This window comes from Monodon monoceros, unplaced genomic scaffold (genome assembly GCF_005190385.1).
Source record: "Monodon monoceros isolate NGI ecotype Baffin Bay Population unplaced genomic scaffold, NGI_Narwhal_1 Super_Scaffold_7, whole genome shotgun sequence".
Taxonomy (NCBI): domain Eukaryota; kingdom Metazoa; phylum Chordata; class Mammalia; order Artiodactyla; family Monodontidae; genus Monodon; species Monodon monoceros.
This window is the reverse complement of record NW_021703784.1, coordinates 60,406,452-60,532,815: the sequence shown is the minus strand read 5'-3', so window position 1 is coordinate 60,532,815 and position 126,364 is coordinate 60,406,452. Positions and strand designations below refer to the sequence as shown.

At 39.8% G+C, this 126,364-nt stretch overlaps 6 protein-coding genes and 2 pseudogenes across 6 annotated transcripts in view; 5 read left to right on the top strand and 3 right to left on the bottom strand.

Annotated features, from left to right (window-relative positions):
* The first annotated feature begins 7,429 nt into the window (after positions 1-7,429).
* Positions 7,430-8,308, top strand: LOC114887739 (olfactory receptor 5P3). The gene is given in 5 exon segments (XM_029209572.1): positions 7,430-7,560; positions 7,562-7,636; positions 7,638-8,011; positions 8,014-8,238; positions 8,241-8,308. Coding segments are annotated over 5 exon segments (873 nt in total).
* A 12,813-nt stretch (positions 8,309-21,121) lies between these two features.
* Positions 21,122-22,049, top strand: LOC114887450 (olfactory receptor 478). Its single transcript, XM_029209230.1, is given in 4 exon segments — positions 21,122-21,658; positions 21,660-21,694; positions 21,696-21,945; positions 21,948-22,049. Coding segments are annotated over 4 exon segments (924 nt in total).
* Positions 22,050-23,120: 1,071 nt separating this feature from the next.
* On the top strand, positions 23,121-106,887 carry OVCH2 (ovochymase 2). The gene is given in 18 exon segments (XM_029207215.1): positions 23,121-23,271; positions 77,606-77,676; positions 86,876-87,002; positions 89,111-89,220; positions 91,082-91,173; positions 92,871-93,043; positions 93,395-93,490; positions 93,717-93,868; positions 94,509-94,698; positions 97,538-97,628; positions 97,755-97,879; positions 98,636-98,776; positions 99,153-99,181; positions 99,183-99,284; positions 102,076-102,169; positions 102,695-102,826; positions 104,004-104,084; positions 106,832-106,887. Coding segments are annotated over 16 exon segments (1,707 nt in total). The 5' UTR covers positions 23,121-23,271; positions 77,606-77,676; positions 86,876-86,914; the 3' UTR covers positions 106,843-106,887.
* LOC114887574 lies at positions 29,626-30,644 on the bottom strand (annotated as a pseudogene).
* LOC114887573 (olfactory receptor 10J4-like) lies at positions 47,183-47,995 on the top strand. Its single transcript, XM_029209377.1, has one exon. The coding sequence runs from the start codon at positions 47,183-47,185 to the stop codon at positions 47,993-47,995; it is 813 nt and encodes a 270-aa protein (XP_029065210.1).
* LOC114887572 lies at positions 56,755-57,694 on the bottom strand (annotated as a pseudogene).
* LOC114887571 (olfactory receptor 481-like) lies at positions 77,540-78,656 on the bottom strand. The gene is given in 3 exon segments (XM_029209375.1): positions 77,540-78,201; positions 78,204-78,477; positions 78,648-78,656. Coding segments are annotated over 3 exon segments (945 nt in total).
* Positions 106,888-116,929: 10,042 nt separating the features above from the next.
* The window catches only part of LOC114886577 (NADH-cytochrome b5 reductase 3), a 39,938-nt gene continuing 30,503 nt past the window's right edge, over positions 116,930-126,364 (top strand). Inside the window, exons 1-5 of the mRNA XM_029207214.1 lie at positions 116,930-117,057; positions 117,165-117,311; positions 118,374-118,435; positions 120,280-120,430; positions 122,339-122,498. The gene's annotated coding sequence lies outside the window, so the exon portion shown is untranslated. The remainder of the gene's footprint in view (positions 117,058-117,164; positions 117,312-118,373; positions 118,436-120,279; positions 120,431-122,338; positions 122,499-126,364) is intronic.

The window sequence follows — 126,364 nt, the reverse complement described above, 5'->3', positions numbered from 1 at the left end:
ATATATATATATATATATATATATATATATATATATATATATATATATATTTAAGAATTAATGACCTTTCCTGTGCTCTAATGCCCCCATTATCTGGGGATGTGCCATGATTTGCAGGTGTATCTGCTGGGGAGGTAGGGATAGGCAGAGATGGTGTCTCACCTATGAGCCCTGTGGGCCTAGTCTTCAACTCTGCTCCTCAGCTTCAGTTCCAAATATAGGAGATGTGAGTCCCTGCGCTAATCCTCAGACTTACTGTGGTCTCTAAAATTGTCCATGAGCAGAGGCGCTCTGCTCCCCAGGGAGGTGTTAAAACCATCTACTCTGAGCCAACTAATCCAAACCCAAGTCTAGTTTCAGGAAATCAACTTTCACATCAAAGGCATGTAACTGGGGACTTCCCTGGCAGTCCAGTAGTCAGGACTCTGTGCTTTCACTGCCAAGGGCCTGGGTTTGATCCCCGGTCAGGGAACTAAGATCCCACAAGCTGTGCAATGCTCCCCCCGCTGGCAAAAAAAGCCAAAACAAAACAAAAACAAAAACAAAAAACGAAAAACGGCAAGTAATTGTTCTAATGAGCTTGAAAATATATTTGCTTATTATTGCACTAAGATAAGTCAGCCTTGGTTCAGATCAGAGCCAGCGTGTTAGTAGGACTAAATAATAATGATAATAAAAAATAAGAGTAGCGGGTAGTAGTAGCAGTAGTAAATGAATTCTGGTTTTGTGATTAGGGGTGAAAATTCTGGAGGCACCCCACTCAGGATCGGAATCCAAGCTCATCCACTTACTAATCATATGACCGTAGGCAGGTTACTTAACATCCCTGTGCTTCTGTTTCCTCAGTTGTCAAGTGGGGATAATAGCAATACTTTTCAGTGGGTGTTGAAAGGATAAAACTAATTAAAACATTAAAATTTCTTTCTTGTGTTACTGTTACTGTTTTCATGATGTTAATGGTATCTCATATTTACTGAGTACTTGCCACATGCTAGACATTATTCTAAGCCTTTTACACATATAGTCTCACTTAATCTCCAACAGTTCTATTATCTTCAGTGCATAGATGAGGAACATGAGTACTTCAAGTTAAGTAACTTGGCCAAGATCACAAAGCTAGTAGATGGCGGAGGTGGGATTTGAAACAAGCAAACAAGCCCAGAGTTTAGATCTTTCTCCTTAATGCTATTCTTTTTTTTTTTTTTTTTTGTGGTACGTGGGCCTCTCACTGTTGTGGCCTCTCCCATTGTGGAGCACAGGCTCAGGGGCCATGGCTCACGGGCCCAGCCACTCCATGGCATATGGGATCTTCCCGGACCGAGGCACGAACCCGTGTCTGCATCAGCAGGCGGACTCTCAACCACTGTGCCACCAGGGAAGCCCTCCTTAACGCTATTTTGCCTTCTGTCAATTATAAGGTGCTATTAAAATGATGTCGTCTGCATTATGTTCATTTATATTGTCATATTTAATCATATAAATACCTGATTCCATATGTAATGGTGTTATTTCAATGAATGCCATCTAAATAACAAATCTTACCCAAATTGATTTTATTCTAGTGAGCAATGTTGTTGCTATTCTCATGCATTTCTAACTTATAAAAAACATTGCTAATAGTGTATGCATATGAACCAGTGAGAGTCTTCAATTGCAAGCAACATACGTAGACTCCGGATATTTTCAGCAGACCAAGAGCCACCAGGAAGACTGTAGAGTCAGGTTGAAAGCTATGCCCCAAACCCCTGCAAGGAACTGGGCAAGTGAGGGCCCCACTGAAGTTGCTGCTCAACACCAGGAGCTGCAACATGTATTATAAGTGCAACCACTGCAGCACGCTGGGCACTAAGGACACTAACATCAGCCCTGCTGCCCCAGAAACTGGATCTTGCTGCCTCAGCAGTGCTTCCAGGGTCTTACGCTGCAACTTTGATGGATGTACTTATCTCTTATTTCCCCGAAGAAAGGAATGTTCCTTTGATTTACCACATTGGCTGGGAGGAGTGGATTTCAGGAGCCTCCACTTGGACCTCCCAGTGAGATAGCCTGTTTCCATGGCTCAGAAAACTACGTAGGGTGAGGGGGAGATTCTGGCAGTTGTCGCCCAGAGGTATTTCATTTATAAATCAGGGTGCTGTTGGGCCCACAGTGAGGTGAAACTAGGTCAGCATTCCACTTTTAGCATGAATCCTATAAGCACCCTCTCTGATTGATGGACTGCAGTGCAGTCCATGATGGACTGAAATATTAGTGTAGTTCAGTGCCTGTCTGTAATAGCCCCTGAAAGGTCTGGGTATCTCCCTTTTCTCATGAAAAATTACCTTTAAATGGCCTTAAATCTACTTTGGAGTAGATGAGGAATGAGAGTCACAGAATAGATAATGTGATATTATTGCAAATTTTTTCCTCAAGGGTTCTCAGCCTCTTCCTAATTCAAGGGACTCTGGGTCTCTGAATTGATTCTACTCTGGGAATTACATGAGTAACTCTTACTACAGTTCACAGTATTTCAAATCAGGGCCCTGTTCTCTGACCCTGGAGTGTTTGGGGTTATACATATCAAGTATAGAAGCTTGCTGGGCTGTCTATCCATGGTTTTAAGAATGCCATGCTTAATTAGCTACCCCTAAAGATCCCAGATGTTTTGGATACCATATTATGAATGATTGCCCTGTCAAACTTCACATGGTGCTATGAACACATACTTATATATGGTTGCTGCCACTTCAGGGTTTTGGTATTATTATTGAAATTTGATCTCATTTCAGATTTGGTATCTCCCACCCACATCTCTGGGCTACAGACTATATCTGTTTCAGTTCTTCTTAAAAATAATTATGGTCCTTTACCAATGAATTTCTCAGTGCCATGGAGTAGAAGATGCTTCTGAGCTCTCCTTGGAAGGTGCATACATCGGCAATGGACTGCACGTGATAAACTCGTGTCACCATTCCACATCTTTCCAAGCATTCGATTACTTCTGAATATACCAAGGAATTTTGTCTGGCTTCTAAATTCACTTTACACAGGGAATCCTTCATTTTAGGTTTTAGTTAACCAACTAAACAAGTAATTAGAACCATGTCCATATGTTCTAGCTAACGTATGATATCTAGAATGTCTGGTGGTTGCAACTACGGTTGACCCTTGAAAAACCCAGGTTTGAGTTGTGGGAGTTCACTTATATGCAGATTTTTTTCAGTTGTAAATACTACAATACCAGATGATTTATGGTTGGTTGAATCCGCAGATATGGAACTGCAGAATCAAGGAATCCAACCGCATATAGGGAGTGCCAACTATAACTTAAAAGTGGATTTTCTACTGTATGGAGGATCGGCGCCCCCAAGCCCCACTTTGTTTAAGGGTCAACTATACATCATAAATTCAAATGATCTAATAGTATATTCTTCTCTCCTTAGTTTAGTACCTTCATACCATTCCTATACACAGGTATGAAATAAATTGGGAAAATACTAAAATTCTTTGATATACAAATTTTATATTCTCAGCTTTGACTTAATGTCTCCTGGAGTATGCTGGGAGCTTAAAGAAAAACCTAAGGGTAAGGCATGAGGAGTATTGATTTATCTTTTAAAGTAATTTTCTCAGGTGAAGTCATTAAAGGGTCCTCAAGGTAGGAACAGCTTCATCATACAGGCAAAGAGGAACTTCTTTGGCTGGCACACTCTCCAGGAGAGTTTGAGGTTCAGGGTAATTTGAGTCATCCAAATTTTCCAGTATATCCTCATTTCCATTATTTTCTGATCAATGTTTAAATTCCACATGATAGACCTATGGAGCCTCTGAACTCAAGTGATACAATATATCAACTGACAGAATCAATGTTTGCCCTAGGAATTATGGCTTAGTCATCGATAGTCCTTGGTTTCACTCCATTACTTAGGCAAAGAATTTACAAATATGAATCTGTAATTCTCTTTGAGGTTTCTAGAATGATTAGAAGAGATAGCCCAACACCACAGTAAATGAATTTCTAAAGCTTTTCATTCTGATCTAGGGCATTATGTCATCAAAAGACTTGCCTTTGGTGGGCACTTTATTTTAGGGGATCACAGGTGATATTTAGTTAACGATTTTAAACCATGTGCCGTGAGAATCCCAAGTCTCTTCTTTTCATGTTAGTTTGATATTTACTGCCTTTAGTCACAATCAACCCATACACACACACACGTATACACACGCGTGCGTGCACACGCAAGCACTTATTTTTCCCAGAAGGATTTCTATTTTGGATTGAAATTACGCCTGCTACACTGTATCTTTGTTTCTTCTTGCGTGCCCCAATACAATTAGAATTAGTTTAGAAATCCATCAAAAGTTTTCATTAAAAATTCGAATATACACACAAAAATAAGTTTGTAGATATTCTTAAGATGACACATATTTATATGAGCACGTATACCTATAATTTTCTCTGTCCTGATGGATTTTCAGTGGAATTTTCACAAACAAGTAATGTACTCAAGGACCTACATCCCCAAAGACCCTGAATCTCATAAATACAGCCTTGCTTTACAATGACAATTCTTTGACATTTGTCCTTATCGTTGACGTATAACATCTGCAAGGAATAATTTTCCCTTTCTATTGATACAAGAATGTTTGTTTTTCATTTTTGTATTAGAACTTAAGGTTTGGGCATTTCAAAGAAATCATCATTTGTTGAGCATCCACTTATTTCTATGAACAGTATATTATCATGTACGTCATCTTATTCAACACACGAATCCTGTGAGGTATTTTTTAAACAAACAAATAAATCATGAAGGGTTGGAGAATTTATATAAATCATCTAAGATTCCATAGATAATCAGTGGCAAAGCTAGAATCTGATTCCAGGCCTATATGGCTGCAAAAGCTCATGGCATTACCCTTTGCTTCCATGCCATTATTGGCACTCAGAACAGGCTCTGTATTTCCCCGTCATCCTTCCTCCACAATTTTGGGAGTAGCCTTCATCCTCCTTTTTGTTCATTCAGCTGTTAACCACAACATAACAATACATATTCAATATTTTTGTGTATTCTTTACTCCGTCTTTGAACGTTATCTCCATTCTACTGGAGCTAAGAACGGTTATTTTCAAGTCTTCTTATTTTCTCTTGAATCAAGAAGTCCTGATTCCATCTCTGTTTAACTCCCGAAGCCTTTTTCCTGTGTTCTTTAGCACTCACAATTATCAACAAAATCTCATGTCCTCAGAATCTCTTTAGAACATTCCATTCTCTTCACTGTCCTTTTCAGTGGATACTTTGCTACCCCGAGGACATTTTTATCTCTACAGTCTTCTCAAGTGATGTGTGTTTTTTCTCTTACTCTTCATAGCCCTGGGCCTGGTAGTGGATAGTATTCCTTCTCCCCCATTGCCACTTGTAGACATTTTCTCTCTCCTACCTCCAAACACTTATAGTTGAGTTGACATCATCAGACTCGACTAACCAATCCTCCTTATCTTCCTCCACCTTTTGCAATCACCTACTACTGGCATTATGTCTCCTCATCCTTGGAAGTTTTTGGCTTTGGCTTGCTCTTTCTCTCTCAACGGTATTCCTGTCACAATTCCTGATGGACGAGAATTGGGTTTTAATATCTCCACGTAGAAGATCCTTTGAACATCACAGCCTCTTAGTTTCTTGATCTCTCCTCCAAACATCTTTTTTCCCCTCCTACCATATCCAGTCACTCTCATCACCAGAGTTTAGATTTTTAAATATTGTCATTTGCCAACAACTGTAGCTTTTAATCTCATTTTAAGCATCCCAAATTGTAACCATCACCACCTCCTGTCGTTCTAGCTCATTCTCCCTAGTAGAATAATTAAAGCAAATCTTCAGTTCCCTGGGGGCCTGGCACTTTTTTGCAGGCTTTACTCATTTCATGTACTCACTTCCCCTTTGCTCAGCTTAAATATAATGGTTATTTCACTCTCTACCTTGCACCTACTCTCAAATGCCATACCTATCCCCTTTGTTGCTCTGCAAAAAGAAAATCCTAGTTAAATTTGATTCCTTATCTACTAAGGACCCATAATGGTTCAGTTGAAAACAGGGGCACATCAATTTCCTGGGTCAGGGCACTGAAGGAGGCCCTTTATCGTCTGCCTCACAGAGTTGTCATTACCGTGTAGCCATTTATTTATATGAATTACTAGATTGCAAAGTCATCCTTTTAAGAGTAAAGATATTACTTATATATTAACGTAATTGAAAAACTTTTTGAACATATAAATGAACCAAATATATGTTCCGATATTCTATATTCTTTTTACAAATTACAGAAAACATCTGTGTTATATAAATATGATAATGAATTGGCTCCAGGAATGAGCTTTGATCTCAGCTCAGTTGTCAGAAAGCCATTTAACCTACAATTAGTTACCTAACTTCTTTAGATCTCAGTTTATAACTTTGTAAAATGAGAGAGATGGAATGGATGGAGTGGCTTTTTGAAGCCTGGCATTCTGTGACTATATGAGAAAGCTCTCATGCTTTTCTTGCTTTTTCATGATTGTTCTCAAACAAGTTGATATGGGAAAGAGTTTTCCAGAAGCTGACCTAAAGGCGTGATTTTTCTCAGACAGGGGCTATTCACATGGGCTGGGTACCTGTGGGAAGTAGGAGGCTGGAACCTTTTGCTAACAGCCCAGCTCCAGTTTATGCAAAGTCTCAGGCACCACTGGAGTCTTTCAGGAGTAGCCTGATCAGTGTGTCTGGTTTCCTTTCCCGGGTTGGCTCACTATTATGAATCAGAGAGCTTGATGCTAAGATGATGCCATCTCCTTTTCCAAACTGCAGTCTCTCCAGGTTAACTTGTTCATGATTTGAGCACCTTTTTCTACACTCTGCCTCTGTTCAAACTTCCTGGATATTGGTTCATCTTTCCTCTAACTGTGATACCTGTTTAAATTCAGGATTCATATGACTGCTCAGCCTCTTTCATAGAAGAAATGATACCTCAGATATCATTTTAAACAGTTGTTCTTTTCCACGGGAGCTGGCCCATTCTGACATTTCTGCTCCCTTTCATCATGTCTTTGGCTCAGAAGATACAGTTACTGGGTCCCTCATACCATCTAGTGGCTGTCTCTAGGATGTGCTCATGTGAGTCTATTCCTTACAGACCACCTAAACTAATTATATAAGGCAAATGTGACTTGAATGTGTTAAGTTGAAAAAAAAAAAAGATTTTTCTGAGTATTCCTGGCCTTCTATCAATGCACATTTATATTTTTAAGCCTTATGCAAGGTATTGTGTGTGAAAATATTTTCCCCAAACATTTACATGTGAGTGTGTATGATGGGATTTTTTTATTATATAGCTTTTGTAAAAAATATGCAGATTATACTATTTTGTTCTTTTCTAATATCCACTTGTTTTTCTTTCAGTGGATATCATTCTCAGAATAGATGGGGACTGGAAACTACACAACTGTAACAGAGTTCATTGTTTTGGGGTTAGCAGAGGATACTACAGCTTGTGCCATTTTATTTATTGTGTTTCTGGGAATCCACGTGGTCACCTTAATGGGCAATGTCAGCAAGAAGCAGCCCTCAGCTTCATACCCCAAAGTACCTTTTCCTCTGCCATTTGGCCTTTGTAGACATTGGGTGCTCCATCAGTCACACCTGTCATGCTCATGGGCTTCCTCAGGGAAGGAACCTCTATCCGTGTTGCTGGTTGTGTTGCTCAGCTCTGTTCTACGGTCACATTTGGGACGGCTGAGTGCTTCTTGCTGGCTGCCATGGCCTATGACTGCCATGTGGCCATCTGCTTGCCCCTGCTCTACTCCACCCACATGTCCCCCAGAGCCTGCATTCTCTTAGTGGGGGCTTCCTATTAAGGTGGGTGTGTGAATGCTTGGACATTTACTGGCTGTTTGTTAAGCCTGTCCTTCTGTGGACCATATAAAGTCAATCACTTTTTCTGTGATTATTCACCACTTCTGAAACTTTCTTGTTCTCATGATTTTACTTCTGAAATAATTCCCGCCATTCTTCTGGCTCCATCATTGTAGTTACTGTGTTTATCATCGCTTTCTCTTACATCTACATCCTTTTCTCAATCCTGAAGATGTGCTCTACTGAGGGGCGGCATAAAGCCTTCTCCGCTTGCACCTCCCACCTCACAGCAGTCACTCTGTTCTATGGGACCATTACCATCATTTATGTGATGCCCAAGTCCAGCTACTCAACTGAACAAAACAAAGTGGTGTCTGTGTTCCCCTGTTGAGCCCCCTCATCTACAGTCTCAGGAACAAGGAGGTTAAAGAGGCCACGAGAAAATGAATGGCTAGAACACACTGGTAGTCCTACTAAAGTAATCTGATTTTTAATAATAAGCACTGTGGAATGAAGGCCTCTCCTGCAGATGAATAAATCACGTACTAAGTAAATTTCAGTGTATATTCATAGTATTCTAGACTCACAAATTTCATTTCTTTTTATTCTCAAGAAAATTTTCAGTGTAAAAAAACAAATGTGCATTCACCAAGATAGGAACATTAGCAAAAAAAAAATTTTATTCTCAGTTTACCCACCATTTCTTGCATCTACAAGTACAAATCTTTTCAAATAAGTTCTGTGCTCTTTGAACGCAGTCTTTGGAAATAACTGCTGGAAGCACCTGAAACTCCTTGAGTGGGAAATAAAGAGTAGTGTTGCCATCCATGATCTTGTCATCTGACAGAGATGGTGTCCATGATGTACAGATAATCTAAGGATTGAAATCATTGATGCTGGTAGTTGTAAAGCTTCTGCTGCTTTGTGGTCTGAGGCTGAGCAACAGGATTCCTCCCACAGTACTTCTGCAGGTGAGCCTCAGCAAGCCAAATCAGAAGATATCTGAAAGCTCCATTTATCTTAGCTCTTCCCTTTCAGGGATCTATTCTACAAAATACGTTCAAGAGCTTCCAGAAGAAAGACTATTGGGGGCTAATTGGCATGACCTGGCTCCTTTCTAGATAAAAAGAAGTAAGGTTCCTTTTTTTTTTTTTTTTTGCGGTACATGGGCCTCTCACTGTTGTGGCCTCTCCCGTTGCGGAGCACAGGCTCCGGACGCGCGGGCTCAGTGGCCACGGCTCACGGGCCCAGCCGCTCCGCGGCATGTGGGATCTTCCCGGACCAGGGCACGAACCCGTGTCCCCTCCATCGGCAGGCGGACTCTCAACCACTGCACCACCAGGGAAGCCCAGTAAGGTTCCTTTTTTAAAGGTTATTTCAATCTTATCAAATATGCGCTACATACTTCTGTAATGTGTGTTAAACCATTTCTTTCCCTCCTGTTCCTGTTGCCTCTGATACTGAAATTCTCAGATTTCTTGCACATAATTTCACTGGAACTTCTGTATTAGCCCTGAAAACTCCCTCTTTAAACCAGACGGCTTCACTTAGAGAATTTAAAATTCTTTGTATTCTTATAGACCCCTTTGTGTTTTTCTCCCAGTTGTTTTATTCTGAGTGGATATTTTTTAATAAAAAGGGATAATATTTTTAAGGATCTCATTTTTCCTTTAATAAATGTAAATACCAGATTAATCTTAATATAATTATATCATGTGATTTTTCTATTTCGTCATCAGCAATGATTCTACTGTCCACAATATTAAGTCCAGAGTGAGATTAACTTCATGGCAGTGTGAGACATCTCTCCTTTCTGTTCCCGCTTTTAAACAACTAATTAGGCATCCATACATGAACAAAAGTGCCTCAGTGGGAATTGTGGGATCCAGACCATACACTAAGGGATCCAGGAGGAGTCTTGCCTACCTGTGCATCTATTAATAGGCAGAAAGACCTTAGTATGGGCATCAAAATCAGCAGGAACCAGTGAACCTGCCCCAATTCCTCTCGGCCCTGGCCAAGGAAAACCTGGAGAGTGCATACTTGGGCAGAAACCTATGGATTAGAGAGACTTTGTAGAAATTCAACCTTCCAGAGAAGTGATTCCAGCATGCTGTTGGAGCAAAATAATAATAGTAATAATAATAGTAATAATAGTAATAATAAAACATGAGTTTGGAAGACTGTAACTTTGCCAGTGCCATTGCTTCCCCAAGGAAACACTGCCTGGGGCAGAACTAGCAGGTGGTGTCCTCTCCTGCATAGGAAAAGGATAGCAGTGAGTGAGTGCTTGGGTCCCCTGGCATTTCAAGACACTGCTGGAGAAGCCCATTTAAAGAAGTGTTACTGAGGCAGGACCTTCATGATGGGCAGGGGAGGGAAAAGATCAGAAAAGAAGCAGATAAGAATGTTAAAGGGCATTAAAGGGATGCAATTAAGCTGGCTGTAATTCAGCAAGAAGTTCACCCATCAGCCTCTGGGAGCAGGTGTGTCCATACAAGGTCAGGGAAAAATCCCAGATATAATAGGACCAATGAAGACTATACCCCACTTAAAGGCAAATAGTAAAGGTGTGGGGGGGAGGTGTCTGCTACTTCAAATGCAAAACTATCACTGTAAAATTACAAGGAATGTGAAGAATCAAGAAAATATACCATCGCCAAAAGATAACAATAATCCTCCAGTAACTGAACTCAATGGCACAAAATATTGCAATCTGACAAAGAATTCAAAATAGCTGTTTTGGGGAAACTCAACAAGCTACAAGAAAACACAGAAGGACAATATATGAAAAGATGAGAAATTTAACAAAGAGATAGAAATTATAAAAAAAAAGGAATCCAACAGAAATTCTGGAGCTGAAGAATGCAATAAATGAAATGAAAAATGCTATAGAGGGCATCTGTAGTAGAGTAGACCAAATGAGAGCTAGAATAAGTGATCTAGATAACAGAACTTTGAAATAACCCATTCAGAGGAGAAGAAAGAGAAAAGCATGAAAAAGAACAAAGAAAGACTATATGATCTTTGGGATGTCATCAAATGTACAAATATTAAAATAATTGGTGTTCCAGAAGGAGAACAGAGGGAGAAGGGGGCAGAAGGTTAGCTAAGAACTTCCCAAATCTGAGGAGAGACATGGACATCCAAGTTGACAAAGCTAATAGATCACCCTATTATCTCAATGCAAAAAGACCTTGTCCAAGGCATATTATAATGAAACTGTCAAAAATCAAAGATAAAAAGAGAATGCTAAAAACAGAGAAAAAAGATTGTAACCTACAAAGGAACCTTCATTCCAATAGATTTCTCGGCAGAAACCGTACAGTCCAGGAGAGAATGGAATGATATATTCAAGGTGTTGAAAAAATTGGCAGTCAAGAATACTCTATCCACTGAAGTTATCCTTCAGAAATGAAGGAGAGGGACTTCCCTGGTGGCGCAGTGGTTAAGTATCTGCCTGTCAATGCAAGGGACATGGGTTCGAGCCCTGGTCTGGTAAGATTCCACATGCCACGGAGCAACTAAACCCGCCGTACCATACGACTGAGCCTGCGCTCTAGAGCCTGCAAGCCACAACTACTGAGCCCGTGTGCCACAGCTACTGAAACCCATGTGCCTGAGCCTGTGCTCTGCAACAAAGAGAAGCCACCGCAATGAGAAGCCCGTGCACCGCAACAAAGAGTAGCACCTGCTCGCAGCAACTAGAGAAAGCCCGCGTGCAGTAACAAAGACCCACACAGCCAAAAAAAACCAAAAAAACAAAACTGTTCTGAGATTAAAAGTTTATTTAAAAAACAAGAAAGAAATGAAGGAGAGACGATTTCCCAAACAGAAGATGAACGAGTTCATAACCACTAGATGTGCCTTGCAAGTAATGCCAAGAGGAGTTCTTCAAGCTAAAATGAAAAAGTATTAACCAATGACATGAAAACATATGGAAATATACAAAGGTAAATATACAGTCATATTTAGAAAACTCTAACTCTGTAATATGATAGTGTGTTAACCATTCAACTATAGGATAAAGGTTAAAGGAAAAGAGTATTAAAAATAAATATAGTACTACCACCAACCCCATTCTCTTGATTGGCTCCTGGGTTTCTGGAAGCCAGGCCTCTGCCTAACACCCTGGTAGGAGATTGGAAAGTTCCTTTCAAGGGAAACTGACCTAAGAGAAAAGACCTAAATATTTGGATATTTGGGGTATTTTCTAGTGGAAGAGCAGACCTGCATCATCCTGTAGGGATGCCCGTGGTGGATGAGCACTACACATGCACGCAGACATTCATTCAGTAGTAAGGCACCTCACTGTAGAAAGCTTTAAGCTGTAGTGTTGCTGAAACTGGATCTTTCCTTGTTATCAAACAAGCATATGCTAAATATATTCTTATGTATGACATGATTATAATGGAATTCACCTATAAAGATATAACTATTTACAGGTGAGATCTATTATAAGCTTCTCCATTTCTGTTCTATTGGTACATGTGCCCAACAAAGAATGTGTCACTTTTCCTTAGGAATAAAATCATATTATTTGTAAAAAAAATAATAAATATAGCACTATAATTTGTTAGTGAATACACAATATAAAAAGAGGTAAACTGTAACATCAAACAAGGAGGGAATAAATGATGGAGCTTATGTATGTGAAAAAATTTAAGTTGCTAACAGATTAAAAACGATTGTTATATCTATAAGATGTTTTATTAAGCCTCATGATAACCTAAAAAGCAGAAACCTAGAGTAGGTTCACAAAAGGTAAAGAAAGGGGGAATAGAGCATACTACCATGGAAAACCACCAATTTATAAATGTAAGCAGAAACAAAGGAAAAAAGTAATAACTGAACTACAAGACTGCCAGTAAACAATAAGATGGCATTACTAAGTCCTTATGTATCAATAATTGCTCTAAATGTAAATGGATTGAATTCACCAATGAAAGGCACAGAGTGACTAGATGCATTAAAAAAATAAACAAGAGCCAACTATATGCTGCCTATAAGAGACATTACAGATTTAAGGACACACATAGGCTCAAAGTGAAGGGATGAAAAAAAATACTCCATGCAAGAAGAAGCAGGGGTAGCTATGCTTATATCAGACAAAATAGACTTCCAGCCAAAATGGTAACAAGAGACAAAGTCATTATATAGTGATAGTGGGGTCAATTCATCAAGAAGATATAACAATCATAAGTATATATGTATCCAACATTGTAGCACCTAAATATATTAAGCAAGTACTAACCGATCTGAAGGGAGAAATAGACAACCATACAATACTAGTACAAGACAAGTACTCCACTTAAGCAATGGATGGATCATTCAGACAGAAAATCAACAAGGAAACATTGGACTTGAACCATATGTTAGACCAAACATATATAGACCAACAGACATATATAGAATATTCCATCCTACAGTAGCAGAATAACATTCTTCTCAAATGCACACAGAATAATTTCCAGGATAGATAATTTGGTGGGCCACAAAACAATTCCCAGTAAATTTAGGAAGACTGATATACCCAGTATCTTTTCTGACTACAATGGTGTAAAACTAGAAATCAACAAGAGGAAAGCTAGAAAATCTATAAGCATATGAAAACTAAATAACATACTCCAGAACAAACAATGGCTCAAAGAAGAAATTCAAAGAGAAATTTTAAAATCTCATAACAAATGAAAATAGAAACACAACCCACCCAAACCAATGGGATACTGCAAAAGCAGTTCTGAGAGGAAATTTTACAGCAATATATGCATTTTTAAGAAAATAGAAAGCTCTCTATAAAATAGATAACTAATAAGAACCTGCTGTATAGCACAGGGAACTCTACTTCTCTTCGCTGTACAGTAGAAACTAACACAACATTGTAAAACGACTATACCTCAATAAAAAATTTTTTTAAAAAAGAAAGAAAATAGGAAGCTCTCAAATAAAAAACTTAACATTAAACCTCAAGGAACTAGCAAAAGAAGAGCAAACTAAACCAAAAGTTAATAGAATAAAGGAAATAACAAAGATCAGACTGGAATAAATGAAATAGAGAACAGGAAAGCAATACAAAATATTAACAAAACTAAGAGCTGATTTTACAAAAAGGTAAACAAAATTGACAAACCTTTAGCTAGACCAACAAAGAAAAAGGAGAGAAGGCTCAAATAAATAAAATCGGAAATTAAAGGGGAAACATTACAACTGATACCACAGAAATACATAGGATCATGAGAAACTTACTAGAAACAATTATATGCCAACGAATTGGATAACCTAGAAGAAATGGATAAATTCCTAGAAAAGCCCAACATGCTAAGACTTAATCAGGGAGATATATTAAATCTGAATAGACCAAAAACAAGTGTAAGGAGATTGAATCAGTAATCAAAAGCCTGCCAACAAAGAAAAGCCCAGGACCAGATGACTTCATTTGTGAATTCTACTGAATATTTAAAGGCGATTTAATGCCAATCTTTTTCAAACTCTTCCTCCAAAAATTAAGAGGAGGGAACACTTTCAAATTCATTTTATGAGGTCAGCTTTACTCTGATACCAAAGCCGGATAAGGACACTGAAAGAAAAGAAAACTTAGACCAATATCCCTGATGAACATAGGTGCAAAAATTCTCAAAAAATATTAGCAAATTGAATTCCACAATGCATTAAAAGATCATACATCCTGCACAAGTGGGAGTTATCCCTGGAATGCGAGGATGTTTCAACATAGGCAAATTAATAAATGTGATACACCACATTAATAGAATGAAAAATAATAATCATGTCAGTAGACGCAGAAAAAGCATTTGACAAAACGCAACATCCTCTCATGATTAAAAAAAATTATAGAAAGAATATACCTCAACATAATAAAGACTATATTCGGCAAACACAACTAACATCATACTCAACAGTGAAAGATTGAAAGCTTTCCCTCTAAAATCAGGTATAGACAAGGGCGCCCACTCTCACCGCTCATATTTAACATGATCCTGGAAGCCCTAGCTAGAGCAGTTAAGCAATACAAAGAAATAAAAGGCATCCAAATCAGAAAGGAAGAAGTAAAATTGTCATTTGCAGATTGTATGATCTTATATACGGAAAATTCTAAAAAAAATAACAAAAACACTGTTAGAACTAATAAATGGATTTAGTATAGTTGCTGGATATAAAATCAACATACAGAAATCAGCTGTATTTCTATACACTAACAACAAAATATCTGAAAATGAAATAAAGAAAACTATCTCATTCTCTATAGCAATCCTGAGAAAGAAAAACAAAGCTGATGCATCACACTTCCTGATTTCAAACTACACTACAAATCTATAGTAATTGAAATAGTATGGTACTGGCATAAAAATAGACACATAGACCAATGGAATAGAATAGAGAGCCCAGAAATAAACCCCCATATATACGGTAAACTAATATTTGACAAGGGAGCCAGAAAGATGCAATGGGGAAAGGATGATCTCTTCAACAAATTGTGTTAGGAAAACTGGATAATCACAAACAGAAAAGTGAAATTGGACCCCTAATTTATACCACACAGAAAATTAACTTAAAGTGGATTAAAGACTTAAACATAAAATCTGAAACTGTAAAACTCCTACAATAAAACATAGGGAATAAACTTCTTAACACTGGTCTTGGTGGTGATTTTTTGGATATGACACCAAAAGCATAAGCAACAAAAGCAAAAATCAACAAATGAGACTACATCAAACTAAAAAGCTTCTGCACAGTAAAAGAAACAAGTGAAAAGGCAACCTACAAAATGGAAAAAAAATATTTGCAAACCATATATCTGATAAGGGGTTAATATCCAAACTATATAAATAACTCATACAAATCAATAACAAACAGACAAACAGAAAGACCCTCCAGAAACAATCCTCTTAAAAAATGAGTAGAGGATTTTCCAAATTTCTTGCAGTACATAAACATGGGATATCTTTCCATTTATTTGTGTTGTCTTCACTTTCCTTCATCAGTGTCTTTTAGTTTTCAGACTATAGATCTTTCACTTCCTTGGTTAAGTTTATTCCAGGTATTTTATTCTTTCTGATGCAATTGTAAATTGGATTGTTTTCTTGATTTCTCTTTCTGGTAGTTCATTATACGTTTATAAAATAACAGATTTCTGTAAATTAATTTTGTATCCTGCAAATTTATTGAATTTATTTATTAGTTTTAATAGTTTTTTTCGGCAGACTCTTTAGGATTTTCTATATAATCATGTCATCTGAAAACAGTGAGTGTTTTACTTCTTCCCCTTCCAATTTGGATGCCTCCCCCCTCTTTTTTTTCTTGTCAGATTGCTGTGGCTAGTACTTCTAATGCTATGTTAAATAGAAGTGGCAAGTGTGGGCATCACTGTGTTGCTCCTGAGTATGATGTTAGCTGTGGGTTTGTCATAAATGGCCTTTATGTTTTTAGGTATGCTCCCTCTATAACAAATTTGTTGGGAGTTTTAATCATGAATGGATGTTGAATCTTGTCAAATGCTTTTTCTACATCTGAGACGATCGTGTGATTTTTATCCTTCATTTTGTTAATGTGGTGTATTATGTTGTTTGATTTGCAGATACTGAGCCAATCTTGTATCCCTGGATAAATCCTACTTGATCGTGAAGCATGATCCTTTTTATGTATTGTTGAATTCATTTTGCTAATATTTTGTTGTGAATTTTTGCATCTATCTTCATCAGAGATATTGGCCTGTAACTTTCTTTCTTTGTAATATCATTGTCTGGTTTTGGTGTCAGGGCAATCTTGGCCTTGTAGAATGAATTTAGAAATGTTCCCTTTTCAATTTTTTGGAATAGTTTGAATAAGATTGGTATTAACTCTTCATTGTTTAGTAGAATTCCTCTGTTAAGTTGTCTGGTCCTGGATGTTCGATTGTTGGGAGTTTTTTGATTACTGATTCAATTTCATTACTAGTAATCATTCTTTTTGGATTTTCTGTTTCTTCCTGATTCACTCTTAGAAGATTGTATGTTTCTAGGAATTTATCCATTTCTCCTAGGTTGTCCAATTTTGGGTGTATAAATGTTTGTAATATTCTATTATGAGTGTATTTCTGTAATATTGGTTGTAACTTCTTTTTCAAATCCAATTTTATTTATTTTGGCTCTTTTGTTTCTTGATGAGCCTGGCTAAATTAGGTTTATCAATTTAGTTTATCTTTTCAAAAACCAACTCTTAGTTTCATTGATCTTTTCTGTTTTTTGTCTCTATTTTATTTCCAATTGTTTCCTTCCTTCCATTTACTTTGAGCTTTGTTTCTTCTGCTTTTTCTAATTTCTTTAGGCAGAAAGTTAGTTTGTTCATTTGAGGTTTTTTTTGTTTCTTGAAGTATGCCTGTATCGCTATAAATTCCCTCTTAGAACTGCTTTTACTGTGTCCCATAGATTTTGGAAAGTTGTGTTTCTATTTTCAGTTGTCTCAGGGTATTTTTTGATGTCCTCTTTGATTTCTTCATTGACCCATTGGTTTTTCAGTAGTATGTTGTTTAACCTTCACTTGTTCATGTTTTTTGCAGTTTTGTTCTTATAGTTGATTTCTAATCTCATAGTGTCATTGTTGGAAAAGATGCTTGATGATGATTTCAGTCTTCTAAAATATTGAGACTCGTTTTGTAGCCTAGCATGTGATCTATTCTGGAGAAAGTTCCATGTGCACTTGAGAAGAATGCTATTTTTGGATGAAATGTTCTGTAGGTATCTATCAAGTCCATCTGATCCAGCCTATCATTTGGCCACTCTTTTCCGATTGATTTTCTGTCTGGATGATCTATCCATTGATGTAAGTGGGGTATTAAAGTCCTCTACTACTATTGTATTACTGTCAACTTCTTTCTTTATGTCATGTCTCTTAATACTTGCTTTGTATGTTTAGGTGTTCCTCTATTAGGTGCATATATGTTTATGAATGTATCTTTGTCTTTTGCTATAGACTTTATTTTAAAGTCTATTTTGTCTGATATAAGTATTGCTCCCCCAGTTTTTTTTTCATTTTTATTTGCATAGACTATCTTTTTCCATCCTTTCACTTTCAACCTTTGCGTGTCTTCAGCTGTAAAGTTTTGAAAAGTTTTTTCCTTTTTTGTTCTGATTGGCTGATTCCAACCATTCTGTCTTCCAGGTTGTTTATGTGTTCTGTATCACCTAATCTGCCATTAATTCCTTCTAGTGTATTTTTCATTTCAGTTATTGTATTCTTCAACTTTCAACAGTTCTTTTTATATTTTCTAGTCCTTTGTTGAAATTCTCACTATGTTCCCCTATTCTTTTCAAAGTTCAGTGATTATTTTAATAACCATTGCTTTGAACTCTTTATCAGGTAAGTTACTTACCTGCATTTCATTAAGTTTTTTTTCTGGTGTTTTATCTCATTCTCTCATTTGGAGCATATTCCTCTGTCTTCTCATTTTGTCTGACTTTCTCTCTTTGTCTATGAAATTAGGTGAAACAGTTACCTATCCTGGTCTTGAAGGTGTGTGTGCTTGTGGGGAAGCATCCCTTTGCAGTCTGTGTGTGCTCAGTGGCTTTGGTGGGAGATCTAGATCTGAAATGAGCAAGGGTCATGACTTCTCCTGGTTTGAGCTGGCAGCCACCACCTTAGTGGGGATTAGGGCTGGAGACAGAGTGGCTAGAGTCAGAGCCTGGTGTAAACTGTGGATTCTCCTGTGGCATGATGGCAGTTTCTGCCTTGGTGGGGGTATGGCTGGAGCCAGAGGGGCTTGAACTACAGCCTGGAGCAAGCTGCAGCTAGTCTTGAGACATGCTGGCAGTCACACCTTGGTGGGGCTTTGGCAGAGAGGCTGCAGCTGGCGACTGGTGCAGGCTGGGGTGGGGTGTTCTGGGGCAAGCCAGAAGGTTAGCCAGAGCACCAGAAACTTTTCAGTCTTCTGCCTCTGCACTGATATTGAGAGCAAGCAAGTCTGTGAGTGTGCTTTTGAAGAGCAGAGTCTGTTTCCTACAGCCTTCTGGTAAGCCCCACTGGTTTTCAAAACCAGGAAATGGGGCTTATCTTCCTGGCGCTTGACCCCAGGGTTGGGGTGCCCAATGTGGGGCTGAAACCTCTCTCTTCTTAGGGAGTATCCCTGAGCCTGTGATTTCTCCTCCTCTGGGTTGCCCACTGACGGTGTGGGTCCCAACTCGATCACTTCTCCTCTGCTACTAGACTCCGTGTGGTTCTTTCTTTGGTTGTAGAAGAGTCATTTGTCTAGTTTTCAGGTTATCCTCAGAGAAAGTTGCTATATATATATTTGTAATTTTGATGTGTTTGTAGGAGGTGAGCTCAGGGTCCTCCTAATCTGCTATCTTGATCGCACATTCTTCTAACATTTTATATTTGTAGTGTAGTCTTTAACCTGATGTATTAAACAGAACAAATGTTTAGCTATGAGATAATTTATTATATTATACTTCCAATAATTATCAAATGGAAGTGCACAAACAAGTAGAAAAAGAAAGAAACTGGTCGCTTGAGAATTGACAGAATCCTTAAATATTAGTTATATTTGTGTGAGGTGCACTGCTCAATATTCACTTGAGAATGTGATAACGACCCCTGGTGCTTTTTAATTCACATTTGAATCTCAAGAATCTTCAGAGATTTATCCTCAAAGGCAAACAATAAAATAGCACAGCTCTTATATTACAACAATGACTTGAATTTATTACTGTAAGATGAATGAATTCTCATTTTTAGAAGTAAGATATTTGGCTTTTGTGAGTTAATCAGTTGTCCTGATTTTCAGTAACCATTTGAGAACACTTTACTCTCTAAAGTTGTATCTGTTCTCACAAGCCAGGAGAAACAGGGCAGATGCTATCCAGCAGTCAGCTAGCAAGTAACCTTAGCTGAATTAACCTGTTTCTATAGTCTGCTTAGTGTATAAATAGGCATAATTCAAGTTACCATGATTCCTCATTTTTCCACCCATAAGACCAGAAACTCACATGGTCTTTCAACGATATTAAACTTGGTACTCAGCCAATAAGTATTATACTATAAAATTATTATACTATAAAATTCGCTACATTTAAGGTGCTTTGGGGACTTACTGTTTGTAAATATCTTGGAAAGACTTCCTTTGTTTATTGTTTATTGTTCTGAAGGCTTAGGCTTACAGGCAACCAGAGGCTTTTGGGCAAAGTTGAGAATACAAAGCCAGAAAACTTGGAGATGAGTTTCAACCTGGCAACTTGCTGGGTGAACCTGGGTACACTTCTTCACTTTTTAAGCTGGAACTTTATTCACCCGTATATTATGTTGAAACGAATACTATTTTGTTCTATATTACTCCAATTTGAAAACATAATTACATTAGGAAATGATCAGATTTGAGTGAATGTAGTTTAATTATGTCCTAGATATTAAACATGTGAGATTTTGCACAGTAATTATATTGATATTTCAAACTAATTGAGAAAACAATATTTAATTGTAAATGTTAAATAAACATAATACATTTATAATAGCTGACTTCATTTATAACCTTAATTCGAACTTTCTTTCCCTTTCTTCTTTGTCCAATTAAGAAAATTGTATTTCTCCTCTTAAAACATGGTCTTGTTTTATTGAGAGAATTTGTAACCTTTGTGATTAACTAGGCACCTCTTTTATACTTTAGCTGTCAGAAAGTAGCAATGTAATTTGTTATCCACCCATTTCCAAGAGACTTGACTTCATCATAAGTATTCTTTAATTTCATTTATAGCATAGTTACTAAAGGAATGGACTGTATTCAAACTACCTGAGATTCACATCGATTCTACAATTTGCTATGTAAACTTAGCTCAGTTACATTGTCTACAAATGAGATAAAATACTTAATATTATTTCATACAAATTAAAATAGAACTATATAGAAAATTCTTAACCCAAGGCTTGCCATTTAGCAAATATTCAATAACTGTTAGGTATTATATAATATAAAGAGGAAAAGATATACATTATTTGAAGCAGGTTTTCCCGTGTTTGTGCTGAAAACAATTTTTAAAATATAGAATACTCATTATATAAATAAATAAAATTTTCTACTCTAAAATATATATAAAAATAAAAGAATTTAAGTTTTTTACTCTAAAGTAAAAAAAAATTAGTCCAAACCTAACTTGAATAATTTACTTGTTTATAATAAACTCTATGTGTATTAATAAAAAGAAAACCATCAAATTCAAAACTTCTTTAATGTAATGTCTCATCACAGGTTCATTTTGGTAGCAGCTACCCGATCTCATGGATTCCCAGGGGCATTGGAACAATACTGCAATGACAGGGTTCATTTTACTGGGCTTAACAAATGATCCAATTCTTCGAGTCATCCTCTTCACGATCATCCTTTGTATCTACCTGGTGACCATATGTGGCAATCTCAGCACAGTCATTCTTATCAGAATCTCTTCTCAGCTCCATCATCCTATGTTTTTTTTTCTGAGCCACCTGGCCTTTGCTGACATAGGCTATTCATCTTCTGTTACACCCAATATGCTTGCAAATTTCCTGGTGGAGAGAAATACCATCTCCTATCTTGGATGTGCCATTCAACTTGGTTCAGTTGTTTTCTTTGGGTCAACTGAGTGCTTCCTTCTGGCTGCCATGGCATATGATCGCTTCGTGGCAATCTGCAGCCCACTGCTTTATTCCGCCAAAATGTCCACACGAGTTTATGTTCAGTTACTCACAGTGGCTTATGTAGGTGGTTTTCTCAATGCTTGCTCTTTTACTATTTGCTTCTATTATTTACTTTTCTGTGGACCAAATCGAGTCAATCATTTTTTTCTGTGATTTTGCTCCTTTGGTTGAACTCTCCTGATATCAGCATCCCCGCAGTTGTCCCCTCATTTACAGCTGGCTCCATCATTGTGGTCACGGTGATTGTCATAGCCATCTCCTACATCTACATCCTCATCACCATTCTGAAGATGCGCTCCACCGAGGGGCACCACAAGGCCTTCTCCACCTGCACGTCTCACCTCACAGCAGTCACTCTGTTCTATGGGACCATCACATTCATTTATGTGATGCCCAAGTCCAGCTTCTCAACTGATCAGAACAAGGTGGTGTCTGTGTTTTCTACACGGTGGTGATCCCCATGTTGAACCCCCTCATCTACAGCTTAAGAAACAGTGAGATTAATGAGGCTCTGAAGAGAGAGCTTTGTTAAAAACTTAACTTCTTGATCTGTGCATCCATTCTCCTCCTAAGTTCTTTGATCATCTTCACGACATTACTCTGAACTCTTTCTCAGGTAGATTGCCTATCTCCATACCTCTTAGTTCTTCTGGGGTTTTACCTTGTTCCTTTGTCTGGAACATGTTCCTCTGCAGCCTCGTTTTTTCTAAGTTGCTCTTTTTATTTTTATATCTGTGGTAGGTTAGTTATATTTCTCAACCTTGGAGAAGTGGCCCTCTGTAGAAGGCATCCTATGCGTCCCAGCAGTGCACTCCCCTCTCGTCACCCAAGCTATATGTTCTAGGGGTTCCCCCTAAGAGGGCTGCATGGGTCCTTCTGTTGTGGTGGGCATGTGGCTGGTCTGGTGGGCTTGGATGGCTCCTAGTCTGGTTGGTTGCCAGGCCCTCCCTCGTGCGGATGCTGCTGGCTGCTGCTTAGTGGGTCCTGGTCACGAGGTGGCTGGTTGCAGAACTCTAGGGGGTCCCGGGACTCATGCTGGCTAGTGGTGGGTGGAGTCAGGGCCCCAAAGATTCTGAGGCTGCTGCCCACCCACTGGCAGTTGAAGATAAGTCCTGGGGTTAGTGCCAGATACTGGCAGGAAGAGTTGATTCCTGGAGCTGGCTGCAGGGCTCAGAGATCCTGGAGCTCGTTTCAGATCATCGGTGTGGGGGCTGGTTCCTGACACAGTTGGGTATGGGGTCCGGGAGGTCCTGAAGGTTGCATTGGCCGGCTAGTGGGCGTGGCCAGGGCCCAGCTGGTCCCAGGGTAGGGTCTGGCCTCCGTTCTGGTGTCTACTTCTGGTGTTTCCCCCCCCGGTGGGTGAGGTTGGTCTAGAGGCAGGCTTCCTGGTGGGACTTGCTGGTGTCTGCCCCCTGGTGGGTAGAGCTGGGGTTTGGCCCTCTGGTGGGCAGGGCCTTGTCTAGGGCTGCGTCTAAAGGCAGCTGGGGGCTCTTTAGTCTTTAGGCAGCCTGTCTGCGGAAGGCTGGGGGTGTGTCCTCGCCCAGTTAGTTGCTTGGCCTCAGGCGTCCCAGCGCCGGCACCTGCAGGCTGTTGGGCTAATGAGCTGGAGGAAGACTTTAAAAATGGCGCCCGCCAGCAGCGGCGTCCACGCAGCAGAAGTAGCTCCTAAGAAAAGCTGCTGCCAGTGACTTTGTCCCCAGGGCGAGCCGCAGCCATGCCCCCTGCCTCTCCGGGAGACTCTCCAAGACCGGCAGGTAGGTCTGGCCCAGGCTCCTATCAAATTATTGCTTTTGCCCAGGTGTGCGTGGGACTTTGTGTGCGCCCTCTAAGAGTGGAGTGTCTATTTCCCCCGGTCCTGAGGGGCTCCTGCAGTTAAGCCCCACTGGCCTTCAATGCCAAATGCTCGGGGGGTCGTCTTCCTGGTGCTGAACCCCCGCCTGGGCTGGGGGCCTGACGTGGGGCTCAGAACTCTCGCTCCTGTGGGAGGACCTCTGCACTATAATTATTCTCCAGTCTGAGGGTCGCCCACCCGGGGGTAATAGGGTTTGATTATATCGCGAGTCCGCCATTTTCACCTGTTTTGTTGTGGTTCCTTCTTTGTATATTTAGTTGTAGAAGATCTTTTCTGGTAGGTTCCAGCCTTTTTCATCGATGGTTGTTGTGCATATAGTTGTGATTTTGGTGTGCTCCCTAGAGGAGGTGAGCTCAGTGTCCTTGTACTCCGACGTCTTGGCCACTCTGCCTAATCTTGCAATGACCTTTAAAATCGCCTCTTCCTATTCGATGAAGACTGCTTTGTTTTTCCTTTGTGCTTAGTCTAGCTTCACTTGCTCACCTCAGCTTGGGGGTAAAGAGAGAGCTTGCTAGAAAAATATTTTCTTAATTCATTTGTAATTTTTTTTAGTATTTGATCTAATGATAGACCATAAAATAACAATAAAAGGACAAAGAGTGTCTGTGGTCAAAATATATTGGTCTGTATGTTATTAGACAAAGGGAAGGCTCTTAGTAAAGGTCAGGGTTAGATTTTCTGATATGAGAAAGTAAATTAGAAGCCCATAGTGAGCTACCATTAATTAAATGAAATTTAATTATTAATTAGTAACACAAATTGGTTAACATGAAAAAATAATCTGCAGAAAATTCTATAAAATTTTATTCACATCTTTTCCAAAGTTGTACTCTGCTATAAGTTAAGGTTTTTGGACCTCCAAACTTTTGAGACTGTGTCCATTTCAACAGCAGCTTGTCCTGGAATGAGTGTGATAATTATAGTTATGACTGAGTACGTTCTGAGGGGAGATGACCAAGTGGAACCAGACAGTAAAATTACTGGACACCTTCTTTTTGCATGGTTGTCTGTAGATGATGGGCTTTTTGGACGCATAAATGCTGGCCTGTGTTCCTAGTCTGGCTCTAGCCTAGTTACAGGAGACTTCATAAAAGAACAGGATGAGAGGCCCCTGACCAAACCAGCTGTGAATGCTTATGTCAGGTCAAAACTGGTGACTTCTCTGTGGAAATAAGCAGGGTTCCTGAATTCCTAGGGAGTGAGTAAACAAGCTCTTTAAGTGATTTTTCGTGGTCAGATGCAGCCTGTTAAGGAAGATTGAGGGAACTAGATTGTGTTTCCCCTTTGAAGTTTAATTTATCTGTATACACTGATGACTACCATATTTATTTCTGTTTCCCTGTCCTGTATTTAGTGCCTTAGACAAAAATATTTTTGTCTATTGAGTCTCAAGCACAAATTGTCTAAAGTAATTATCTCCTTCCACCCCCAACTTGCTCCCCTCCAATGTTCCATAGCCTAATAAGAGGCACCGTCATTCAATCAACATATTGATTAGAAACCTGAGGGTAATTTATTTTTCTCCCTCCACATGTTTGCACTCAGTGACAAAGTCTTGTACATTCTGAGTACAATATTTATCTCCCATTGCTCTTCATTTTCATTGTCAGCACTTTTTTCCCCAGCTACCACCTTATATATTTATTTTACAGTAGTACTCCTGTAATATTTGATTTTATGTGTCAATTTGGCTAGGCTACAGTGACCAGGTGTTTGGTCAAACATGAGTCTAGATGTTGCTGCGAAGGTGTTTTTTTAGATGTGATTAACATTTAAATCGGTAGAGTTTGAATAAAGCAGATTACTGTCCATAATGTGGGTGGCCCTCATCCAATCAGTTGAAAGCCTTAGGAGAAAAGACTTAAGTCCCCTTAAAAAGAAGGATTCTGTCTCCAGGATGCCTTTGGACTCAAAACTGTGACATCAGCTCTTACTGGAATTTCCAATCTCCTGGACCGCCCTGTGCATTTTGGAATTGCCGGCTCCCATAAATGTGTGAGCCAATTCCTTTAAAATAAAAACAACAACAACATTATAGTGGTTCTGTTTCTCTGGAGAATCCTAGCTAATAGAACTCTAACCAGCTTTCCTCTCCCCTCTCTTACTGTCTTACAACTCATTCTCCATATACCAACCATGGCATAAATCTAAATACATTGCTTTCCGGGCGGCGGGGACGGAGGTGGGCCTGGCGGGTCCGCGCGGCCTCGGGGCCGGAGCCCGGGTCCCCGCCCACCCCAGCGCCCGCCGCCGGCCGAGCCCCGCGCCTCCGTCCTGGGTCGCGGTGGTCGGAGGTGCGCCCGGGTCCACGGGACAGGCGGGCGCAGAGTGGGAGGTTCCGACGCCTCCGCGGAGCATCGCGGGTCCGGGGCTGGGGGCGCCGCGGCTTACCATGCTCTCCGCTCTTTCCCGGCTCTGAAGCCTCGAGAACAAGGCTAGGCAGCAGTAGTTTAATGGGGAGTTTGCCTGCTGGGAACTAGGGGCCTGCTGGGGTCTCAGTTCTTGGCTGGTCCCGGAACACGAGGTTGCTAGGCGCGTGAGGGCAGCAGGTAGGAGTGAGCCGCTGGTGCAGTGATGAGCAGGGAAGGAAGGACACTGGCTGTTGGCCTGTGAACGTAGGCAAGAAGGACCAGCCAACACAATCCAGACCAAGGTCCGTGGGCCCAGCTTGGTCCTGGGCGGCTGGTCAGTGGAATCGACCTGCAGGTTTGGCTCTTGTCACTCCTGGCTTCAGGACAGATCCTGCTTATGAGCCCAGGGCAGCGCCCTCAGTCCTCCAGGAGAGTGCGCCTGAGTGGAGCCGAGGGGTGTGCCCGACTCAGCATGGTGGCCACGCATGTCTAGTGTGCCTGAGAGGGCAGTGGGGAGCAGGGGGAAGTCATGGCCTTGGGAATGTCCTCTGATGAAAAAAGAACCCGCAGGCTTATAAAGTAACTTTTGTGTGGAACGTTGGTGTGTTGAAAAGCAGTTCTGTGTGCTTTTCCCCCTTGGTGTGGATCAGCAGTGCCGAGGCAGCAGGCGTGATACAGAAGTGTGAGCAGAGACCGTCTGGAATCACCAAACTCCAGGGAAACTAGAGGTGGCAGCAAGCCAGTGAAGAGGACAGGAGCTGGGGGCGGTGGCGCTGGCGGCAGCCCAGCAGGCGCCCCTCATCTCAGGGCCCTAATCCTGGCTCCAGCTGGGTGGTCAGGGCAGCTGCAAGGTCTTCTGCGCGAGCAGAGCTCACAGTCCTGAGCGGTTCTTCGCTGTGTTTCGGCCCTCTCCCCCCATCCAAGGGGAGAAATCTAGATGAGGTTTAAGAATTAGTGCTTTAGGGCTTCCCTGGTGGCACAGTGGTTGAGAGTCCGCCTGCCGATGCAGGGGACACAGGTTCGTGCCCCGGTCCGGGAAGATCCCACATTCTGTGGAGCGGCTAGGCCCGTGAGCCATGGCCGCTGAGCCTGTGCGTCCGGAGCCTGTGCTCTGCAATGGGAGAGGCCACAACAGTGAGAGGCCCGCGTACCGCAAAAAAAAAAAAAAAAAAAAAAGAATTAGTGCTTTAAGAATGTGGATCTCATAGTTGAAACCTCGGAACACGTGTTTTCAGCACAAGGTGTTAAAGTGAAGGGACGCCTTTTCAAGGAGAGTGTCTCCATGTGGGCAGAACTAGAGAATAAATGGGTCTTGAATAAACAATACAAAACAAACAAAAAAATCTAAATAGATTAATTCCTTTGTTAATATCCCCCAGACTTTGAATAAAGGCAACAATTCTTAACATGTTTACAAAGTCCTGAATGTGTCCCTATTATGTTTCTATCTCTCAGCACTCTTCCCTTATTCCCCAAACATTCAAACTCTAGGTATCATTGGTATTCTTTTAAAACTACAAGTATGTCCATATTCTTTGCCACCTTAGGACACTGTCACATGCAGTACCTCTGCCTGAATGCATTTTCCCTCTCACCTTTGTAACACCAACTTATGCTATATGTATGCACTTAAATGTTGTTTCCCATCCTCTTGGAAGCCTTCTTCAGGCACCAGACCAAATTAAGTACACCTGTTATCCCCCGTAGACCACCCCCCCACACACACACATTATTTTTCAGAATACTCAGTGCACTTGCAACTACAGATTCAGTATTTGTTTTCTCCAGAATGCTGGGCTCTTCACATTTAATGTCTTTCTTTTCCTGTGTGTCTAATTTTTACATACTTCCTGCAACACAGTAAGCATAAATGTATATTTAAAATGTATGAATGAAAAATTAATAAATGAGTGGATGTATGAAAGTTTTGCTCTAGCATGAACCCCTGACTTGGCGGCCTTTGAATCTGTTGAATGTCAGCCTGATTCAAGTGATGGAACGTTTGTGTCAGATCCTGCTACACCTGTGATAGGCTTTTACACAAACCCATGCTCACCACAGTTACACCACTGCCATGACACTGTTTAACTCAGATTGGTAAATAGCATCTCAGCCTGGTTTAGTAAAAGCTATGTAATCGCTCTCTGCTGAATAATGGGTCCCTCACGCCTTGGAATGGTTGGAGAGCTAGAACACGTACAAGTCAAATGTTAGTAAGAGTAGTAGCAGCAGTAGCAAGAGAATTAGCAAAGGAGCTAACAATAGGAGATAGTTTACTACTTTCCAGTTACTGTTCCCAGTAATTACAAGTAGTGACCCAATGAATCCTCAGAATAACCCCCAAAGGTGTTTTTTAATTCATACTTTACAGAAGATGTAACTGAGGCATATAAAGGTTAAGCAAAAGTTCAAGGTCACAAGTATCCTCTTAATACTCGGACTTCTTTTAAGGCACATACTCTCTGTGGAGGGGCAGAATGAGGGGCTCTTTCATACTTCACCACTAGAAGACTTTCATTTGTCTGTGACACATTTCTTTCTAGCCAGCCCTTTCTGTTCAGAGTAAGTATGCAGACTCCTACATCTGGATATGTCAGGCCAACTTGTATTAGATCAACTTTCTGTCACAAAGTAAATAAGAAGCAGGAAAAATACTGTTAAATGTTTGAAGGCATAGACTTCTGGTTTCATTGAAGATGAAGTTGCTCCATACCTTTCAGGTCCTCCCTTTTACTACTAAAAACATTCCTAGATGAAGCAACAAACAAGCATAGGAAGATTCTAAACGGGACAGAGAAGAAGGCAAACCCCTAGGGACTTTGGACCTGAGGAAATCACATGGTGCTCAATCCCTGCATTTTCTTATTGCTTCCATATATCCTGTACAGATTGCTGCACGAACCTCCAACTCAGAACCATCAAGAGACACAGACCAAAAAAAGCTTTAAGAAAAGTCTGTTCTTGTTAGCCAAAGAACTGGGAAAAGGGTGACCTTAACAGAATAGAAAACATTTTTGCAATACCTGTCTTACTCCAGACAAATACCAGTGGAAAAATCGTACCTGTCTCCCACTGGCAGGATTCATTGGGGCCAAGCAGGGAGGTATTCTTCACCCCACCCACCCTTTGATTCCCCTGCCAGGGTATTGTCAGTGGGGTCCAGCAGGGAAATGAACCTCCTCTGTGATCTGGCAGCAATGAGACAATGAGGAAGTGTGAGGTGGTACTAGTTGGTACTCTGCTCCCCTGTAACCGCACCCCCCTTGTGAGTAGGGGTCCAGTGGGGACCTGAGCTTCCCCCTCCACCTGCAACAACAGAGCAGTGTGAGCCAGCTGTGCAGGTCCCCCCTCCCTAGTGGCAGTGGGGCCCAACAAGGAGCTGACCTTACTTGGAAGGAAGGAGGTGTGCAAATTGGCATCACACTATAACTGGGAAGGAGATGACAGGGTGGTGGCGGGAGCTGCATTTGCATCTCATTCATCTGCAAGGAGGCAGTGGGTGTCAGCACTCCATTTTCCCAGAGCTGTGTCACTAGTGCTCAGCAGGAAGCTGAAGAGATACACATTCACCTAGTAGTTGCAGTGACAGGGGACATCCTCCTAAAAAAGGATTGAATCTGATCCAGAGTCTCATAATATCCTAAATGTCTCTGCTGCAGTAAAAATCACTGTCATACCAAGAACCAGAAAAATCACAATTCAATGAGAAAAGACAATATATGTGTACATCAAGATGAAAAGGATGTTAAAATTATCTGGTAAGGATTTTAAGGCAGCCATCAAATGCTTCAATAAGCAATCATTGAAATTCTATTTCTTTGAAACAGAAAAGTTTCAGCAAAGAAATAGAATTATGAAATATAACCAAGGGAAATTTCTAGATCTGAAAAATATAATCACTGACGTTAAAAAGAAACAATGGGATTAAGCAGAGGTGTTGGCACCGTACGTGTCACAGCCATCAGCATATCTTCAGGGAACGAGTCGCTGTGCTTGGGCCTCAAATAGACATAGCGAGCAAATCCAATAGTGTATGCACACTACAGTGAGGTGGAAGGAGCAAGTTGAGAAGGCCTTATACCTCCCCTGGGCAGAGGGTATCCTCATAACCATGGACCCATCGAAGACACAGGAAATCATAATGAAAATAAAGCTGCCCACCAACACAATGGCAGAGAACAGAAAAATAGCCGTTTCATGCTAGGGAGTATAGTCACAAGCAAGGCAGACCACAGGTGAGATGTCGCAAAAGAAGTGTTGGAAGGTGTTGGAGTCACAGAAAGACAAGTTGAATACTTTGAGGACAGTGCACACAGAAACCAGGAACCCAGCCACCCGAGCAGCCATCATCCACTGAAAGCAGATCTTATGGGTCATCAGGATGGAGTAGTGCAGTGGGTTGTGAATAGCAGTGTAATGGTCATAGGACATGGCAGCCGTGATGAAGCAGTTATTGCCTGCCAAGCCAAAGAAGAAAAACGTCTGTGTGGCACACTCGAGAAGAGAAATGGTCTTACTGTCTGATAGTAAGTCCACGAATACGTGGGGGATGATTACCATGGTGGTACAGGTTTCTGAAAAGGAGAGACCACAGAGGAAAAACTACATGGGGTTGTGAAGGTTGTGACTGAGGTTGATGGCCACCACTATGGACACATTTGCAGCTAGGATGGTAGCTTGGGAGAAGAAAATCTTCACAAAGAGGAGACTCTGTAGGTCTGGGAAACTGGAAAATCCCCACAGAAGGAATGTGCTCACTGTGGTATAATTGCCTATCTTCTTGGTGCACTTCTTGGTAGCAGCTCTCTTCCAAAGGTGCAGGGTTATTGAAGTCAAGACTCTGAGATGATTGTAAAATATCCTTGTGCACCAGTGTCACCTGGACTTTAATCAGGGGGACCTGAGCTACCAGGCACCTCTTCATGGGAGAGCCTGAGAAAGTGATGCTAAATGCATTTGACTGAACTAAAGTTCAGGAGTCCGAGTTATGAGAATAATTCTAGTATGAAAATCTGTATAAATAACATGGAGTGGGCCCAAGCATCTTCTTGGATTATACTCACAAAAGCATTCTTATCTCTCTCTTTTCCAACCTGGATCTGCATGTAAGAGGGAAATATGAATAAAATTGCTTTGTTCTCATCCACCAGATTTTGTGATGCTGCATTTTTCAAATGCTCTTTTAGATATAATGGTAACTTGGTACTCAGGAGTGCTTCATAAACTATTGACTGAATGAATAAAATAATCAAATAATTTAAATAAAATGAAAATAACATTTTTTTTTTAAATTAGGGAGATCAGTAAAATTTTCCAAAAGAACTTTAACTTTCCTTCAATGAAATCCTCTCTCCATCAGTGTTTCACCATGTACTGGCTCTAAAAGTAATAATTGTGACAATGACCTGACCACATAAATGAATTTAACTTGTTGTAACTTCTACTGGGTTCCTATTCATGGTAATAATTAAAGCTTGAGATTTAAAATATCATTAGTTCTTAATACATGTCAATAATTTTAAGTTCTTAATAATTTCTCATTGAAGGTCTTTTCAGATGCCTAATATAATGTTAATGGATTAGCTTGGCGTCAAAATGATTTTGAAGGCACTGTCTCATTTAGAGTGGCATATTCTGGTCATGATGTTCTAATCAAATTTTGGACTTTTTAGCAAAACCTCCAGGACATTTTCTAGCAGGTATACTTGTTATGTGGTTTGCTTTGAAGTGCAGACCTGAATGGAATAAACTCCAATTCCTCAGATCAATTTTGTAAATCATATTTTTATTTCAACTATTATTCCAATCTTGAAGAGGTAAGGGCAGAAAAATGACATGAAGACACTCCATGGAATTTTGATTTTAACTTCAGTCATTGTTAAAGGTGAAGGGGAAGAAAAATAGTAAGGAATCAGCAGTGGAAAATGAAGGAGTATGCAAGAGAAAGAAACATAGGCTGGAAATTATTCTGTAGGACTAACAAATATATTGTGATGTGAAGGGTTGCTGTTTTCTCTTTGCATTGTAGTTATGGGCAAAGAATACAAGAGGATTCAGGCCAGGTAACCAGCACCCACCTAATACCTATAATGTGCCAGACAATATGCTGGGGTTAGACAGAGATGTTTCATGTCATCCTCACAAGTCTATGTGCTTGGAATTTCATTTCGATTTTATAAAACATAAAGTGAGTTATAGAGTGCTTAAGTGACTATAAAAGTCGTGAATTTATTCAACACATACTGACTAAATGCATGTGATGGGCCAGGCAATTTTATACATGGGAAACACAAAATGTGACCAGACACATAGGATCTCTGTGATGAAAGAGTGAATGACTACTTTGGTTTGTGGAGTCAAGGAAGCCCTCTCTGAGGAGGCAATGTGCTTAAATGGAAAACAATGGCAAAAGCAACCAACAGGTGAAGATTAGGGGAGAGGGCATTACTGGCATGTTTCACAGCTAACTCAAAGATGCTAAGGTGGGACAGTCATCTGCCTAAGCAATCTTCAGGCTAGACCCAAATGGCTTGTCTTTGAGACCACTCCACTCTCTTTCCTCTGGAGGTTTTCCAGTCTGTTTCCTCTAAAGGAAACATTTTTCCATTCTTACTGCTTTAGCTATCACTCACCTTGTATAACTCTGCGATTCTAACCTCTACCGTAAAGGAATCTCCAATTTTCTTTGGCACATTTCCGGGCCAAAATGTCCTCCTAGTATTGAATGTAAGATTTTCAGAACAGAATTGGTCATATTTCCCCCACATGTCAGACTTTTCTCCTGTACTTCCTATTTGAGTTAGTTGCAGTCATTAGAGAGCTACCGTCAGACCCCAATTTTGATTTCTTCCTCGCCTTTATACACATAAATTCACTTCCAAAATTCCAGATGTCCTTTTGCCATCATCTTTTTTGTTGTTTGTTTTTTTCTCTCTGCCATTGTCCTTGACCTATCCAATAGGGTGAATATGGTGCCTCTGTAGTTTTCTATTAGTCACAAATCCGTTGCATTTTTATTCACTACATCGTAACCAGATATTGGATTCCTGAACAGAGGATATATTAAGTCACTAATAGTGTCAAAAACAGTGAATGACTATACACTGCTTATAGGAGGAAATCCAAATACCCCAGCATGATATTTGATGCTCATCGCAAATGGATCCCTAGATGCTGCTCCTGGCTCAGTTTCCACCACATCCCTCTAAGTAACCCTACACTCAAAGCAGACAGTAGTGCCCTCTCTTTTCCAAACACATCATGATCCTTCATGCTGCTGTGCCCTTGCATGTGGGGTTCCCTCTGCCCCAACTTCTCCTCCTCCATTTTGTTTCCTATAGACTTTTACTCATTTTTCAGGACCCAGCTTGGATTACTTTGATTCCTCATCCTCTCTTGTTGTCCACACTTTCTAGATTCCAGGATCCTGAATAAGAAATGTCTCCTGCATTCTACTTTCTCATTCGTGGGTTTTTGCCACAGCCTCTACTTTTTCCCTCTCCCAGTCCTTTCCTTCATCTGCTACCAGCTTTTCTACGTCCAATCTACAATCACTGTACATTCCATTTTAGATTTTTAGGTACCTTTTGCTTACAAAGTAGATAATTCTAATAATTTCTAGGCTTCATTGCATGCTTCAGTTACACCATCTCATATCCTCATGGCTATCCCAAGAGATAAGTGCCATTATCACGACCATGTTTGTAGTGAGGAACCTATGGCCTAGAGAGTTACTTAGTCTGCCAGAAGTGATATAGCTGGTAAGTGTACATGTATAACATATACACAGCAAGGCAGTCAGAGTCTAGAGAGCCAGTTGCTTGGCTAGTTGATTATAAGGCTTCCCTCAGTGCAACTGCACTAACCGTATTTCCTGCCTCAAACCTCCCCTATATGGGGACCATCCCACTGTTTCCAAAAAACAGTTTATCCTTTGTGACTCTTCTACTTTGTACATGTTGTTTTCTATAAGTTGTAGCGTTCTTCTTGCCCTTTTATGACTGCTAAAAACAGCATTCTTAGAAAGACAATTCAACTGTCTTGTCCCTCGGAATTCTCCTCCAACCTCCCTACATGTGTTAGTCGTTTCTTCTTTTAGGTTTACATCATTTTATTGTGAGGAGGTTGGGTTTTTTTTTTTTTTTTCCTGCCATGTGGCATGTGGGATGTTAGTTCCCAAACCACGGATCGAACCCTTGCCCCCTGCAGTGGAAGCGTGGAGTCCTAACCACTGGACTGCCAGGGAATTCCCAGGAGGTTGGGTTTTTGTTGTTTGGGTTGTTTTGTGTGTGTGTGTGGGTGGGTGTGCTTGACTCCTGGACTACACAGAGCAGAGACTTGTTTGAAAATTTTGTATGCCCCAACTTGCATCCTGAGCCTAGTGATTGTAGAATTTTCACTAAGGTTAGTTGAGAGGCTATAGGGAAAAAAATCCATATTCTCCAGAAAGCGTCCATGCTTATACTTCAGTGCATTTGTTAACCCCTCTTCAATATGCCACTTGTTCTCCTTAGTATTTATTTTGTTTGATGTGTACTAAACATAGTTGGTTTCTCTCTAAATAGTTTTAAGAATAATGTCATGTAGCATTGCCAACGCATATATAGATGCTTTCTACATTTTCTTTTTTTAATTTTTTTAATTTATTTTATTTTTTTATACAGCAGGTTCTTATTAGTTATCCATTTTATACATATTAGCGTATACATGTCAATCCCAATCTCCCAATTCATCACACCACCACCACCCACCCCCCGCTGCTTTCCCCCCTTGGTGTCCATACGTTTGTTCTCTACATCTGTGTCTCAATTTCTCCCTGCAAACCGGTTCATCTGTACCATTTTTCTAGGTTCCACATATATGCGTTAATATACGATATTTGCTTTTCTCTTTCTGACTTACTTCACTCTGTATGACAGTCTCTAGATTCATCCACGTCTCAACAAATGACCCTATTTCATTCCTTTTTATGGCTGAGTAATATTCCATCATGTATATGTACCACAACTTCTTAATCCATTCGTCTGTCGATGAGCATTTAGGTTGCTTCCATGACCTGGCTATTGTAAATAGTGCTGCAATGAACTTTGGGGTACATGTGTCTTTTTGAATTATGGTTCTCTCTGGGTATATGCCCAGTAGTGGGATTGCTGTGTCATATGGTAGTTCTATCTGTAGTTTTTTAAGGAACCTCCATACTGTTCTCCATAGTGGCTATATCAGTTTATGTTCCCACCAACAGTGCAAGAGGGTTCCCTTTTCTCCACACCCACTCCAGCATTTGTTGTTTGTAGATTTTCTGATGCTGCCCATTCTAACTGGTGTGAGGTGATACCTCATTGTAGGTTTGATTTGCATTTCTCTAATAATCAGTGATGTTGAGCAGCTTTTCATGTGCTTCTTGGACATATGTATGTCTTTTTGGAGAAATGTCTACTTAGATCTTCTGCCCATTTTTGGATTGGGTTGTTTGTTTTTTATTTTATTTATTTATTTTTTATACAGCAGGTTCTTATTAGTCATCAATTTTATACACATCAGTGTATACATGTCAATCCCAATTGCCCTATTAATCACACCCCCCGACACCCCGCCGTGGCTTTCACCCCTTGGTGTCTATACGTTTGTTCTCTACATCTGTGTCTCAATTTCTGCCCTGCAAACCGATTCATCTGTACCATTTTTCTAGGTTCCACATATATGCATTAATATACGATATTTGTTTTTCTCTTTTGGACTTATTTCACTCTGTATGACAAATTCTAGGTCCATCCACATCTCAACAAATGACTCAATTTTGTTCCTTTTTATGGCTGAGTAATATTCCATTGTATATATGTACCACAACTTCTTTATCTATTCGTCTGTCGATGGGCATTTAGGTTGCTTCCATGACCTGGCTATTGTAAATAGTGTTGCATTGAACATTGGGGTGCATGTATCTTTTTGAATTATGGTTATCTCTGGGTATATGCCTAGTCGTGGGATTGCTGGATCATATAGTAATTCTATTTTTAGTTTTTTAAGGAACCTCCATACTGTTCTCCATAGTGGATGTATCAGTTTACATTCCCACCAGCAGTGCAAGAGGGTTCCCTTTGCTCCACACTCTCTCCAGCATTTGTTGTTTGTAGATTTTCTGATGATGCCCATTCTAACTGGTGTGAGGTGACACCTCATTGTAGTTTTGATTTGCATTTCTCTAATAATTAGTGATGTTGAGCAGCTTTTCATGTGCCTCTTGCCATCTGTATGTCTTCTTTGAGAAATGTCTACTTAGGTCTTCTGCCCATTTTTGGATTGGGTTGTTTGTTTCTTTAATATCGAGCTGCATGAGCTGTTTATATATTTTGGAGATTAATCCTTTGTCCATTGATTCGTTCTCCCATTCTGAGGGTTGTCTTTTTGTCTTACTTATGGTTTCCTTTGCTCTGCAAAAGCTTTGAAGTTTCATTAGGTCCCATTTGTTTATTTTTGTTTTTATTTCCATTACTCTAGGAGGCGGGTCAAAAAAGGTCTTGCTGTGATTTACGTCAAAGAGTGTTCTTCCTATGTTTTCCTCTAAGAGTTTTATAGTGTCTGGTCTTATATTTAGGTCTCGAATCCATGTTGAGTTTATTTTTGTGTATGGTGTTAGGGAGTGTTCTAACTTCATTCTTTTACATGTAGCTGTCCAGTTTTCCGAGCACCACTTATTGAAGAGACTGTCTTTTCTCCATTGTATATCTTTGCCTCCTTTGTCATAGATTAGTTGACCATAGGTGCGTGGGTTTACCTCTGGGCTTTCTGTCTTGTTCCATTGATCTATGTTTCTGTTTTTGTGCCAGTACCATATTGTCTTGATTACTGTAGCTTTGTGGTATAGTCTGAAGTCAGGGAGTCTGATTCCTCCAGCTCTGTTTTTTTGCCTCAAGACTGCATTGGCCATTTGGGGTCTTTTGTGTCTCCATACAATTTTTAAGATTTTTTGTTCTAGTTCCGTAAAAAATGCCATTGGTAATTTGATAGGGATTGCATTGAATCTGTAGATTGCTTTGGGTAGTATAGTCATTTTCACAATGTTGATTCTTCCAATCCAAGAACATGGTGTATCTCTCCATCTGTTGATATCATCTTTAATTTCTTTCATCAGTGTCTCATAGTTTTCTGCATACAGGTCTTTTTTCTCCCTAGGTAGGTTTATTCCTAGGTATTGTATTCTTTTTGTTGCAGTGGTAAATGGGAGTGTTTCCTTAATTTCATTTTCAGATTTTTCATCATTAGTATATAGGAATGCAAGAGATTTCTGTGCATTAATTTTGTATCCTGTCACTTTACCAAATTCATTGATTAGCTCTAGTAGTGTTCTGGTGGCATCTTTAGGATTCTCTATGTATAGTATCATGTCATCTGCAAACAGTGACAGTTTTACTTCTCCTTTTCCAAATTGTATTCCTTTTCTTTTTCTTCTCTGATTGCCATGGCTAGGACTTCCAAAATTATGTTGAATAATAGTGGTGAGAGTGGACATCCTTGTCTTTTTCCTGATCTTAGAGGAAATGCTTTCAGTTTTTCACCATTGAGAATGATGTTTGCTGTGGGTTTGTCATATATGGCCTTTATTATGTTGACGTAGGTTCCCTCTATGTCCACTTTCTGGAGAGTTTTTATGATAAATGAGTGTTGAATTTTCTCAAAAGCTTTTTCTGCATCTATTAAGATGATCATATGGTTTTTATTCTTCAATTTGTTAATATGGTGTATCACATTGATTGATTTGCGTATATTGAAGGATCCCTGCATCCCTGGGATAAATCCCACTTGATCATGGTGTATGATCCTTTTAATGTGTTGTTGCATTCTGTTTGCTAGTATTGTGTTGAGGATTTTTGCATCTATATTCATGAGTGATAGTGGTCTGTAAATTTGTTTTTTTGTAGTATCTTTGTCTGGTTTTGGTATCAAGGTGATGGTGGCCTCATAGAATGAGTTTGGGAGTGTTCCTTCCTCTGCAAGTTTTTGGAAGAGTTTGAGAAGGATGGGTGTTAGCTCTTCTCTAAATGTTTGATAGAATTCACCTGTGAAGCCATCTGGTCCTAGACTTTTGTTTGTTGGAAGATTTTTTTTTTTTTTTTTTTTTTGCGGTACACGGGCCTCTCACTGTTTTGGCCTCTCCCGTCGCGGAGCACAGGCTCCAGACACGCAGGTTCAGTTGCCATGGCTCACAGGCCTAGCCGCTCCGCAGCATGTGGGATCTTCCCATACTGGGGCACGAACCCGTGTCCCCTGCATCTGCAGGTGGACTCTCAACCACTGCGCCACCAGGGAAGCCCTGTTGGAAAATTTTTAATCACAGTTTCAATTTTATTACTTGTGATTGGTCTGTTCATATTTTCTGTTTCTTCATGGTTCAGTCTTTGGAGGTTATATCTTTCTAAGAATTTGTCCATTTCTTCCAGGTTGTCCATATTATTGGCATAGAGTTGCTTGTAGTAGTCTCTTATGATGCTTTGTATTTCTGCGGTGTCTGTTATAACTTCTCCTTTTTCTTTTCTAATTTTATTGATTTGAGTCCTCTTTTTCTTCATGAGTTTGGCTAACGGTTTATCAATTTTGTTTATCTTCTGAAACAACCAGCTTTTAGTTTTATTGATTTTGCTATTGTTTTCTTTGTTTCTATTTCAGTTATTTCTGCTCTGATCATTATGATTTCTTTCCTTCTGCTAACTTTGGGTTTTGTTTGTTGTTCTTTCTCTAGTTCCTTTAGATGTAAGGTTAGATTATTTATTTGAGGTTTTTCTTGTTTCTTGAGGCAGGCTTGTATAGCTGTAAACTTTCTTCTTAGAACTGCTTTCGCTGCATCCCATAGGTTTTGGATTGTCATGTTTTCATTGTCATTTGTCTCTAGGTATTTTTTGATGTCCTCTTTGATTTCTTCAGTGTTATCTTGGTTATTTAGTAACGTATTGTTTAGCCTCCATGTGTTTGTGTTTTTTATGTTTTTTTCCCTGTATTTCATTTTTAATCTCATAGTGTTGTGGTCAGAAAAGATGCTTGATATGATTTCAGTTTTCTTAAATTTACTGAGGCTTGATTTGTGACCCAAGATTTGATCTATCCTGGAGAATGTTCCGTGCGCACTTGAGAAGAAAGTGTAATCTGCTGTTTTTGGATGGAATGTCCTATAAATATCAATTAAATCTGTCTAGTCTATTGTGTCTTTTAAAGCTTCTCTTTCCTTATTTATTTTCATTTTGGATGATCTGTCCATTGTTGTAAGTGAGGTGTTAAAGTCCCCCACTATTATTGTGTTACTGTCGATTTCCTCTTTTATAGCTGTTAGCAGTTGCCTTATGTATTGAGGTGCTCCTATGTTGGGTGCATATATATTTATAATTGCTATATCTTCTTCTTGGATTGATCCTTTGATCATTATGTAGTGTCCTTCCTTGTCTCTTGTAACATTCTTTCTTTTAAAGTCTATTTTATCTGATATGAGAATTGCTACTCCAGCTTTCTTTTGATTTCCATTTGCATAGAATATCTTTTTCCATCCCCTCATGTTCAGTCTGTATGTGTCCCTAGGTCTGAAGTGGGTCTCTTGTAGACAGCATATATATGGATCTTGTTTTTGTATCCATTCAGCAAGCCTGTGGCTTTTGGTTGAAGTGTTTAATCCATTCACATTTAAGGTAATTAACGATATGTATGTTCCTATGACCATTTTCTTAATTGTTTTGGGTTTGTTTTTATAGATCCTTTTCTTCTCTAGTGTTTCCCACTTAGAGAAGTTCCTTTAGCATTTGCTGTAGTGCTGGTTTGCTGGTGCTGGATTCTCTTAGCCTTTGCTTGTCTGTAAAGCTTCTTTTTTTTTTTTTTTTTTCTGTAAAGCTTTTGACTTCTCCATCGAATCTGAATGAGATCCTTGCCGGGTAGAGTAATCTTGGTTGTAGGTTCTTCCCTTTCATCACTTTAATTATATCATGCCACTCCTTTCTGGCTTGTAGAGTTTCTGCTGAGAAATCAGCTGTTAACCTTATGGGAGTTCCCTTGTATGTTATTTTTCGTTTTTCCCTTGCTGCTTTCAATAATTTTTGTTTGTCTTTAATTTTTGCCAATTCGATTACTTTGTGTCTCGGCGTGTTTCTCCTTGGGTTTATCCTATATGGGACTCACTGCGCTTCCTGGACTTGTGTGGCTATTTCCTTTCCCATGTTAGGGAAGTTTTCGACTATAATCTCTTCACATATTTTCTCAGGTCCTTTCTCTGTCTCTTCTCCTTCCGGGACCCTTATATTGCGTTTAATGTTGTCCCAGAGGTCTCTTGGGCTGTCTTCATTTCTTTTCATTCTGTTTTCTTTATTCTGTTCCGCAGCAGTGAATTCCACCATTCTGTCTTCCAGGTCACTTATCAGTTCTTCTGCCTCAGTTATTCTGCTATTGATTCCTTCTAGTATAGTTTTCATTTCATTTATTGTATTGTTCATCTCTGTTTGTTTGTTCTTTAATTCTTCTAGTTCTTTGTTAAACATTTCTTGCGTCTTCTCGATCTTTGCCTCCATTCTTTTTCCGAGGTCCTGGATCATCTTCACTATCATTATTCTGAATTCTTTTTCTGGAAGGTTGCCTATCTCCACTTCATTTAATTGTTTTTCTGCGGTTTATCTTGTTCCTTCATCTGGTACATGGCCCTCTGCCTTTTCATCTTGTCTGTCTTTCTGTGAATGTGGTTTTTGTTCCACAGGCTGCAGGATTGTAGCTCTTCTTGCTTCTGCCCTCTGCCCTCTGGTGGATGAGGCTATCTAAGAGGCTTGATGGGAGGGACTGGTGGTGGGTAGAGCTGACTGTTGCTCTGGTGGGCAGAGCTCAGTAAAACTTTAATCCACTTGACTGTTGATGGATGGGGCTGGGTTCCCTCCCCATTGGTTGTTTGGCCTAGGCAACCCAACACTGGAGCCTATCTGGGCTCTTTGGTGGGGCTAATGACAGACTCTGGGAGTGCTTATGCCAAGGAGTACTTCCCAGAACTTCTGCTGCTGGTGTCCTTGTCCCCACGGTGAGCCACAGCGCCCCCCCCCCCTCTGCAGGAGATCCTCCAACACTAGTAGGTAGGTCTGTTTCAGTCTCTCCTGGGGTCACTGCTCCTTCCCCTGGGTCCCGATGCGCACACTACTTTGTGTGTGCCCTCCAAGAGTGGAGTCTCTGTTTTCCCCAGTCCCGTGAAAGTCCTGCAATCAATTCTCACTAGGCTTCAATGTTTGTTTCTCTAGGAATTCCTCCTCCCGTTGCTGGACCCCCAGGTTGGGAAGCCTGATGTGGGGCTCAGAACCTTCACTCCAGTGGGTGGACTTCTGTGGTATAAGTGTTCTCCAGTTTGTGAGTCACCCACCCAGCAGTTATGGGATTTGATTTTACTGTGATTGCGCCCCTCCTACCGTCTCATTGTGGCTTCTCCTTTGTCTTTGGATGTGGGGTATCTTTTTTGGTGAGTTCCAGTGTCTTCCTGTAAATGATTGTCCAGCAGCTAGTTGTGATTCTGGTGTTCTTTAAAGAGGGAGTGAGAGCACGTCCTTCTACTCCGCCATCTTGGTTCCTTCTCTATGCTCCCTATTATAGCAGCAGTTATGGCAATTGTGTCTTATTTGATGCCACAGAAAGTGAAGCATATTGTCCAGGCCGGAAAGTAATAGTCCTCTTTTCTTTGTTCTAAGTTTAGAGGGGGAGAGGGGAAATACACTTTATTCATTAAACAAACGTGTATTAAATACTGGTATGTATTTACTGTTTTTCTTTGCTGAGTCATGCATTTATTCATTTATTTTAAGTAATTTCATCCCTAGTTTCCTATTCTTTTGCCTGTCTTTTTTTATTGTTAAACTGTAGTTGATTTACAACATTGTATTAGTTTCAGGTGTACAACTTCAGATTCTTTTCCATTATAGGTTATTACAAGATATTGAGTATAGTTCCATGTGCTATAAGGTAAATCCTTGTTGTTTTCTATTTTATATATAGTAGTATGTATCTTTTAACCCCATACTCCTAATTTATCCCTTCCCTTCCCCTTTCCTCTTAGGTAACCATAAGTTTGATTTCTATGCCTGTGAGTCTGCTTCTGTTTTGTAAATAAGTTGATGTGTATTTTTTTTAGATTCTAAATATGTGATATCATATAATATTTGTCTTTCTCTTTCTGACTTACTTCACTTAGTATGATAATCTCTAGGTCCATCCATGTTGCTGCAAATGGCGTTATTTCTTTCTTTTTTATGTCTGAATAATATTCCATTGTGTGTGTGTGTGTGTGTATAATATATATATATACACACACACACACACACACACATATATATATATATATATATATCACATCTTCCTTATCCATTCATCTGTCAGTGGACATTTAGGTTGCTTCCATGTCTTGGCTATTGTGAATAGTGCTGCTATGAACATAAGGGTGCATGTATCTTTTCGAATTAGAGTTTTCATCTTTTCCCAATATTGCGCAGGACTGGAATTGCTGGATCATATGGTAACTCAATTTTTACTTTTTTAAGGAACTTCCCAGCTATTTTCCATAGTGGCTGCACCAATTTACATTCCCACCAACAGTGTAGGAGGGTCCCCTTTTCTCCACCACCTCTCCAGTGTTTATTATTTGTGGACTTTTAAATGACAGCCATTCTGATTGCCGTGAGGTGATATCTCATTGTAGTTTTGATTTGCATTTCTTTAATAATTAGCTAATGTGGAGCTGTTTTTCATGTGCCTGTTGGCCATCTGTATGTCTTTGGAGAAATGTCTCTTTGGGTCTTCTACCCATTTTTGATTGGGTTATTTGGTTTTTTGATATTGAGTTGCATAAGCTGTCTGTATATTTTGGAAATTAAGCTCTTGTTGGTAGCATCATTTGCAAATATTTTCTCCCATTCCATAGGTTGTCTTTTCATTTTGTTTGGTTTCTTTTGCTGTACAAAAGCATAATTTTGTTTACATGCCATTTGTTTATTTTTGCTTTTATCTCTATTACCTTGGGAGACTGAACTAAGAAAATATTACTGCAATTTATGTTTCAGAATGCTTCACCTATGTTCTATCTAGGATTTTTATGGTGTCATGTCTTATATTTAAATCTTTAAGCCATTTTGAGTTTGTGTGTGTGTGTATGGTGTGAGAGAGTGTTCTAACTTCAGTGATTTACATGGGGCTACCCAGCTTTCCCAGTACCACTTGCTGAAGAGACTGTCTTTTCTCCATTGTACCATCTTGCCTCCTTTGTCAAAGATTAATTGATTGTAGGTGTGTGGGCTTATTTTTGGGCTGTCTATGTTTGTTCCATTGATCATATGGCTTTTTTTGTGCCCAAACCATGTGGTTTTGATTACTGTAGCTTTGTAGTATTGTCTAAAGTCTGCGAGGGATGTGCCTCCAGGTTTGTTCTTTTTCCTCAGAGTTGCTTTGTTAATTCTGGGTCTTTTGTGGTTCCATATAAATTTTATGATTATTTGTTCTAGCTCTGTGAAAAATGTCATGGGTAATTTGATAGGGATCACATTAAATCTGTAGATTGCCTTGGTAGTATGGCCATTTTAACAATATTAATTATTGCAATCCAAGAGCATGGGATATCTTTCCATTTCTTTGTATCATCTTCAATTTCCTTTATCAATGTTTTAGTTCTCAGCATATAGGTCTTTCATATCCTTGGTTAGGTTTATTCCTAATTATTTTTTTTTGCCGCAATTTTAAATGGGATTTTTTTTTTACTTTCTGATATTTCATTGTTAGTATAAAGAAACGCAAGTTTTCTGCATATTAATCTTGTTCCTGCTACCTTGCTGAATTCATTTATTAGTTCTAATAGTTTTTATGTGGAGTCTTTAGGATTTCTATAGAGTATCATGTCATCTGCATACAATGACAGTTTTACCTCTTCCCTTCCAATTGGGGTACCTTTTATTTCTTCTTCTAATTGCTGTGGTTAGAACTTCCAATACTATGTTGAATAGAAGAGATGAGAGTGGGCATCGTTGTTTTGTTATAGAATTTAGTGGGAAGGCTTTCAGCTTTTCAGCCTTGAGTATTATATTAGCTGTGGGTTTGTTGTAAGTGCTATTGGTATGTATTGATACTATCACATTGCTAGGTGATGTGGCTATATCTTAATGGGTCTTGAAATGTATTGAAAGAGACAGTGAACAACATTTAGTACATGTCCCATTTAACTAAATGACAGAGAAAACAATTTAATTGGAAATAATTAGTCAGTGCATCTAGAAAGAAGACAAGGGAAGCTTCCTGGGGGAAGATGGCACTCCATTTACTCACTGAACTCTCATGACATAAACCTTTATATTTACCATATTTTGCTGCAGGTAGGATACGAAATGGTAAAATAGCCCTCTGCTCTGACTAGTATAGAAGTCAGATAGATATGTTAAAATGTCATCCTAATACAATCAGATATGAACACAGAACTCATTAACTCAATCAGAGTGATTGAAGATGATTTTTTAGGAAGATGACTTTTTTTGGGTAGAATTCCATTTTAATAAAATTCAAAAGCAATCAAGATGAAACTGTATTTTTTCTGTAACATATATATGTGTAATGAAATTATTTTATTGAATGAAAGATTCTTTAAATTCTATAGTGCTTTTCAATTTTAAAAGTTTCACACACGTGATTTTGTATAATCCTATAATAAGCCTTTTTCCCCCCTTACCCCTTTATTGCCCCGCCTCCCTTCCCTCTCTGCACTGGTAACCACTAGTTTGTTCTCTATATCTGTAAGTCAGCTTCTTTTTTGTTTTATTCACTACTTTGTTGTATTTTCAGATTCCACATATAAGTAATATCATACAGTATTTGTCTTTCTCTGTCTGAATTATTTCAGTTAACATAACGTTCTCAAAATCCATCCATGTTGCTGCAGATGGCAAAATTTCTTTTTTGTGGATGAGTAGTATTCCATTTGTGTGTGTGTGTGTGTATATATATATATATATATATATATATGGTGTGTATACATGTGTGTTTCCATTCATCTGTTGACGGATACTTAGCTTTCTTCCACACCTTGGGAATAGTAAATAATACTATGAACACTGGAGTGCATGTGTCTTTTTGAATTAGCGTTTTTGAGGTTTTTTGGGTTTTATACCCAGGAGTGGAATTGTTGGGTCATATGGCTGTTCTATTTTTAGTCTTTTGAGAAACTTCTATACTGTTTTCCCCAGTGGTTGCACCAATTTACATTTAGGGAGGTGACATTTAAACTGGGTTTGAAACAAAGACTGTGGTTTAAGAAGCAGGGGGAAGAACACTGCAAATAGAGAAACAATGTGTGCACAGTAGGAGAGCCACCAAGGGGCATTCCATGCTTGGGAGATGATGGGATGCTTTCCATGTAGAGATTGGTGGCAGAAGATGAGAGGGACAGGTAAACCTTGAATGCCATGCTAGGGCACTTGCAGGGACACTTTAACTTTACTAGTTAAGAAGGTCTTCTTCCAAGTGACTCTGCCTGGGTATAAATACCAGCTCCTCCTTTAACAAACTTTATCACCTTCACAAATTAAGTAACTCCCTAAGCCATAGTTTCCTTATTTCAAACATGAACACAATACTACTATTTATCTCATAAGTTATTTAAGAGAATAAATGAGAGAGATGGTCTGATTACATTGGCTATCTTGATATTCTTTAAATATGTCAAGCTCATTCACACCATGGGGTCTTTGCAGTAGTGTTTCCTGCGAGTGTCATGTTTTACCCCTAGATCTTATATGGTGCATGCTTATCAATTCTAGTCGCAAAGTAAGTATCAGTTCCATAGAAAAGGCTTTCCTGACTCTACAGTTGGAAGTAGCCACCTAGTCCCACACTGCCATATCACTTTCCTTTAATTCTCTTCATGGCATTTTTCTCAGTCTGAGATAGGAGAGGTCATATGTGTCTTATCACATGTTATATTTCCCATCAGAGAATTGACTAATACATCATAGACATTAACTAAATATTTTTTGAATTAATTCATTGACTTTGCATAGTCAGTTAAGCAACCTGTACCTTGGTTTCAATTTTTGTAATATCAGGATTGAAATACCTACCACACAGAATTGTTGGGAGAAACCTAGTGAGAAAATTCTATCAAACACACAGCGTATTGTCCAGTATATTTCAGATTTTGAATAAATACTGGTTGCCTGCATCACTGCCTTGTAAATTTTTTCCAGTATTTCAGTACATAAAGAACACACAGACTTTCCAGATAAAGGTATATTTTCTCTTTTCTTCAAGCTTTGTGGATCCTACAAAATACTTTCCAGTGTTGTCTTTACCAGTCTTTCCCCAACCTACAACTCCACACCAATGTCTTCTCACTGTTTTCCTTTCATTCCCTAGTGCCTGAAACCAAGTTATGTATTGTTTGGAAACTCTGTATGTTACTTTCATGCTGTCATCTCAAACACAGAGTGGATATTTTAACAATGGATGAAAATGACCTGAGGAAGTTGAGTTCTTAAAAGAGCTGTGCTGCAAAGAAGTCTTGTCCACCAGTATATCAGCTAGATTTATCCTGGAAGTTTTCCTGAAAGCTCAGGAATTGATCATAACATCATGAACCAAATGAGCCATCCAGGATGAGAATAGTCTATCCATAACCATTTTGCTTCCAAGATCTGCCTGAATGACAGACAATTATTGAAAAACTCCACTTCAACTCATTGTTATGTACAGAAAATAGTACAAATTTCAAAATGGTAAATTCACTTATTAAGCCATTGGCATAATTGTCAGCCAAGCAGCCACTGCCTTCTGGAGAGCACCTCTGAGGATAGAATTATTTTCCAAGAATGTTTGGAAGCCATTCGAAAAATTTTCCTTACTTCTCCTTAAGTTAGTATTGATTCAGTCAACATTGTTAAGTACTTATGTATGCCAGGCTGTGATTAGACCACACATAAACATTGTATACCCTTTACTCCTCATACTCCTGTAGGTGAGAAAATGAACTTTTCTTTTTCATATTTCCCTCATTCATTCAGATTCTGACTGTAGAAGATAGAAAGGGGTGATAAATTAGGGGGTTCCCAGAATATATTGGGGGCTACTGTATGGCATTTACATACATTCTCCTATGAGCATCTTTTTCTTCATCACTCTGAGTCCTGACCTGGAATTCAGCCAGGTACATTTAACTTTCATTTCTCTGGCTTTCTCATTAAGAGTTGTCTGTCAATGTCCTTGATTAAAGGCCAGGTGACATCAGTGCTTTCTACAATCTTATCAGAGTCTTGACCCCAAGAACCTCTGCACCTTTGGAGGAGACTTGTTATGTGCACCAGGAGGATGGACAGTCATACCACAGTGAGCACATTCCTTCTGTGGGGATTTTCCAGTTTCCCAGACGGGCAAGATCTCTCCTTCGTGATGATTTTCTTCTCCCATGTGACCATCCTAGTTGCAGATGTGTCCATAATGGTGGCCATCAAGCTCAATCACAATCTTCACACCCCCACGTACTTTTTCCTCTGTGGTTTGTCCTTTTCAGAAACCTGTACCACTATGGTAATCACCCCCCGCATGCTAGTGGACTTGCTATCAGAAAGCAAGACCATTTCTCTTCCTGAGCGTGCCACACAGATGTTTCTCTTCTTTGTCTTGGGAGCTAACAACTGCTTACTCTTGGCTGCCATGTCCTATGACCATTACACTGCTATTCACAGCCCGCTGCACTACACCATCTTGATGACCCAAAAGATCTGCTTTCAGCTCATGACAGCTTCTTGTGTTACTGGGATTGTGGTATCACTGTGCATTGTCCTTGTAATATTCAACTTGTCGTTCTGTGATTCCAGCACCGTCAAGCACTTTTTTGGTGACATTACATCTGTAGTCTCCCTTGCCTGGGATTACACCTTTTTTCAGAAAATGGTTCTTCTTGCCTTCTCTGCCTTTGTTTTGGTGGGGAGCTTTATTTTCATTATGATTTCCTGTGTCTTCATTGGGTCCATAGTTATGAGGTTGCCATCTGCCCAGGGGAGGTATGAGGCCTTCTCAACTTGCTCCTTCCACCTCACTGTGGTGTGCATACACTATGGATTTGCTGGCTTTGTCTATCTGAGACCCAAGGACAGTGACTCATTCCGTGAAGATATGCTGATGGCTGTGACATATACAGTACTGACACCTCTGCTTAATCCCATTGTTTACAGTCTAAGAAACAAAGAAATGAAAATATCCCTAAAGAAAGTACTAGGCAATATATGTAGGTTTTCCCCTAGATGGTAAATAAAAGAGCTCTGAACACTTTTTAAAATTTTTACAGAGCATTGATAAAGTGGAGAAAGTAGAGTACTTCCAATAAAAATCATCACTTTGAAAAAAAAAATCATCACTTTGTATACAAAGCAATTAAAGTGTGTTCTAACGGCCTGATATGCTCTGGTCTCACTTCTTTCTTACAATGAAACCAGATGTAGTTTTAAAATATTTTAAAATGAAATAAAATATTCTAAAATATTATTACATATATATGTACATATACAGATATACACATACATGCATACACACATGCACATATGTATGTAGTAAATGTATCAAAAATGTTTTAGAATACTCAATTTTCATAATTTTGGTTTCCTTTGGAGAAGGAAGAAAATTATATTAAAAAGGAAAAGAAGAAAGAAGGAAAGAGAGAGGGAGAGAGAGAGAAAGAGAAGGAGGGGAAAGAGAAAGATCACTGTTTTACTTAATCAGAAAAAGAGAAAGCACAAACACAAATTTAGCATTGAAATGAGTGAAAGACCACAATGCAGAGAAATTTCAAAACGTTTTTTTTAATTTAAAAAAATTTTTTAACATCTTTATTGGAGTATAATTGCTTTACAATGGTGTGTTAGTTTCTGCTTTATAACAAAGTGAATCAGCTATACATATACATATGTTCCCATATCTCTTCCCTCTTGCGTCTCCCTCCCTCCCACCCTCCCTATCCCACCCTCCCTATCCCACCCTCAAAACATTTTAAGAAAATACCTGTTTAACTCTATTCAAAGAAACATGGAAACTAGATGGGAATGGATGAATTTCTGAAAAAAAAATGATGAAAGTTACTGCAGAAGAAATATGCATTTTTAACATACCAAATTCCAGGAATGATATAGATGTCTGTCAAAGAGCTATTCTTTCCAACCCCCAACAAAGGAGTAGACTAGATGGTTTCAAAATGAACTTCCACAAAAAGCAAATAATTCAAATGCTGTTTGAGTTACAGCATAGACAAAGATAAATAGCTGGAATTTATGAAAACCACAGAGGTGGAAGGTGCTATAAATAACTGAATCTAATCGAGGCCATTGTCGTAAGGCTCTCACGTGGATACTTAGGGAGATGCTGTAGGGAGGGCTTGGCATTTTGAGGTCACATTGTCTAATGGCAAATCCATATGGTGAGTGATGTTACCAATGCTGTGGCAGGAGTGAGGGACCGAGATGGGAGAAAGAATCAAGGGGCTGGTGGCAAAGTCTTTAATAAATGAGAAGAAACTGGGTGGTCAGTAAAAGACTCTGAAAACAATAGTATATTGTTTCATATCTGGATAGTATTTGTGTCAATGAGTAAAATGTTTTGTCATGCAGATTGCCAGTAAATGATTTAGAAATATGGTAAGGAGCTAGGAGAATGTCGACATTGTGTGCAGATATCTGTAGAATAGAAGTGAGCAGCTTCTCTTCAATATTGCTGAGAAGCATATGTGCCCTCCTCAGACAACTAGGTTTGGTTAAGATGGAGAGGTGGAGCATGTACTCTGGGAAAAGTTGATGGGTGGAATAGAAAGGAGATTTCCAGAATGAACATAAAACATATAGGAGAAACCCCAGCAAACAAAGAGTATTTCAAAGAGATGAAGCCGAGAGTTGTGAATAAGTGAATACTGGTGAGGAGAGCTCCCAAAAGGCTTGCAGCTGAGATTCAAATCATAGCTCCATTGACTATAGGTGGTGTCGGAGCCTATTGGGTCTACAGTTCTCATTCTTTGCTCAACATTGAATTAAAGTTTGGCTAGAGGTTCTCTGATCAACCATTTCATAAACTTCACCATTCCATTTTCACAAATGTCCTTGTTTAGTGTAAAAGTCTCTGCCTCCTCATGTAATTATCTAAACTTTTAATTTCATTCATTATTTTAAGACTCAAAATTTTGACCAAATGGTATTTATCCTTGCGATGCAAGGTTGGTTTAACATATGAAAATCAATCAATGTGATACACCATATTAATAGAATGAAAAATAACAACCACATGATTGTGTCAATAGATGTAGAATATATACACTATGAAATATTATTCACCCATTAAGAAAGAAGGAACTCTTGCCATTTGTGACATCATAGGTGTACCTGGAGACATTGTGCTAAATGAAATAAGCCAGACACAGAAGGGAAAATACTGCATGAGCTCACTTATAAGTGAAATCTAAGAAAGTCAAATTCATAGAAGCAGAGAATAGAATGGTAGTTACCAGAGTTGGGGAAATGGAGGGAATGGGGAGATGCTGGTCAAAGGGTACAAAGTTAGTTATATAGGATGAATAAGTTCTAGAGATCAAATGTAGAGCATTATAACTGTAGTTAATAATACTGTATTTTATACTGGATATTTTCTAAGAGTAAACTTAAGTTACTCTTATCACACCTAAAAATGATAAAGAGATGTGAGTAGATGGGTATGTTAGCTTGGTTATATTTATCACTTCACTATGTATATGTATGTCAAAACATCATGCTGGGGCTTCCCTGGTGGCGCAGTGGTTGAGAGTCCACCTCCTGATGCAGGGGACACGGGTTCGTGACCTGGTCTGGGAAGATCCCACATGCCGCGGAGCGGCTGAGCCCGTGAGCCATGGCCACTGAGCCTGCGCATCTGGAGCCTGTGCTCCGCAACGGGAGAGGCCACAACAGTGAGAGGCCCACGTACCGAAAAAAAAAAAATCATGCTGAACACTTTAAATCATAAATTTTATTAAAAAAATAAAAACATCTTAAAATTGTTTTAAAGGTTAAAAGAACATGTCAACTAGCACTTTATTCATACCGCTTGAATGGAAACCATTGTATTTTTAAGAAACATTTCTTTGTTGTGAACTTCTTGAAAGAAAAGCACATAACCTATTTAACTTTGTTTCCTCAGTTCATAACCTCGTGCTAGAAATAAAAGAGACACTAAATAAATATTCATTGAATTAGAGTTAATGTTTAACCAACAGACATTTGTTGAATGCTTGCTGTGTACCAGACACTGTACTTTGAGCTAAGGATAATTAGTTCAACCTCCCACATCACTACTTTTACCCACCCACCAAAGTTTCTGCAACTGCATTACCAGCTCTCAATGACCAGTTAACTCTTTTTTTCCTTATGTCTCAGTTTAAATGTCATTTCTCTGGTAAAGCCTTTCTTGAGCCTCACAAATAAATGCATTTGCCAAATGATATTATGAGGAATAGAGACTGAGCAAAAAGACACAGCCTGGGGCTTTTGGCAGTGAGGTAGGGTAAGTACATAGAACTTTGAGGTCAGCGATACCTAAGACTTGTGAGGCCAAGATCCTGTAGAGGAAAAAGCTATAGAGAAGTGAGCCTGAAATTCTACATATAATTCCTCATTATGGAATTTGACTACTCCCAAGTTGCACTTGGGCTGGTGAGATATCAAACACCAAGTGGAAATCAGCCTATGAGAGCCTGATGATCTTAGCAGAGATTTTGGCATTTTGCATTGCTGGTTTGTTAGATAGGCTGTTTAAGGTAGACGGCCTCACAACACCTTATGCTTTTACTTGAGAGTCCTGAAGTACTACACCTTAGGAATTGCTGCATCCTAGAAATAAGGTCAAACCAGAAATAGATTATCCCCAACAAAGTACAACACCCAACCACCACATTCTATTAGGATGCAAGTTTAGGCGTTATACTGTACATGGAGGCATCCGTTCTTTTTTTATGTGAATGACCCCTTTGGGCACTCTATTTTCATTTCCTCAAAGGGATCAAGCCAGTGCTTTATTTTTCTGCTAGAATAAAATTGAAAACAGTGCGGAAGAAGATAATCTCATCTAGAACCTCTAAAATTTTTTATCCACATTGCTCATCAATTAAAAAAAAGATAAGATATGCCACAAGATAGGACCAAATGCATAAAAACCAGGTACTTAAATATTAAATATTAATAATACATCTAAGAAAAATAGGGGAATAATATGAAGAGTCACACCACAGAAATGAATACAAAAAGAAAAAGAAAAGGAATCAAGTTTAAATCCTAAAAATGAAAAACAAAATAAATTAGGAATTCAGCTGTTGGGTTAATAGTAGATTGGACACAGCAGAAAAGATGATTAGTAAACTGAAAGGTAGGTTAGTAGAAAACATACACATTACAAGACAAAGAAAAAATCATCAAAAATACAAAAAGAGTGTGAGAGCTGTATAAGAAATTATGAAAAGATCTAACGTATGTGTAATGAACTTCTAGAAGAAAGTAGAGAAATTTCTGAAGAAATATTCAATGATAATTTTCCAAACTGATGAAGGACCATGAGCTACAAATTCAAGAAACTTTGCAGATTCCGAACATGATAAGTATAAGAAAAACCACACTCAAGGAAATCATAAAAAGACTACAGGAAGCCCAAAACAAAACAAAAATGTTAAAAGCTTCCAGAGGAGAAGTAAAAGACCTATTCCCTTCAAAAAAAATCAAATGACTAATAGCTGAGTTTTGGAAAGTATTGATGGAAGCAAGAAAATTAAATCTTAAAAGTGCTCAAAGATTTTTGTTTACTAGTAACCTAGAATTCTACCTAAAATAGAAATATCTCTCAAAAATGAAGGTGCAATAAAGACCTTTTTAGAAGAACCTAGGGGTAAGACGGGAATGGAGACGAAGACCTACTACAGAATGGACTTGAGGATGTGGGGAGGGGGAAGGGTAGGCTGTGACAAAGTGAGAGAGTGGCATGGACAGATATACACTACCAAACATAGAATAGATAGCTAGTGGGAAGCAGCCGCATAGCACAGGGAGATCAGCTCGATGCTTTGTGACCACCTAGAGGGGTGGGATAGGGAGGGTGGGAGGGAGGGAGACGCAAGAGGGAAGAGATATGGGAACATATGTATATGTATAACTGATTCACTTTGTTATAAAGCAGAAACTAACACACCATTGTAAAGCAATTATACTCCAATAAAGATGTTAAAAATAAATAAAGACTTTTTTTTTTTTTTTTGCGGTATGCGGGCCTCTCACCGCTGTGGCCTCTCCCGTTGCGGAGCACAGGCTCCGGACGCGCAGGCTCAGCGGCCGTGGCTCACGGGCCCAGACGCTCCGCGTCGTGTGGGATCTTCCCGGACCGGGGCACGAACCCGTGTCCCCTGCATTGGCAGGTGGACTTTCAACCACTGCGCCACCAGGGAAGCCCAAGACCTTTTTTATGATTGAAAGAATCTGTTAAAATGCATCACAAGCAAATCTGCGTTAAAAGAAGAAGTAATGAAGTGTTTTTTAAAGCAGAAGTAAAATTAATGCTGATATAGGTATAAGGTTTAAAGAAAGGAATGAAGGTCAGCAAAAAGAATATATAGGAAGCTAGAGCAGGTACACTAGGTAAGGGGAACATCTTTGAGAAACAATTAGGAAACTCTATTGGCTTACATGGGTAGGTGGATGATGGCACCATCACCGCTTCCTATAGCCTCAGATTAAAATGGGAACAGGAAAGAGTACTCTCTTGTAATACCTTCTAAAATAGCAACTTTACTGAAGTGTAATTTACATATGAACAGTTTAAATATACAGGTTGATGACTTTTGACAAGTATAACCACCAACCGAATCACAATATGCAATGATTTCCTCGCCCCCAAGAAATTACCTCTTGCCCCTTTGCTTTCAGTCTTCTCCAGCACCACTACAGAGTGAGTATTTTAGAGAATCTGGGAAATGTCAATGACTTCATAAGTCCCAGTCCATTTCAGAAGAAGAAAAGCTTCCTGAAATTTATATAGACTAAGAATCTTTTAATATCACAACAGTTCAGGATCTTTTAAAATTTCCCCAATCAAATCCTACCTTCTATGTAACAATCTATAATCCATAGTAAGTAGGGAACTTCCCAAAAGAAATCTTACAAAGGGAGTTTTTTATTGTCCCCACAGTGGTGTTCTTGATCCTTAGTTTTTGACACACTGTTTAGGGAAGATGCTTTGTACCACTCCTAATATTCTTTTTTCCCTTTTTGGAGTGACATCCGTTAGCATAACATTCCTGACATCTTTCTAAGCCTTCACTTCCTCTTCCTCTAGGATTAAATTAGTTGATGGTAGATTTTGAAGGGAAAACTAGATATGCAATTGTATTAGTTTGTGAGGGCAGCTGTAACAAAAGTACCACAAAGTAGGTGGCTTAAACAACAGAAATGTATTGTCTCACAGCTCTGGAGGCTAAAAGTTAAGATGAAGTTGTCGGCCGGTTGGTTCTCTCTGAGGGCTGTGGGATCTACTCTATGCTTCTTGCTTAGATTCTAGTGGTTTGCTGGCAATCTTAGAAGTTCTAGAAAAAGAATGGCAATGTATATCCTCTCCAATAAAGACCATAATAGTGCCACACCTCACTCCCTACATCTGGGTGATTGAATTATTTGAATTCCCTTAGAGTGGAAATAAAAAGGAAAAATGCATGGATTTATCACAATCAATCAGGGACTGTTTATGTGCCTGCACAAAATAGATAAGGAGGAGGTCAACATGTGACATGTATTTCATCTGAGAGAAGGAAAGGGATGGAGGGGAGTAGACCATTTTGATGGGTGTGCAGTGAGGGTCACCCTAAATTTGTTGGAGTACTAAACCTCACAAAGATTTGCCATTTATTGGTACTTCCCTGGTGGTGCAGTGGTTAAGAATCCGCCTGCCAATGCAGGGGACATGGGTTCAATCCCTGGTCCGGGAAGATCCCACATGCCACGGAGCAACTAAGCCCGTGCACCACAACTACTAAGCCTGCGCTCCAGAGCCTGTGCTCCACAACAAGAGAAGACACTGCAATGAGAAGCACACGCACCACAACAAAGAGTAGCCCCCGCTCGCCACAACTAGAGAAAGCCCATGCACAGCAACAAAGACCCAACACAGCCAAAAATAAATAAATAAAAATAAATGTATTTTTTTTAAAAAAGAGTTGCAATTTATTGAGAAAGGAACAGAAGGGAAGGAATAGTTTGGGGAGAAATATAAAAAATTCAGTGACGGTACGACGAGTTTGAGAGTCTTGAGGAAAAGGCCAGTGAAGAAGTTCATCTGTCCTACAAGGAAGGTTGTATTTGGAGATAGGGATACTGTCACCTTACAGGTGGTAGCTGAGCTCATGGGAGAAGATGAGCTCACCCAAGAAGACCATGGGGGATGGAGAGAAAGGCAGAGGGCTAAGGATAAACTCGTGAAAAGCAAGAAATAATGGGAAATGTAAAGAGGAAGACTGCCAGAAACAGTCAATATAAAACATCAACCACCAGAGTGCAGAGCACCCACCACAACTCTAAGATGGCCCTTTCCAAGACTGAAGTCATACCTTTGAGTTCCTTCTCTTTGCAGGGGACAATGTCTGTGCTGGCTGTTGCCCCAGAATTATTGCACTGGTGGGGGTATAGGCCTGTAATTGATGTAAGAAGTATGAATGGGGAAACGGGACCAGAGAAATCCCACAAAGAGGCTTCCAGGCAGAAAGTTCCCTTGATCTGGTCAGTGAAGAGCCCAGGAATAGGAAGTCAGCTTGTAAAGTGATCCCTGCAAACTGTCTCAGAATTTGTCTGACATTATTAATATGCTAGAAATAAAATACACTAGCTAAAATATTAATCATAAGCGTTGTGAAAGGAGCACAGGAGGAAGGGAATCAATTTAGAGACAATTGCTATAACCAAATTGGATCATAAGCACCTTCAAAAAGGACAGTGGAAGTAGTGACAGTGGACAACTCCTTGAGAAATAGTACAAAGTGTGTGGTGGATATTCTTTGCCTAAAACAAAATTTCATATTTCCTACCTTTCGACTGTTAAAAGAAAGTCCCAACATCCCAGTCTCCCACTCCAAAGAAATGTCAGTGTCCAAAATCCTACTCTAGTATTCATCTGGTAAGACCACCTATGAGAGGAGTCAGCTGAAATTTATACAGCTTCTTCTGTGTTATCTGGGTTGGATCTTTTAATTGTCAAACAGAGGAATCATAACCTTTGCTTTGGCTTAAATAAAGTAAAAATAAATAAAAGCATTTCTGAGACACTAACACCTATGTTTCCAAAAGTTGAAATATCCATTGACCAAGGGAGGGCAGTACCTTTAAAGGAAGTACCCTTAACTGCTGACCTGTCAATATCGTCACCTATTATACATTGTTGGGGAGAAGTTTCTTTCCTGAATGTTATTTTACAAGATGGTATTCAAGTAAATTTGATCTTTGGTTGAGATCTTTCTCCATTTAAATAGGACTCTATCATTGGTAAATGGAATTTTAAGCAGAAATTATTTTCCAAAGGTATTCTTAACTTGAAAATTCTATATTTAATTTGAACCAAGCAGACATCCAAGTTAATGATACACTTAACTTTATAAATAGAAGTAAACATTGGATTTTTATATTTACAGGAGCTTATCACTATAAAAGTGGTAAAGTTAATGATAAATATCATTAAAATATCCATCAAAAATGTTCCCCAAATTAATGGTTTGTTTTTTATTTTCATTTTAACATCTTTATTGGACTATAATTGCTTTACAATGGTATGTTAGTTTCAGCTTCACAACAAAGTAAATCAGTTATACATATGTTCCCATATCTCTTCCCTCTTGCGTCTCCCTCCCTCCCACCCTCCCTACCCCACCCCTCCAGGCGGTCGCAAAGCACCGAGCTGATCTCCTTGTGCTATGCGGCTGCTTCCCACTAGCTATCTACCTTATGTTTGGTAGTGTATAGATTTATATCTGATTTAATTCAGGAAAACCAATGTGCTCTAGCCATTAGTTTTCTCATAGCCTCTTTCACCTCCTTGTTCCTCATACTGCAGATGAGGGGGTTCAGCATGGGAACCACCACTATGTAGGTTACAGATGCCACTTTGACCTGATCCGCTGAATAGCTCGATTTGGGCATTACGTAAACAAACAAAACTGTCCCGTGAAACAAAGTGACTGCAGTGTGGTGGGAAATGCAGGTAGAGAAGGCCTTCTTCCTCCCCTCAGTGGAGTGCATCTTCAGGATTGAGTGGAGGATGTAGCTGTAGGACACGATTACGGTTAATAGTGTGCTTATGAGGACCGATGCAGAAGAGATGGCAGGAGATGTTTCAGCAATAGAAACATGGCCGCAAGAAAGCTTCAAGAGTGGGAAGAGGTCACAGAAAAAATGGTTCGTTTTATTTGGTCCTCAGAAGGAGAGATTCATCAAACAGCCTGTAAGTGAAGAAGCATTTATGTCATCCACCCAAGTAGGAGGCCTCCAACAGAAAGAAGCAGACCACTAGGGACATGTGGGTGGAGTAGAGCAGGCGAGAGCAAATGGACCCATAGTGATTGTAGGCAATGGTGGCCAGCAGGAAGCACTCTGTAGTCCCAAAGGTGACATCAGAGCCAAGCTGAGCTATACAGCCAGTGACTGGGATGGCAGTTCTCTCTCTTCAGAAACCCATCGGCATGACGGGTGTGACTGATGTGGAATACCCAGTGTCTGCAAAGGCCAGATGGCCGAGGAAAAGGTACGTAGGCGCGGGAAGCTGAGGGCTACTTCGGATTAAGACGATTATGCTAATATTTCCCACTACGGTAACTGTATAAACTCCTAGAAAAATCTAAGAAGAGATGGCACATAGTGTGGGATTATCTGTTAATCCCCAAATAATGAACTCTATCACTGTTGTATGGTTTGCAGTCTCCATCTATTCATTTAACAGTGCCTACTGAAATCAGAACCAGAGGAGACTAAATTGACTGAAATGACCCTGCATTTATATACCTAAACATAACCTAAATATAACCTTATAAATAAGTTAAATGGTAAATTTGCCTCACTTATAGAATACTTTGTGCATATAAATTTTCTTTTCAATTTCCATGAAAATATTGAAACTGAAGACTTGATTACCTTAGGACTCAGCTATTTTACTCCTATTTACATACTCTTTATTTACTTTTACTTTATTTAAGCCAAAGCAAAGATTATGATTCCTCTGTTTGACAATTAGAAGATCCAACCCAGATAACACAGAAGAAGCTGTATAAATCTTACTCATGTGCATGGGCGATATGTAAAAGAATGTTTACAGCAGTATCGACTGTAATAACATGACCTGTAAATAACCTACATTTTCAAAGAAAGACCAGCTCTTGATTTTCCAGCCCCATCCCAAATGTGCCTCTATTCAGTAATGTCTGCCTTAGTAAATGCTGTCTCCATTTATGCAACTGATTGGGCCAAAAAATATGATGTTGACTTTGACATCTCTTTCTTACTTGATCTTTTTCCTGGAATAAAAAATATCACATCCTTAGTTATAATATTTGATAGCGAGGGCAAGAAGGTGTCCATGTTCAAGATGGAAGGCAAATCGAATTTTTACTGTGTTTATGAGATAAACATCGTGGATATTTTGCAGAATCTTCCAGGACTTACCTTCTATACCATACCTTTTCATACTTATGGGATTGTATGAAACAATAAGAAGAGTCTGCATATTTTTATGGGCGAGGATTAAATGCAAAGTGAACTGAAACATCTTGGGACTTGGGTTAGTTAAGTTTTGATTTCTTCGGTTCTATTAAGCAACTGTATAGAAATAAGAAGTAGGGGCATATGATAGGATGGGAGGAAGGGGTAGTTACGGGGGTAGGAATAGAGGTAGCCAGCAAGGAAAGCTAGGAAATTAGACTGAAAGAAAGATTAAAAAAGATAAAATAAAATAAAAAATAAATAAAAAAAAAAAGAAAGATTAGTATTTCAGAATAATGCTCCCTTACTTCAAAATAGATCACATGATCAAGGGCAGGTGAGAATGTGTTAATTACCTTCAGTCATTCCGATGACTCCTCTAATTTAAAGATCAGCATATTCTTATGAATAATTTGTTTTTTCAAGAAACTCTAAAGAAGAATTAAGAAAACATACATACATACTATCAGCGACCACGCACATTCTACTCAGTGTTACATGTGAATCATGACAATGGTATGTTATAGTATGAATGGTACTAGGATTATGTATATGAATTATCAAGTTCTGGCTTTTTTAACTAGACAAAGACCCAAACCTGAAACGAATTTTATATCTTTAAAGAAAATAGATGTATGAAACACACAAATGTTTTCAAAGTTGGATATGAGTACCAGCGTGGAAGGCAAAGTGACATGCAGAATACCATGGACTTTGGAGCCATGCAGACCTAGGGTCAGTTTCTAGCTCTGCTTCTTGCTGTCTATGAAATCATAGGCAAGTTACAAGAAATGTTTGCTCTTCTTTTTCCTTACCTTTAAAAAGGAGATAATACACACCTCATGTGATTCTTGGGTTAAATTGCATGATGTGGGTGATAACTCCAAGCACTGTTAACACAACAAATAAATGCTCAATTACTAATAGTTTGCTTGAAATAACCAACTTGTAATTTCTGGTACATAGAAGAGAAATATGTCTGTATCCTTAAAAATGAACAAGTATGAACTAGTGATACATCCACTGCAACACTAGTGATAGTCTCCAAGGAATTGTTGCTGTACAGCAAAGGCATATTTGGTGTCATTTAGGATAAGGCCCAAATCACCTATTTCACTTGTAATTACAAATTAATTACTTCACTTGTTTTGGAAAACTTCATTGAGAATCACTTGGGATAGAGAAATTACATGTGTACATCTACTGGGGCAGAGAAATAACATGTAAACATGATTATGTAAAAGTGTATAAGTAAAATATTTTCTAAACACCCTCAGGTTCCATTAATTTTTTTAGTTAAATGGAAAAAAATGAAAATTTCAGTTTAATTAAATTGTAAAACATAACATTTTACTATCCTTGAAGTTGATTATTAGATCAACATGACTAATATGGTTGTGAAAATTTGTGGCATTTCTGAAATGTGGCTGTAGTCAGTGGTCCAGGTTTTCATATCACGTGTGTTTAGATTTGGATTCGCTAGTACAATTTAGTTTACAAATAGGCATCTAATGGAATTGCAGTATTATTATCAACATTCTAAGTGACATACATTTTTTTAAATTGTATAAATTTTCCATATGTATTATAGAATTGTACTAGGACACTTGAGATACACACCGGGCTTGTTGGCTGTAGACATTTCTCACATACATGGCCTTCCCTCTCCCCAGTGACCTACCAACATGTATGCGTTCTAATAAAACCATGAAGCTCACACTAACATTTTTCTTATCACCCTGCCATACACAGCTGCCACGTTCACTAGCAGGTTGTCCAAGATACATGGCCACAGTTGATTCTGATTCTGGCTGTGTTCTTAGACCATGGCCACATAGCAGAACACTCTCTAGGTTGAAGGTCAGGCTCCTTTGATTCTGGGCTTGAAGGAGCCTATAGATCAATAACCTTCAGAACAAAGTTAAGCCTGATAATCCACATAATGAGGGTCTGACAGCTCAAAGACCTCAACTCCAACAAGTTAGGAAATGGACATGCTGCGAGGTTCCATCTCTCCTGGAAAGACACAGCTCCTTTAGGCTTTAAGGAAACCCAACTGTGGCTGATGAGTGATACAACAAACATTCCAGATGACATCTGGGAGAATTAAATTCCCTTCACCCCTGCCCTCCTCCTAACATTTTGTTCACACCATTTAATTATTACCCATTATAGTTGAAGATCTTGCTCTTTCCCTGGAGTGAAGATGTAGTGTCCATGACAAATTATTCTGTATCCCTTTTTAAATGGTGCAATATTGGGAATATAGATGGCAGTAAATAGATGTTTGTTAAATTAGTGTTAAACAATTTTTAAAAAGTCTTTCTATGTATCAGACATTGTGTTATGACCTAAAGATAAATAGATACTCCCACATCTCTATCTTTACCCAACTACAAACCATTTTATAATTGTATTCATCACTCAACAACCCCTTCTAATGGAAGAGTAACTTCTAGTCACCTTTATGCTCTCAGGTTTAAATTTCACTGTTGAAACCTCCCCTGACACCGTAGACTAAGTCATATTCTCCTGGCGAACAATTTCAAAGAATCCTGAAATATGTTTTGCACTTACACACTTTTAATTTTATAGGTACTGGAGCAAATAATTGCATTTGTCTTTTTTATCTACTATCCTACAACTCCCATGAGGGAGGGGGTCATGTCTGCCTTGTTCAACAGTTTATTGTTAGAACATTGCAGAGTGCCTGGTACATAGCAGTACTAAATGAATGAATGGGTGAATGAATAAATTAATGATTTTTTCATGTTTATTCTGTTGTGGTAAGAATACTTAGCATGAGGGACTTCGCTGGTGGTCCAGTGGTAAAGAATCTGCCTTCCAATGCAGGGGATGCAGGTTTGATCCCTGGTCAGGGAACTCAGATCTCACATGCCATGGGGCAACTAAGCTCGTGAGCCACAACAGCTGAGCTCACATGCCTCAACTAGAGCCCACGTGCTGCAGCTAACACACAGCGCAGCGCAAAAATAAAATGCTTAAAGGAAAAAAAAAGCCTTTGCTTTAAAAAAAAAAAAAAAAACTTAGCATGAGACTTATTCTCTTAGTAGGTTTTTAAGTATACAATACAGTATTGTTAACTATAGGTACAATGTTCTACAGCAGATCTCTAGAACTTACTCATCTTGCTTAATTCAAACTTGATGTGTATTGATTAGCTACTCCTCATTTCGCTCCATCCTCAGCCCCTGGCAACCATCATTCCACTCTTGATTCTATGAATGTGACTCTTTTAGATATCTTATAAAGTAAAATCATGCAGTACTGTCCTTCTGTGACCAGCTTATTTCACTTAGCATAGTGTTCTCCAGGTTCATGTATATTGTCACATATTATAGAATTTCTTTCTTTTTTTAAGACTATAATATTCCATTGTATGTGTTTACCAAAATGTGTTTATCCATTTCTTTGTTGATGGACATTTACATTGCTTTCATATCTTGGCTAGTATGAATAATGCTGCAGTGAACAAGGGAGTCCTAATATCTCTTTGAGATACTAATTTCAGTTCTTTTAGGTAAATATCTAGAGCTGAGATTAGTGAATTATATGGCAGTTCTATTTTTAATTATTTGAGGGACCTCCCTACAGTTTTCCATAACAACTGCACCATTTTGCCTTCCCAGCAAAACGGTACAAGAGCTTCCTCTTTCTCTACATCCTGGCCCACACTTGTCTTTTTTTTTTTTTTTTTTGGTAATAGCCATCCAGACACATGTGAGGTGATATCTCATTGTGGTTTTGATTTGCATTTACTTGCTGATTAGTGATGTTGAGCACCTTTTCATATCCCTGTTGGCCATTTCTGTGTATTCTTTGGGAAAAAGTCTACTTAAGTCTTTAGCTCATTTTTTAATCAAGTTATTAGTTTTTATGCTGTAGAGTTTTATGAGTTCCTTATATATTTTGGAAATTAACCCCTTATCAGATATATAGTTTGCAAATATTTTCTCCTAGTCTATAGTTGCCTTTTCACTCTGTTGATTATTTCCATGCTGTGCAGAAGCTTTTTAGTTCGATGCAGTCTCACGAGTCTATTTTTGTTTTTGTTGCCTGTGCTTTTGGTTTGGTATCAAAGAAATCATTGCCAAAGCCAATGACATGAATCCTTTTCCCTATGTTTTCTTCCAGGAGTTTTACTCTTACAGTTTTAGGTCTTACGTTTTAAGTCTTTATTCCATTTTGAGTTGATTTTTTTGTATAGTGTAAGATAATTGTCAATTTTATTCTCTAGGGATATCCAGTATTCCCAGCACTATTTATTGAAGAGGCTATCCTTTGCCCACTGGGTATTCTTGAAGCCCTCGTCAAAAATTAGTTGACTGTATATGCATGCGTTTATTTTTGGTTCACTGTTCTATTCATTGGTCTGTATTGTGTCTTTATGCCAGTACCATACTGTTTTAATTACTGTAACTTTGTAATATATTTTGGAATCAGGAAGTGTGAGGACTACAGCTTTGTCCTTTTTTCTCAAGATTATTTTGGCTATTTGGAGTTCTTTGTGGTTCCATATGAATTTTAGAATTGTTTTTTCTATTTCTGTAAAAAGTTCTATTGGGACTTTGATACAGATGTATTGAATCTGCTTTGGGTAGAATGGATATTTTAGCAATATTAAGTCTTCCAACCCAAGAACACAGGATGTTTTAATGTTTGAGTCTTGTTTAATTTCTTTTACCAATATTTTGCAGTTTTCAGTATACACGTCTTTCATTTCCTTAGTTAAGTTTATTCCTAGGTATTTTCTTCTTTTTGGTATTATAGTAAATGAGATTGTTTCCTCATTTCCTTTTCAGATAGTTCACTGTTATTGTAGAGTAATGAAAATGATTTTTATGTGTTGATTTTGTATCTTGCAACTTTATTGAATTTATTAGTTCAAACAATTTTTTGATGGACTTTCCAGTTTTCTCTATATAAAATTATGTTGTATGCAAACAGGGACAATTTTTCCTGATTTGTACACCCTTTTTTTTTTTTTTTCTTGCCTAATTGCCCTGGCTAAGGACAAGCTTACTCTGAGATTTCCAGATACGGTCATTAGGATGATCATGAAGAAGATGACTCCTGTAGTGTCTTTGTATGGCTTTGCTATTGAGGTGATGCTGAACTTATAAAATGAGTTTGAAGGTGGTCACACTGCTTCTATTTTTGGAAGAGTTTAAGAAGAATTAGTATAATTCTTCTTTGAATGTGTGGTAGAATTCACCCATGAAGCCAAATTATCTTTGGCTTTTCTTTGTTGGAAGGTTCTTGATTACTGATTTAATCTCTTTATATGTCATTGGTCTGTTCAGGCTTTCTTTTTCTCTTTTTCTTCCCCCCAAATTTATTGAGATATTATTGACCTGTAACATAATTAACTTTAAGGAATACAATGTGATGTTTTGATGCACATATATATTGCAAAATGATTACCACAATATGGTTAATTAGCACCTCCCTCCCCGTACATAATTATCTTTTTGTGTGTGTATGTGATGAGAACATTTAAGATCTCCCTTCTTGACAAGTTTCAAGTATATAATACAGTATTGTTTACTAAAATCACTATGCTCCAAATTAGATCCCCAGAACTTATTCATCTTATAGGTGGAAGTTTGTACCCTTTGACAAACATCTCACTGTTTCCCCACTCGCAGAGCCTGACAGCCTCTATTGTACCCTCTATTTCTATGATTTTGGATTTTTAAGATTCCACATATAAGTGAGAACATACAGTACTTGCCTTTCTCTGTCTGACTTATTTCACTTAGCTTAATGCCCTCAAAGTCCATCCATGTTGTCACATAAGGCAGGATAGCTTTTTTATGGCTGAATAATATTCCATTGTGTGTGTGTGTGTATACATTATGATATATGTGTGTGTGTGTATATATATATAATATTCATTCATCTGTTGATGGACACTTATGTTATTTCCATGTCTTAGATATTGTGAGTAATGCTGCAGTAAACATGGGAGTGCATGTATCTCTTTGAGATGATGTTTTCATTTCCTTCAGGTATATATCCAGAAATGGGATTGCTAGATCATATGATAGTTCTATTTTAACTTTATTCTTGATTCAGTCTTGATAAGTTGTATGTTTCTAGCATTTATGTATTTTTTCTAGGTTATCCAATTTGTTCACACATAATTGTTTGTGTAATCCCTTATAATACTTTTTATTTCTGAGGCATCCACTTTTTTTTAAATAAATTCATTTATTTTTGGCTGCATTGGGTCTTCGTTGCTGTGCATGGGCTTTCTCTAGTTCGGCGAGCGGGGCTACTCTTAGTTGCAGTGTGCGGGCTTCTCATTGCAGTGGCTTCTCTTGTTGTGGAGCACGGGCTCTAGGCATGTGGGCTTCAGTAGTTGTGGCTTGTGGGCTCTAGAGCACAGGCTCAGTAGTTGTGGTGCATGGGCTTAGTTGCTCCGCTGCATGTGGGATCTTCCTGGACCAGGGATCAAACCCGTGTCCCCTGCATCGGCAGGCGGATTCTTAACCACTGCACCACCAGGGAAGTTTCTTCTTTCATTTATGATTTTATTTATTGAGCCCTCATTTTTCCCTAGTCTAGCTACAGATTTCTCTATTTTGTTTATTTTTTAAAGTACAACTCTTAGTTTTGTAGATTTTAAAAATTATTTTTCTATTCTCTATTTCTGCTATGACCTTTAGTTAATTAATTAATTTTTTTTGAGTTATGAGTTATGTTTTATTTGGGACAAAGTGAGGACTATGGCCCAGGAAACAGCATTCCAGATAGCTCTGAGAAACTGCTCCAAGGAGACTGGGGGGAAAGGTCAGTATATATGTGAATTTGGTGAAGGGGGAGTACATGCAATCAAGCACACATTTTTTTGCAGAAGGTTTCTGCTAGTCATGAGGAGCAGACGTCACCATGAAGGATTTTAGTGCTTTTCTAGTTATGAAGAGATATAAGAATTGGGCTCATAAAATCGACTCCTGAAAATATCTAACTATCTGAAGACCTGTTCACCCAGTTCTTTCCAGAGCACAGAGTGCCTCATTTCTCCTCTCCACCCTGAACTCCTTTCAGGGAGTATTGAAAGTCATCTGCTATGATTTTTATTTTTTCCTGCCTTCTGCTTGGGTTTAGTTTTTTCTTCTTTTTCTAGTTCCATGGGATGTAAAGTCAGGTTGTTTATTTTTCTTCTTTTTTAATGTGATATTTATCACTCTAAACTTCCTTTTTGGTACTGCTTTAGCTAGATATCCTAAGTTGCATTTCCCTTTTCATTTGTCTCAAGGGTTTTTTTTCACATCTTTATTGGAGTATAAATGCTTTACACTGTTCTGCTAGTTTCTCCTGTACAACAAAGTGAATCAGCTATATGTATGTATGTATGTGTGTGTGTGTGTATATATATATATATCCCCATATCCCCTCCCTCTTGAGCCTCCTCCCACCCTCCCTATCCCATCCCTCTAGGTCGTCAGAAAGCATAAAGTTGATCTCCTTGTGCTATGCAGCAGCTTCCCACTAGCCATCTATTTTACATTGGGTAGTGTATATATGTCAATGCTACTCTCTCACTTCATCCCAGCTTCCCCTTCCCCCGCTGTGCCCTCAAGTCCGTTCTCTACGTCTGCATCTTTATTCCTGCCCAGCCACTAGGTTTGTCAGTACCGTTTTTTAAAATTCCATATATATGTGTTAGCATACAGCATTTGTTTTTCTCTTTCTGACCTAACTTCTCTGTGTATGACAAATTCTAGGTCCATCCACCTCACTACAAATAACTCAGTTTCATTCCTTTTTATGGTTGAGTAATATTCCATTGCATATATGTGCAACATCTTCTTTATCCATTCATCTGTTGATGGACATTTAGGTTGCTTTTATGTCCTGGCTATTATAAATAGTGCTGCAATGAACATTGGGGTGCATGTGTCTTTTTGAATTATGGTTTTCTCAGGGTATATGCTCAGTAGTGGGATTGCTGGGTCATATGGTAGTTCTATTTGTAGTTTTTTAAGGAACCTCCATACTGTTCTCCACAGTGGCCGTATCAATTTACATTCCCACCAACAGTGCAGGAGGGTTCCCTTTTCTCCACACCCTCTCCAGCATTTATTTGTAGATTTCTTGATGATGGCCATTCTGACTGGTGTGAGGTGATACCTCATTGTGGATTTGATATGCATTTCTCTGATGATTAGTGATGTTGAGCATCTTTTCATGTGCCTCTTGGCCATCTGTATGTCTTCTTTGGAGAAATGTCTATTTAGGTCTTCCTACCATTTTTGGATTGGATTGGATTGTTTGTTTTTTTGATATTGACCTGCATGAACTGCTTGTATATTTTGGAGATTAGTCCTTTGTCAGTTGCTTCATTTGCAGATATTTTCTCCCAATCTGAGGGTTGTCTTTTTGTCTTGTTCATGGTTTCCTTTGCTGTGCAAAAGCTTTTAAGTTACATTAGGTCCCATTTGTTTATTTTTGTTTCTATTTCCCTTACTCTAGGAGGTGGATCAAAAAGGATCTTGCTGTGTTTTATGTCATAGAGTGTTCTGCCTATGTCTTCCTCTAAGAGTTTTATACTGTCCAGTCTTACATTTACGTCTCGAACCCATTTTGAGTTTATTTTTGTGTATGGTGTTAGGGAGTGTTCTAATTTCATTCTTTTACATGTAGCTGTCCAGTTTTCCCAGCACCACTTATTGAAGAGGCTGTATTTTCTCCATTGTATACTCTTGCCTCCTTTATCAAAGGTGACCATATGTGCGTGGGTTTATCTTAGGGCTTTCTATCCTGTTCCATTGATCTATATTTTTGTGCCAGTACCATACTGTCTTGATTACTGTATAGTCTGAAGGCAGGGAGCCTGATTCCTCCATCTCTGTTTTTCTTTTTTAAGAGTGCTTTGGCTATTCGGCGTCTTTTGTGTTTCCATACAAATTGCAAAATTTCTTGTTCTAGTTCTGTGAAAAATGCCATGGGTAATTTGACAGGGATTGCATTGAACCTGTAGATTGCTTTGGGTAGTATAGTCATTTTCACAATACTGATTCTTCCAATCCAGGAGCATGGTATATCTCTTCATCTGTTTATGTTATCTTTGATTTCTTTCACCAGTATTTTATAGTTTTCTGAGTACAGGTCTTTTCCCTCCTTAGGTAGGTTTATTCCTAGGTATTTATTCTTTTTGTTGTGATGGGAAATGGGATTGTTTCCTTCATTTCTCTTTCTGATCTTTTGTTGGTAGTGTATAAGAATGCAAGAGATTTCTGTGCATTAATTTTGTATCCTGCAACCTTACTAAATTCATTGATTAGTTCTAGTAGTTTTCTGGTGATATCTTTAGGATTTTCTATGTATAGTATAATGTCATCATCAAACAGTGACAGTTTTACTTGTTTTCCTATTTGTATTCCTTTTATTTCTTTTTTGTCTCAGATTGCTATGGCTAGGACTTCCAATACTATGTTGAATAATTGTGGCAAGAGTGGACATCCTTGTCTTGTTCCTGATCTTAGAGGAAATGCTTTCAGTTTTTCACCATTGAGAGTGATGTTTGCTGTGGGTTTGTCATATATTTCTTTTATTATGTTGAAGTAGGTTCCCTCTATGCTCACTTTCTGGAGAGTTTTTATCATAAATGCGTGTTGAATTTTGTCAGAAGCTTTTTCTGCATCTGTTGAAATGATCATATGGTTTTTATTCTTTAATTTGTTAATATGGTGTATCACATTGATTGTTCTGCGTATATTGAAGAATCATTGCATCCCTGGGATAAATCCTACTTGATCATGATGTATGATCCTTTTAATGTGTTGTTGGATTCTGTTTGTTAGTATTCTGTTGAGGATTTTTGCATCTATATTCATGAGTGATATTGGTCTGTAATTTTATTTTTTTGTAGTATCTCTGTCTGGTTTTGGTATCAGGGTGATGGTGGCCTCGTAGAATGAGTTTGGGAGTGTTCCTTCCTCTGCAGTTTTTGGAAGAGTTTGAGAATGATGGGTGTTAGCTCTTCTCTAAATGTTTGATAGAATTCACCTGTGAAGCCATCTGGTCCTGGACTTTTGTTTGTTGGAAGATTTTTAATCACAGTTTCAATTTCATTACTTGTGATTGGTCTGTTCATATTTTCTATTTCTTCCTGGTTCAGTCTTAGAAGGTTATACCTCTCTAAGAATTTGTCCATTTCTTTCACGTTGTCCATTTTATTGGCGTAGAGTTGCTTGTAGTAGTCTCTTAGGATGTTTTGTATCTCTGCAGTGTCTGTTGTAACTTCTCCTTTTTCATTTCTCATTTTATTGATTTGAGTCCTGTGTCTTTTTCTTGATGAGTTTGGCTAATGGTTTATCAATTTTGTTTTTCTTCTCAAAGAACGAGCTTTTAGTTTTATTGATCTTTGCTGTTGTTTTCTTTGTTTCTGTTTCATTTATTTCTGCTCTGCTCTTTATGATTTCTTTCCTTCTGCTAACTTTGAGTTTTGTTTGTTCTTCTTTCTCTGGTTCCTTTAGGTGTAAGGTTAGATTGTTTATTTGAGATTTTTCTTGTTTCTTGAGGTAGGCTTGTATTGCTATAAACTTCCCTCTTAGAACTGCTGTTGCTGCATTCCATAGGTTTTGGATCATCGTGTCTTCATTGTCATTTTTCTCTAGGTATTTTTTTAATTTCCTTTTTGACTTCTTCAGTGATCTCTTGGTTATTTAGTAATGTATTGTGTAACCTCCATGTGTTTGTGTTTTCCCCCTGTAATTGATTTCTAATCTCATAGCGTTGTGGTCAGAAAAGATGCTTGATACGATTTCAATTTTCTTAAATTTACTGAGGCTTGATTTGTGACCCAGGATGTTATCTATCCTGGAGAATGTTCCATGCGCACTTGTGAAGAAAGTGTAATCTGCTGTTTTGGGATGGAATTTCCTGTAAGTATCAACTAAATCTATCTGGTCTGTTGTGTCATTTAAAGCTTGTGTTTCCTTATTCATTTTCTGTTTGGATGATCTGTCCATTGGTGTAAATGAGGTGTTAAAGTCCCCCACTATTATTGTGTTACTGTTGATTTCCTCTTTTATAGCTGTTAGTATTTGCCTTATGTACTGAGGTGCTCCTATTTTGGGTGCATAAATATTTATAATTGTTATGTTTTCTTCTTGGATTGATCCCTTGATCATTATTTAGTGTCCTTATCTCTTGTAAAAGTCTTTATTTTAAAGTCTGTTTTATCTGATATATGAGTATTGCTACTCCAGCTTTCTTCTGATTTCCATTTGCATGGAACGTCTTTTTCCATCCCCTCACTTTCAGTCTGTACGTGTCCCTAAGTCTGAAGTGGGTCTCATGTAGACAGCATATATACAGGTCTTGTTTTTGTATCCATTCAGCCAGTCTCTGTCTTTTGGTTGGAGCATTTAATACATTTACATTCAAGGTGATTATCGATATGTATGTTCCTGTGACCATTTTCTTAATTGTTTTGGGTTTGTTTTTGTAGGTCCTTTTCTTCTCTTGTGTTTCCCACTTAGAGAAGTTCCTCTAGCATTTTTTGTAGAGCTGTTTTGGTGACGCTGAATTCTCTTAGCTTTTGCTTGTCTGTAAAGCTTTTGATTTCTCCATTGAATCTGAATGAGATCCTTGCCAGGTAGAGTAATCTTAGTTGTAGGTTTTTCCCTTTCATCACTTTAAATACGTCCTGCCGCTTCCTGTGTCTTGCAGGGTTTCTGCTGAAAGATCAGCTGTTAACCTTATGGGGATTCCCTTGTATGTTGTTTGTTGCTTTTCCCTTGCTGCTTTTAATATTTTTTCTTTGTATTTAATTTTTTAAAATTTGATTAATATGTGTTTCATCATGTTTCTCTTTGGGTTTATCCTGTATGGGACTCTCTGTGCTTCCTGGACTTGATTGACTATTTCCTTTCCCATATTAGGGAAGTTTTTGACTATAATCTCTTCAAATATTTTCTCAGACCCTTTCTTTTTCTCTTCTTCTTCTGGGACCCCTACAGTTCGAATGTTGGTGCGTTTAGTGTTGTCCCAGAGGTCTCTGAGACTGTCCTCAATTCTTTTCATTTTTTTTTCTTTATTCTGCTCTGCGGTAGTTATTTCCACTCTTTTATCTTCCAGGCCACTTATCCATTCTTCTGCCTAAATTATTCTGCTATTGATTCCTTCTAGAGTATTTTAAATTTCAGTTATTGTGCTGTTCATCATTGTTTATTTGCTCTTTAGTTCTTCTAGGTCCTTGTTAAACATTTCTTGTATTTTCTCCATTCTGTTTCCGTGATTTTGGATTATCTTTACTGTCATTACTCTGAATTCTTTTTCAGGTAAGTTGTCTATTTCATCTTCATTTATTTGGTCTTGTAGGGTTTTACCTTGCTCCTTCATCTGTAACATATTGTTTTGTAGTTTCATTTTTTTTTTTGATGGGTGCGGCTGTATTCCTGTCTTACTGTTTACTTGGCCTGAGGTGTACAGCACTGGAGTTTGCAGGCAGTTGGGTAGAGCCAGGTCTTGGTGCCAAAATGAGGACCTCCAGGAGGCTTCACTCTGATTAATATTCCCTGAGGTCTGAGGTTCTCTGTTAGTCTAGTGGTTTGGACTCATCACTCCCACCACAGGAGCTCGCGCCTGACCTCCAACCTGGGAACCAAGATCCTGCAAGCCATGTGTTGTGGCCAAAAAAAAGATAAAAAGAAAAAAAGGAGCAGTACAATAATAAAGGATAAAAAATAAAATAAAATTAGAAAGATAAAAAATATATTAGGAAAAATAAAAATATAATTGAAACAACTGTAACAAGGTAAAACAAAACCTGAACAGAAAAAAGAGGAAAAAAAATAGGGAACAAGCCATAAGGAGCAGAACAGTAACAAAGTGTAAAGAATAAAATAAAATTAGAAAAATAAAAGATTTATTAGAATAAATAAAAATATAAATGAATCAACAGCAAGGTAAAACAGAACCCCAATCTAAGAGGAAAAAAGGAAAAAAAAAGCCTTGGCTATGGGGGCAGAGTTTAGGCGGGGGGTGGAACTTAGGCAGAGGTGGGGTTTAGGGTGGGGCGAGACCTCTGCTTAGGACCTGTGTGGAAGGGGAGAGGCAGCACGTCCAAAGGGGGGCCTCCGGAATGTGGTGTTCCAGAGTTTGGAGGTAAGGTCCTGGGTGAGGGTGTGTGGGTGGGGTTTAGGCCCAGCAAGTTTGGAGGGGGTCCCAGATGGGGTCTCTGAGTGTAGATGTAGGGCCCTGGGTGGGGGTGTAGGGGCTTGGGCTCTGCACAGAAGGAGGGAGGCTCCAAGGGCAGAGGGTTAGGCTTGGGAGCCCAGCAGGCTCCCCGGTGCCTAAGTGGACAGGGAACGCGCTGGCCACTTTCCCTCGCATTCCTCTGTGCCCCACCCCCGGGTCTCCCCCATCCCCCCTGGACCCCTAACCATAGGTGTGTCCCACTGGGTGTAGGAACTCCTCCCCTCCCCCAGCGCCCCTCAGGGCTGCTGGTCCCAGAGGTCTGGCCTTTAGTTTTGCTCCCAGATCCCTTCCTCCCACTCCCTCAGTACCCACACGCCTGGAGTGGGCCTTGGTGGGCAGAGGATCAGATCTGGGATCTTGGCAGGCTCCTGGGGGCCCAAGTGGTCAGGGGAAACTTGGCCACACTCCCTTTTAATCCTCTGCCCCCCCCAGTGGTCCCCCAATTTCCCCCTTCGGGTGTGGGATCCCTTCCCCTCCTCCAACTGCCCCTCAGGGGCACCAGTCCCCTCCCACCTCCACTTTTCCTCCCATCTCCCCCTAACACCCCACGTCCTACCTGGTCACTGGTGTTTCCTCCCGCCCCCTTAGGTGTCCGTGGTTCGTCAGCGGTGCCTGGTAGGTGCCCTAGTTGTGTGGAAACGTGAATTCTGTGTCCTCCTAGTCCACCATCTTGACCTCAAGATATTTTTATATTTTCTTTTGATATCCTCTTTGACTCAGTGGTTGTTCAGCAGTGTGTTATTTCATTTCTATGTATTTGTGAGTTTTCCCCTTTTCTTGCTGTCATTGATTTCAAGTTTCATTCCACTGTGGTTGGAAAATATACTTAGTATAATTTCGATTTTCTTAAATTTGTTAAAACTTTTTGTGACCTAATATGTGATCATTCCTGAGGCATATTCCGTCTGCTTGAGAAGAATGTGTTTTCTTCTGCTGTTGGATGAAAAGTCCTGTATGTGTCTGTTAGGCCCATTTGGTCTATAGTATTGTTCAAATACACTGTTTCTTACTGATCTTCTGTCAAGATATTCTATCCATTATTGAAATTGAAGTATTTAAAAATACTATGATTGTATTGTTGTCAATTTCTTCTTTCAGATTTATCAGTATTTGTTTCATATAATTAGGTGTTTTGATGTTGAGTTCATATATATTTATAATTGTTATATTTTCCCGTTGAAGTGATCCTTCTATCATTATGTAATCACCCTCCGTGTTTCTAGAGACAAAAGTCTTTTTGACCTAAAGTCTACTTTGGTATTAGCAGAGCCACTAAAGTGAATTTTTTGATTTTTATATGGATCTTGATTTTTTATTCAGCTATTCTGTGTCTTTTTATTGGGGAGTTTAGTCCATTTACATTTAAAGTGATTATTGATGGAGGATTTACTGTTGCCATTTGTTAACTGTTTTCAGTTTATCTGATAGTTATTGTATCCCACTTTTTCTCTCTTGCTGTCTTTCTTCATCTCGTTGTGTGTGTGTTTTTAAATTGATATGTTTTGATTCCTTTCTCTTTTTCTTTTGTGTAACTTCTGTATGTATTTTCTTTGCGGTAACTAAGGAGTTTACATAAAATATCTTACAGTTATAATGATCTATTTTAAGCTGATAACAACTTTACTACAAAAGTTGATCACAAATCTAGTCTCAATTTTTTTTTCAGGTATTTAAATCTTTCATTATACATCCTTTGTCAATAATATATATAACTTGAATGAATATAGCCAAAATTTTGGAAAATAATATATTTGTAAATAATACAAAATTTAAGAAAGAAATCATGGTAAAAATTAGATGTGTTCAGTTAGATAACTAAAATACAACACGTTAAATCTTACTGGACACCACTAAAACAACAACTATAAGGAAATTTATAACCATAAATGCTATATTGCAAAAAAAGACTGAAAATTATGAAAATGTCTTTCTCAAGCCTTCTCAAGTATTTAAATAAAGAACTTTAAATTAAACCCAAAGAAGTAAAGAATAAAATAATAAAGATGAATATAAATTTATGAAATAGAAAATTAATGTACAATACAGAAAGGCACAAATCAGAAGTTCATCCTTTGAAAATGCTAATAAAATTGATAAACCACTAGCAAGATTTATTAATATATATAGAAAATACAATATTGGGATGAAAAGGGAGCAACATTACAAATCTTACAGAAAATAAAAATAAGATATAATTTTAAAATATAAAGGAATCGGAAAACTAATTTGAAGAATATCTTAACAAAAATGACAAAGAAATAAACTGAGAAACTACATATTTCTGTATTCATTAATGAAAATGAGCCTTACAGTGAAAAACTTTTCCACAAAAATGGAAAGCCCAGATGGCTTCAGCATTGAAGTCTTACAAATATTACAGGAATAAATATCACTTATCCTGTAAAAGTTCTTTTGAGAATAGAGAACAAAGAAACCCTTTCCAAATCATTTTTATATTTTGATATCCCCACCTGAAAATTTCATTTCAAGAATGGAAAATGATAGGCCAAATTCTCTCATGAACATAGATGCAAGCATCCTAAACCAAGTATTAGCAAATCAAATCCAACGATAATAAAATGGATAAAAAAGCAACCAAAGTTGGGTTTATTCCAGGAATTCTAGATTGATTTAGTATTCATAAATCAGTCAAAGTTGTACTTGCATCTCTGAATTAGGATGTACAAAGATGTGAAAAACATTTGATCATATGGTAACAAGATAAACCTTGATGAAATGAAAATCATACCCATGTATTCGATGAACCAGTAGAGGATTCAAGAAAGCCTTAATGATGGGGCTTCCCTGGTGGCACAGTGGTTGAGAGTCCACCTGCTGATGCAGGGGACGCGGGTTCGTGCCCCGGTCCGGGAAGATCCCACATGCTGTGGAGCGGCTGGGCCCGTGAGCCATGGCCACTTAGCCTGCGCGTCCGGAGCCTGTGCTCTGCAATGGGAGAGGCCACAGCAGTGAGAGGCCCATGTACCGCAAAAAAAAAAACAACAAAAAAACACCTGATGAACTGACATCCATATAGGTGAGCAGGTTGCACACCTAAGGACAAGTGCATAGTCTTGTCTGTCATAGAAAGACAATTTGAAGGGATGAGAAGGCATCAGCCAATGCTTGGGTGACAGTGTAAACTGTCTGGACAGATAGAAATTTAGAAGAAAGCCAAATGCAAAGACAAATCATTTCACCCCAAAATTCCCTTCCCTTATGCTCCAAGGGTGTTACCTAAAGTAGCAACAGAGGAGGAGCTGATAATAAAAGAGAAATCATATAGTCCCACACAGCCTCACAGCAAATAGATGTTATTGCATTCATAGATGAAAGAAAAAAATCTAAAATTGCTGTTCAATGCTTAGTTTCAGAAGTATAAAGCCTCTAGAAGATAACATGAGAGACTATCTTTATGACCTTGGATTAGGCAAAGATTTCTTGAACTTGTCACTAAAACATTAAACATTAAAGAAAATATTGATAAATTAGACCATTAAAATTAAAAATTTTGTTCATCAAAACATACAGCTAAGAGAGTGACAAGGCATACTTCAAAATAAGGGTATACCTTTTATGTATAAATCTGACAAAAGGATTTGTAGACAGATTATAAGAACAAATAAATAACAAAAGTTCAATCTGAGAATAAAATTGGTAAAAGACCTGACGATACATTATACAAAAAAGGACATACAAATAGCTGATAAATATATATATTTTTTAAATGCTTAACATAAGAGGCCCAGGGAGATGAGAGTGAACACTGCGTACTTGTTTGTGAAAAATTTTGTCTATCCCTGGATTTTATGGTGATATCCTTTTTTTTAAAAAAATGTTTATTTATTTACTCGGTTGTGCTGGGTCTTTTTGCAGCAGGTGGGCTCCTTAGTCACGGCTCTAGGGCTCCTTAGTCGCAGCTCGCTGACTCCTTAGTTACGGCAAGTGGGCTCCTAGTTGCAGCATGCATGTGGGATCTAGTTCCCTGACCAGGGATTGAACCCGGGCCCCCTGCATTGGGAGCATGGAGTCTTCACCAGTGTGCCACAGGGGAAGTCCTGATGTTATCCTTTTTAACAACTGTGGATACATAACTTTTTGTCTACCAAAGTGCTGAGTTACTGGGACTCCTTTAAGCCAGCTCTTTCCATAGATTGTCTTCATATCCCTGACCCTTGTGGTTGGACTGGCCCTTGTGGTTCTTTTTTTTTTTTTTTTTTTTTTTTTGGAGTAAAATTGCTTTAAAATGTTGTGTTAGTTTCTGCTGTACAATGAAGTGAATCAGCTATATGTATACCTATATCCCCTCCCTCTTGGACCTCCCTCCCATCCTTCCCACCCCACCCATCTAGGTCATCACGAATTGGGAGATTAGGTTTGACATAAATATGTTAAAGTGTAAAATGTATAGCTAGTGAGAACCTGCTGTATAGCACAGGGAGCTCAGCTCGGTGCTCTGTGACGACCTTGTGGTTCTTATTGCAAGATGCCTTCAGCAATAACCATCAGGAAACTTTGAAAGAGACAAAGCTTGTTACTTACAAGTCCTGGAAATCATGTAGCACACCTGGCGTCACACAGGGTCATGGGATAGAGTGAGAGAGATCTTAGGGTTCTGCTTTTATTGGGGTAGAGAATGGGAGCCTAGGGTTTGACGGGCTCACTCTTTATTGGTGACTTTGAAACATAAGAGCAGGAATTTAAAGCAAGTGAAGAGAAAATACAAGTAGTCCAAATGATCAGCTATCTAAGGAGCTTGGGGGTGGGGATCATCCTGGTTCTTTAGTTGTGTGGCTGGCAATGTTTATTCAAAATATCTGAAGTGGCTGCCTTAGTCACTAAAGCTTAAATCTGACACTTGCCTTATGAAACCAAACAAACAAACAAACAAATAAAACCAACTGTCAGGGCTTATGCTACACACCTAGAATAAGGCAGTGACAGAAGTGGTAGCAATAAACACCTTCTTGAGAGATATTACAAAGAAGGATGGCATGCATATTTCATGCCTGCATCAACCTAAGCGTCTTAATCTGTAATTTTATGCCCTGGAAGTACCAGCTAGCTTGCTGAAAGAGAGCTCCACTGTGCCTCAGCCCCCTCCGCACCACCACTCCCCAGTAGTTTTTCCTGCTACTCAAAGGCTTGTCTGCAAAGGTTCAAAGACAAACCTTTGCAAGCCAACCTTTGCAAACAAACCTTTGAGTAGTAGGAAAAACTTAAGGGAACTCTCAAAGGCTAAGCCTTCAGAGTTCCTTCTTTGTTATATGGATCTAGTCTCCTGGTGGCAATACTGTGGAATTATTTTGGTCTGGCTTACATTAGGTGGGAATGAAACTTTTCTAGATCCCAGCATCACTATTTCCAAAGATAATGATAACCCTGTATAAGAGACACCAAGTCTTCCACAGAAAGTAACCTGGCCTGTCAACACCACCATCAATTGCATTTCCAATTGAGTTCATGATACCTTCTGAGATGTTAATTTACAAGGTGATATTTTTTTAAATGTATAATTTAACAGAAGAAAAAGAAAACACCCTCTAATCAGACTCCCTAAATAATGAACAGAGGAGAGGAAAAAGTGAAACTATGTTTCTCCAGGTAGCTTCATCCTGAAATATACACACTTAATTTGAACCCAGCAGATTTCTGTGAAAATGCTATACTTTGTGACTCTAGAAAATTATAAATTAAAGTTGGCATTAATCGACATTCAGGTATTTTATATTTAAGATAGTTCTTCACATAAAATAAGACTAATGGACAACATAAACGCCCATCACATATGTTCCTGAAATTATTGTTTTCTAGTTTCTGGATTCACATTGTATTCATTTCAAAATGACTGATGTATTCTAGCTATCAATTTTCTCATGGCCTCTTTCACCTCTTTGTTCCTCAGACTGTAGATCAGAGGGTTCAACATGAGGATCACCACTGTGTAGAAGACAGACACCACTTTAATATGTTCAGGTGAGTGGCTCGACTTCGGTATGATGTAAACAAATGTGACTGTCCCATAAAACAAAGTAACTGCAGTGAGGTGGGAAGTGCAAGTAGAGAAGGACTTGTGCCTTCCCTCTGTAGAGTGTATCTTCAGGATTGAGTGGAGGATGTCCAGATATGAAACTGTTTTGGTGAACAGTGTGATTACAGTGATTGACCCAGCTGAGATGGCAGGAGATATTTCAGCAACATAAACATGGGTACAAGAAAGCTTCACTAGTGGTGGCAGGTCACAGAAGAAATGGTTGATTTTATTTGGTCCACAGAAACTCAGACTCAATAAACATCCGATAAATGATGAAGCATTCACACATCCTCCCAGATAGGAAGCAATCAGTAAGATGATGCAGACCCTGGGAGACATGTGTGTAGAGTAGAGAAGTGGGAAGCAGATGGCCACATAACGATCATAGGCCATGGCAGCCAACAGGAAGCACTCAGCCGTTCCAGAGATAACATCAGAGCCAAGCTGAGCTATGCAGCCAGTGACAGGATAGTAGTTCTTTCTTTTAGGGAACTCACAGTCATAATAGGTGTGACTGATGAGGAGCACCCAAGGTCCACAGAGGCCAAATGGCTGAGGAAAAGGTACATTGGGGTGTGGAGCTGAGGGCTTCTTTGGATTAACATGATTATGCTGGTATTGCCCAACATGGTAGCAACATAGATTCCAAGAAAAACCACAAAGAAGATGGAACAAAGTATAGGATTCTCTGTTAATCCCAAAATAATGAATTCTGCCATCATTGTGTGGTTTCCAAGCTCTATCTTATTTGGAATGATGCCTGTTGAAATAAAACCCAGTGGATATTAAAATGAATTGAATGATCTCATAATTAATATATTTATTTTACCAGCCAACCTATCAGAAAATCAAAACATCGACCTCACTGTTGTCTAATGCTTTCACTTTACAAAATGTTTCCAAATGTATTTACATTATGCATGATTTGCGAATATTAATGTCCATTACCTTAAGGCCAGAGATACAAAGGGACCAATGACTCAGATCAGAACACAGCACTCACGTTTGTATCACTTGATCAATTCAGGTTGTTGAATGAACACTTACAGCAATTGTATTATTAATTATACTTTAGGTACTGTATAGACCTAACAAAAGAATATATTTCATAGTCATACATGAGTAAGGTATATATTAGAATATGTTGACAAAATGCCTACATGTGTGTATTATACCAGCCACATGAGAGCTAAAGAGTAATACACAAATGTAAAAAATATCAAGAAGTCTTTTCACCTAACAAAAAATTAATGAGTACGTTTAATCATAAAAATGCAAAAACTGGGACTTCCCTGGTGGCGCAGTGGTTGAGAGTCGGCCTGCCGGTGCAGGGGACACAGGTTCATGCCCCGGTCTGGGAAGATCCCACATGCCGCGGAGCGGCTGGGCGTGTGAGCCATGGCTGCTGAGCCTGTGCGTCCGGAGCCTATGCTCCACAACGGGAGAGGCCACAGCAGTGAGAGGCCCGTGTACCACACACAAAAAAAATAATAATAATAAATAAAAAATTAAAATTTCCAACAAACAAAAGCCTAGGACCAGATGGCTTCACAGGCGAATTCTATCAAACATTTAGAGAAGAGCTAACATGTATCCTTCTCAAACTCTTCTAAAATATAGCAGAGGGAGGAACACTCCCAAACACATTCTGCGAGGCCACCATCACTCTGATACCAAAACCAGACAAAGATGTCACAAAGAAAGAAAACTACAGGCCAATATCACTGATGAACATAGATGTAAAAATCCTCAACAAAATACTAGCAAACAGAATCCAACAGCACATTAAAAGGATCATACACCATGATCAAGTGGGGTTTATCCCAGGAATGCAAGGATTCTTCAGTATATGTAAATCAATCAATGTGATACATCATATTAACAAACTGAAGGAGAAAAACCATACGATCATCTCAATAGATGCAGAAAAAGCTTTGGACAAAATTCCAAAAACCCTCCAGAAAGCAGGCATAGAGGGAACTTACCTCAACATAATAAAGGCCACACCTGGCAAACCTACAGCCGACTTTGTTCTCAATGGTGAAAAACTGAAACCATTTCCTCTAAGATCAGGAACAAGACTAGGTTGCCCACTCTCACCACTATGTTCAACATAGTTTTGGAAGTTTTAGTCGCAGCAATCACAGAAGAAAAAGAAATAAAAGGAATCCAAATCAGAAAAGAAGAAGTAAAGCTGTCACTGTTTGCAGATGACATGATACTATACATAGAGAATCCTAAAGATGCTACCAGAAAACTACTAGAGCTAATCATTGAATTTGGTAAAGTAGCAGAATACAAAATTACTGCACAGAAATCTCTTGCATTCCTATACACTGATGCTGAAAAATATTAAAGAGAAATTAAGGAAACACTCCCATTGACGATTGCAACAAAAGGAATAAAATACCAGGAATAAACCTACGTAAGGAGACAAAAGACCTGTATGCAGAACAATATAAGACACTGATGAAAGAAATTAAAGATGATACAGACAGATGGAGAGATGTAGCATGTTCTTGGATTGGAAGAATCAACATTGTGAAAATGATTCTACTACCCAAAGCAATCTACAGATTCAATGCAATCCCTATCAAAGTACCAGTGGCATTTTTCACATAACTAGTACAAAAAAATTCACAATTTGTATGGAAACACAAAAGACCCCGAATAGCCAAAGCAATCTTGAGAAAGAAAAGCGGAGCTGGAGGAATCAGGCTCCCTGACTTCAGACTATACTACAAAGCTACAGTAATCAAGACAGTATGGTACTGGCACAAAAACAGAAATATAGATCAATGGAACAGGATAGAAAGCCCAGAGATAAACCCACACACATATGGTCACCTTATTTTTGATAAAGGAGGCAAGAATATACAATGGAAAAAAGACAGTCTCTTCAATAAGTGGTGCTGGGAAAACTGGACAGCTACATGTAAAAGAATGAAATTAGAACACTCCCTAGCACCATACACAAAAATAAACTCAAAATGGATTAAAGACCTAAAGGTAAGGCCAGACACTATAAAACTCTTAGAGGAAAACATAGGAAGAACAGTTTATGACATATATCACAGCAAGATCCTTTTTGACCCACCTCCTAGAGAAATGGAAATAAAAACAGAAACAAATGGGACCTAATGTAACTTAAAAGCTTTTGCACAGTGATGGAAAACAAAAGCAAGATGAAAAGACAGCCCTCAGAACGGGAGAAAATATCTGCAAATGAAGCAACTGACAAAGGGTTAATCTCCAAAATTTACAAGCAGCTCATGCAACTCAATATCAGAAAAACAAACAACCCAATCCAAAAATTGGAGGAAGATCTAAATAGACATTTCTCCAAAGAAGGCATACAGATTTCCAACAAGCACATGAAAGGATGCTCAACATCACTAATCAGACCCATTAGTGAAATGGTCTGATTAGTGAAATGGTCTCTAAACCCCATTAGAGAAATGCAAATCAAAACTACAATGAGGTATCACCTCACACCTGACAGAATAGCCATTATCAAAAAATGTACAAACAATATATGCTGAAGAGGGTGTGGAGAAAAAGGTACCCTCTAGCACTGTTGGTGGGAATGTAAATTGATACAGCCACTATGGAGAACAGTATGGAGGTTCCTTAAACAACTAAAAATAGAACTATTATACGGCCCAGCAGTCCCACTACTGGGCATATACCCTGAGAAAACCATAATTCAAAAAGAGTCACGTACCACAATGTTCATTGCCACTCTGTTTACAATAGCCAGGACATGGAAGCAACCTAAGTGTCCATCGACAAATGAATGGATAAAGAAGTTATGGCTCATATATACAATGGAATATTACTCGGCCATAAAAAGAAACGAAATTGAGTTATTTGTAGTGAGGTGGATGGACATAGAGTCTGTCATACAGAGTGAAGTAAGTCAGAAAGAGAAAAACAAATACTGTATGCGAATACATATATATGGAATCTAAAATATATATATATATTTTTTATATAGTTCTAAAGAACCAGGGGCAGGACAGAAATAAAGATGCAGACGTAGAGAATGGACTTGAGAACACGGGGAGGGGGTAGGGTAAGGTGAGACTAAGTGAGAGAGTAGCATGGACATATATACACTATGAAATGTAAAGTTGATAGCTAGTGGGAAGTAGCCCCGTAGCACAGGGAGATCAGCTCAGTACGTTGTGAGCACCTAGAGGGGTGGGATAGGGAGGGAGATGCAAGAGGGAGGAGATATGGTGATATATTTATATGTATAGCTGATTCACTTCGTTATAAAGCAGAAACTAACACACCATTGTAAAGCAATTATACTCCAATAAAGATGTTAAAAAAAAAAAAAAAGTGAATCAGCACTCCAGCATTTACTAGTTGTGTAGCCTTGGGAAAGTCCATGAAAGTCTATTTGAGTCTTATATTCCATAATTGAAAATATGGATAAAAACATATTTATCCAAACTTAAACAAAGATTGGGATTTTCTTGAATACCTAGTGGAATGATATTCTATGGGATTATTTAGACTGTAATATGTACATTACTTCACAATGATGCTAGAAATATTAGTTGATCATCTTTGGAGGATGCCAGGAAATGAACTCATTATTCTTCAAAACGATTCATAGAGGGAAAAGAAAACAAGGATTTGTTTTCAAATATCAAATATACTCTAAGGTGCTTATATAATTGATGAAAGGAAAACCTTTATAAAATAGTTCTAGTTGATAAACACAGAAGGAATGATAAAATTACAATATCATCATTTTTTAACCACTAATGAAATAGTGGATCTAGGCAATGATTTTCAAGAGCTGTTTAAAGTCATTAAATGAAAAAAATATGAAGGACTTTATACTGAATTAATCTGAACCTACTTACTAATTTTAAAATCATAGAAAAGACAGCCAGATATTATGTGCCTCATGATATGATGCAATAGGAAATATACAGCCCTACTATAAAATTTCTTGCCAAAAATCTAACCTCAATCTGATTAAGACTCTATCTAGATGTACCTGTCAGTTCACAGTTCACACAGAGGTCATAAAGGCAATAGCTATGTAATCTGCGAAGCACATAATGTAGAAAATTCTGTAGGACTAAATAACCAATTTCTTCAACAAAAATAATTGTAAAAACAAGAGAAAAGGAAGCTATAGCTTAACAATTAGATAGAGCAACTGAATGAAATGGGTAGACCTTTAGATTTTAACTCACTGCAATTGTAAAAAAAATATATATTGTAAGACAATTGGAAAAATTCAAACACCAAATATTTGATATTAAAGAATTATCATTTTTTTGATTTACTGATGCTATTGTGGCTATGTTTTTAATGAGTCCTTATATATAAGAGATATATACTGGGCTTCCCTGGTGGTACAGTGGTTGAGAGTCCGCCTACCGATGCAGGGGACACGGGTTTGTGCCCCGGTCCAGGAGGATCCCACATGCCGCGGAGCAGCTGGGCCCGTGAGCCATGGCTGCTGAGCCTGCGCGTCCAGAGCCTGTGCTCCGCAACAGGAGAGGCCACAACAGTGAGAGGCCCGCGTACCGCCAAAAAAAAAAAAAAAAAGAGAGATATACTGAATTGTTTATAGATGAAATAAAATAATGCTTGGGATTTGTTTCAAAAGAAGATTATAGATGGAAAATGCTAAAGACACAACCAAAATACTACTAGATCTCATCAATGAATTTGGTAAAGTTGCTGGACACAAAATCAGTATACAGAAATCTGTCTCATTTCTATATGCTAACAATGAACTATTAGAAAGAGAAATTAAGAGAACATTCCCATTTACCATTGCATCAGAAAGGATAAAATAAAACTAGAAAGAAATCTAATTAAGGAGTTAAAAGATCTGTACTCTAAAAACTATAATACACTGACCAAGAAACTGAAGACAATACAGATGGAAGATACAACTTGTTCATGGACCAGAATAATTATTATTTTTAAAATGATCATACTACCAAGGTAATATACAGATTGAATGCAATCCCTATAAAAATGTCAGTGGCATTTTCACAGAACTATTTAGGGAGAAAATAGTTCTAAAATTTGTACGGAAATACAAAACCCCCAGATAGCCAAAACAATGTTGAGAAAGAACAACAAAGCTGGAGGTATCAACGCTCCTTGATTTCAAACTGTACTACAAAGCTACAGTCATCAAAACAGTATGGTGCCAGCACCAAAACACACACATAGATCAATGGAACAGAATAGAGAGCCCAGAAATATGGCCACTTATGGTCAATTAATCTACAACAAAGGAGGCAATACTATATACAGGGAAGAGACAGTCTCTTCAGTAAATGATGCTGGAAAAACTGGACAGCTGCATGTAAAAGAATGAAATTAGAACATTTTCTCACACTATATACAGAAATAAACTCAAATGGACTAAAGACCTAAATGTAAGACTGAAAAAACATAAAACTACTAGAAGAAAACATAGGCAGAACACTCTTTTACATATATTGTAGTAATATTTTTTGGATCTGTCTCCTAAGGCAAAGGCAACAAAGCAAAAATAAAGGGGACCTAAGTAAACCAAAAAGCTTTTGAACTGCAAAGGAAACCATCGAAGTTGTGGCATATATATATATATATATATATATATATACACACACACACACACACATATACATACACATACATATACACACACAATGGAATATTACTCAGCCATAAAAAGAATGAAATTTTGCCATTTGCAACAGCATGAATGGACTTGGAGGATACTATGTTTAGTGAAATAAGTCAGACAGAGAAAGACAAATACTGTGTGTTATCACCTATATGTGGAACCTAAAAAATAAGATGAATGAATATAACAAAACAGAAACAGAGTACAGATATGGAGAATAAACTAGTGGTTATGAGTGAGGAGATGGAAAAGGGTAGAGGCAGGATAAGAGTAGGGGATTAAGGGGTACAAACTACTATGTATAAAATAAATGAGCTGGAAGGATATATTGTACAGCACAAAGAATATAGCCAATATTTTATAACAACTTTAAATGGAGTATAATCTATAAAAACTTTGAATCACCATGTTGTACATCTGAAGCTAATGTAATATTGTAAGTTAACTATACTTCAAAAATATGTATAAGATTATAGAGTTGTGAGAAAGTTGTAAAAGAAATAAAATGGGCCAAATGTGGGTTGTTGTTGAAGCAGAGTGATAGGTACATGGAGGTTAATTATACTATTCTCTCTACTTTTATAGAGATTTTAAGTTTTCCATCACAAAAAGGTGAAAGGATAACCAACCAAGTAGAAATATGAGCAAAGGATACAAAACTGCAATACATGGAAAAATAAACACTAATTACTGTTAAATACATTTGATGTCACCGATAATTAGGCAAACTGAAAATTAACAACTGTGGCTTATTTGTGCACATAATGAGAAATTTGATGCAGCAGCTCCACAAAATATTAGGTACCTAGACTTCTGTCTTTCCACTCAGCCATCTTTACCTTGTGCTTCTTGCTTTGGGGCTACAGAATGGTTGCTCCAGCTTTAACCATTTTGTTCATTTTTCAGGAAAGAGGAAGGGAAAAAGTCCAGAGCCAAAATGTTTATGTCAGCTGAGTCCATCTAACCTTTTTATAGAACATTCCATGAACTCTAAATCAACAACAAGAACTGAGTAACAGGGCCTCATCATATGCAAGGGAAGCTGGAAAATGTGTTTTGTTTTGTTTTTAAATTGGGCACTTTGAAGAACCCAACAAAATCAGGGTTCTGTTTCCAAGAAAAAAAAGGGAGACTATATATTGGATAGACAACTAGACACCTTCACGATATAATCTCAAATTAGTCATTACTATTGTTACTTTATGCTTGATTAGATTTACATACAGTTTACCCATTTTTTCTTTATTCATCATTTCCTCTTATATCCCTCTCCTTCCTCCTGGACTTAATTTCTGTCTTCTGATGTACTTTCTGCATTAGTGGCTCTCTTAGCAATGGTATGCTGTTAGTAAATCCTTTCAAGTGTTTTCTTTTCCTAAAAATATCTTTATTTCACTCTTATTCTTAGATGATCACTTAGCTGGGCATAAAATTCTAAGTTGATAGTTATTTTTGCTCAGCACTTTGAAGATATTATTTTCTTACTGAATATTTGTGGATAAATCCTCAATTGGTGTTTGCGTGTCCTTCTTTTCATAAGGTTGTAGTCTTGGCTGTTCCCTAAATTTGCAGTTCTCACCAAATTTTAGGTTTTAAAACTTATTTGTTTTGCATGTATATTAGTTGTATGTGTTATGTTTTTATAGATTTATTTTGTAGAAGGGCAAAATTTGCTACAAGAAAGAGATTTCTGGTTTGACAATGGCTGTTTTGGGCAGGTAATTTGTAAAAGGTGACAGAAGAAAACTCACGTCCCGGTGTGCTCATACATGGCAATGGCCAATCCACAAGTGTTTCTTACACGCTGACCACGTCCCCAAAACTCACCCAAGGAAAACGAAGATGAATATAATCAGAGCCACTTCCCCCATGCCACATCATCTACCAGGTTTAGAAGCAAAAGTGATTTAGTTTTTGCCTTCCAGAAATACAAAGAAATGGTGAAAGAATGTAGATTCACAAATGCCTCAATGGACGGTATCCTAAATTGAGTTCCCGAGTGTGCTACCAAATTATCTTTCCTCTAACACCTGGCTATAACCATCCATTTACATTTGGAAAACAAGAGAAAGATAAATGTTTTAGCATATTCTGATGGGATGTTTGCAAGCATGTAGGAAAGCCTATCCTTGCCAACAGGGACAACTTTGATATTCAATCCTCTTGTAGAAAGTGGAAACCTGTCACAAGAAGCAAGTAATGTTTGCAAATGGAAGCCTTAGGCACCAACCACTTGGCTAGCCAGATAGACTCTGGGGGAAGCAACGAATGGATGTGGGTGTAATGGGACATGTACTATTGCTTGAGCAAGGCTATGCTTCTGTGGTTGACTCCCCACATCTTGCAAAGATCTTTGCAAGAAACCACATTCAGAAACATCATACGGACATGGTTGAATGCCTCGTGTCTTGGTTAATGAGTAACTTTCTTTTAAGTTGGTATATTGCTGCTCTCACAAGGCTTTCTGTTTTGGTTCTCTTTAGTCTCTCTAAAATTCCAGGGAAAAACTCTTGAGTTTCAAAATGCATATGAGCAAGAATGAGCTCATTTTACTGCTTGGAATGATCTGTTTGGAACAGAGTAAATCTGCAACTCTCTCTCTCCCCAAAGGTAAGTTCCAAATGATCTCTGTAACTACCTTTATCTGAAGAAATAAACTTTGCTGGCAGTGGCTCTCATAGTTCCACTCCATATTCCTTTGGGAGAACAGGAGAGACAAATATATTTTGGAGATCTAATTAGTTTTCATGTAATTAATTTGGATTTCTCTCCTGCAATCATCATATTAAACTGAATAGAACGTTAATGGAATACAACTTGGACAAGTTGCACTGATCTGGAGAGAACTGGAATTGTTCACTTATTTGGACACATTCCACAATCCCATCTCCTTTCATGGAGCAAATTCTGGAAATCAGCATAAATTTGGAAGCATTTGTAATCTTTTAAAAAATTATATTGCTGGGAAATACAAAGCATGTTTCCTGTAGTCTATTATTTATATATATATAAATGGTCTTTTTTTCCTCAAGTAACATAATCTGAGAACAGTTCTTGGCAGGCTTCTTCACAGTCAGATTTGTACTAGCCTCAAGAATTATCATGTTTTCTATCTTTGCTTCAATTAGTTCAGGAAATACTAAATTTTGTGTCTAAGGTATTTATGATTCAGTCAACAGAAACAGCTAGAAAATAAGCTTTGATTCAATATTATACCTGTATTGGGTTCAGAATCAAAAGACAGTGTTACATCCATGCCTTGTCATTAATTAGCTGTGTATCTCTTTGATTCTTCATTTTCCCATCAGTAATGTGGGGGTCATAGTGCTTGATTCACAGGCAGAGAATGGGGCTTAAATGAGAAGTTATTTTGTATATTTTAACATATTAATCTAAATAGCTATGCTTTCAAGGATATATTTTCAAGAAAAATCATTTGTTCTTCCTTCCAACTTTTATAAGTGTCTACTGTATGCTAGGAATGTGCTAAACCTTGGAAATACAGAGATGAATAAAACATAGGTTTTTTTTTTTTTCCTTAAGTACTTCATAGTACAATGAAGGAGACAAACAATTCACTATCATAATACTGCATGGCAGAAACTATAAGAGGGGAGAGGAACTACAGGGGAGAAACACTTAACACAGTTTGAGGAAATCAAGGAAGAGTTCTCAGTTGAAGTGATCTCCAAGCTGAAGAATAGGGATTAGAGAATTCAACTATGTAAAGAAGTGGGGTGATTATGAGACAGGGCATGCTAGGCCCTCCTAGACGACATGTAGAAAAGAAGGACCTGCAGTAGGGACAGAACATGGACCATCCTTAAATTACCAGGCAGTCTTCAGCATCTTAATCTAGCCCATCTCTTAGCTGAAGAGTCAAAACCAAACCAAACAAAACAAACAAAAGCAGAACAAATATTGAGAATAAATAAGTAAGTGCAACTTTTTCAAGGATAAGATCTTTTCCACAAAAAGGAAAGAGTTCTTTCTCGCATTACCTAGCAACCCTTCTACCCTAACACCATTCCGGTGTGTGAATCAGGACACTGTCTTCCCTCTACTCCACTATCATTGAACAACGTGATACTTTCCACTCTTATAGCAAATTAAATCCAATATTTGACTGTGTGCCAGGCACCACTGACCATGATCTCAGACTTAGCCTCTTGGGTCAAGCAGAGGAAAAGATGCAAACAAAATTACAGTCTAAGGCAGACTATAGTATTACCCATTCAACCAATTAATTGAGCAACTTCTATGAATCGGGAACTGCACTAGATACTGTAGATACAGATATTTCAAGATTAAGTTCCTATTTCTGAGGAGCTCACAGTCTGGTGGGGTTGAAAGATAACCATAACAGCATGTGATAAATGTCACAGAAGCACAGAGTGCTGTGGGGAGCCTCTAAGGGGTCAGATGGCTCAGTATCAAAAGGGGACTGTATTCGTGCTAACCCAGCGGAGATCTACCTCTGAGGCCCTAAATCTTCATGTCAGAAAAGTAGATCTCTTCATGATATGCACGTCCTATGTGAAAAAGTGGAACAATCCCTTGTACCTCAAATCACAGCAAATTCCACAAATAACTTAAAGCCGTTTTATAGTATTGCCACATGCTCCATGTCTTACAGTATTTCTCGCTCAGAAGACTTTCCTGTACCCCTCAGTCCTAAGAGATATCTAATCACTAAATTATTGTCTTTTTTCCCCCAGCTCCCACTTGTGGGCAGAGTCTGGTTAAGTCACGGCCTTTGAATTACCTTAACATTTTCAGTCGCATTGTTGGGGGAAGACAAGTGGAAAAGGGTTCCTACCCTTGGCAGGTGAGTCTCAGGGAACCTTCTGTGGTTGGATTATGAGCTGTCTCAGGATTGGATCTCTCAGAACCCATGCTGCTCATCAGTATGCTCTCTTCTGCTTAGTTCATCACCAGAGATCTCATGAGTTAGTACAAGGATCCAAGACGCTCCTGATGTCCATCAGTTGACTTCTAGAAAGGTGTGTTCAGAATAGTTACAAGCGCTATTGGCTTGCTCCAGAATTTGGAAATGCCATCCCAAACTTTCAGTCCCTAATACAAAAACCCCACTTCAAATTTATAATTTAAAAAATAATTTTCTGATTCAATAAATATATTTAAAACATACTTATCTTGTTACAGTTAAAGATGATGAGGGAAGGTGTAGCCAGTCTACTTTATGTTTGGGATGTAAGATTCATACCTATACCATAGGACCCTTCAAGGAATAATCAAGAGTACTGCCTCCGTAGTAGTTAGTGTCCTAAGAATTCTGTCTCAATCTAATTTCCTGTTCCTCCTATGCCATAGAATGCCTTTGTGCCTCTGCCCTTAGCCTATGGCATTTATCGTCTTTGAAAGTCTCCCAATTTTCTTTACCCTGGGAGCCATGCTACATTCTTGCCTCTTCATTTTGTAGGTAGAACAATAGCTCTTTATTTTTACTTCTCTTGAGTCAGTGAGTCATATTAACTTTTTTTTTTTTTGCGGTACGCGGACCTCTCACTGCTGTGGCCTCTCCCGTTGCGGAGCACAGGCTCCGGACATGCAGGCTCAGCGGCCATGGCTCACGAGCCCAGCCGCTCCACGGCATGTGGGATCTTCCCGGACCGGGCACGAACCCGTGTCCCCTGCATCGGCAGGCAGAGTCTCAACCACTGTGCCACCAGGGAGGCCCCATATTAACTTTTAGATCAGTGGATATTTGGTAACGATTGGTTGACTGAGTCTGTGTTCAGTGAGATGATGGAATGGCTGAATCATTGTCATTTGATTAACTGATGAATTAATTACCTGGTTTGAAGAGTTGATTGATCAAATTCTTACTTGGTCAGTTGGTTGGCCAGTCAATTCAGAAGTCCATATTCAAATCATAGTCAGGGATGACTCATTGACTTTTACTTACTTGTGCTTTATTCTCTTCTTAGCCTTTTCTCTGTATTAATTTTGTTTTCAATTGCTCATTGAATAATTTTTGTTCAAAAAGGAGACAGTTCTAATAAATTGCTTCTTTTCTAATTTAAACAGTGGAATTAAAAGTATTTGCTTGTACCCTATAAGTCGTGTTGGAGTCAAGCCAAACATCATGAACAGGACAAGCCAAAGATAGAAAATCTGTTGTAGAGACAGATTAAAAATAAGCTTGAAGCAGTTGTAGAGGTCACATAGTTAAAAACTATAAGACAGCTGTAAATCCAGACTCTTTCTCTAAGAGGCTTAGAGGAATTGGAAAGACTTTGGAAGACTCCCTTAGCCCTCACCTTGTCTTTATCCCAAACTTCTCCATCTGGTCTGTTCTGTATCTTATGCTTCTTTTTCTTTCTCTTCATTCACAGATATGATTCATATTGTTAGAGTAACAGATGGTAAACATTATCATGTAAATAAATAAATACCCACAATTTTTATTACCAACTTCCTAAAACCTTATAGCCAGTCATCTCAAGTTAACTACCTCTCCTGTGGGCCAGCAGTAGGAATATTCTGGTTCCAGCATTGCTCTTCTTTCTGAGCTATAGTGTGATTGGTTTACCACTTCACAGTCCATGATTTCTGGTATTTATGAGTAAGATATCTCGGTCTCTTTTTCAGAATATGCTCAGTCTCCAGGTTTGGGGGGATCCCAGGGCATTAACTTACTCCTATTTAAGGTCTTTGCAATTCAGGTGTCTTTGAAACGAAGGCAGAAGCATGTCTGTGGTGGGACCATCATCTCTGCAGAGTGGGTGATCACAGCTGCTCACTGTGTTGCAAACAGGTATGGAAAGCCCAGCCCATTGATGAAGGTCAGATTACCCTTCTTCTCCCTGGGAATCAGCAGCAATAACTCTATTAAAATATGGAATGGTGTGATGTATGCCTTAGGGGAGAACATGTTAATTGCATAATACAGATAGGGCTCAAGGTCATTGTCCGAGGGTACACAACTTGGTAGAAAACATTCATTCCTTATTTAAAATGGGCTAGAAGTTAATAAAGAATAATATCCAAGTGAGAAAAAAAGCATCCCAAAGATAGAGTTCTGAAAGTTCTCTCCTAGTTTTCTTAAATTTCAGTGAAAAAAAAAGCATCCAGTTCATTATGCATCTTAATAAATGGATAAAAGAAAACAAAGGGAGGACAGTAAAACACGAAGAAGGCTCCTGTGTCTTCTTTCCTATTGACCCTGCCTCTCTGAACTTCACTCTAACAATTTCCGTCTCTTATCCATTTTCTTGTATGCTCCAAATGTTCTACTGTTGCCAGTGCTCTTGAGATTCATAAAGCTGCAATGAAGATTATATATCCCCCTATTTGCCCTCTTTCTCCACAAACATCTCCTGGATATTTACTCAGTGCTGGACACTAGTGGGTATCAAAGATGCAAAGATGACTAAGATATGATTCCTGCCCCCCGAGAGTTGATAGTCTAAAAAAGAGTCAACTGATAATTTCACTGCAATGTGGCAGGTGGTTAGGCTAGAGAGTTGCTATGTATTAGGTTTGGTATTTAATATAGCCAAGAGCCAGGGAAATATACCAAGAGAAAATGATGTCTTTTCCAATTTTGTATAAAATCATCTCTTCTAGATCCCCAGAGATGGCAAGCGCAAAGCTCTTAATCCACCTCAATGCATCCTATCAAGTTCCTTTCAGATAACTTTGCTGCGGGTAGAAGAGGAATAGAATGGTGTTTCCCGTGTCATGCTAGATCTCTAAATTACAAACATAAAGGAAGTAGGGGAAGATCCCCACTTCCCATTGCTCTAATCAGTCCCAAAGCCCTGAGTGTGCATACCCTCTGGAACATCAGAGTTACGGTGCTATTACGTCTTTCATGGTATGCATTATGCATTAGATCTCTGACATTAAAGCAGCATACTTCATGGGAATCACCAGAAACTCCCAAAGGATCTCACTGATATTGAGGCCAGGCCAGCCATCTGGGGTAGCTGAATATAGCTTTAGACCACTGAATTATACTGTATATACACCCTTAGGCATTAAACAAATAACACTGCAAGGTATTCAATTTATCATATTATTGGCTCCATATGAGGCCACTTTTTACTAGTCCCTCACTCACATTGGGAACCTCTACATTTGGAATCATTCTCACTTTCTCTGTTCATCAGCTTCACACCTACATTATCTATCCATGTCTTTTTTTTTTTTTTTTTTTTTTTTCGGTACACAGGCCTCTTACTGTTGTGGCCTCTCCCGTTGCGGAGCACAGGCTCCGGACGCGCAGGCTCAGCGGCCATGGCTCACGGGCCCAGCCGCTCCGCGGCATGTGGGACCTTCCCGGACCGGGGCACGAACCCGTGTCCCCTGCATCGGCAAGCGGACTCTCAACCACTGCGCCACCAGGGAAGCCCCTGTCCACGTCATTTTGAAGAAGTCATTTTGTCAACCACTGCAACTGTACTCAGAGGCTCAATGAAATCCATCCATTTTACTCTTTCCTCCTCATAGGAATATTGCATCAACTTTCAACGTTACTGCTGGAGAATATGACTTGAGCTATATAGAGCCAGGAGAGCAAACCCTCACCATTGAAACCATCATCATACACCCATATTTCTCTACCAAGAAACCAATGGATTATGATATTGCTCTTTTGAAGATGGCTGGAGCTTTCCATTTTGGTAAACATTTGAAGCTCACTCTGAATTGTCTACCCCATGTGCTCCAGAACTTCTGTTCCATAGCACATTCCCTACAGTATAAGTTATGTAGCATATGCCCAAGAATTCTGAATCATGTACTTTGAGATAGGAATTTGAGCTGGAGACTCTGCTACCTGAAACCCTCTTGGCTTGTGGCTTTAGATATAGGATCACGTGGAGTCAGTTACTTTGTTTCACAAGTAACCCCTGGAGGTGCCAGACAGAGATATCACAAGTTCTTTGGGAACCACCTAGATGCCAGTTGGTGAGTGGCTTATGGTATCCTCTCCTCCGTGAATGAAACAAGCCCTGCCTTGCTCTTTTCTGCAGACCAGTATGTGGGACCCATGTGTCTTCCAGAGCCAGGGGAACAATTTGAGCCTGGATTTATTTGTACAACCACAGGCTGGGGCCGCTTGAATGAAGGTAAGAACTCCTATGCTCGTATCAGAAGTTTCTGGTTGGTAATCAGAAAAGAGAATTTTTAATCTATTTAAAAAAGACAGTTGTGTAGACATTTTTAAAATAGAGACTATCACATTGTACTTCGAAATTCAAATCTTTCCAAAAGACACAGGCCTGAATGGGGCATCTTCAACGCAGAAAAGGTGAAAGAGTGCCTTGCTGGGGTTCTCATTTCTGTGTTTTCTAGATGGTGTCGTCCCGCAAGTCTTGCAGGAAGTGAACCTGCCCATTTTGACCCAGGATGAGTGTATTACAGCTCTGTTGACCTTACAGAAACCCATTAGTGGGCGGACCTTTCTCTGCGCAGGCTTCCCAGATGGAGGAAGAGATGCGTGTCAGGTAGGCAGGAATGGTTGGGCTGACAGGTCCCAGGCAGGGCTTCCCTCAGCTTTGTCATCAGATGAGGGGCTGAAAGAAGGCTGTAGGCAAGCCTGGACTCGGGAAAGAAGGATCAGGACTGAAAAGGGAGGTCAAGTCAAAATAGAGGACAGTTTAAACAACCTGTTTTTAGCAGAGACTGTGCTTTCAGAGGAGATCTTCTGCTCTTTCCAAAAGACCAAATAATGGAGATGATGCCAACAATGAACTAGGGTACTCCGGCCCTGAAGGATAGGTGATTCTTTCCTACTTAGAGATTTCCAGTTTGTGTATAATGGGAGCTTTCTCTTTCCCTCCATCCTTCCTGCTGACCAAATTTGAGGTTGATTTGACTACTGGACAAGACTTTTCTGAGTCTGTAGGATGAGACAGGAGAAGGAAACAATCTGATATTTGATGAAAGCTTAGGATGGGGAAGAAGGAGGTGGACTTGGTAGGCTCCAGTGGTATTTGAGGATTGACTGTGAATTGTGCTTGCCTATTCTCCCAGGCCCCTGAGTCCAAAGTATTAGAAGTGAAGAAATTCATTAATCCTCATCTAGCACCTTTGTGGGGCACAGACACTGACAATGACAGTAACAGAGATCTTTTCTCCCTACAGGGAGACTCAGGAGGTTCCCTCATGTGCCGGAATAAGAAAGGGACTTGGACTCTGGCTGGTGTGACTTCCTGGGGTTTGGGCTGTGGTCGAGGTTGGAGAAATAATCTGCAGAAAGATGATCGAGGATCCCCTGGGATCTTCACAGATCTTACTAAAGTGCTACCCTGGATCCACAAACACATCCAAATTGGTAATCAAGCCAGAACATAAGGTCAAGAAGCTAGGGAAAGAGAGAGCATCAGCAGAGTCTACACAAGTCAGGACCACTGAGCAGACAACCTCTGCTTCTGTTCTTAGTGTCTCACATAAGGACTGTGGTATTTACTGAGTCTAAAACAAGGGTAAACTATGACGTGTGGTACAGTGTGCCAATATTCAATGAAATGGGAATACATCCATCCTAGACTTTGTCAAATTTGCCTTTAATTGAAACTGTCTCACCACTTCTCAACTCTGCTAGCAAGGTTCAGCAAGCTATAGCATGGATCAGTGGTTATCAATGAGGGGAAATTTTGCCCGCCACGGGACAATGTCTGGAGACATTTTTGGTTGTCACAACAGGGGACAGGGGTGCCACTGGCATCTGGGGGGTGGAGGCTATGGATGCTGCTAAGCATCCTACAGTGCACGGGACAGCCCCCCTCCCACAGCAAAGAATGATTTAGTCCCGTATGTTAGTAATGTTGTGGTTGAGACGGCCTGGCATAGAGCCAGGTACCATAAGTCTGAAAAGGCCAGGGTCTATATACGTCCTTCTACCAGATTCACCAATGAGTTAATTGAAACTTCATTTTTGCCTCCAAATCCAACTTAATTGTTTTCTTGACTGGTGGCTTCTAGCCTGAAATAGGACTTCTATTCTTTCCCAAAGGGGTTAATTCAAATTAGTTCAGGAAGAACCTGGGGTTGTGTTCAAGTATATGGTACAATAGCAGGTTTCGGAGTCCTCAGTTCAACTTGTAGCTGTCCAGCAGTTGTGGGTGTGTTATTTCCATCTCCAGCGTCCCTTTTCATGAAAAATTAGAGGGGTAGACCAGATGACCTCTTCTTGCTTTGTGTAATCCCCAAGCTAAGCAGCCCACTTAATAAAGAGTGAAATCATCTTCTTAAAGCACAAAGGCCACTTTGCTGCTTTGTCAGTTTATCCCTTCTGTTCTTTCCACAGATTATATTTTCATTAGTTGCAAATTGACTTAACAACCTCTGCACTTTTGAGCCAGGGAGATGCTAACTTCTTGAAATATTGTTCAGGATATCACAACCTCGAATTGCATCTTTCTTTTTCTTTCCCAGGGAAGCTGAGAAAGCACTCCAGCGGTGGGTATTTCTTGTAGCCTGTTCTTCCAGGAGCATGAATTAATCTCTAGGATTTCTGAATATCGGTTCCTTTATAATCAAAGTCTTCCTCTGCAAGAGCTCTCCATAATCACTAGGTATAAAACCATCACTAGGAGCACCCACAGCCATTCATCCCCAGCCAGGGAGGGTGAATTCATCCCTTCACCCAGCAGGAGCGCCACATTCCCTCTGAGTTCACTTGTCAATCCAGAGCTCCAGTGCAATTCAGCAAACAGTTGGCAAATCCCAGATTTGGATCCAAGACACAAGGGAGGAGGTGGGGCATAGCAGATGTGGTCCGGAAGCTACACACCTTGTCCTGAAAGAATAGGGGACTCACCCCCAGGGTTACATTGCAGGTCTGAAATGAATCCACTCTGTGACTTTGGGCAGGCTCCTTCCTACCTCTGAACCTGAGTTTCCTCATCCAAAAAGGAAAGAGTTTGGACCAGGTGGTCTCAAAGGCATCTTTAGCTCAAATCTTCAGTGGTTCTGTGAGTCTGTGGAGCTATCTCCAAAGAGCAAAGTGGAAAAAGAGTACCCTGAGAGCTCAGAGGAGTGAGTGGCTGCTTCTAGCTGGGGGGAAAAAAAAAAAGACAACGGAGGCTTTGGAGCACAGACATCTTTTAAGCTTAACCTTAAAGAACAAAGGATGAGTAGGATTTTGTCAGGTGAAAATGGGATATAGGTAAGGAAAAATATTCCAGCTCAAGGAGTCATCCTTATCAGAAGATGGCTACTAAAATATGGAGATATGAAAATTTAGGATGTAATAGAGACCCAGTAAGTCAGTCAGTTGAAGTGTAGGCTACGTGATGAGTTTTTATGAGGGAGAAGATTAAACGGGTAACCTGAGAACAAAATATGGAAACTTTGAACACCACTCAAGAAAATTTTGACTTTATTGAGTAATAGGAAGCTGACTAATTAGATAAACAGATCAGAGCTATACTTTAGTGCTATGAGAACGGCACATAGGGGATAAATTGGAGAGGACAATATCAATAATTCAAGGTGGACTTATGAGATTATGCATTAGTTCAAGAGACAAGAATATAATGCTTGAACGAGGGCAACGGCCAGAGAATGAAAAGGAGGCATAGAAACAGGCTGAATTAGGCCAGGATAGTCACTAAGGTTATGCGCGGTGAGGGAGGGAAGGAATGAAGGATGACACCAAAGTTCTGAGCATGGAAAGCTAAGAAAAGGGCACATAAGCTAATCAAATCAGAAGTGGAAGCAGTTTTGCAGACTGAGAGGAAGTCCCTTTGTAGCATGTTAAGTTTCAGGGGAGATATCTAGGAGATGGTTGAAAAATCAAGTTCAGGTAGAGATAACAGTTGAAACTGATGGTGTGAATGAAGTGGATCAGAGGGCTCGTGTAGAGAGAAATGAAAACTAAGAATAGAAAATCGGGAATACCTGCATCTATAGAGTGGAATTATGGGGTCAAAGAAAGAAGAGTAAAGAAGAAGAAATCATAGAATCTCAAGGTTAGGCAGGATCTACAAGAAACAAAAAATAAGGCATCATAGAAGCCAAGATAGCAAAAGATTTCATGTCTCCACGAAAGGAAGCGTGTGTAAAGAAGAACCAGGAGGCCGCAGTGTCTGTACAGGTTCTGGAGGGAAAGGGCTCTTGTGGCTATAGCCATCACGGTTAGCGCTGATTCGCGTGGCTTTCCCTCCCAGCCGCATGCAGTGAGCAGGACCGTGTGATCAGAGCATCAGAAGGGGAGCTGCACTTCCCAGAAAGCCCCTTCCTGTATTATGAGAGCAAGCAGTGAGTAGCCCCCGCTGCCTCCCCTGCCCTTGACTCCCACCTCCAGTTTGACTCTGCCCCACTCATTGGACTGTGACTGTCGCTTTCCATCTAGAAATAATACCCTCTCAATGTATCTACCTTCAGACTGTGTGTCTGGACCCTGTTTGTACCAGAGGGAATGCACGTGCTCCTCAATTTTTCCCACTTCGATGCAGAGTCTTGTCACCACAATTACCTGTCAATATATTCTTTAGAAGACACACTTATCGGTGAGTGGATTTTCACATTGTCAAATGGACACTAGTGCTAGGAGGACTTAATGGGGCCTGGTTACAATATGTCTGGCCCTGAGGCGTCTATAAGTACCACACTTCCTGTCTCCAATTTTGAGACTTAGAATTGACAGTGGAAAGGAACAAAATCTGAGCCTGTGTGAGGGCTGTAAGGGCCACAGTACAATTCACTTACAGCATCTGCTGCCCACGGAAACAGGCTTCCTAGACTCATTTGCCAGACCTGGAGCCCATCATGAGTAAAATGTAGACATACAGCAGTGCCTCTTGGGGCCTCCCGGGCAGCATGCTGCTCTCCTAAGCCTGAAAATGACCCTTGCCTGCCTCGTCCAGTTCAGAAGGAAGCACCAACAGAGAGCCACGAGGAGGAGATAAAGGCTACTTATACAAGAAACAGATGGAGGAGTGTTTCTGTGGTTCTAAACCTGCCCACCCCCTCCCTCCCCCAGGAGACACTTAGCAATGTCTTAGAAGCATTTTTGGTTATCACAACGCGAGGGAATGTTACTGGCATCCAGTGGGTAGAGGCCAGGATTGCTGCAAAACATCCTACAATGTGCAGGACAGCCGGAACACCGAGAACGTTCCAGTTCAAAATGTCAGTAGTGCCGAGGTTGAGAAAGCCTGATTTAGACAAGCCTGCACTATCACGAAAGTTCAGTTCCCCATAAGTCTTTTCATGGGTGCTGTTTTCTAGGCTCTGAACCAAAACTCTTCATTCTTATGTTGCAGGGAAATTCTGTGGGAACAGCCTGGCTTCATCGGTTCTTGTTGGCTCCAACGCTATAAGGCTGAGGTTCATCTCTGATGCCACAGATTATGCTGTTGGGTTTAATCTCACGTATAAAGCTCTTAAACCAAACTACCTTCCTGGTAAAACCGTTTATTCTTATCACACACTATGCATTCCTTTTGCAGAAATTGAGGACCCATAGGAATGAGATGAGGGGTAGGGAGCCCCCCACCCAAGGCCCACTGAGCTCCATAGCAGAGAGGAGCTCAAGGCAAGTGAGATGCAGGTGCAGGGGCTCCTTCTGCAGTCCTGCTAAAGCGTGTTTATTGCCTACCCAAGTGAGCTGAGAGGGCCTGATGAGTTCTCGAGAACCAGTGCGCAGACCTCCCCCTTCTTGATGGCTCTGCCTTAAGAGTCAGTTCAGACATCACTTGTGGGAGACACAAGGGGGAAAACAAAGACGATCCCTCTGTGCGCGGTGATGCCATTGTTTGGACGTTCTCCCTTGTGTTGCAGAGTCAGGCTGCAGCTCCTTAACTATCCTTTTTTGAAGAAGGCCTCATACAGAGTCTTCACTATCCTGAAGACTACAGCAACATGGCCAGCTGCAACTGGGTTTTTCAAGCCCCCAAACATCACCTCGTTAAGGTACTGACCCTGGTTACCCTTACTTTGCTGAGGATCTCCAGAGAATCGCTCACATAAACACCATGAGGGCAGACGTTTTATCTGATGTATCTGCTGCTCTATCCCTAGTACCTAGAACCCAGCACCTGGCACACAAGTTTCTTGATAAATATTATTGATACTGGTTGACTAACAGACTAGCCTATTCTCTACTGTAACTACCCACACTTACCGCTAGGTGGCAACTGTGTGCTTTACATTTTGTTGAAATGTGGCCTTAATCTTTGTACCAGGTAACTTGTTTCATCAGTGTCTAGTCCTTTCTAGAAACAAGCATTTCTTCCTTATTAATTAAACTGCTAACAAAACAGTTTGTGGAGAGTGGATAACAAAAGTATAGTGCAGAACAGTTTCAGGGACTGGCACAAGGTATAGCAGGAGGAGTGGTGGAAGGTGAGGCTGAGGTGGAAGTATGGAGGGCTTTGAATGTCAGGATACAGAGTGTATTCAGCCTTTGATTCGCGGTGTTTGTGGCCATTTGTGTGTTTGTTCAGTTAACACTAGTGGGCCATCTGCAGAAATGCCTTCAGGTAGATGACACTGCAGTCAGGGTGAGGTTGGAATTAGGCATTATTTAGAAGTCTTTCTCTTAAAATAATAATTGAAAGCAAGAGAGTATATGGAGACAAAGTAAACTATAAAATAACGGGTAAGGAGTAAGGGTGAACAAGACCTCAAAGTTCTTGTGTATTTAAGAGGCCAAAAGAGATCTGAGACCCAGGAATAGAACCAAATTGGTGCAGTGTTATGACAGTCCAGAGAATGAAGCCTTTAATTCAAAACACAAAACAAAACAAACAAACAAACAAAAAGGTATGGCCAATAGGTTGGATTTCCCACAGCAAGTTAAAGTTTAAAGAGAAAGAGGACTCCCTCCCTCCCTTCCTCCCTTCCTCCCTTCCTCCCTCCCTCCCTCCCTCCCTCCCTCCCTCCCTCCCTCCCTTCCTCCCTTCCTCCCTTCCTTCCTTCCTTCCTTCCATTCTCTCTCTCTTTCTTGATAGATCTTGATCTCCTTCCTTCTTTCTCTCTTCCTTCTGCAGAGAAACCATTGTACAGCTCTGAAACCTTTTGTTCTACTCAAATGTGCTTTTAAATGTTAACAAAGTAAAGAGACAAAACTTTTTTAAAAAATAAAGAGAGGGAGGACTAAGCACCCGTTATACAGTCCCCACCTCATCCCCCAATAAAAAGGTAGAAGAGTTGGGATGGACAATTGAACAGTAGAGAGGAGGTGGGGGAGGTGTCATCTGAAAGGTCAGGTGAAATCAGATGTTAGGTGCAGAAACAAGATCACACAGGAGAAGGAGACACGGAGTAAGTGAGACAAGTGTAGCTGTTGTCTTTCTAAAAGTTTCTGAAACCCAAACAGAGTCAAGGCAGACAGTTCAGGACGAAGCAGGATTAAGGGAAACTGTTACTGACAGAGGAGAAAATCTTAAGTATGAGCGTACGCCTGGAAGGAGGAAGAAGACAAAATTTAGTTGAAAATCTGAACATATCAGAGCTAGAAGTGATTCAAAAGCATCTATGCAATAAAATACACTGAGTGCTGTGCATCCGTGAAAAGATGCACTCACACTCGGCCAGTGACAGCATCATCCTGCAGGACCCATCCGGGACGGTTGTTTGTAAGTTGGTAGGACAAGTCGTAACTATGTGCACACCATTTGACTCGAAGAGAAAAGGGTCTTTTTAAAATTATTATTATTATTCATAAATTTTATTTCTCTACAAGTTATGTTTACCAACTTCAAACATTTTAAATTCTAAATTTTAAATATTATTGATATTAAAGGAACAGGTATATCTGACTTTTAGAAATATTTTAAGTTTTCTTGTAAGTTATTTATTATAGGCATTCTAGATCCCCTGTGATGGAAATTTCTGGTTTAAAAAAGATTTATGGGGACTTCCCTGGTGACGCAGTGGTTGAGAGTCTGCCTGCCGATGCAGGGGACACGGGTTCGTGCCCTGGTCCAGGAAGATCCCACATGCCGCGGAGCGGCTGGGCCCGTGAGCCATGGCCACTGAGCCTGCGCGTCCGGAGCCTGTGCTCCGCAACGGGAGAGGCCCGCGTATCACAAAACAACAACAACAAACAAACAAACAAACAAAAAGATTTATGTAATTTTCCTCCTTAAAACCCTTTCCATAAGACACAATGGTCAGAGTAACCAAAAAGGGTCTATTTCCAGAAAGTATCCCAGTAAGGGTTTAAGAAATGTTTGAACGGATCCTGTTTCTGACACGTCTCCTTCTCCCCATGTCTCGTTCACCATGAATCATCCTTTCCCTCCACTTCTGTCCTAGCTGCGCAGGCCTGTGTCTTTTGCCAAGTGCTCGGGCTCCATTGAATCCGCATCATTTGTGCATAAAATATCTAAGCTGCTACCTCATCATTTCTGTCTCCCACTGCTCCTCTCAATTAGTCAGGGCTATCAGATTGCTCAAATGTTGTTCTTTGCTGTTTCTTTGCTCCTCCAAGGAGGGAACTGGGGAGCTCAAATATTTGCACGTTTCCCCACCCTTCTATTCAGCCTGTAATTGGGTGCTTAGATGTTTCAGAGGGTTTGGGAGCCTGTGGTTTAGCATCATTTCCTAAGTCATATAACCCACTCATGAATGCCCCATTACATTTCTCATCTAAGGTCATGCTGTAGAGCAAGTTGAACAATCCAAATTCCTCTCCTTGATCAAAATGAGGTAATGCATTCATATTGTTTACTCTGGATGTAACATGGAGTCTTCTCAGCTTTCCTTTCAGAACCTGGAAGTAGAAGAAAGTGGAGAGTGCACTTCCAACTATGTGAGCATGCACAGGGATGTAGAAAGGAAGAAAGAAATAGGTTTGTGTTCCCTGGGAGCCTCGGCTTCCCTGGTTTGCATTTGGACCCAGTCCTTCTTGGGACTCCTTTTAGGGAATGTGGCTCAATGTTCCTTCATTCCCCTGCACCATCTCCATCACTTCCTATGCTCTCACCACCTCTCCTCCTTCTCCACCATCAGGGGCAGGAAGAGCTTCAGGGAGAATCAAAGAAGAACGATTTGATCAGAAAATGTGGAAGGCTCACAATGAACTAGGGGTCAGAGGGGAAAGTGACATTGAAATAAGCCCTGTGGCTGGAACAACTTCCCTTAGTGGCATTCCCAGTGGGAGTGTTTGGGAGATAAACAGAATTGAAATGTTGATGGGGTTAAATACACAGTACAAAGGAGCACTCTGCCTTTCTATTTTGGAAATGAATTGTGACTTACACTGGAAAGGTTTATTTCTTAACAGTTACCTGAAGGACAATTGTTTTCTTCTATCCAATGCCACGTCTGTTTGCTGGGCCCTTGACCATGTCATGCCGGGGCTGGGCTTGAACCAGCTCGACTGTGTGGCTTTGTTGTCCCCACCCCTGTGGTGAGCATCTCCAGGGTGATGTCCATCAGCTTCCAGTCCGATGAAAACATGACCTTCAGAGGCTTCCAGGCTACAGTCTCCTTCGTTCCTAAAACAGGTAAGAAGATTGAGGCACCAACTCCTCAGGTCTCAAGTCTCATCCTCCTGCCGTGGTAAAAAGGGCAGCATTTAGAGACCAGCATGGATATAATCAACTCATGATTCACTGAATCTGTGAATCCTGAACCACTGCTCCTGGGGAAATTCAGAGTTAGGGGCCTCTCAGCCTCTGCTTTTATGTGGGTTTCTGTTTCAAGTCACCTTATTTAATATACATTGCTGATTCATTAACACTGAACTCATGGTCAATACCACTGTAACTCACGCCTGAACAAAGCTTATCCATCACGTGTATTTTCTCTGTAAGGCACAACCCAGACTTTTTGCCCTTAGGAACACTAGATGGCACTTCAGCACTATGTTTAGGGCCATTGCGAACAGCAAAATCACCAACAAAAAGCCCCAAAATGTAAAAAGCAAAACAAAAAGTGGCGCTAACAGACCACAGGAAGGACGCTTGTTTATAGTATGAGAGCTGAAACGAGGCAGAGTGTGGCCTCACTAGACCTCAGCCAGGACACGTGATCAAGTGACTCAAATTTTCCACTGCTCTGCACATGTCCATGAATGACCGTGAAAGCACCATGAGTATTGGTTTTGAGTTAACAAATGTTAGCGAGTAGGTGAATTCAAAAATACAGAATCCGTGAAGAATGAAGATCAGCTGTATGTCTGAATCTTGGCCTGTCCTTACTAGAAGTGTGATCTAAGTGTCATCTAGGATTCATCCTCCTCAGTCTTACAACGGGAGAATAATACATGCCTGGTAAAGATGTAGTGAGGCTTAAGTCAGATGATGTGTATCTGGCCACAAGCAAGTGTGTGTGTGTGACACACAAGAGAGGCTCAGAAATGTGAAATATCTTCACCGACCCCTAGTCCCTAGACACTTGAAGGCACAGCTTCCTTCCAAGCTCTCACACCCCATGAGCACTCTGTCCAAATCCTACGAAGCCAGTTATTGGCTTCTCAAGTTGTTCATTCTTATTGGGCGGTAAACAGCTGCTTATGGGAAAGCCAGGTCATAGTTAAAATTCTCCACTTTCCAGTTCAAATACCCATAGAGTCTAACTGACTGAGATGTTCCAGAATTCTAACAATAATAATTTTCTGATAAGTCCCAAACATTGGCCTTGTTTGTGTGAACTGAGCAGTTGTATTATGCTTATACCCAGATTTTAACATCTCCGGATTAGAGAATGAATCAGTGTTTCTGGAGACACGGAATGTACTACCTGAAGAATCCAGTGCTTCTGGTAAGCTGTTTTGGAGAATGTCACTACCAGAAGTATACAGATTTTATTACTCTCGGTTCAACCAAGAACCCCAAAAAGATATATTGGAGTTTTAACCTCCAGTACCTAAGGTCACATTCTGTGACCTTTTTTGGAGATAGGGTGTTTACAAAGGCAAGCAAGTTAAAATGCTGTCATTAGTGTGGGCCCTAATCCAGTATGACTGGTGTCCTTATAAAAGGGGAAATTTGGAGAGAGACGCACACACGGAGAACATCATACGGACATGAAGGCAGAGATAGGAGTGATACATCATGTATGAACCAAAGAATGCTAAAGATTGCCAGCAAACCACCAGAAGCTAGAGGAGAGGCATGGAGTGGATTCTCCATCACCACCCTCAGGAGGGATCGACCTGCCCAACACCTTGATCCTGGACCTCGAGGCTCTGGAACTGTGACACAATACATTTTTGTCTTCTAAGCCACCCTGTTTGTGATATTTTGTTACAGCCTGCCTAGCAAGCTAATACACCAGGAATTGACGTACACGATTGTAGGAGCTGACTAAGCAAGTCAGTCCATAAGGCAAGCAGGCAGAAAGGGAAGGTCACAGGACCCTGGAATTCCACAGGCATGGGCTGAGGCCATTCTCCACAAGCAGAATTTCTTCTCTCTCTGGGGGAAGCTTCCACACTGCTTTCAAGGCCTTTCCAACTAATGACGTCAGGCCCACCCAGATGATCCAGAATGATCTTCCTTACTTAAAGTCAGTGATGAGGGACTTTCATTACATCTGCAAAATCCCTTCATAGCAACATCTAGACTAACGTTTGATTGAATAACCGGGAGCTGTAACCTGGCCAAGTTGCCGCATCACAAAAGCCATCACATAGAGCTGGAAGGGATGTGGTCACTGTCCCTTTTGCTCAAAGCAACCCCGAAATATTTTCAGTCACAGAATCAAAATTCCCGTCTTGAGTGATTCATTCAGTAGGGATGGCTAAATAGTGTGCCAGATTGTGGTCTCACAAGAGCCATCCGCTGGAAAAGAAGTGAGTGAACCGCTGTGTCTTCACATTGGTGAGCATTGAGGAGCGCTGGGCTTTCTCTTTTCCTTGTTTCCTCCGTGGCATCCACTGACAAGGAAGCTTTCAGAGTTTGCCATGTTGATCGTTTGTCAAGAGAAAGATCAAGCACCTAATTTTTAATTATTTAAAAAATTTTTTAGTTTTATAAATTATCTGACACTTAGAACACAAAGTAATAGAGAGTGTAGAAGAGGAGTATTCCTTTTAATGAGGAGGGATAGAAGCCGTCTGAGTCTTTTTGTTGTGGCTTCTTGGACCTCAGGATGCATATATATCCTGGGTAGAAACTTTGTAAAGTGTGTCTGCGGTGGTTCGTGTTCTTGGCCACCAGGGGGCGATATATTCAGCAGAGCCATTTCTCTCAGTACCTGCCAAGGAGTCTCATTACAACACTTGGCTAGATTTATTGGTCATTTTATCCCACAGCACCTACCATAGTGCCCAGAACACAGGCGATGCCACATAAATATTTGATGAATAAAACTAAATAATCCAGAAATAGCTCCTGGTGTAAAAGCTCAACAAGAGGAATTTTCCTGATTCCCTCTCCCTGAACTCACACCTACTTTAGGGCCTTCTTCCCTTATACAAGTACACATAAAAACTTAAGGACAAGAACAGGAATTTACATGTGTCCTGTTTTAAATAGCACACCTACCCTGGATTCCTTAAATCATTCAGTAAGTAATTTTGTCCTTCCTTCGCTTTTTATTTTGAAATTTTGCAAATCTACAGAACAGATGGAAGAATAATACAATGAACACCTGTTTATCCTTCACCTATATTCCTCAGTTGTTGACAACCCATCACACTGGCTTGATACTGATTTGGTGTCCTCTCTGGACAAATCTCTGTACCAGAGACCAGGGAGTGGGGGAGGTAGGATACAAAGAGGAACAGGATAGGTACTAACCTATATTCGAGGGATTTATATCCTAATAATGAAGCTTATATGTACAGATAGAGAGTAGATTTATGTAAAACTAAGAGCCTTCAAGACTAATATATGGTGTTAGATGTCAGGATAGCAGTTATGCTTTGCAGGAGCAGTGACTGGACTGGGCTCCTGAAGTGTCTTCTGAGATTCTGCTAGTCTGTTTCTTGATCTGGGTTCTGGTTGTACTTCTTGGAATAACATTCAAAGTATTTTATTGCTTGAGTATTTTTCTGTGTGTATACTTTAATAAAATTGACAACAAAAGGGGAAATGTGCACAGAAAAACACAATACAAGAAAATACTGAAATAACTTCGGAGGTGATTAGGACACCGGTGTTTGACTGGGGCCCACAAAGATAAATAGGAAGTCAACATTATTCCCAACACTGTGAGGAACCCTGGGATGGTTTTGACTAGGGGAGTGACATGATCAAAACAAGCGCTCTTTGGTGGTTAATTTGGGAGTGGGAGGAGGACGGGGAAAGCTGAACCCCAGGGAGAGTAGTCCAGGTGAGCAATGTTGAAGACCCAAGCCCAAAGGTAGGAGGTGGATGCAAGATATTTTGTGAATATAGAATCTAAAGTGTTTGGTGACTAGATAATTGAGGCAAAAAAGAGGGGGAAGTCAAGGGTGGGCTTGATGTTTTACTCTTGGGTGAAACATCCATTTCTTTCTCTCTCTATATGTATATATATATAAATCTCTCTAGAATACAATAAGCATTTCTCATTATTCCCAGGTGTCTATTAGAGTTTCCAGCACGAGGGAGATGCTCAGACCTGGACTTGACGGTGAGGAGGACCCATGGGTAACGAACTTGTGCCTTCTTGGCCCCCTTCCAGGTGGGCTCTGTGGAGCCACTTCCCCTCCCACTTCCAGATCCCTTTCCAGCCAGACTGTGGGAGGCAGGAGGCCGCAGTCAGCCCTTGGTCATAGCAGGTCAGTGTGCAGATTGCCACCAGGCATCTCTGGGAAACCTGGGTAGCCACCCGTGCTCATTGCTTCACCAATATGTAAGTACACCCAGGGAGTGGAACATGGTGAGAGCTCGTGGTTTAAGTTGGCTGATCATTAATTCTTCATCTGCCACCTCTGACATCCATCAGGGTCTGCTTCTGCTTCCCCGTTCAACCACCATCATGGGCAATCCACCTCCCCAGCGAGAACTTGAGTTCCTTGAGTGCTCAGGAAATTTCTACCCCCTCACCTTGAGTTTCTAGTATATTTTAATTAAACATGAGGCTGGTTGTTGGATAGAGATACACTTATTTTATCATATCTTCGTTCCTAGGATTTTTAAATCAGAAATGAATATTGAATTTTGTGAAATACTTTGAGCATCTGTTGAAATGATTGATTCTCTCCTTTGACTTATTAGTATATTAAATCTGTATTAATAGATTTCCTAACATTCCTACATCCCTGAATCCCACTTAGACATGGTACATTCGTCTTTCAATGTACTGCTGGGCTCTGTTACTAATATTTCACTTAGATTTTTGCATTAACATTCATGACTGAAATTGACTTATAGCGGAGATTCTCGAAATGTGATCTGGAGACCGCTGGGGATCTCCAAGATCCTTTTAGGGGAGACCCCCTAAAAGATCAAAACGATTTCATAGTAATACTAAGACATTATTATCCCCTTTTACTCTCATTCACTCACCAGTATGCAATAGAGTTTTCCAGGGACTATATAACATGTGATATCTCAACAGATTGCGTGTAAAAAGCAGATAGGAAATCCCATCTGTCTTCTGTTTAGCCAGACATTAAATGGTTTTGAAAAAATGTGAAACAATGCCAATCTTATTTAAAGTTTTTATTTTCGAAGATGTAGTTACTTAAATACATGTCATTTATGTATTAACTTAATGGTTTTATTATGGTTATCTTAATAAATACATAATCTAAAAAACTTTTGCTTTAAGTTCTAGTATGTTAACTATTGGTAAATATTACTCACATAAACAAAAGCTCTTTAGGATTTTCAGTGACTTTTTTCAAAGTGTAAAGATGTCCTGAGACCCAAAATTTGAGAACCGCTGGCTATAGTTTTCTTTTTGTCGTCTGCCTCCGTCAGACTTTGGTATCAGTGCTCTTCATGAAAAGAACTCGAGAGCTCTCCGTTTATTTTTTTAATTGAGGTATAATTGACATGTAACATATTAGTTTCAGGTGTACAATAAAATGATTTGATATTTGTATTTTTGCTAAATGATCGCTGCAGTAAGCGTAGTCATCTTCCACCACCATGCACAGTTACAATTGGTTTTCCTTGTGATGAGAATTTTTAAGATCTACTCTCAGCAACTTTCTCTTAGAGCTTTCCTTCTTTTCTTTTTCCTTCTGTATGCTTTGCATAAATTTATAACGGGGGAATAATAACTAATGATGTCATGTGATTACATATACTAAACATCTTGTTTTGTTCCTTCCTTGTTACTGGTTTTTAGGTTTAAAATTTTCACCTTCGCTCAATTTTGGCAATTTATAATCTCCTAGTGATAGCTATAACACTCAGATTTTCCTACTAATGGCTTTGTGCTGTGCAAAACATTTCCTTATATACTTTTGTGATCTTTTCTACTTTTCCAATTTTGTATATTTTTAAAATCTTAAAAAAAAATTAGACTAGCTAGTATGATCATTTTATAGAAATTTTATTTTTATTTTAGAAAACAGTTAATTTTGGTAATGGCCCTGTTTTTCTGGCTGCACCCTATTGAGTCACTTCAGCTGACCCAGACAGGCAGGCTGACCGGGACCGGGCACCGTGACTCTGAGATCTTTCCTGCAGATGATGGGCAGGCACAGCTATAACCCATGTGGACACTAGAATGCAACTGCGAGACTTGTTTATGTTCCCCTTAGAGCTCTTTTTTTTTTTTTAATTGTTATTTACTTTTCTCCATTTTTTTTAACATCTTTATTGGAGTATAATTTCTTTACAATGGTGTGTTAGTTTCTGCCTTATAACAAAGTGAATCAGCTATACATATACATATATCCCCATATCTCTTCCCTCTTGCATCTCCCTCCCTCCCACCCTCCCTATCCCACCCCTCTAGGCGGTCACAAAGCACCGAGCTGATCTCCCTGTGCTATGTGGCTGCTTCCCACTAGCTACCGATTTTACGTTTGGTAGTGTATATATGTCCGTGCCACTCTCTCACTTCATCCCAGCTTACCTTTCCCCCTCCCCGTGTCCTCGAGTCCATTCTCTACGTCTGTGTCTTTATTCCTGTCCTGCCCCTAGGTTCTTCAGAACCTTTTTTTTTTAGATTCTATATATATGTGTTAGCATACGGTATTTGTTTTTCTCTTTCTGACTTACTTCACTCTGTATGACAGACTCTAGGTCCATCAAACTCACTACAAATAACTCAGTTTTGTTTCTTTTGATGGCTGAGTAATATTCCATTGTATATATGTGCCACATCTTCTTTATCTATTCACCTGTCGATGGACACTTAGGTTGCTTCCATGTCCTGGCTATTATAAATAGAGCTGCAGTGAACATTGTGGTACATTATGTGGTACATAATTTTTGAATTATGGTTTTCTCAGGGTATATGCCCAGTAGTGGGATTTCTGGGTTGTATGGTATTTCTATTTTTAGTTTTTTAAGGAACCTCCATACTGTTCTCCATAGTGGCTGTATCAATTTACATTCTCACCCACAGTGCAAGAGGGTTCCCTTTTGTCCACACCCTCTCCAGCATTTATTGTTTGCAGATTTTTTTTTTTTTTTTTTTTTTTTTGCAGATTTTTTTGATGGTTGCCATTCTGACTGGTGTGAGGTGATACCTCATTGTAGCTTTGATTTGCATTTCTCTAATGATTAGTGATGTTGAGCATCCTTTCATGTGTTTGTTGGCAATCTGTATATCTTCTTTGGAAAAATGTCTATTTAGATCTTCTGCCCATTTTTGGATTGGGTTGTTTGTTTTTTGATATTGAGTTGCATAAGCTGCTTGTAGATTTTGGAGATTAATCCGTTGTCAGTTGCTTCATTTGTAGATATTTTCTCCCATTCTGAGGATTGTCTTTTCTTCTTGTTTATGTTTTCCTTTGCTGTGCAAAAGCTTTTAAGTTTCATTAGGTCCCATTTATTTTTGTTTTTATTTCCATTTGTCTAGGAGGTGGGTCAGAAAGGATCCTGCTGTGATATATGTCATAGAGTGTTCTGCCTATGTTTTCCTCTAAGAATTTTATAGGGTCTGGCCTTACATTTAGGTCTTTAATCCATTTTGGGTTTATTTTTGCGCATGGTGTTAGGGAGTGTTCTAATTTCATTCGTTTACATGTAGCTGTCCAGTTTTCCCAGCACCACTTATTGAAGAGACTGTCTTTTTTCCATTGTATATTCTTGCCTCCTTTATCAAAAGTAAGGTGACCATATATGCATGGGTTTATCTCTGGGCTTTCTATCCTGTTCCATTGATCTATGTTTCTGTTTTTGTGCCAGTACCATACTGTCTTGATTACTGTAGCTTTTAGTGTAGTCTGAAGTCAGGGAGCCTGATTCCTGTAGCTCCGTTTTTCTTTCTCAAGATTGCTTTGGCTATTCGGGGTCTTTTGTGTTTCCATACAAATTGTGAAATTTTTTGTGCTAGTTTTGTGAAACATGCCATTGGTACTTTGATAGGGATTACATTGAATCTGTAGTTTGCTTTCGGTAGTATAGTCATTTTCACAGTGTTGATTCTTCCACTCCATGAATATGGTATACCTCTCCATCTATCTGTATCATCTTTAATTTCTTTCATCAGTGTCTTATAGTTTTTTGCATACAGGTCTTTTGTCTCCTTAGATAGGTTTATTCCTAGATATTTTATTCTTTTTGTTGCAATGGTAAATGGGAGTGTTTCCTTAATTTCTCTTTCAGATTTTTATCATTAGTGTATAGGAATGCAAATGTTTTCTGTGCATTAATTTTGTATCCTGCTACTTTACCAAATTCATTGATTAGCTCTAGTAGTTTTCTGGTAACATCTTTAGGATTCTCTATGTATAGTATCATGTCATCTGCAAACGGTGACAGCTTTACTTCTTCTTTTCCGGTTCGAATTCCTTTTATTTCCTTTTCTTCTCTGATTGCTGTGGCTGAAACTTCCAAAACTGTGTTGAATAATAGCTGTGAGAGTGGACAACCTTGACTTGTTCCTGATCTTAGAGGAAATGGTTTCAGTTTTTCACCATTGAGAATGATGTTGGCTATGGCTTTGTCAGATATAGCCTTTATTATATTGAGATAAGTTCCCTCTGTGCCTACTTTATGGAGGGTTTTTATCATAAGTGGGTGTTGAATTTTGTCAAAAACTTTTACTGCATCTGTTGAGATGATCATATGGTTTTTCTCCTTCAATTTGTTAATATGGTGTATCACATTGATTGATTTACATATATTGAAGAATCCTTGCATTCCTGGGATAAACCCCACTTGATCATGGTGTATGATCCTTTTAATGTGCTGTTGGATTCTGTTTGCTAGTATTTTGTTGAGGATTTTATATTCATAAGTGATGTTGGCCTGTAATTTTGTTTCTTGTGACATCTTTGTCTGGTTTTGGTATCAGGGTGATGGTGGCCTTGTAGAATGAGTTTGGGAGTGTTCCTCCCTCTGCTATATTTTGGAAGTGTTTGAGAAGGGTAGGTGTTAGCGCTTCTCTAAACGTTTGATAGAATTCACCTGTGAATCCATCTGGTCCTGGGCTTTTGTTTGTTGGAAGATTTTTAATCACAGTTTCAATTTCAGTGCTTGTGATTGGTCTGTTTATATTTTCTATTTTTTCCTGGTACAGTCTCAGAAGGTTGTGCCTTTGTAAGAATTTGTCCATTTCTTCCAGGTTGCCCATTTTATCGACAAATAGTTGCTTGTAGTAACCTCTCATTATCCTTTGTATTTCTGCAGTGTAAGTTGTTACTTCCCCTTTTTCATTTCTAATTCTATTGATTTGAGTCTTCTCCCTTTTTTTCTTAATGAGTCTGGCTAATGGTTTATCAATTTTGTTTATCTTCTCAAAGAACCAGCTTTTAGTTTTATTGATCTTTGTTATTGTTTCCTTCATTTATTTCTGATCTGATCTTTATGATTTCTTTCCTTCTGCTAACTTTGGGGTTTTTTGTTCTTCTTTTTCTAATTGCTTTAGGTGTAAGTTTAGGTTGTTTATATGAGATGTTTCTTGAGGTACGATTGTATTGTTATAAACTTCCCTCTTAGAACTGCTTTTGCTGCATCCCTTAGGTTTTGGGTGGTCGTGTTTTCATTGTCACTTTTTTATAGTTCTTTTTTGATTTCCTCTTTGATTTCTTCAGTGATCTCTTGGTTATTTAGTAGTGTATTGTTTAGCCTCCATGTGTTTGTATTTTTTACAGATTTTTTCCGGTAATTGGTATCTAGTCTCATAGCGCTGTGGTCGGAAAAGATACTTGATATGATTTCAGTTTTCTTAAATTTACTAAGGCTTGATTTGTGACCCAAGATATGATCTATCCTGGAGAATGTTGCATGAGCACTTGAGAAGAAAGGGTATTCTGTTGTTTTTGGATGGAATGTCCCATCAGTATCAATTAAGTCCATCTTGTTTAATGTATCATTTAAAGCTTGTGTTTCCTTATATATTTTCATTTTGGATGATCTGTGCATTGGTGAAAGTGGGGTGCTAAAGTCCCCTACTATGATTGTGTTACTGTCAATTTCCCCTTTTATGACTGTTAGTATTTGTCTTATGTATTGAGGTGCTCCTATGTTGGGTGCATAAATATTTACAATTGTTATATCTTTTTCTTGGATTGATCCCTTGATCATCATGTAGTGTCCTTCTTTGTCTCTTGTAATAGTCTTTGTTTTAAAGTCTATTTTGTCTGATATGAGAATTGCTACTCCAGCTTTCTTTTGATTTCCATTTGCATGGAATATCTTTTTCCATCCCCCACTTTCAGTCTGTATGTGTCCCTAGGTCTGAAGTGGGTCTCTTGTAGACAGCATATATATGGGTCTTGTTTTTGTATCCATTCAGCCAGTCTGTGTCTTTTGGTTGGAGCATTTAATCCATTTACATTTAAGGTAATTATTGATATGTATGTTCCTGTTACCATTTTCTTAATTGTTGTGGGTTTATTATTGTAGGTCTTTTCCTTCTCTTGTGTTTCCTGCCTAGAGAAGTTCCTTTAGCATTTGTTGTAAAGCTGGTTTGGTGGTGCTGAGTTCTCTTAGCTTTTGCTTGTCTGTAAAGTTTTTAATTTTTTCCGTCGAATCTGAGTGAGATCCTTGCTGGGTAGAGTAATCTTGGTTGTAGGTTTTTTCCCTTTAATCACTTTAAATATGTCCTGCCAGTCCCTTCTGGCTTGCAGAGTTTCTGCTGAAAGATCAGCTGTTAACCTTATGGGGATTCCCTTGTATGTTATTTGTTGTTTTTCTCTTGCTTCTTTTAATATTTTGTCTTTGTATTTAATTTTTGATAGTTTGATTAATATGTGTCTTGACATGTTTCTCCTTGTATTTATCTTGTATGGGTTTCTCCATGCTTGCCTGACTTGATTGACTATTTCCTTTACCCTATTAGGGAAGTTTTCAACTATAATCTCTTCAAATATTTTCTCAGTCCCCTTCTTTTTCTCTTCTTCTTCTGGGACCCCTATAATTCGAATGTTGGTGGTTTAATGTTGTCCCAGAGGTCTCTGAGACTGTCCTCAATTCTTTTCATTCTTTTTTCTTTATTCTGCTCTGTGGTAGTTATCTCCACTCTTTTATTTTCCAGGTCACTTATCCATTCTTCTGCCCCAGTTATTCTGCTGTTGATTCCTTCTAGAGAATTTTAAATTTCATTTATTGTGTTGTTCATCATTGTTTGTTTGCTCTTTAGTTCTTCTAGGTCCTTGTTAAACATTTCTTATATTTTCTCCATTCTATTTCCATGATTTTGGTTCATCTTTACTATCATTACTCTGAATTCTTTTTCCGGTAGACTGCCTATTTCCTCTTCATTTGTTTGGTCTGGTGGGTTTTTACCTTGTTCCTTCATCTGCTGTTTGTTTCTCTGTCTTCTCATTTTGCTTAACTTACTGTTTGGGGTCTCCTTTTCACAGGCTGCAGTTCGTAGTTCCTGTTGCTTTTGGTGTCTGCCCCCAGTGACTAAGGTTGGTTCAGTGGGTTGTGGCGGCTTCCTGGTGAAGGGGACTGGTGCCTGTGTTCTGGTGGATGAGGCTGGATCTTGTCTTTCTGGTGGGCAGGACTGCATCCGGTGGTGTGTTTCGGGGTGTCTGTGAACTTATTATGATTTTAGGCAGCCTCTTTGCTAATGTGTTCCTGTCTTGCTAGTTGTTTGGCATGGGGTGTCCAGCACTGGAGCCTGCTGGCCATTGAATGGAGCTGAGTCTTAGCGTTGAGAATGGAGATCTCTGGGAGAGCTTTTGCCATTTGTTATTACTTGGAGCCGGGAGGTCTCTGGTGGACCAGTGTCCTGAACTAAGCTCTCCCATCTCAGAGGCAGAGGTCTGACATGCAGCCAGAGCCCCAAGACACTGTCAGCCACACAGCTGAGAAGAAAAGGAAGAAAAAATGAAAGAAAGAGAGAAAGGGGGGGGGAGGGAGGAAGGAAGGAAAATAAAACAAAATTAAATTAAAAAGGTATTAAAAGAAAAAAATTTTTAAATTGTTAAAAATTAAAATGTAATCAAAAGAAAGAAAAGAGCAACCAAACCAAAAAACAAAGCCACCAATGATAAAAAGCGCTAAAAACTATACTAAGATACAAAAACAAAAAAGGACAGATAGAACCCTAGGACAAATGATAAAAGCAAAGATGTACAGACAAAATCACATGAAGAAGCGTACAGATACACACTCACCAAAAGAGAAAAAGGAAAAAAATATATGTATCTATATAGAGAGAAAAAGGAAGAGAGCAACCAAATCAATAAACAAATCTACCAATGATATTAAGCTCTAAATAGTAAACTAAGTTAAACATAAAAACAGACAAATTAGATGCAGAAAGCAAACCCCAAGTCTACAGTTGCTCCCAAAGTCCACCGCCTCAGTTTTGGGGTGATTCATTGTCTATTCATGTATTCCAGAGATGCAGGGTACATCAAGTTTATTGTGGAGCTTTAATCCGCTGCTCCTGAGGCTGCTGGGAGAGATTTCCCTTTCTCTTCTTTGTTCTCACAGCTCCCGGGGCTCAGCTTTGGATTTGGACCCGCCTCTGCGTGTAGGTCGCCGGAGGGCGTCTGTTCTTCGCTCAGACAGGACGGGGTTGAAGGAGCAGCTGCTTCGGGGACTCTGGCTCACTCAGGCCGGGGGGAGGGAGGGGTACGGAATGCGGGGCGAGCCTGTGGCGGCAGAGGCCGCGGGACGTTGCACCAGCCTGAGGCGCACCGTGCGTTCTCCTGGGGAAGTTGTCCCTGGATCCCGGGACCCTGGCAGTGGCGGGCTGCACAGGCTCCTGGGAGGGGAGGTGTGGATAGTGACCTGTGCTCGCACACAGGCTTCTTGGTGGCTGCAGCAGCAGCCTTAGCGTCTCATGCCCGTCTCTGGGGTCCGCGCTGATAGCCACGGCTCATGCCATCTCTGGAGCTCATTTAGGCGGTGCTCTGAACCCCCTCTCCTCACGCACCCTGAAACAATTGTCTCTTGCCTCTTCGGCAGCTCCAGACCTTTTCCTGGACTCCCTCTTGGCTAGCCGTGGTGCACTAACCCCTTCAGGCTGTGTTCATGCCGCCAACCCCAGTCCTCTCCCTGGGATCTGACCGAAGCCTGAGCCTCAGCTCCCAGCCCTACCCGTCCCAGCGGGTGAGCAGAGAAGCCTCTCGGGCTGGTGAGTGCTGGTCGGCACCGATCCTCTGTGCAGGAATCTCTCCGCTTTGCCCCCCGCACCCCTGTTGCTGCGCTCTCCTCCGTGGCTCTGAAGCTTCCCCCCTCCACCCACCCCCGTCTCCACAAATGAAGGGTCTTCCTAGTGTGTGGAAACCTTTCCTCCTTCACAGCTCCCTCCCACTGGTGCAGGTCCTGTCCCTATTCTTTTGTCTCTGTTTTTTCTTTTTTCTTTTGCCCTATCCAGGTACGTGGGGAGTTTCCTGCCTTTTGGGAGGTCTGAGGTCTTCTGCCAGCGTTCAGTAGGTGTTCTGTAGGAGTTGTTCCATATGTAGATGTATTTCTGATGTATTTGTGGGGAGGAAGGTGATCTCCGTGTCTTATTCCTCTGCCATCTTGAAGGTCTCCCCTCTTAGAGCTCTTAACTCATGAAGTGATGTCAGACAGACTGCGTCATGTTTCTGAGCCGTAGGAAATCTACATACATAGAAGAGACAGCGTTCTCTAGAGCCTCACTGGGCTGCTGGAATGGCCGGCTATTGCCTTCACTGTGATGGTCAAGATGGCGGCCTTGCTTTCCCTCTGATTCCAGGGGTCCTTGGAGAGCCACTTCCCAACCCCATATTTTTTAATGAGGCCATACCTTCAATTTCTTTTCTTCTTACTTTCTAGTTGCCTGGTTGGTGAATGCAAACATCTGTGATTTGGCCAAAGGCTCCCCTCAGGTAAGAGACCTCAGAGCTTCCCTCCTCTCCTGGCCACCAGCATTCGCTGTGAGTGCCACAGCCCCACTAGATCACGTGGTTCCCACGGTGCTGACCTGGGTTTGGTCATAGATGTTTCTGGTGAAGAATACAGGATTTGGACTGAATTTTCTTTCCCTTTATAAAGAGAGAAATAGGGAGGATTGAAGAGCCAACTCCAGGTCTGTCAATTGTGTCTAGCTTCACAATGGAGGTCCTCCTCTTCTCCTGGGAACCTTCTGTTGCCCACAGGTCAGCTTTTCCCGTTCCTAGCCCTGCAGGACTGTAGAATGAGCAACAGTCATTTAGGAAACCCTCTCTCACACCCTCGTCCACCTGGAGCCATGCGGGCACTTACAACATAAGGGGGAGTCCCACACCATCCCACATGGTGACCAGGTACCCACACTTCAAGTTGTTTCCTTTCTGAGAAGAATTCAAGCACCCAAGCTCCACGAGCCTCCCTTCTTCAGTGGGTCTATTTTACGCTCTTTTTGTCTTATCAGAAAAGGCCCATCACGCACCTCATAAGCCACCCTAGCCTCTGCAGCACCACTATGGATTATGACTTGGCAACGCCGCAACTGGTGGACCCCCTTCACTTGAATTGGCACCTTCATGGTCACAGCCACAGGATGGGCGCCCTCATCCAGGTCTGCGATCAGCCCTCACACTAGGGTCCTGGGAAACTTCCATCCCTGCAGCCCTTCACAGGCTCCTTACTTACACACCTCTCTCAGTGGTTCTCACACTGCCCCTGTGGTGTGAACAGGCGAGGACACTTACCCCACGTTCACAAAAAGAAAAGAAACTGAGGCTTGTAAAGTCGAAGTGACAGAGTCACACAACTGCTGAGACAGAGCCTGTGCCTGACACAGCGTAAGCACAGTCATCTTTGCACTGTCCCCACTTTGGGACTAATTCTGCACCACTCCGGCGCTATGCCACCCTTCCTGCCCTGAGGCTGACCCCTTGTGTCATTCATTCTCTCACATGGTCACGTGCAAGTCTTCTTTGCACGCCATCTTCTTGCCACACTCTCAGTTAGGCTCTGGGAATGCAGAAGCAAATAAAACCCAATCTGTGATTTCTAGCATAGAATTTATGAACTGTGTGTAACCGTCCCCAGAACAAGGTGATAAACGCTGTAACAGATGTGAGCAGTATGTTCAGAGGGAACACAGAGAAGGGAGTGACTTCCTAGGACTATGAGGGAAGGCTTAACTAAGGATTAGACACTTCGGCTGGGCCTTAAAAGAATCAGAAGTTTTTCAGGGAGACAGAGAAGGGAAGGCATTCCATTCAGAGGGATTGGCATGAACTAAGGATTCGAAAGGCTAAGCAGAGGGATAGTCAGGGCAAAGGTGGCAGTTCTATGTGGCGGGTGCTTTGACAGGGGGAATTGAGGGGAGTTTATTTAAAATTACAGCCTGAGTCCCAGTTGTGAAGGGTCTTATTTTGGTGCTAATGAAACAGAGCAGGACCCTATGGTCCTTGCCTCCCCCGCTATGTCCTCAGCCTGCCTTTTGTCTTGGAAAAACTTTAGACAAAGAATAAGTTTAATCAGAGAAGTGAGAAAAGGCAGAAACAAAGGAAAACAGTCAAAGGAGACCAAATAATAATAGTTTAATCATTAAGCATAGTCAAGGACCTTTAGTTCCTCCTTAAGGGCTATAGATAATATTCTGAGCCACGTCCTGTTAACTGTTTTGCAGACACCGGAGACCCCACCAGGTGGAGGAGGTTGATGACATGATGGCCAAATTGAAGCCGTGACGTAAGCTGCACCGCTTCACGCAATTCCGAGACCTCAGAGAAATGGGAACAAACCCTGGAACTAAAGGCTAATGTACTTAAAACAACCGAGATGGCGCTGATCAGACCCCACCACATTACTGATTTGAGGACGCCTGTCAGAGCTGACTGTGTTGCTCTGCTCCCCCCCTCCACCTACAGCCCAGAAACAAACTCCCCTTGAAAAGCCCCTCCCCCGAGCAGCAACTGGGAGCTGGTTCTCCGACAGGAGCCCACCCTCTCCCCCTGTTGCCAGCCTCTGAAATAAAGCAACCTTTCCTTTCCTACCAACACCTGTCCGTCGAGAATTGGCTTTCAAGCGGTGAGCAGCCAGACCTGGGTTCGGTAACACTAAGAAGGTTAGACTCCATCTTACAGCCCGGTGATGGGAACTATTGCCCTTCGCGTGCAGAGGAGGCAGAAGAGAAAACCTGTACTAAAGAAAAATTAATATGGCAGTTGAGGAGATGCATAGATATAAGAGCCCAAATAAAATATGATGACTACAAGAGTGACAAGGAGGAAAAAGTAATTTCAAAAAACATTGTTTCTACAGACTCAGTAAGATTTGATGACCAATAAAAAAAAAAAAGAAAGAAAAAAAAAGATTGGATGACCAATAATGCTTAAAATGGAGGAAAGGAAAGAAAATGTCACACACACACACACACAACTTCCAGGTACTGAACTTAAGTGATTGCATAGATAAAAGCTAACCATTATAATAGTTGGCATTTATTATTTACTCTGGGGCAAACCCTTTATGTGAATCCTCTCAGTAAACCTGAGAAATTGGTACTATTATTAACCCTAATTTTACAGATGAAGAAATTGAAGCTCAGTGATCAATTTCTTTGCCCAAATACATGGCCTAACAGGGATTCAAACCCAGGACTGTCTGAAGTTAGAAGAATTTGGTGCTCCTAACCAATACACTGTACTGCCTCTACATTTACTCTTGACCCAGAAAGGGAATATCATAGCAGTAGCAGATATAGGGAGGGTGTGAGGGGTGAAGATGAAATAAGTTTGTATTTGGTAATTTTGGAGGTACCTGTGGGATGTCCAGCTGCAGTTGTCCAGGGATTAAGAAAGCAGCCAAGGATGAGAGGTAGCAAGTATGGGTGAGGGTTGCAGCCTTGAGAAAGGCTATTTTAGGAGGAAAAGGAGCAAAGGGACAGGAGAACCTGAGGAAAGAAGTTGAAAGTAATGAGCAGAAGGGCAGGGGGAGAAGCAGGACAGAGCATGGAAGCTGGGGAGAGAGCTTAGGTTTCAAGAAGAAGGGTAGTCAATAATGTGAAATGCTGCACAAAATCTAGTCCTATAAGAATGGGAAAAGAGGCCTTTTGATTTGGCCATTGGCATGTTGTGGGTAACCTCATTAAGTCAGGATTCCATGATCTGATGGCTAAAGAAGGAGAATAAACAGGAGGTGACAAAGAGGCAACAACAGAGATAGATTTCCTTTTCAGAAGGATGGTCCCGAAGTACAGTGGCTAGTCTCTGGGCTGCTGATACTTCTGGGTTCAGGAGTCAAGGACGTAGATACTAATACACTAGCATGACCCTAATAACCATTTATTTCTCAGCCTTAGTCTTCCAGGGGACTGTTTTTTCTCATAGCCATCACTTCTTATAAATGTTTCGGGTAATATAATTTTCTTTGACAGCTTGCCGAGAAACATCACATACCTTCTAATCCACATAGTAGAATCCTCTTTCCTTTTGTCTTTATGGATAAAATGCACAAATATCCCCTGAAAATATATTCTGCTTTTTTTCCTAGACATTAATTGACTTTAACAAAAGCGATTCCTTGCCTTCAAGGTGGAGAGATGTCCAGCAAGCTTCTGCAGCTTAACATCTCCATCCTTGCCTCTGAAGCCTGCCAGGTGTGTTGTGTGTCCCTCGCTCCATGGATGCTCTGGAGAGCACTGGTGCTGGCTTCCCTTCTGGGGGAGGCAAGGATTCCTTCTGGGTAAGTTCTCCACCCACCATCTCTCTCCTCTCTGGCAGCACTCCTGGGGGACTGGGCAGCTGGCAGCCTGTGGGAAAGATTCTGGTTGTCACCTGGTGGCTTGACAAAAGGGCCCCTGGTGGAGCTGCTGTGAGCATGGGAGGTTAGAACCTTCAGGATCCTCAGAGACCCCCTGTAGATAATTTCAAGAACCATCTTTTGAGAATTGAATAGTCCTTTCTAAAAAAGCTTCCTTTGGATTTTCAGAAACGTTGTACTCCAGATAAGGAAAAGGATCCTCCCCTTATATTTTCAGGGCTTTGGTTTCCTTTTTCCTTGCTTTTGGAATTGAATCACTGCTGGTTGCAGTATGGGGTAGGGCAGGCAATTCTGTGGCTTCAAAAGATTTATTTCATCCTATTTGGGGAAGAATCATACATTATTGCTCCTCAGTTCTCACCAGACTTATTATTAACATACATTAAAGTTAAATTAGCAGACAAAATATATCACAAGATTAATGTACAGCTTGCATATCAAGATTGATGACCCACAAACCTTTAATTCTCATCAGGGGTCCTTATCAGTTTGCAGAGAGTAGGCTCTGGCATAATCAACTGTTACAAGTGCCCAACCCTCCTGGACCCCAGCAGAAATATCCTCCTGTCCTTTCCTTTTCTGGATCATCACAAGTCTGCTCCCATCAGGCAGTGTGTTTCTTCCACCTCCCAACCTAGATCTACCAGGAACTGCATTTCCCTGCTCAGTTACCAGCCCTCAGAGCCACTGCCACCACACTCCTCTGTGTCCCCACTCTTCTCCACTGAGTTAGTGGAGCCCCAGTGGTGTCATTTCCTTGGTGAAATGAGGGAGAACGTCTCTCTGCTTTGTGCTACCCTCCATGAGCACTGATTGGATCCTACTGTTTAATAGGGACTTCAGTGAAATTCTTCTTTCAGTTCTGGTTTAAGGACTTCACACTTGCCTTCTTTGGGATGAGTCTAGCAGAGTCAATAATGGGAGACAATGAAGGGATATTTGTACAACCACATGCATAGCGGCATTATTCATAATAGCTAAAACATGAAAGCAACCCAAGTGTCCATTGATGGATGAATGGTTAGGTAAAATGTCGTATATGCATACAATAGATATTATTCATCCTTTAAAAGGAAGGAAACTCTAGCATATGCTACAACATAGATGAAACTATAGGACATTATACTAAGTGAAATAAGCCAGTCAAAAAAGACAAAACTGTTTGACTCTACTTACAATAGATATTTAGAATAGTCAAAATCATAAAGACAGAAAGTAGAAAGGTGCTTGCTGGGGCTGGGGAGAGGAAGGAACGGGGAGTTAAAGTTTCAGCTCTGCAAGATGAAGAAAAGTTATGGAGATGGATGGTGGTGATGGTTGCACAATAATAAAAATGTATTTAACAGCACTGAACTGTACGCTTGAAGTGGTTAAGATGGTAAGTTTTATGTTATGTGTATTTTACTACATTTTTTCTAATTGGAAGAAAAAAGAATGGAAGACACCACGATGTTCTCAGAATAGCCCCCCTTAAGATGATTAAGCTTTCTTCATCTCCTCAGACTCTTTATACCCGGATCATTCTTCCCCCAATATAAATTCTTCCTCAGGAGTCTCTTCAGCCCTAAGCAAATAGACTTCTGCTAATTCCATCCCACCAGTTCAAACATCCCTGGAAAAGTCTGAAGCTCAGACTCGAGCTGAAACCCACTCATACGTAAGGACGTTAACTGTGTGTTATAGTTAGTCCATACAGCATAATTGTTGGGGTTAATTTCTATGTTACACTTAAGATTCTGGGCCCAGGATCAAAGAAGAAGCAAGAAATAAGCTCTTAATGCCTGTTGAAGCTTGATTTAAGAGCCAATGAAAAAACTGTTTCTGTTTCAGGGAGGGGGTCTGGCTCCTCAAGCAGAGTCCTGGAGGTGCCCTAAGAGTCCAGGTCCTCAGCCCTGTCGGCCTAGAAACTCAACTGTGTCAAGATGCTCGCCGTGACGAGGCTCACAGGAAATGAGTCCCAGACTCAATGGGAGGATATGTAAACACAGAGGTGGGTGTATTAGCGTGGGACCGGGGCAGTTCACTTCTAGTGAATGTAATATGTGATATGGGATATGTACATCCACCCCTCCCAACTTCTGCTGCCAAACTTTTCTGATGGACAACAAAGGTCAGGCATCATCCTCAGGGGCATCTCATCCAGCTGTGGGAGAGACCTACCAAAGCATTCTCCCATCACCGTTCCAGTAAGCAGAATGCTCATGACGCTGGGCAGGGTAGCAAACACCTGCTCTCTGATTTCCCTTTCAGGCTCCATGAATACCCATCTCATGTTAACACTGTCCGTCTTCAGGATAGACTATAACAATGGCTCAGACCATAGGTTTCTTAACCACAGACACGACAGTGGTGCTGTGCACAGTGCAGTACACCCTAAACAATGTGATCAGATTCAGGTGTTCCCTATTATCCTCAATCATCTATTTATAAAGAATGTCCTGGCTTGTAATGAGGCTAGCCCAGTGCCTGCACATAGTAGGCACTCAAGGATGGTTAATAAAGCTCCACCTATTACAGAAAGCTAGTCTCACTCATTATGCTTCCATTCTAGGCCATCCTCAAGAGTTCTAGGGCCACACGAGTTTGCCCCTATATACCGTCAACACACATAGTAGGCATTCTAGTTTTCTCAGAATAATAGTCATTTGGAACAATATACATTAACAAAAGTGGAATAGGGAAAATTTAAACTATTGATATATGACTGTATTAATCTGAGGTGTTTGCATCCTGAAACCCATTCCAACAAGATTGTGGTTTCAAATTGCTTTGAGTGAAATCAGATTGACTTGGAACGAGATTGTGAACGTGATAATGTAGTTGAAATGATAAGTATGGTCAAAAATGAGTATTTCCAGCCGTTGCTATTTATCGATAACTTTAATACACTCCGGAGCATTTTATTTATTTATTTGGTTGTGCCAGGTCTTAGTTGCGGCAGGCGGGCTCCTTAGTTGTGGCATTCGAATTCTGAGTTGCGGCATGCATGTGGGATCTGTTCCCTGACCAGGGATAGAACCCGGGCCCCCTGCATTGGGAGCGTGGAGTCTTAACCACTACACCACCAGGGAAGTCCCTCTGGAGCATTTTATATCTCTTTTTGCATCTTGAAAAAGTTTTGGTCTATTTTTCCTAATTTAAGGGGTGGGAGAGGCTGGCTTGCTTTTATGCCACTAATTTCTGTCCAACTCAGAATGTAAATATCCAGAATAAGAACTCTAAAAGGATGTATTCCAAGGGGTTAGTAGGATTTTCTTTGGGTTGATGGGGTATGAGTGTTCTTTAGGTTCTTCTTAGGCTTATCTCTTCATTTAATCAACAGGCATTTGTAAGGGCCTCTATCTGCACCAGGTATCTAGGCACAAGGGATACTTCAGTGAGCAAAATGGACAAAAATCTAATGGGGGGGCTTCCCTGGTGGCGCAGTGGTTGAGAGTCCGCCTGCTGATGCAGGGGACGTGGGTTCGTGCCCCGGTCCGGGAAGATCCCACATGCCGCGGAGCGGCTGGGCCCGTGAGCCATGGCCGCTGAGCCTGCGCGTCCGGAGCCTGTGCTCCGCAACAGGAGAGGCCACAACAGTGACAGGCCCACGTACCGAAAAAAAAAAAAAAAAAAGTCTAATGGGGATGGGGAGGCAGATAATAAGCAAAGAAGTAAAAAATACAGCAGTTGAGAATAAATGATATCGAGTAAAATAAATCAGGGATGAGGGATAGTGAATGCTAAATAGAAGGATATTTACAATTAGAAAAAATCTATTGTCAGGGAAGAACTGATGAAGAGACATCTGAGGAAAGACCTGAAGGTGGTAAGGGTGAAGGCTAGGCAGCTATCTGGGGATTAGAGCATTCTAGGCACAGAGAACGGCAAGTGCTAAAGACCTGAGGTGGTAGCATGTCTGAGATGTATAAAAACCCACTGGAAGGTCAGTATGCTAGGAGAGGCATAACCACAGGGAGATCAGAGAAGTTAGGTGGGAAAGGCAGCTTCTGTGGGACCTTATGGGCTAGTGTAAAGACATTGGCTCTTACTCCAAGTAGAATGAGAGGACATCAAGTGGAGTAGCAGTTAAGCCCATTTTAACAAGTTCACTCTTGCTTCTATGTTGAAACTAGACTGTTGGGAGAGGGCACGGGACAAAGCAAGATCAGTCGGGAGGCTACTGCAATAATCAGGGCCAGAAACTGACATCTGAGTGGTAGCAGTGGACCTGGTGAGAAGTAGAGTCTGGATATACATTAAAGTAAACGCCAACAGGATTTCCAGAGAGACTGAATGTGAGGTATGAAAAGGAGAAGTAAAAAGTTACCCCAGTGGTTTTGGCCTGAGCAACTGGAAGTATGATGTCGCCATTTCCTGAAATGAAAAATTCTGAACAATGTACATTAACCAATGTGGCATAGGAAGGATTTGAACTATTTATATATGACTATATTGATCTCGGGTGTTCTCCTCCTGAGATGACTTCTTTAGATGACTATAAGGTACAAGATTTCTGGGAGAAGATTGGGAGTTTGTATTTGATCACGTGAAGTTTGAATTGCCTATGGTCATTCAAGAGGAGATGTCAAGTAGACAGATGGATATACAAACATGGAGTTCAGGGGGAAGATCCAGCCTGCATATGTAAACCATCAGCATATTATTGTTATTTAAACTCATGACATAGGACAAGATCACCAAGGAAACTGAGATTTGAGTTCTGCAGCACTTCAGCGTTTACGGGGTTGGGGGGAAATGAGAAGGAATTGACAGAGAACTGACCATTACATTTAGCAATGTGGGTTATTGAAATCTCAACAAGGGCAGTTTTAAAGGAGTGGTGAGAGGGAAAGCTTTTTTTGGAGTAAACTCAAGAGAGAATTTGATGGGCAGAATTGAAGATGGCAAGTATAGGTAACTCTTTCAAGAAATTTTATTGTAACTGGGAACACGGAAATGGAGTAGCACGTAAATGTGGATATGGAAGTCAAGAGAAGGTTTTATGACTTTATTAATATGAGAAAAATTACAGAACACGTGTACTCTGCCAGGAATTATCAAGTAGAGAGAAGGAACTGGTAATGAGAGGAAAAGATGGAAGAATTGCTGGGGCAATGTTCCTTAACAGATAAGAGGGGAAGAGAACTTAGAGGGGAACACAGCAGGTGATACACAGTAACAGGAGGAAAGGCAGAGAAAAGAGGAGCCTTTCTACATTTCTATACTTTCTGAGTTCTCTCCCACCATGGAAGAAAGTTATACTTGCTCTTAAACTGCAGGCTGCGAAAGACTGAAGTCTCAATACAAATGACCCAATCAGAGTCCTTTCTCCAAGAGCATCATTTGACATCTCTGGACCTCAGCTTTGGCACCTGAAAAATGGAAGCCTTCTTTAAATTTGAAGTCAGGAATTCAGTTTAAGTTTGCGTGGCATCACGAAGAAAATGTTTTTGAATTTTATTTATTTATTTATTTTTGGCTGTGTTGGGTCTTCGTTTCTGTGCGTGGGCTTTCTCTAGTTGCGGCGAGCGGGGGCCACAGTTCATCGCGGTGCGCGGGCCTCTCACTGTTGCGGCCTCTCTTGTTGCGGAGCACAGGATCCAGAAGCGCAGGCTCAGTAGTTGTGGCTCACGGGCCTAGTTGCTCCGCGGCATGTGGGATCTTCCCAGACCAGGGCTCGAACCCGTGTCCCCTGCATTGGCAGGCAGATTCTCAACCACTGCGCCAACAGGGAAGCCCGAAAAAAATGTTTTTATGCATTGACTGTATCACAGGTTGCCGTGGTGTAGGAGAAAGACCTACATTCAGAAACATGGGCTTGTGTCCTAGCTTTGTGACCTTGGACAAGGCATGGAATCCCTCGGAGGTTCTTTC

What these genes read in the sequence shown, in the direction of transcription:
- LOC114887573 (XM_029209377.1), top strand. Translation starts at nt 47,183, where the DNA reads ATGGTGGCCATCAAGCTCAATCACAATCTTCACACCCCCACGTACTTT.